Source organism: Phymastichus coffea, unplaced genomic scaffold, assembly GCF_024137745.1.
Source record: "Phymastichus coffea isolate CEN01 unplaced genomic scaffold, Cenicafe_Pcof_1.1 PCOF00031, whole genome shotgun sequence".
Classification (NCBI taxonomy): Eukaryota; Metazoa; Arthropoda; class Insecta; order Hymenoptera; family Eulophidae; genus Phymastichus; species Phymastichus coffea.
Window position 1 is genome coordinate 1,477,856 of NW_026706842.1, and position 108,187 is coordinate 1,586,042.

At 42.8% G+C, this 108,187-nt stretch overlaps 1 protein-coding gene across 2 annotated transcripts; it reads left to right on the forward strand.

Moving 5' to 3' along the window:
• The first annotated feature begins 3,387 nt into the window (after positions 1 to 3,387).
• LOC131663154 (uncharacterized) lies at positions 3,388 to 107,822 on the forward strand. 2 transcript variants are annotated; one of them, XM_058933323.1, is made up of 13 exons: positions 3,388 to 6,302; positions 70,950 to 71,301; positions 74,931 to 75,152; positions 75,823 to 76,225; positions 76,392 to 76,599; positions 101,240 to 101,433; positions 103,172 to 103,366; positions 103,801 to 104,126; positions 104,369 to 104,532; positions 104,623 to 105,183; positions 105,527 to 105,669; positions 105,757 to 105,906; positions 105,990 to 107,822. In XM_058933323.1, the coding sequence occupies exons 1-13, from the start codon at positions 4,286 to 4,288 to the stop codon at positions 106,107 to 106,109; spliced, it is 5,055 nt and encodes a 1,684-aa protein (XP_058789306.1). In that variant the 5' UTR covers positions 3,388 to 4,285; the 3' UTR covers positions 106,110 to 107,822. The 2 variants fall into 2 exon arrangements, with proteins under 2 accessions (XP_058789306.1, XP_058789305.1); XM_058933322.1 differs by having other exon boundaries at positions 105,500 to 105,669; positions 105,990 to 107,821.
• Positions 107,823 to 108,187: the final 365 nt, after the last annotated feature.

Sequence of the window (108,187 nt, forward strand, 5' to 3'; positions counted from 1 at the left end):
CTATCTTGATTTCTCATTTTTATTTGTAAATGATAATTATTAAATATAACTTGGTAAATATTACTTTAATTATCGCTTGGCAATGATTGTGATTGAAGTACCTGATCAAGTAGAGGATATTGTTGTATCTGTGACGAATGTTTTTTATGTATTTCAATTTTCTATAAAGTTAAAAGTCTGAACTGATGTAAAATCTAAATAAAATTTACATCGACTAATTAATTTTTCGAACTGAAAATACTGTCAATCGTCAATATTATCCCCAACTCGATGGTACTTCGATTGAGATATATTTATTTACGACTTCGCGATTGACATTCTATCGTGACGGCTGTATTTGCTTACATTTATAATTTATTTATTTTTATCAAAGGCAGTAAATTTACAAGATTTTTTCTAGATGGAATCTTTTATTGAAAACAAGGTTTCATAAATAAAGAATACAAAACCAATTACGTCATTATAGACGATATTAAAAGTATGCGCATTGTAGATAGAAAGATATATTATAATATTAAAAATTGCAACAAGGCCTGATATTGTAACCGTAGTAAGAAAGACGATCGACAATTGAACGATTGACAATTGACAGCAGTAGATATATTAAGCTACGAGAGTTTTTTACGCGCTAAAAAAATTACAAATGATTTTGAAGATCAATAACAATAACAGCAATTTATAAATACGAATAATGCTAGAAACTTATACTGCGATGTCGCGTTTGACCCCAAATCGTTGCAAAACATGCGATTAATTGTTTATTGTTGTTTAATTAGTCGAACGAATACGGTTATATAGACATGACGATGAGCAAGCTTTGTTACTGTACTTTGAATGGCATCAGTGCTATTGACGTAGTTTTATAAAACGACATAATATATAAATAATAAAAATAATAAAAATATTACTGAATATTACAAGTGAATTCAAGCATTCCGATTGCACGTATATGATTTGATAATGTTCGATCACAATAATACGCGAGTCTGTTTTTCTTTCTAGATTATTACGGCCGTTTTTCTTGCAGTATCCACTGTATGTTTATAATTCCCGCCAATTTCTGAATAAATTATTATTTTATATGCTGTAAATATATATGTTTGATTTTATTCCTACATTATTTTATTTTTTATTTAGCAGGGTAGAAAGTAAAATTGTACATGCAGCTTAGGTATTTTACTGATATATTGATTTTAAAATGAATCTACGCACTGAAAAATTAATAAAAGTTAATTTAATATTTGAAAAAATTTAAAGATACACGTTAAGCACCAAATTTCTTTGATATTTAAACAGATAGCTAGTTATTTGAAACGAACGGTTATTTGAACGAAAACATGTTTATAGAGAGTTAAAGCTGCACGAGCCGATAGCCTATTTGTTCGTTCGTTGCTTTTCGGCGGTCCAAGCGAGTTGCTAATAATAATGACTTGCAGGCTTTTTCTTGGTATATGCTGCTGACCGAAATAAAAGCCGTCGGCCGAGTTACCGAGCGCCTAGCACTAGAGTTTTCGTGAATGCAGGCCAGCTGGAACGACGAACTGGCCAAGGTTACAATCTGCAGCCGCGATTCCTCTGCCATTATGTCAGCTCAAAAACTCAGCTTATTTTCTATTAATTTATTCTCGACTTACCTGAATTAAATCTTTTCAATACTTTTTGTACTGTTTCATATATATTAATTTATTGCAGTATTATATCATTCACTAATCTTTACAAAAGATATACTTTCGAGACAATTTTCTCGTATTTTAGATAACTTTTAATTCAAATAAGTATATTAACTAGATAATATAATATTATTAAAAAGTAAATTAAAATAAATGGTACACTTTTAGAAAAATAAATATCACTTACTCGCTGGTTCTCGTTTATTTGGATTAAAAGACTGCGTACCACGGTAAAAAAGATGATCAGAAAATATACTTGAACTTCGTAAAAACCAAACTTTACTTTTAGTTCTTATTTTTCACCACGAAGTTCAACATACAGTCAATTTAAATCAACTTTCAAGGGAAAAATATTTGCACGTTTCAACTATATTTGCTCATATGTATATCCAGCTATCCGAAATTTGCATATACTCTAGCAGGATAAAGTTGAAATTTCGAAAAATCCATAACTCGAAAGTCTGACTTTACTTACATACACTCACCACGTTATTATTCATGTTGTGTATCATCAATGGATTTCTGGTACGGGGTTTTTACGTAATTTATAATCGATTCGATGATTATTTTAGGAATATGAATCGTTTTTATTCCAAAAATCTATTTAGAATCAATTAAAAATCAATGTTGCGACAAAGGGAGAGATGATATGTAAATAATGATTTAATTGCTTTGTGGCATCTTGAACGAAGAACTGACGATACATAGAATAATAATCTAAGCTATGTGATCGCAAAATATTTGTTTTTTCTTTCAAGGCTAATTAAATTACAAATTTAATGTCATGAAGTAGATGTATCTAAACAGTTTAGCTTAGATAATATAATCTTTGAATGATCGATGAAAAAAAATTGAATTTCACTTGAAGGTTTTCAATACTCAAATGACCATAACAGTTAAGCTTAAAAATAAAATTTCAAGGCACTCTATTAAATTTAAACTGTGATTAAGCATTTTTCAAGAATTATATCAAAATATACCTAATAAAAAATTTTTTTCTCTCAGTTCGTTTGAAAATAATATTGCAACAATTTATTCTACTTTTAAAAGATTAGCCATTAAAAGAATACTTTGTTTGATAATACTGCTGTATATCATTTCAAATGAAATTACTGGCGCCTTAGATATATTATCGTTTATTGGCGATTTTTCGTAAAACTAATGCATACAAAAATTGTCGTAAATGATGCATAACCGGACAACTGAAGCTGAAATAAAAACTTACAATAGATAGAGTAACCATTGTCGTTTTAAAAATATGACGGAACTTGCAATTTGTCTGCTGTAAAGATTAAGTAAATTGCACAGCTCGCATCAGTCGAATGCAAGGCCTTCGTAAGTTTCTGAATTTGTGAGGCAAGAGCGTAAAGCCATGTTAGCCCTGAAGAGTAGCAGCGGAGGGCAGTAAAAAAAAAAAAAAAAAATTGGAGCAATGGCGCACTTCAGCGACAGTGCGGGCGTAAAAAGAAATGTGGTCGTTCGACTTGAAGTATAACGTCGACTGCTGGCCGCGCGCATCGAGTCCGTGACACCGTCCCCCACGTGCTCCTCGCTGCGGTTTGCAAGCGAGCGAGCGAGCGAGCGCGCGGACTATGTCGAAATTCCGCGGGGGATTTATTTTGAGCGAGAAGCCGTGACGTCAGGAGCAGCAGTAGCAGCATCAGCCACGGCTCGTCTTCGATCACTATAAGCCAGTCGCAGTGGCCAGCGCCGCGTTTCACGCGAATCTCGAGAGCATAGCCGCGTTCAGTCACATGTCAAGTGTCACGATTGATCGCGCGGGACGAGAGCGTTCCCTATAGCCGTTAAGTGTCTCGCGCGCGCGCGAGCGCGCGTGCTGAGCTGCCACTTGAGGCGTTATATTCTACGATTGATCGACCATTTGATGATTAATAGTTGCGTGCAGTGCGTGTGTGCGAACGTGTAACGTCACAGTCAACTGCATCTCGATTATTGGTGACAAGCTCAACAAGTGTGATGTGCAAGTTTCAAGCTTGATCATTAGCTGTCGAAGGGATACATTTGCTTCTTTGGGCTCGTCTAAATAGCCAGAAATAGCGAATAAACACGGAAAAAAATATTATTAGGGGAATAGGAGCGATTAAATTTAGGAAAGCCGAAACCCAGTGACATTGGTGGAAATGTTGCCGAAATGTTAGTTGGACAGGTTTCGTTGATAAACTGCCAAGTCCAACGTTGCAATGCTAAGTTTACCTAAGTCACGCAACAGCTTTCATCCAACCGAGCTGAACTTGGCGGCAAAATTATCGGTGCCAAGAAAGCGTCGCCGGGAAATGTTTGATCAAATCAATAATTTTCATTCGACCGCCGACGCGCTCGCAGTCGCTGGCACGACAACCAGCTAGCAACAACGCAACGACCTACAAGCTAGCCGTGGCGAATTTGTTTAATGCACGTCAGGCTGCAAAAGGCAGCTCGAGTGGGCCATCGGGCGAACCGCTCGACCGCACGACTTTTCTGGCTGGAAGTCTGGCAGGAAAAAAGTTTTAATTGCAAGGCTTTTTGAATGTCAACGACGCGTAAAGCCCTCGGGGAAGATTAAAGAGCTACGACGGGGAGGAGGCTGAGTGGATGGGGAGAGCGTTAAAGCCATCATGAAAACTATGCAGAGGCCTTTGATCTCGGCGATGGCGCGCCACGTTCACGTCGACGGCGACGACGAGGACGACGCCGACGGCAGGCAGCAGCTCAAAGAGCCGGTCATCCGGCTGAAGCTCGACAAGCCATCCTACTGGGACTGGCAGCTGACCACTTCGGCCGACACCGTGCCGATCATCCAGCTTCTCGACAGGGATGGCCGCCTTCTCGTCGAGACCAGCGCCCGAACGGCCCAGAGGGCACGTGGCTCCTTTCGCGACGGTCTCCAATCCCACGAGTCATTTCCCAAGCCCCTCGAGGAGCGGACGCCCCCGCCCGTCGCTCAACTCAACTCAGCCAAGACAATCCTAGGAAATCGCAATTACGAGGGCTTCAGTACCAAGTTCAGCCCCAAGTTTAACTTCCAGCCGCGCAAGTCACGCAGCGAGGCAGCCGTACCCGCATTGCTCTCGTCGGCAGCGTCGCCGACCTTGTCGCCGTCGCCATCTTTGTCGTCGTCGACGCGAAAAGTACGCAAGCGGCATTCGTCAAACGCCTCGGAGCTCGTGCAGTGTAAGAGGGAGGCAATGGTAGCGAAAAGGTACTCAGCCGGCGATTACTTGCGCCAGCAGATTCTCAAGGACCTAGCTAAGCGGCCCGACGAGGCCAGCGTCGACTGCGTCGACTCGCCGAGCCAAGTGGCGATGAGCAGGTACAAGAAGATGAAAGCGTACTTGCGCAGCCGAAGCGATACTCCCACGACGGCGGCGCCTGTCGAAGGGGAGCTAAAGAGCGCAACTGAGAGACTGCAGACCGAGGAAGTAGAAAAGATTAGGAGCTTTCTGCGGCAGAAAATTCGAGCGAAAATGCAAGAGGAAAAGCTACTGCAGAGAACCTCCTCGTTTCCCCAGCACTGTGCCGCCGATCGGTTACACGAAACCCTAGATGGTATTGCATCTATCGCTTTCAAGGATTTCTCCAAGAGGAATTCCAGTTGTTATCGAGAGAACGACGGGGGCGCGGTAAACGCGCGCAACTACAGCACCAGAAAAATAAGGAGCGACGCTAATATAAGATTCGATCCTGAGGTACTCGAAACCTCGAGAATCTCGAGAAACAAATTGGAAAGTAGGCAACAGAGAGTTGGCAAGAAGAACTCTTCCGGCTGTTCGGATAAGAAAAAGTTGTACAGAAAAACCAAGAGCGACGTGTTATTGAATCATCATACGGCAGCTAGCAGCGTAGATTCCGACAGAGATGATCCGGTGAACGCGAATTATCCTACGCGACGGATTAAAAGCCACGACAATATCGAGCGATCGTGGCGCGAGTTCAAGGAGCGCAAGAAGCAAGAGCGCTTACAAAAGGAAAAGCTTAACAATTACGATTTAATAGAAGAAGATTTGATGCAGAAGCCAAGATGGAAGGATTTGCACAAATCTTCGTGCTACATGGGACATTGTCAAGTTTGCGAGAATAGAAATAATTGCGTCGACCAGACAACGACGAATTTCAAAACGGCATCCGTCGCCAGCACATCCTCTAAGGACGTTCAGAGACCTGGCACGAGCTTGCAGGAAAATTACTTGGTAATTGATCTGGCCAAGTCGACCGAGTGCGCGTCAGTCGAAGAATCTTGCAATCAAAATGGAAAAAGCTCGCCGGATTTCGGCTACGACTCCATCTCCAAACGGAGCAATGGTCCGGTGAAGAAGCCCGGTGACGTCGCCTGCGTTAACTCGAACGTCAAGAAAAGCGACACGTTCAAGATCGTCGACGGCGCCGATGACGTGGACGCTGACGACAACAATATCGACGAGGTGTGTTATGACTACAAGAACAAGTCAAACGAAGACATTGCAAAAGATTATTTTGTTCGGGTTTACGAGCTCTTGCGTAGACGACAGCAGGAGAGCAGGAGACTTGCTGAAATCCAACGTGAAAATCAATGCAACGACACGTCCTCCTCGACTTGTCAGCAGGATGGGATGCATCCGAAAAGACGTCGTCGAAAGAATGATAAATACGTCGAAGGTAATTGCATGATTTTTTTTCAACTTGTTGGTTACTTGAAAATATTGCCCGAGAAAACAATAAGCTTAAAAAAAGAAATAGCCTGCAGAAAGATTCTCGAAGTATTGGTCATGTGGACTAAAATTACATCGCCTTCCAAATAACTGTTCGCTCTCCGGGATTCGTACTTGTGTTTACAACGATAAACAGCCGAGACGCTCGCGCTGCGCGAGATCCGCTTTCGCAAAAATAGACACTATACCGATGCGAGCTATATAAAAGCTCTCTTCTCTTTCTCTCTCTCTCTCTTTCTTTCACTCACACACATGCGCCGCCACCGCCGCGCAACTAAGCTTTCACAGCTCTATCGGGTGACGCGCGTACTCGACACTTTTGCTAATGCAACAACTTACTTTTACCGATATCGTCGAAAACTCAAAAGTTCGTTCGGCAGTTCTTACGTTGCCGCGCTTCGAAATATTAAACGTTCAGCGGTTTCCTTCGACGCCAGCGAAAAGAAACTTTTCAAGGGCGCGCAAATGGTCTATGATAATGCTTGCCCACTTATCGCCTCTCACGAGTAGAATTTAAATATACTTGACCTGCTCTCCATAGTCAGCTTCAAAATTATTGTTTTCCTCTTGCCATTTACAACTACTGCGTTATGCAATCATGCATATAACCAATGGGAACAGATTTCACTATTTTTCATTTACTGAGATTTACTATAATTTCACTACTTTTTATTAACAAAGAAAACAACTGTTTTGTTTTTCATGAAAATTAAAATTATTTTTTTTAATGATTATCTGTAGATTGAGTATTGGAACTTCCCAACTAATTTTGTTTTCGCAACTTGACACTTTGAAAATATTGAAAGTCTGTATTTATTTTGATTGTTTTAAAAAAAGAAACTAGAACATTTGTACATTTTTAAATAGAAATGCGCATACTGGTATAATAAACAAACAAATAAAAAATTTTGAATTATAAATGTTATTCAAGTATAAGTAACAAACAACAAAGCTTTTTTGATAAATATTTTTCGGCTCAATTTATAATTAAGTTTGAAAGAGGTTGAATCGAGTAAAACCGGGATAAAGTGTATAATAAAATAACGATCTGAGTAATAGATAATCGTACTTGCAATAATCCCTAAGGACCGTAAAGTAGAAATTTCAAAGCAGAATGTGTTAATGCTAGTAGTTAGTTCGTGGCAGGTTGCCATTGCAATGCATTAAACGCGCAAAAACGCCATTACCAACGAGATTCTTGGCAGTCAGCCGCATTTCTCATTTCCATTTCCTGATTCTCTTTCACGATTGGCGAACAAGAAAGAGGACGAAATGGAGGAAAACGGGTTTAGAAAGAAGTGCGCGCGCTCCACGAGGCAAAATTAATTTGCGAATCAAGTACTCCGCATCCGACGCGCGCCATAAGTGTAAAATCCGAGAAAAATCCTTTCACCTTCAAATTATGCACTCTCATGCCAAACATAAATCGTCGATTCTGCTTCAAATTACATGAAATTTATCGAATTAAAAGTAATTTAGTTATTGGATCATACAAAGAATCAAATATGGCTTGATTCTTCAATTTATTTGATAAATATTGTACGATGTAAAAAGTTGAATGTAATTGGCAATTCGACTTGTATCGACGAGGTAGGTATAAATTGATTGTGGGACGGCATATCGTGAAATATGCGGGTTCGTGCATCGTCTGCCCCTCGATGGTTACCCGTTAACGGTACCTGCGCCCTCGGTGCATACAACTCGCTCTGTTACCGTTCTATCCCTAGAGTTTTGCATGCGAATTGTCGACAAAAGTGTAACTGATGAGTCCAGTCGACAATTTCATACAAAGCGCTTACGCTTTTCCCTTAGCGACACAACCTTCCTCCCTTTAACCAGCCGTAATTGATTTTCCGACGCTGACTCTTTATAGAAAGCAATCCATGTAAAACCTAGCTACAATGATAGATCATGTATTTAAAACAAATTAAATTTTGCTGCAAAATTTTAAAGTAGTGCAATTGGACAAAAATAGATTTTTCAAATCTTTTTGAATCCTATAAAGAAAATCAACACATGTCCACTAGAATGTGCCTAACAATATGTCATTTCGCAAAATAGTGTTTTCGTCATACATCTCGTTGGAGTCGAACAAAAGAACGACTCGATCATGATGCCAAGCGATTCGTGGCAATAAAATAAAAACAAAAGATGAAAAAAGGTAAAGACACGAGAATTAGAAAACCGTTTGTTGGAAGGAAGTTGGAATATGATGAAGACTCGCGCGGGCGCGAAAGCTCCAACCGAGCATGTAATGAAATAGCCATGCGAGAGAGAGAGAGAGAGAGAGAGAGAGAGAGAGAGAGAGAGCAATACGAGCGCGCTACAACCTCGCGTCACGTCTAATTCACACGCGCTCGCATTGCATCTATACGTAGACATAAATCTGTGTTGCAGGGGCCTCAAACTTTTACTCTGGCACGTGCAGTACGTGTGCACGCGTGTGTATGCGCGCGGGCTCGTGGCCAAAGAGATTAGTGTCGGGTCCGTGTGTCCTGTGTCTCTCGCCTCCTGCTCTCTCTCTCACTCTCTCTCTCTCGCTCTTTCTGTCTAGAAACTGCTCTGCCATGTCGCAAGCTGGCGACTGTTGCCAGTAGATATGGAGACGAAGCAGCGTGCTCTCCCCGTACCTCTCTGCCTCGCTCGCGCATCCTTTTTATTTCGACCCCATATATCTCGGCATCGGGGCTTTGCTATTCTCTCACCCGTCCTCCAGCCCTTTGTCGCTCGCACGGCTGCATGCACGCACGCGCGAGGAAGGAATGCGCGCACTGGACTATGGACAAATGCGGTGACTTTGCGCGTGACATTATCGAACTAAAGGCCTAGCGCCAAATACCATTACACCTAGTGAGCGCTGTCGGCGGCGCAGTGCAATACATTTATTTGATTAGCGAGCCAACGTTTAGATATCTTATTTCCGCTTTGCGACCAGTATATAGATATTCGAACAATTTATTTCAGCAGTATTCTCTCGCGGCTGGTCCAAAAGCTTCTCAATTAATATTATCATCTATTGATCAGCAAGCGAGCGCCCGTGTGTTCGCATAAGTTTGCAACAATTCATTACGTCCGATAACACATCAAAGCACGTGTACACTCGGTGTATTACTCAAATTGTACTCTATACCAAAATCAGTTGAATATTAGTCGATGTTTAAGCTTGTCTGCATCCACATCGGTAACACTGTTCATGTACTATCTTGCTATGGAAACACAACGATTCGACGACAAGAAAGATCATTCAAGCGAAATAGGATGGATAAGTCGCGCTCACGGCTGTGACGTCGTATCCGAGTCTTAGTATTCAAACGGTGCTTGTAGATTACATCTGAAACACTTTATACGTTGTTTTGAGCGAGTGCCTTTGAAGCTGGTTGGCCACGCGCCAGACATACTGTTCTCAACGTTACTTCCAGAACCGGCAATACGTTTTTCCCCGCGTCGCTTGGTCGCTTGGTCGCTTCGCCGAGCCACGAACTACACACACGAGAAAAAACGCTAAAACAATTGCCGCCAAAGTTCCTAGACGATCCCTCCTCCGTCTCGCAATACCTTTGTAAATCTCAAGCTTGTCACTACGCTACGAGAGAAAACCACACTAATACTTCTGTTCTCCGGTAACTCTTCAAGTGCAGGCGTCTATCTGCAGTGTCAAGACGAATGACGTAATCATTGGGCGCACTTTGCGATGCAAGTGGGAAAGAACTAATTCTGCGGTTTTTGCGAACGAGTCGTGATAATGCTGTTCAAAGTAGCGGCAATGGCATTTCGGCAGAATTCCCCTGGAACGTCATTTACTTTATTTTTCACTCTAGACAGACGCTAAATTTAAAACTAGGCGTACATACATGGACGCGAGTGGACGGACGAGCGTCGGATTTGCCAGCAATTTTTCAAGTTCCCCAACGAAATCCCATTAAAACTGACGGGCCGCGGGCTTTCCCGAAACACGAAAGAGAATAACCGCAAAAGAATGTCCATTAAATTTGGCGCATCGCGGGGGAGGGGGGAAAGCGTCAGGCTGGACTGGCCAAAGGCGCACGAAGAATTGCTCTTTACTCGGCTGTCGGACACTCCAGGCCGCTCGCCCAGGAAAATACGGAGGCAAATTCGCCGCGAGCGAGCGTGAATGCACGCACGCAGAGAGGACAATTAATACGAGGCGGTAGCTCGTATCACCCGCCCTTCGTCCCCATTATTTGCCGGCGACCGAAAGACAAGCTCGATTGAAAATTCCACAACCGTGGGCACCGTACCGAGCTCGCGCCGTGTAACGCGACGGCGCAGCGGTGGCTGTTGTTGCCTCCAACTAAAACGGCATGCCGAGGCGCTCTTTCATTCGCTATGAATTACGAGCCCCTCCATCCTCCTCCTCGCGCGCTTATTAATTTGGAAATTACAACCCGTTTGTGGAATACGCGAGTTCGCTATCTCCAAATGGTGTTCGTGTTGTGCTTCTATGCGATGGCTACAATTGATCGCTATCAATTCCTCCATCCTTGGCCATTCGTGCTTCGATAAACAACGTGCTTTATCGAATACCAATCAAACACCGACCTTCGCCTAATGGATCATTAGTATATTAAAAATACTTTGAATCCGTGACAAGTACAAGTACCTTGCATGAAAAATCATTTTCGTTGATTTTTCCATTTCATAATCGAAGTGCTTTTCGTAATGAATAGCGCCGTTCGTCGACGTATTTCGAACAAACACTGTATGAAAAAAAAAGAAGATATGCGCGCGCCGCTCTATTCTGTACGTCTAGCGCATCTGTTCGCGCCAGACCGATTACTTCCAGGTCTTGATCAGAATTACTGTCCTCGTTCTCGGAGCGCTTCATAATTGACGCAAACAATTGGAAGCTTCGACGATACGCGCTTGAGAAGAGAAAGGTTAGATACAAGTGTCAATGTTGTATCAGAAGGTATTTCTTTTAATTACGCGAGGTGGCCGCACAATATGTAGCTCAGCTTTTGTACTTGCTCATCTTATTATATTTTTATTATTGGATTTTCAGTTCTGATACTTTCGGAACTGCTCTTGGAAGCTCGATATGCCGTGAGCTCAACGACGTAGCTTTTCGAAGAGAATTTTCCTAATTCCTACTTCTGGCATGGACGTATCGAAGTAGAAAATCTTCAGTGCAGGTTTTTCAATGTTCTACCGTGACATTTCCAAAGTCTTGTACTTCTCTGAAGAGATATATACTACGAAAGCAACTCCATTAAAGTTTTACAAGTCTGTAAAAGAATCTAACTATTCTCCAGTTTTCAGGCACAAATGTTCTTTGTTTGGCTAGTATTAGGGTCCACCTCTATATTCCTACCGCTGAAATATTTCCGGAACACTTATGTACTTGTACGCATTACTGATTTGAATTAAAACTATAAGTATTCGTTCTTTTCTTTTGTTGTGCTTCATTATCTGTTCCATTTTGGATTTCATTATTTGTTCCATCTATGGGCAATCGACGGTGATTACATCTAGTAAAAAAAAATTTCGCATTTTCATTTATTCATTATCTAGTTTAATATACTAAGTGTTATATTCAATATCCTCACAATCCTTAGCTATATAGTTTTCTAAAGCATCGTTTTAACGACCAGTCACTCTGAAAGAGTGTAAAAGATACTGCTACTATCCGTTCTTCTACTTGCGATAGTGCTGGATGGATTATAACTCTTACGTAAATCAAAGGTTTTATAGAGGGCCATAAAAGATCATACAGTTCCGTAAACCCTAAAATTCGCTCTAAGATGAACACTAGAATATTATAATCATAGTTTCAATCGTAAGGACTTTGAAATTATTCAAAAGTGTTTCTAGAATTATACGAAATATATAACTTTATTATAATCCCATTCCATGTGAAATATATTGATACTGCTAATAATAATGATTTCGTAGTATTTTTCAAATATTCATTATTGGGCTCACCAACAAAACAATACTTGGGTCAGATTCAGACAGCTACATAAAGTACATGAACATTGTTAGAAGTAAAAAGTTTGCTGCTTACATAATCCTTAAACGTTGTCGATATTGATATTTTACAAGACTCTTACATGCGGATAACCATAAAACTGTCTGACTTTCCAGCAAGTAAGATGAAACGGAAACCTCAGTTCCCCCGGAAAAAAGGGTTTTGCATACGAGGACAAAACGACTGTTTGAAGCTTTGAACTTTAAGGGTAGGACTTTGAAGACACTGATATAAACAATTTTTTTAATCTTATAATGACCTAATCTACATTTTACTTGTAGTCTTAAAGGGGTTTTCGTCATGTTCGTCACGCGAATTTGCAATAGTTGGATTGAAATTTGCAGTACAGACTCTTCGCTTAACTCGTAGATCTAAGATGATCATTCCATTGCCTGGTTATCGCCTCATTTAATCAAATTATTTCTCATGCAGGTATTTTGTAATTAAATTTTCCCCGTTAGACGTAAAAAAAAAATTGTAGTGTCGAGTTGTTACTAGGGCTGATCTTGGTTAATTCGACTAGAAATAAAAAATACACCTGAAATGTTATTCTACACTATTAAACAAAAAAAGAGATAGCTTTTTAACAGTCACAGTCTTCTCAAATATGTACATATTTTACCTATATCAACACTGAAGGACTTGTTTTTTCTGACCTCTAAGAGAGTTTCTCCCGACTCCTTGCATAATACATTTAGAGGAATCGATGGATTTGCGGTAATTTCTTTCATTTTCCTTGTCTCGTATACGATTGGCATGTGTAAAGGAAGGAGCAGGTATAAAGCAAACAGAAGACGCAGTCCTATATTCTACCTTCAGGTTCTATTTTGAAAAGTAAACTAAAGGTGCAACGGACCATCAATTAAGTTGTATCAATATTGTGGAGGCTAGAAACAGTTTATGGATACAATAGTTGAAGTCTGTTACTTGCGTTATTTTGAAACTTCTAGTTATTTTAAGATGCGTTTATGTTTCTGTAAGTGAAAGTGATCAAAGTGCTAGTAGCTCTATCCAATCTATCGTGATAAAAATTTTGTTTGAAAAACGTAGCTAATGTTCTCAATATACGTGATATAATTACGTTATTGGTATGTTAAAATACTCAACAGCGTAACATTTCAATTGAATAAATTGGCAAGTAGGCAGTCGTTGAGCAAAGACATTTGTTAGAAGTAAAGAGCACTGCAACCAAATGCCTGATTTGTTGGAGCTTAAATTTTCATTAAATCGATTGCATAAGTGAGAAAAAGGAAGGGGAATAAAAAAAAAGGAGGAAGGAAAATAGAAGACGGAATGCGGAAGCTGGGCGGCCATTAAGTCGACGGAGCTTGGGTGCGAGAAGGGAGTAGTGTGCAGGTATAGTGAACCCCCGGGGGTTAGCCTTCATTCGGAGCAATTTAGTGGGCCGACTGCGCGGCAATAACGAGGAGACGCACCAGAGAGTGCTAGGGCGTGTGCAAGCCAAGCACGCGGGAAATGCGGCCCCGAGCGGAACAGGTGATCAGAGATCGTCTCGAGGATAATGCGCTCTCTCCCTCGCCCTCTCGAATCTCTGTTTCCGACCAGCGACGACCACTGAGAAATTGTGCCATTTCGTTGAGGGTCGCTATAACTTATTGAGAAAATAATTTTCAAAAAAACGAGCAAAGAAAACGCTAGAGAAACACTTTGCCGCTGGCGCTAATAGTTTAATGGAAGGTTATTGAACCTCGTCTCATTAAATTTTCCGTTACGTAAAACTAATTATTTGGTCTATTTCAGTATTAAACTACGTTTGCGACCGCAAGGTAGTTGTTAAATTTTCCAATTACATTGTTTACAAAAGTACGTCATCTGAAATTATTTCATTCGTTCAAGAAAATAAATCTACAGCTCTCATGGTTGTATCTGAACAGAGAATCAAATACTTTTCGATACAGTATTATAAGAAATGTTAAAATCTATAAATTGAAAGCTTGAAAATAACTAAAAGTAATTAAAACAATTGCATTTAGTTATTGGAAAATTAATTAGATAAAGATAAGGAATTGCAAACTGAATGGAGAGCGTGAGAATTATGCATGAAAACAAGAAATTCACCAAAGAAATCCGAAAGGAAGAAAGAATGTTCATTGCATGCGCGAAACAGGGGAGGGAGAAAGAGCGTTAGTGGATGGAATACCTAATTAAGCAACGAATGGAAAAAAAGCACAACAACTTTTAAATGAATTAGTTTGTGCATGAATAAAGTAATTATAGAAATTAAAGTGGCTGAATAGAGAGGAAATAGCGAAAAATCTCGATCCGCTAATGCTGTTCAACAAACTCGCACTTGATTCTATACACAATCGCGAGAGAAAGAGCTTCACAGAGGTCGATAATTAAAGAAACCCATTGGAAATCTCGTCTCGTTGGAGCCAACTCGCGCGGCTTTTCAATGCCTCAGACTAAGAAGACCCGAAATACGAAATAACGCAGAGACGCGAAAGACGGGCGACAGGTGACTACTCAAATAAAAGAAACGCGGGACAATGTTCGGAGGAAATCGAGGGAAAGAAACTGCAAGGGGAGCGTAAGGCTTGAGCGAGAGCGAGGGGGAGAGGGTAGCGGCGTGGTTGAGAAGGGTTGGAAAGAGAGGGCGCAAGTGCGGCTGCTTTCGCGCGCACCGATAGCAGACTACGTCAGAGTCAGCCGGAGAGCCGCCAACGCCAAACAGTTCACTCGCTCAGTTGTTCGCGAGCCGCGCGACCTGACGCGCGCGTAGCTCCGACTTCTACAAAAGTATACGCAACTTGGCCGCGCGCGCACCTGCTCGTCGCACATGCCGCGCGCATTGCTCGACATTCGCCTCTGCACTCGCGCTCACGGCAACGTAATCATCACCGTCGTTTAACGCTCGAGTTCGTTTTTGATCGTTGAATTAAATGCCAGTGGATAGGCAAAGTGATTCGAAGTGGGTGCGAGATTACAAATATAGTAATGGAATGATTTCTCGTGATAAGAAGTGATGTGCATGTATTCCGCGTCGTTGCAACTGTCGTGAAATTCTGCTCGAGTTTTGACGCGCGACGCGTGTTTACAATCTGGCGCCGAAATAGTCTCCAAGTTAAGGTTAGGTCGCGAGCGAGCGTGTACAGTGCCAGTAGCACACTATACTGCCATATAGCGCTTGCAGGTGTGTGATGGTGCTGATGTATACAATGTGATCAAATATTCACAAACCAGTGAATGAATTCCTGCTTTCATTAGAGTCACACACTCGTCGTCAAATCAGTGCCACGAGCTGCCTGTATACATATATTTCTGCGCGCGAGAGAAAATACAAGTATCTTCTAGGAGCGCTATTCGCGTGTACAGTGACGTAAGCCATATATAGCGTTGCGAATCGAATTTAATTTAACGGCTGCGCCGGTAATCTCGCTGTAGAGAAAAGAGCAAAACAGGAGGGGGAGGTAGTCAGGGACGGCCGAGGATACGCTAGGTCGGAAAGTTGTATCGGCATCGGGCTCCAACCGCGAAACTCGTACGTGTGTGCAGTGCTCGGTGCGCGCCTCAGTGGCAGATGTAATTGGCCGTAAAGCCAGAGATAGCGTCAATCGTCTCTCTTGTTCACTCGTCCCGTAGTGGCGCACGACCGGACAAAAAGTGGCGGCGATCAAACTACGGCCAATCGCGAAAGCCGTTTTTCTCATCTACCCGGCAGCGCAGTGCAGCAGCGGACCAGCTTCGACGTCCTCGTTCTGCTAAGTCACTGGGCCAACGCCGATAGAAACCTGTAAGTACGTGTGTACGCCAGATAGAGAGAGAGAGAGAGAGAGAGAGAGAGAGAGAGAGAGAGAGAGAGAGAGAGAGAGAAAGCCGATGCCCACACAGTCACTCGAGCAGAGAGCAAAAGAGAGTTTCATACCCCTTTGGCTCGAGCTTTCCTTCATTGTCGTAAATTGATACCCTTTTGCGCGCCCGCCGTCTATACGTGCTGCGCCCACAACTCGCGCTCCACCACTTTTCATTTCGTCCTCCAGCTGCTGTTTCCTCTCTATCTTTTCATTTGCCATCCCTGTCATTTGCACTCTCATCAAACATTTACAGTTTCGTTTGGGATTCAAGTGGCTGTATCCACGGCTTTTCGATAAACTCTCTTTTATCCGTCTACTTTTTTTTATTCAACGTCAAGTTAATGTTACCGACTATGACCAATCTTATTTGTCCGTTAAAGTAATATTTGAGAGTGAATGTATTAATTACGAATTTATGAATAGGTCTGTTACGCTACTAGAGAGTGCAGTAAGCAAACGCACCGTGTCACGTTGCCGACCCAGCGAAACGAGTGCGTGTTTGCCTAATTGTAAATTCGTGTTGCGTATGCTCGTTTTCCGCGTACCCCCATAAAAGGGTGATTTTACGCCCTCGGCAGGCGACAGAATCGCATTGACTCATGTGCACGAGATGCACTGTATTACCGGGAAAAGCGCATCGCGCATGCGCGAGGTACTTTACGCTCAGGGGTCGGGCTGTCCGTACAGTTCTGTGCTCCCCGAGAGGACTGCTAGGAGGGCGCACAGTCACCACTTTACATGCAGTACGGGGAAAAATGATTGACAACTATCTGTTGCAATTATTACGAGTATTCGCAAAACATTATACAAATGCGATGATAAACATCGATTATCAATATTAGTATTTCATACAGATTAATTCATCTATTAATTAACAACGTTCAATTAATATCGGAATATCAAAACGCACATACATTGAAATTTAGTTTTGACAGAAGTGATCTAATTTTTTTTCAACAAAATGCACAGTAACGATTGAACAAAGGAGTCAACCTATGGCATTTACGAGCCAATAATATTTCATAATTTCATAATTCATAATTTCACAGTGATTTACTATACTTCGCCAGAATACAAAGATATGGCGCGAAAGTAAATTCTATTAACGGTCTTGTATGTTTATCACGTGCTATACGCCCACTAATTATTATTAAAAATGCGCGGTGCACGATAATTTATTAGCACGGAATGCGTTAATCGGGCGCTTTCCACATTAAAAGTCTGTGTATAATATCAACGTGCTCGAGTGCACGGATCGGCATATACGAAGGAGAAAACGTGTGTAACAACAAAAAGAAGCGCGCATAATTTGTCACGGCTGTTATTTTTACGGAAGTAACTCGTTGCGTCCTCGCTCTCTACCGCCATTCGGAGAGGCTTGTTATTCTGGTTCACTGTTCTTATATAGAACCGATTATTTTCACGTGCTCTCTCTCTCTCTCTCTCTATCTCTCTCGCCCGATGATGATGATGATAATGATGTCGATGACGCAACACGGGCCGGTAGTCGATGTACAGGTATGCGCAAAGGTGGAAAACAGAGGTAACAATGACACAGTGAGTGTGTGATTGAGGAAACATTCTCTGTCATTGAGAGAACGCATAGCATCCGAACCGGTAATATAGTAAATAAACAGGATTCTTCACATCACCGCGCTGACATTCGAGAGTACGAGTTATAAGTCGGTACACAGCGTATGACTAAAATGACTGCATTTTATTGATTCGTCATTTTCATACCACGTGTATGACATTTCCGTTCGATAAAGTCGTAATCGATTATGTAACGATCTCGCAAATGCGGATACAGGACGCTTGATGGCCAAGTATTTTATTTATCATTGCTCAAGAAATTAACATTTCAATTCTGTTATGCTCAACTGTCTACCATCCAATTCCAAGGATGTTTCCATAGTCTGAGCAGGTCAACGCGATGTTCGGACCGAATCCCCCGAGAAATTCTTGGAATTGTAAGATTTGTTCTCTCCTACTTCCGTAGCTTTATAGTTATAGTATAATTTCGTTGAGCATGCGAATTCAGCGGATTCCTTGGACTCTGTAGGATCGTTTTAATTTGGGCTACGCTTGACCACGAAGTCATTCGTGTACGTTGACTCAACTGCTAAACCAAGAATGTGCCTTTGTCCGCTTCTTCCAGCTTGCTCAAGTTAATTAAATATTCTTTCTATCGATTTAGTTCTGCTGAAATAAGCTTGCTTTGAGATGTTACCGAATTGTTTAAATCTTTGAACTTACTAGTAGATCCGAAGTGATCTTCAACGTTAGTTTGCTTCAGGATGCACAGTGAAATACAGTCGATGCAGTTCAAATTCGAACAAATGTGAAACGTTTAAGGACCACTAACAATAGGGTAATAACTTACTCTGGAATAATACTATGAAAGATGACATCACTCCGCACACGCTGGAAACGTGAAGGACTTTTTAGCCGAATTCTAATTTTTTTAGTTTATTCCCGTCTAAAACGCTAAGTTTTTTCCCGTGGCGGATTTGCGAAGTTAAAATTTTTGAATTTTGCGAAGTGTAGCCGATACTGAGATTCTCTCCCTTTCCTTCGAACTCACCACCTTGTAGTCCTTTTCAGCATTCTTCCCTTTAGCGTATTTTTCCTCGTCTTGGCGGGAGAAAAACTTGAAGTACTCGTTTTTGTTTCTTTTTCTTGTTTTCGTCCTCGAAATTTTCTCGACGAGCGGCGCAGTCTGTGCTCCCTTAAGCTTCCCTCGTTCCTTTGCCGATACACAGTGCTCGGTGCGCTGAATCATTGAATTTGAAAAAAGCTCGCCTCTCGAGGAAACTGGCAGCCAGCGAAATTCGCCTTCGAGCCGTTTGTTTTTATGACGGGATACGCGCGGGCTTTATCTAGTATTTTTTGGACGGGGATTGATCACGCTCGCGTCTCGATCTCCATTCACACGTCACATAAAACACAGTCAAGTGATATGTGACGAAAAAATGGTGAAACTTGGCAATGGCTTTTCTGTGTACCAAGTTTCCTCGCTGTCTATTGGCTCCACTGCTATGAATTGTCGTACCACGACTGCTTTAATATTTCATATTGCTCGTATTATTCATTGGCATCGCTTGTTACATCTCTGATAAATAGGTCCGTAGATAAAACGCAACTTTCCAAGTGCGTTATAGTCCGTTAGGCAGACGAATGACTTCGACTAATCTCATTACTCCCGGAAGAAATGCGCCTACACGTATACGCAAATAGTTGAAGTTGTTCGTGCTGTTTGTTGTAAAGCTCGTATGAAAAAGTTAGCGAAAGCCAACGTAACGTATGAACGCGCAAAACTGAGACGGCAGAGCATACCATTAACTTTGCGCGTTAGGCAGTGGCACTGTGAAAAGGTAAAAAGAGTTGGAGAAGAGTAGCTGTAAGCTCGTCGAGTCTAAAAGCTTTGCAGCGTCGTTCTCCTTTGCGCTCTGAATCTGACGAGCCAACGAGTCGCTGGAACGAGGAAGAACCGGTAATCGCCGCCGAGCTGTCATAATCAGAGGGAATGCTTGGCGCGAAAAACCACGTAATCGCGCGCATCGCTATATACTCATATCGATAAGCCCTGACCCAGACAAACAACAAGCTGTACTAGCGAGCTTTAAAAGGACGTTAAACAATGCAAAGCCATCGCACCGCGACGAAAGCAGGTCACGCGGCAACCGAATTTACGATTACGCTCGCGCACGTACCCGTGTGCGCGTGCGTGCGTCACGCCAGTTTTCCAATATCCGATTCGGCCCTGCTTCCACTTTCTCTGGCTGCGCGAATTTGACGGACGCGCGCGTTGAGTGTCCCCCACTCGAGGAGGGCGAGGCTTTGTGCGAGCATACGATACTCGCTCGTTCATCCTGTCCGTTCATTATCGGGTTTTGATTGCTGTGCTTGCGATTGATGCCTCTTTGATCGCCATTCACGAGCATTTGCAAATGTTTTTTTTTTGCTCGCTGCTTTTTTCCTTCTATGGCCCTTGATAGATTTCAAAAGTTATTTAACTTTTGAACGCGATTTTTCAGTGATGATGATAGTGGCACTTCCAACTTCAAACGTATGTCACGGGAGCATAAAAAAAAAAACCCATTTTATTTTTCTAATGCTATTGAAAGGGTTATATAAAAACGCAGAGTTTAATATTTATACCAAAAAATAGAAAGGTTTCATGATAGCTGCCACAATGCTAGCTTTGATGCTATGCATGCGTGTTTCATTTCTATAGTACAACGATATTTGTAGCTTTTCACATTGTGGCACGGTGTTTTCAGGTTGAGAACATTTATTTCGCTTTGGCTTTTGTAATGCAGAATTTTCTGTCAGACTGTGCATAATCTATGGATTCTTCGGGTATGCAGACAATCCATCTATATTCATGAACAGTGTGTTGGAATATGAAAGTCCTCATCAAGGCTTTAATTTATTTTTGTTTCGCAGCAAAATTCTTAGCGACAGCCGTATAGTTCATGCATAGCAATCGACTTTCCGCGCGCAAATTCGTCCCTCCACGGATGTGCACAGGACATAGGATAGACGTATATATTTACAGCACGCAGAGAATCACAAGGTATATGCTTTCGGTTCTCCAATTGCGCGCTGGCGCAGCGCAGGATGATGTTACCCTGAAACCGCTCGCCTATCGCGTAAAGGATGAGTGGTTTTTACGGGTGTGATTAGTTCGCTGTTCACACGCGCTGCACTCTCCAGCGATTGTCGTCCATCTGCCGGGGTCTTGACATAGCTGCGCCCTTGTCGCCAGCCAGCCACGCGAACGATTATGTTATTAGGCAATCGATCGCGGTGGACCGACTGACTGCAGAGAAGAGACTGCTAGATTGCGCTCCACGCGACAAGCTATTACACAAATGGACGACGGCCTTTTCAGATGCAGTTATGACACTTGTTGAAGTGTGAAACTCCAGCGCTCGATCGATGGTCGCTTCAGGTGCCGGCTCTTTCCACGATTAGCTGACGATTAGCTGCGCGCCCGAAGCGCCGAACGGAAAAGACAATTGCACAATAGCGAGCAATCAGTTGTCCCTGATAAGTTGAGCGGCGGTAAAGCTCTCGAAGTGAAGAGCGAGTCGCAACGCGAGGCCATTCTTCGATAATGAAACAAAGTACGGGTGAATTGCCGAGGCACTCCCCGCAAAAAAGCCAACTCGATACTACCAGGTGAATCGGCACGCGACACGCTATCGTCGTACTCGAGGCCTTCGACCGCCGTACACTCGCGCACTTGTCTAATAGTACTATCGGGATGAGTCATTGCTCCTCGCAGAGGTGTTATCCGACATCGAGTGAGCGTCCGCTTGCTCACTCTCGGTTGCGCGACCGCGGCCAGGAGAAGGCGAGCTTGCGTTTATCTGCCTCGTCATCGGATTCGTGAAAGACGATTACGCGTCGAGCTGCAACCGCGATAAACGCCCTGCGGCGACGACGTAGCGCAACCGCCGCTCGCTTGCTGCCCGATGCTCCCGCAAGTGCACCGGCACAGCGGCGACAAGCCGCTTGTATTTCCAGTTCTCTTATTCTTTCATAACCGCGAGCAAAGGCCCGCCGCCACTGACGCATTCGCAACCTTGCTTTTTTTATTCTTTAACAATTATCCGGGCTGCTAATTGTGCCTGTAGCGCGCTCGCACTCGCTACCTTCGATAGAGGGTTAACTTTTCTAATTAATTGGAGAGCTTTACATTATGCAAGCTAGGGAGAGAAAAATGCTATCGGAGCTTTCAGTAGAAAAAAGCCCAAAGTTTGCTCAACCAATCAATTCACCCCTCCCCCCACCCCTCTCTTTCTATCCTCGCTGTGTGTTTTCCTGATTTAACTTCGATTTCTATTTGAATACCCATCTCGGTCGGTTATTGCAATTATGTTAAACCATTGCTCGGGTAATAACACATCCAAGGTAATATTATCACTGCGTAGACTTGTAGCCATTACGCGAGTGCGACTACAAGTGATTGCTCTGTACAAAACAGCATGAATGCGGCTGGGCGGAGAAAAAATTTAATGCGGATTTAATGCTGCTACAGTCGTTGTGAAAAATAAATTGTGTCTGCGCTGTATCTACGCGACATAGAGACTATCAGTGGGCTTATTTTTCTCTCGCGAGTTTGACTGGTATCCGCTCACGCGGAGCACCTAGTACTCAAATGAGGATTAGCCACATAATAAAATGTAAATGTGCTGATTTACTGGGTCATCCGTACGAATTTCTGGGGCGCTGAAAATGAATGCGCTTAAAGAGGAGATGCCAGCACGAGTAAATTTTCTCGTGATTTATCGAGGATCGCGCCGCACGCGAATAATTTTGAGCGCGTTGCTTTTTTCTTTACCTCCAGCCGGCGTACGTCTCCCATTCTTCACACTTATCTCTGAAAATTACTTGTTCACAGACTATAAAACTGAAGCTGTCGGAATGGAAAAAAGGTGGCTTCTTTTTTGTTAAATGATGAGCAAGTTTAGTAAAGAGAAAGTGAAGAGAAAAAATGAAATGTCTATAATGGAAACTCGGCTAAATGTGTTGACAAGGCCGTAGGCACATGCTCGCTAGCGTTGGTCCATAATTTACGTCTTGGCATATTCATAGATTTTTAAGTTATCGAGCGCGCCTCGGCCCTTTGAAAGCGTCTTGCTGCTTCTGCTTTTCCTCCACTTGCTCTTGCTCTCTTTCCGAGTGTCCCACTTTTCTTTTCAATTCCTCCACTTTGGAACAAAAGGTGGCTCGCCTCGACCTTCAATCGTTAACGACGCTTCCCTACATTGCAGCACCAGCCGAGCTTTCAGCGAGCGAGCCAGCCAAAGAGAACGAGATAAGGGCGGGACTCGCGCGCGCGACCCCTCTAGTCGGAGAGAGAGAGAGAGAGAGAGAGAGAGAGAGAGAGAGAGAGAGAGAGAGAAAGACAGGCTGGGATTTTGTGAACGTGTGCACGTACCTAACGGAAGCTCCGTTGCACAATGGACGAAAAAGCTGCCTAGTTTGTAGCTCACTGAGATACGACAGTCGAGATAAGTGACGACTATAGCATGCTTTCGACTCCTTTTATCTGCAGCTACAATTTATTTCCCTGATATTTTACTTTTGTGCAGTTGGAAAAAATTGATGGTAAACTAATCGATCAATTATATTTGTTCACTATCAAATTATTAAACAATGCCTATTGTTCTTCGATCCAAATAACATTTTCTATTCGAATTCGCTCTTTGTAAACGTTAAGTAAAAATATTCTTTACCGAAGACGATGGATTGACAGGGTTGGAAAAGCTTTCTATATAATAGCCTGTCTATTGGTATAAAGGAAAATCACAAGATCAAAGAAGTTCTTCCTTGTTCAACGACCTGAAGATCGTAATATAAATTTAAAGATAAGTTCAACTTATTATAAGCTTCATAAAATAAACTATAGAGAATTTGAAGAACAAATTGCAGAATGATAAATAATGTTCGATAATGAATCGATGTACAAGGGAACAAGTGTTATAGGTATTAATGTCGGCAAGCGAGTGCAGCACGATTGGAGGTTGAGCAAGGGCGAAACTGGTGTGGGTGGGCGGCATAAATAAGACGTCGAGCCGTTCTCTCTCTAGTATATCTGCATGAGCCTCTCTCCCGGCAAACATTATGTTTACTCCGAGTTGCGGACTGCGAGGTCGTGGGAGGAGAAGGGGAGGGGAGGGGAGGGAAGACGTCTGATTTACGGAGGCAGTTGAACGCGCGCGAAGATGTCTCTAAATCCGTATTAAGCTCCGAACCGCGGTGATGCAAACACCGACTATACGTTTTCAAGGGGTTATATGCGCACCGAGCGAGCCTAGCGAGCGGCGAATTTATGGGCCTGCGGCCGCCTTTTATTAAAAGCTCACCGCGCGAAGAGACCTCGCGTCTGTAAGCCAAAGACCTGGCTAGTTATGAACTATCCTGAGGCTTTTATTTCATTGTTATAAGTATATTTATTCCTTTTTTTCACTCCGCGTGGCTGTGCCGCGCATCTGTTCGATAATTCATGCTTACGGCCAGTATCATTGTTGCTTGCCTTACTCGTGCGGAAAACCTTTGTAAATTAAGAGTAATGTGTTTTTTGCGAAAAATTATTATGCTCGCTAAGCATTCGTGTACATCCATCGCAAAGCTCGCGATACTTTCTTCGCTTCATCAGTTTTATTTGCGTACGAGCGGCTATAGGCATTTGTCGATAAATAATGTTATTGGCAGTAGAGGGAAAAATCAACAAAATATTTCGATTGCAGAGCTCGATATTCCTTGAATATTGAAAAAAAGCTTCTGAAAGAGAGGAGCTATGTACATCAATTGAAAAGCAATATAGATCGCGAAAAGATCAAATACAAAAGCTATGTGGAAATGAAGTAATACGTGTAGACAATAACCTATTGTTTAGCTGTTTCAATTGAAATTGATAGCTGCTTAAAATTGGTCAGAAAAATCAGTTGGGTCAATTGCCGAAGTGCCAGCGCGTGAATAGGAAAAAAGCGCTCTCGGCAAATCAATTTTCATGGTACGAAGATAAATTACTTTAGCCAAGACATTAGCAAACAGCGAAACTGCCGGCTCTTCTACATACACAAGCGGAGTGAGAACTAATATGACTTACGACTCGTGGGACTGTCTGTCGGACTGAAGCCCCCTCCCCTTCCCCGTAAAATACGATCCCACGAGTTGAGACGTTCTCTTTCGCTCATCTGCATTCCCTTGCAAGATATATAACTACGTGGCTCTCGGTGCTGGCGGCACGACCTATCGCCCGAAGAATTTTCAATGACTAATTCCGCGCCCCCGCTGCTACTGCCGAAACTTTGCGACTCCCAAAGCGCGCGAGAACGTACTCGCGCCTGCTATTGCCTATCGCAATAGAGTGGGTGACTGAGTAGCTTCCATGAGAATTGAATACGTTATGAGCTGCAGTCCCGTGTGGCTTTCAACGAGCCGCCATTTTTCGCGAACAGGTCGCGAGTACTTTCACCCTCTCTCGCTCTCCTTGTTTTCTTCGCTTTGTCGCTCTTCATTTTTCAACTTTATACTTTAGACCGGCGCCCAGCTGCTGCGCAGCAATACCTATTTAGGCGCTGCTCGCTCTCGCTGCAAATGAACCTGTTCTTTTTGGTAGCCGATGCTATTTCACTAGACTCTGCCTACCTTGAGTGTAGTCGTGCACCGAGGCAACGCGCGAAATGGTTATGATTTTCATTGCAGGCTCAGCTTTTGGGCTGATTTACTCTCTTGCCTCTCTAGTACGAAATGAAGTTGGAAAGAGGAACGGGCTTGCCTCTGGTGCTATGATCCCGTTAATATTTATCCGCCAACTCTTTAAGACTGGCACACATTGATTTGCACGTCCAAGAGCCACTTTGACGGTGGTCATGCTTGCAGTTGCATGAGAATTAAACATAACACGGCTGACGTACAAGGATGAAAATTGCAAACCCTGTTGGCAAAGTTTTGCTTGCACGGGGGTGCGGCGCGCGACAATAGCTCCAATATTTAGCTCGCGGTAGAGCAGCTCGTCGATCGATTGAAAGTATAGCTGCCACCGCGGTGCTCTCGCTCGCGCCTATTTATAAAATCTCAACTCTATTTGCGTACAGACCAGCAACGTCTCTGCTACTATGTGTCTGCTGCACACTCTCACTCGCGCGTGCAAGTGACAGTCGTATGAATAATTCAATGACAACGGCAAAATAAACGCGGTTTCTAACTCTCCCACACGCGTGAACCGCGTTAGCGTCGAGAAGAGCCTTGTCACGGAGCAAATACTTTAGCCACTTGACAATTAAGAATGACTTTGCCGTAGAAGAGGCAAACCAACCCGGTGAATATATGACTACATACGTCACTATATAGCGCAGCCCGAGAATCTCGTATTCGTCGTAGGTGCTACCTCATTCTCTCCCTCTCCCTCCATCTCTTTGGAATTTCCATTTGATCCCGACACCAGGCTCCGACTTATTCCAGGCCCGTCTAGCGGACCGACTTTTAAGATAATCTCTTGATTTCGAACCTGCTTGCCTCATGGATTCTGATAGAGCTGCTTGAAAATTGAATGCATTGCAATCAACGCATTTCACCAGCATCGATGAATTTCGTTGCAACATTTTTTATTTTCAGTCTTTGGTCGTAGCATATTTATGTTCTGTTAATACCAATAATCTTTTCGTCGCGCTTCTAAGCAGCTTTGTGTAGATTTCACACTAGTGTTATGCCTATAAAACTTTACTTGGGTTCGGTGTATAAAGTTTTGTGTAAACTTTTCAACTGCACTACCTTCGCTATACGCTTCAAGTTGATCTAAGGGTGGTTCAAAGTGTGTTAGTTCAAAAGTTTATTTCGAATCAACCTGATAATTTCGTGGAAATTCAATTTCAGAATCTCATTAGAACGCACAATGTTTGCTAAATTTTTCTATCCTTTTTCCAGAACAATAGTCCGAAAGTCAAAGTGCGTTTCAACTTATGTAAAAGCACAGTCATCGAAAAACAAAATCAGCGAACAAATCTAGATTTAATCCTACGAAATTCACCATTCAGAAACATTAAATAAACATTTAAAACCAAAAGATTTCCATCGGCCTTTGCGCCGCAAGTAAATGTGCACAGCCAGAGGTAATTTTCTGACAGAAAAAAAAGAAAAAGGAAGAATAGCGAGCGATAACGCATAATTTAATGTGCCCGTTAAAGACGATATCTGAGCGAACAGGTTACCCTGGGTAGGTGCGCGTTCATAACTCATAGCCATAATAGAAAGGCGATCTCCCCTTCTCGTATGTAACAATTTTTCAGAAAACAAAGTCAGAGAAAGAGAGAAAGAGAGAGAGAGAGCGCACGCGTCAAAGGTAGAAGAGGAGCGATTTTTCCAGTCGGAAAATTTCATCCCAGGAGAGAGGCAGAGCGAGTTTGCCTGGTGCGCGTATCTTACATAAATTCATAAAACCGATAATGCTCACGAGAACGCGCTCGATGCATAAATCAGAGGAGAGCGAAAGCTTGCATGCAAGTATGTGTATATGTGTATGTGTTACAGAGAGAGAGAGCATGAATCCGGCGAGTCCATTCGGCAGAGTGGCATTTTGAAAATTGCCGTGAATGAGGATTAGCGCCGACCTTTTACTATTATATAGCCCTAGAGTGGAGCGATCTTATGAACTGCAAGCTCGACACTGGAGCTTTTGCTCATTTCTCTCTCTCTCTCTCTCTTTTCCTCTCAAGCTGCACCAGTGGTCTCTTTCTCTTTTGCTACTACCCTATTGAACCATCAGCTTGTTTTCAGACTAACTGCAATCGCTGTAATTGATTGACTTCAATCGAACTCGCCTTTCATGCAACCAATCATTCATTTGCGTTTTTTTTTTGTTGTCCAACCGATTACACAACATTTATTGCTGCTGAGGTCACTTATAGTAAATAAAAATTTTGAAAGAGCATATGAGTTATAAAAGTTTTATGAAGCCACGCGTGAACAAATTAACTTTACACTAACATTTTGATTGGCATTGGCCAACAAATTGCCCAATGAAATAAATGCTAAAATGATAAAGAAAAGGAAAACAGGTTTGAGCAATTTAAAGATAACATATGTGCCTATAGGTGTACAAGAGCTTTTCTAGCGTGGGAATTGCGATAAAATTTTAAATTCAAGTATGTGATCCCATTAAATATCTTGATGAGCAGATAATATTTTAAAGTAAAATTCTAAACGAAACATGAAGAATATTTCGTAAAAAAATATTAAGAAAAGTAGTATCTATGTAGACTAAGGCGCGCAGCTGTGATTGCAATAAGATGAGTAATAAAAGTGGTGAACGCATGAATGTAACATTTGAGAGAATGAAAGGTATAAACGAAAAAAAATTGAACATGCAGATATGAAATATGATTGATACCTGCGGATTGTGGGAAATATGAAAGCTTTGGCATGTCCAAAAATATATGTTATAAGCAAAATTGATATATTTCATCGGCCATTTCATCGTTGAATAAATGACACGTAAAAATGTATGTTGACGTTGACAAGATAGAACGAGAAATAAACTATTAAAACTGACAATTTGTTATTAAAACCACATTTTGGCATGAAAAAACTAGCTTTTACGCGTAAGCTGAATGTAGCAGGCTCTTAAGAAATGTTTTCGAGAGCCGTTGAAAAAAAATCTTTGACTATGCCCAAGAGAACAAGGGAAGTAGGTTAGGAAGATTATTTGAGTGAAAGAAATATACTACATTGGAGGCCACACACGAAGAAGCGAGTGCATGCTACTGCTTCTAAGAGGCTTGTCAACGCTTCTAACGCGTATAGCTCTCAATCTCTTGGCCCGGTTTCTCGTTGCAGCTCGTAAACCCGTAACTACAAGCGCGTAATCGTCCCGCACTGCTGTAAACTTCGCTATTATACTCGCAGCAGATATCATATGAACTGCCCCCGCGCCCCGCGTACCTACGCGACATCACATGCAGGTGCATCGGTATATAACATGCGCGATGTTATTCTGAGATTGCTTCACTATCAACGCGCGCGTCATGGCATGTCACCGATTATGACGCTTTATCGGCTTATCGTAACAGATTGATGTAAATGTAGCTTGAACGACTCTATTTACGGAACTCCTGCTGCCTCTAACTCAAACATCGTTTTACGTCGTTACGTGACTTTCATAGACAGCACACACCAGCTCGAGAGAAATACTATACAACCTAAGTATTTAATAGCTCTTCTCTTTTCTTCTCAGCTCTTTTGGAATGTTCTGCTCTATGAGCTTCCATGAGATACGTAAGTTTATCGATAAAGCCGATATTCCATAAAATGGATTTAACGAGTAGAATAACAATGCTCCATCAAATCGATTCACTCTTGCTTCCATTTATCTTCCGTACTGATGATGTATTTCGCACGTAAAGTTAATTAGTTCATAAGGCTTCATACCCACGTAGTTCCGTTTAGTAAAATATAATGGCATAACATTGCTAATTTGTTGATCGAGTAAAGTGAAAGCTAATCTTTCGTAAACGCATAATAGGAACAAGCTAACGCGTTTTACCTCGGGAATCGTTCCGCAACTTTAGCTCTTTTTTTTTGCAACGGAGCCAATCACAAGGCATGACGGGGTCGAGGAAGAAACCTACTTTTGCAATGGGATAAATATCGTTTTGCTCGCGAAGTTTATAACGCTGAAAACGGGGTCGCGTAAACATTCGCGAGCTCAGCGTTGCGAGCGAGGTTCACGTAGCCAGGCCATTTCCGAAGGTACGGAGAGCTATGCGCGCGCGCGGGCGCGCGTCTCCAGCTGGAGACACGTTTTTACGGCACCGGGCGCGTGCACTAAACGACAAAACATCTTTCTGGCGCTTGTAAAAATGTCAGCCCAGTGACGGGACGTTGATGCCGCCCATAAAGTGCACTTCGTTGAAAAAAATTTTTTTTGCCTCTCGCGCGCTCCCTCGCTCCGCCACTTTTCCTCTCTTTTCGCGCGCAGTCTCCACCGCTGCCCTGAAATCTGTCAAAAGATTGCGCTTTGGCTTGCCAGTTTTGCAAACTCTTGATAAGTAATAATTCATCGCTATTTGTTTCGTTGAGCATTCTACTCGAAAAGCTTTCTTCGTCGTTGAATGCGATTTCATTTCCGGAGGCGAGCATTGCATTGCACTTCGCGAAAATGTAAGGGATTATTGTTAGCTCGAATGTGCATAGAACTCGAGATAATTTAAAAGCGGCAATGGATTGCATAGCAAAGCAAAACACAGGTGTGACATATATGGCGGACTGGCAGGGGAGAGGGGGGCTGCACGCCGACAGTTGAAAATATTAATAGTAAATCCGCCAAAGCTATTAGTATCGTAGACAAAAATAAACGCAACCAATTCCAGCTGGATATACCTTCACGAAAAATCGGTCCATTGTCCTCTTAAGAATGTTATGAATCACCCTTGGCGGTCGAATAAAAGCTCGCAAGCGCACGAGAGAGGGAGAGCTGGCTCGTTTTTACTGGGGGAAAGAGAGCGACCACGGAAAAGGATCGACAAAAAATCGTCTCTCGAAAAGAGGATGTAGGGGAAAACCGAGAAATAGATGCGAGAGAAAGAGACGGAGCAATTTAACGACGACGTCGACCGCCTGGGATTCGTTATATAGCCGCGAAAGCGCTCCCGATTCCTCGGCAACGATTAAAAATTGGCCTCATTTCGCCAAGCACCAGCGCCGCTCCGGACAATTAAATTTGCTGAGCCTCGTCGCTCATCGCGTCCTAGTCGTCGTTCCGTACCGCCTTTCGCTTTTTTTTCTCTGTTACGGCTAACTAATTATTCCCAGTACAACGTCGCGTGGTACCCTCGTATTTATATTCGTTGGCGAGCATCTGCTTAGCCCTGATTCTTCGCCCAATCGCCGATTGCAGAGGAAAAAGGCTTATGTGCTTGGCAAGATCGACACAAGTTCTGCGAAATATTTTTTGTCGAAAAAAATTGAAAATTGTTTTCAATCGCGCTAGCCAAGTCGCAGTCGTATCTTTGTGCCCTGTCCAACCAACTCTCGTTATCTCTTGCTTATACGTCGAGACTTTTCGATGTATTTTCTCACGCACGAGTTTGCAAACTTTTTTAATATAGCTCGCTCCAGAAGCAAACTGATGAGATATTATTTTACCGACCCATTACTCGACTCATCGTCGATTCATAACTGACAACGTTTTCATAAAAATCCTACGAACACATTAAATTTCGACGAAACTTTTGGAAATGAAGTTTCGCTCGAAATTGCAATCTCAATTGATTCTTTCATAAGTAGCACTTTCCCCAGCATCAATGGAACGTGTTAAAAATTTCACCGAATAATAAGAATAGATGTTTTTTTTTCGGGGTTTTCGATAGCCGCGCAAGTTAGTTATAAGCTGTAACGCTAGCACGATGAAGTCAAGATAAATTCAATCATAGCACGAGACGCGATACACCCCGTTAAAAGCAAATGCCATTCAATAATAAACTGAAAGGGCTTTAGGCGAGAAGCAAAAGGGGAAATTGCCAATTGTCGACTTTTCACACGCGTGCACCTCTGAAAAGCGATCCCACACGAGGCGAGTATAATGTTTTTCCGGTCTACTACCAAACTTCGCTGCATACTCACACCCTGCTATATCTCCTTTTTGTTCGCGAAAGCGAAAAAATTAATGTATTCGCTAAAGCGTATGCGTGTTTAATTGTCTGACTGGTGTTTGCAAGTGACCGTTCGACAAATACACTGAAAAAAAAATCCTCTTACAACAAGCTTTTTCCTTTCTAAGCAGAAGGATTTACTCAAAATTAAATTCTTCTTGGCATAAAAGAACTGGCTTATCTTATACGTATAGATATAAATGAATGAAAAAATGTACGAGCTGAATTCCTTTTTCTTTTTTTTTTAATTTTGTTAAAAAAAACTATTTTGTCTCATTATAAAGAGATCGTTAAAAATAAATCACACTATCTATATATCATTAGTATACGATTAAATAATAAATACAAATGTGTTAAGATCGTTATTTATCCATTATATTTGATTGATAAAAACAAAGAATATCAATTTTGAGATGACTTAAAAAAAATTATTGGCTAAAATATCAAGATTAAGGAGAAGAAAGAGATAAATGGAAAGCTTTTAATGCCTATAGTCTGCTAAATTACAAAATGCAGCTTCAGTGCAATTACAATAAAAATGATGATCAATTAAAGCTCCATAGTAATTATCCTAAAAACACACACGTCCAATTAAACAAGTAACTCAAGTTAATCGATATCAATTGAAGCCGTACACGCTCGCATAAAAATAAAGTAAAAAAGCTCTCGATCGACCGCATGATTGCACGTCGCCGTGGAAGTCAGTCGTAAATTAATGAAACTGCAATTAAGTGACTTCTTGTGGTATGGTAGTAGTAGTAGTAGTAGTAGTAGTAGTAGTAGTAGTAATAGTAGTAATAGTAGTAGTATACTTTTCCAACATCTACGTATACTCAAATCAACACGTTCATTCAATAATAGTCTTGGATTTCACTGTCAAATTTTCGACAAAAATGACTATCTGTGATGCATTACAAAGAATGACCAGGTACAAGAAAGTGTAGCATAAAGAAACTTGCAAGAGCTTTATAAGAAAAAGGTATATTGTTGGTTTGTTCCCTTTCTCATTCGCTTTATATTGAGCCAATATTTTGCTAAAGAACAGGCGGTCTATTCACCAAGTAAATTGCGTAGTGCTGTAAAAGCTGATATACAGTATGAGCAAGCCATTATATTACAAAGTGTTGAAAAGTAAAGTTTGCACGCAAGCGATAACAATTATCTTTCCACTTTTTTTCTATAACCTATAGAAAAAAAGTGTGAATAAGATACCCATCAACTTATGATAATCTTGGCGTAAGAGCTAAGAATTCAATATTACTTAAACAACTTTGTGCATGCATTAACTGCATTTTGACTTAGCATCGAAAATCAATGGTCAAAGTTACTCAATTCGATGTAGCATTGAGTTGGACTGCAAACTCAGCTATCTCTAGCTGTCTTTACTTAGAAACTTGTGCTTGTAAGTCTGGTATCGATTTAACACTAAACCTACCTCAGAAGAATAGTACAGACGATGGCATAAATCTAAATGAAATATAAGAGCGAACCACCTTCACAAATATCACTAAATTGAATACTTCAATTATCTAATTTCGCTGATGCGGAAATTTAAACGTCACCTCAACAGGTGAATAGTGATTTATGTTCGTTTCATGTTACTTTGAAGTTTGAGTAATTAAAATATTTGTACGCTAATTGACACTGCTAAACTGTCGACTGCGAAACTATTTACTCCAAACGTAAATGAGTCTTTTTCTGGAGTATCATTTACAAAGCTAACGAGCGCAAAACTGAACAACAAAGCAGGCAAAACAAAGCATGGAGCTGCAGAAGGAAAGGGTGCGGCGCGAAGGGGAGGGGGGCGCAGAGGCATCTTTAACGTAATTAACTCAAACACGAAGAAAATCAGAGGCTGAAAGCAGGTCGAGTGCGGCGAAGTTTATTACGCGAGCGCGCTCGACGTGACGACGAGTACGACTACAAGGCTTGTCATTTACTCTAAAAAGGAGTGTGCGCTCGCGGTGAGCGCGCTATGGGGATGCCGGGTGAAATAGCAGGCAGCTTTTACGTCTGCCTCGTGCGGTTCCGCGCACTACACTATCTCGCAGGCTCAAACTCTAGCTGCAGATATCAGAGACCTCGAGATATTCTCACTCATTCTCGAGCCGAGTGCAAACTACAATGAAAAACCTGCCTTATGCTGCCATCCTTGTTGCTTGTTGCTTGCCCCGATACGGCTGCGCGCGAAAAACAATAGCGCGCGACCATTGTTTGAATAAAAAGGAGAGTAATCACTCGCGACTTACATCCCAGCGCGTCTGAACGATTTTGGCAGCACGGCAGCAGACGAATATAATGATCCGGCAGCATTTCATCAAAGATAGCGGATGAATCGTATCCACTTCTACACACGTACACACGTGTACAAGTGTCGCACACCAATACATCCTGCGACAGCTGCTGACATAACGATCGAGAGAGCCGCACAACTTTCCGACTTGGTTGACCCACATTTTTCCCTCCCACAAAGGTGCGCGCGAAAGAAGCAGGATGGCCCAACTACGCGACAATCGGGATAAAGAATCTCGTGGTTGGCGCCTCTCGACGTGAATCTTGTGCCGAGATTCGCTAGGACGTCCTCGCGACAAAGATACGAAAGAGAAGACGAAGAGTGAGCCGACGAGATCAATCCTTGAGGGACCTTGTCGCCGCCGACTCAACTTCTTTGCCAAACCAGAACTCAACGAGTTCAATAGTTTCCGAGCCGCGTGACTCTCTGCCTCTTTATAGCAGAGCCTATCCGGTAATCGTTATATTCTATGCACGTGTGCTAATGTTGCGGAACGTAGGACTGGAGAAGGCAAGATATTCGCTTGTCAGCAATCCATGAGAGCGAGCCATATTGAAGAGAAGGGGCGGGCATTTTAGGTCGAGAGGCTTATTGATTCCGATAGATTTGTAGTTACCGAAGATTATTGCGATTGAATTTTTGGCTGAGTAGCTTGGCTCTAATATGAATCGCGCGCCTATTACGTGCACATGTATACCTTACCTTTATGTACGCGAGTGAAGCTTTTACCTCGATGCGTATCAATATAATACGGCATATCTGCTACCGTTGGTGTTTTGTTACTGCACAATTCATTATTTTTAAATTCAACTGAACTTAGGTAAGCTTCAGTCTCGTACGACCCGGCAAGCTTCTTCATACCGCAAAGGTAATGCGTGCCCATATTTATTACGCTCAAGTGCTGCAATCAATCAAAGCATCGGGGGTCGATAAATCTGATGCGCCTTTTGAAATATGTCGAATCTATAAATATTTGATCGCTCGCGTTAAGACATCCTCTTAACGGAAGGAAGCTGCTGCCGAGGCGCGTCTAGCGGCTCCTCGAAATTAAGCTTCAACTTTCAATTTCGCCGCAAGTCTCGCTCGAAAGTCTTAAGCCTTGATGATAAATGAGCTTTTCCTCTCTGGAGGCCATTTCCGTGCCGCACTACTGTGCGCGACCTGCACACGGAACTTGGCGATGGACAAGAAAATGCCGCGGCGAATCGACTAACGTGTTTTTGCGTTAACAGCGTCAATAACAAGACCCTCGTGAGAGTCGTCGCCGCCGCCGCCGCCGTCGCCGCCGCCGTTGCCGCCGCTGCTGCTGCTGTTTCTGGCTAGGAGCCATGAAGCTTCTTCATTCGCGCTCTCTCACGTATTTTCCGCAAAGTTAGCGAGTCGAAGAAAAAACTACACTTTGCACTTTATTTCGCTTTCCTCGCGGGACAAATTAATTCCCAGAACGACTTTCTACCCTTTGCCACCCCGTACACTATCTATGTGCATGTTTATAAACATGAGAAGCAATTTTGCATGCGCAAGTATATTTTTCGTTCCACTTGTTCTGAATAATTTTCGCTCGATTTTTACATTCGGCACGCGCGCGCTCGCCATCTGCGAATTGAAAGTTGCCACATGAATCATCAAACAAGTTTATAACAAAATATGATCCAAAACTGTGTCATATTTCAATTACAGTCGTGAACAAACTTTTTTATCATATTTTTCAGCCATATTACTAGGCTGAAATTACATTGACCACAAAGCTTAACAAAAATTCAATCAGATAAGTTATTAAGTTTTTATTATAAATTCAAATTCATATGGATTATTTTTCTCGGTTAATAAAAGAACATAAAAGTCAGTCGTTCGCATTCCGTAAAAAGGTCGCAAGTTTGCGAGTGATTCGCGCAGGCGTTAAGTTTTAGCAACTCATCAGGGATTTTCATTAGAGATGTTGGCGCGGCGGTGGCGGCAGCCGCGTCCAAATGCCACTCGCGCACATTTATCGAAACTTACGCCAGCCGAAGATTACCGCGGTTCGAAAATTTGCATACTCTGACGCGGGAGTAAGAAATGGCCGCGCGTAGTTGTGAATCATAGCGACAGTGCTCCCGCAGTCATTTTGCCAAATTGGAAAGACTAGTCAGACTTGGCTCTTTATTATACTTAGGACAATAAGAGCGAATCATGGTATTAAATTCCGCACTCACTATGCCAATATTTGTACAGAATATCGTTTTATTTTCCATGGGAAAATGATCGGTATGCAATTACAATAAAAAACGAACGAGCAAGGGGAGCACAGATGAGTTCGATCAAAGCACGTAGTTTCGAGTATCCTTTTGCAGTTGATTTAAGCGTCCTAAATAGACAATTAGATATTCAATTCAAACATGTACACATTACAAAGAGCTCCTTCAAAATAAAGTCACCTAAGAGTCAAATAGAGGTAGAGGTAAGGAGAACACTTTAATTAGTCTCAACGAAAGGAGTGTCTTTGGATTATGTGGTCGTCGAACTCCCTGGCAAAACGCTGGACTAGGTTGCTACGTTACGGCTGGCTCACAACAAATGTTATTGATTTCTAAAGGTGTTTCCTCTCTCTCTCTCTCTCTCTCTCTCTCTCTCTGTATCTCTCTGTATCTCTCTGTATCTTTCTCTCTCTCTCTCTCTTTTCATGTTACTATGTGTCTGTTTATTTACTTTGACAAAATTAAATTAGTCAAGTATGCCTTTTGACTTTTAGGATTATATTCGACGTAAACATTTTTTGGAAATAAAGGAAACAAATTCAGCAATGTAGCTATATCTAATTATATGTCGGTAAGTAGTTTTTTATTTCGTTATGTTTCATCTACTCCAAAACAGCAGAGGAATTTTTTTCTTTAAGCTCAATTTTTTGCAAATTTAATGTACACTTTGAAACAAAAACTCTGTAAATTTTCATTTATTACAAATTTTCAACAAAATTCGAAAGAAACTTAATTTTTTCTAGTTAATTTCTTAAATTAGTTCAATATAAGATATTGATAATTTTACCTGAGTTGCTCAATTTTTACAAGCAAATTTTATTGAAAGTAGCGAAAGAGGTATAAAAATACATGTTCTGTTATACACTGCCGATAAAGTTCAATTACAGTCAAGAGATGTAATACTTTATTCACCATTTTTTCAGAGTGGAAACGGCATGAAATCTTCTCCACACAAAATTCAAATATTCGACATGATAATTTATGAAATAGGAAGAATAATACAGCTTGATTTATAATCAATCATTTCATTTACCGGCGCTTCCTTGAAAAGAGCATAGTAACGAGAAAAACAAAATAAAGCGTTTATTTTAATTTTTGCACGACGTTAAATACATTCAAGTACGGTCTTGATTACTTAAAAGAGAAAGACCCGACAAGTATTAGCATATTATAGACAAAAATTGTGAAGATTATTCTGAGTTCTGTTGAACATTTGTAATAAATGAAAGTTCACAAAGTTTTAGTTTCAAAGTGTAAATCAAATTTGTAAACAATTGTGCTTAAAGAAAACTTCTGCACTATTGTAGAGTAGATGAAAAATAAAAAAATGCTTGACAACATATAATTAGATATATTTATTCTATATATTACTGAATTGCTGATTTTATGTCCACGAAAAATGTTTACGACGAATATAGCCCTAAAAGTCAAAAGGCATACTTACCCAATTTAACTTTGTCAAAGTAGATAAAATAGACACATATCATCAATGTTGTTATAATCATCGTTTTTCTTAATTATAAAGTCATTATTCCATGTAGTAGTAAAAGTAAATAATAAAAGAATTATTCTTTACAAAATATAAAATTACACAATATTAAGAAAGTTACACATAAAATGTTATTTGAATCGGTTCTATGATTCTGTCTATTACTTTTAACAGTTTAACATAATATGGTATAGTGTTTATTACAAATATTTAGTCCGTGATGCAGTATAGCATTCACAACTTTAAAATTATAAATTATAACATTATTAGTATTGTAGACTTCGTACCCGTACGGGAAAGTATTGGTAAGTCCATAGCACGTGAGAATCTGGACTTCGACTCGGTTGTCAAATACGTACTATGGACTTGTTAATTTTCCGCTCGTGGTGCATATACTATTTTTTCCCAACGAGATCGAAATTAACATCTGGGTGATTACAGGCTATTTTAATGGTTCTGGAGACACTGGTCAATCGATTTTTTCAAACTTTACACATTTGTAATATACAGAGTGATAAACATTTTTCTAAATTTTCATAAAATATTAATTAGGTAAAAGTTATTAACTTTTGAAAACAAAGGTGAACATTTTTTGAAAACCGATATTTCGAAAATCAAAATTCGATATCAGGTTTAGCTTTCTTAGAAATACTCGTAAAACAAACTTTACTAGTATTTATGGATAAAAAAACAATAATTTTTTTTCAATAGTTATTACATTTTCTTTTAAAGAATTTTTAAAAATAACCTGATTTTTTCTGGCATTAATCTGTCCCTGAGGATTTTCCTTATGAATTTTAATAATACCATTTAAATGCCTACTATTAGGCCACCGGTAGAAATGCGATAAAGACGACACTACCCTCCGCGGTGGCGAACGTACTGGCTGTAGGGGGCTGCCCGACGTATTGAAGTCAATTAATTAATAGGCCAAGTCCCCTCTACTCTCTACCTGTATATATACTTGTGTATCATTGCTTAGGGGGCAGATGATGATTTATCAACTAACATTTTCTAACATTTTCCATGAAATGTTCCATGGCAAATTTTCGTTTGCGAAAGTTATGTGCATGAAAAATTTTTTTATATACATCATATCTACCACTTTCATTTTTCTTTTTGCCGTAATCACATTTCAAACGCGTTGGATTATTCATTTTTATACTTATTGGTAAACATTTATACATTTTTAGTCACTGAAAATTTCAACGTTATTGTTATGTTAAAAGTACAAGCTAATATGAGCAATTATATATAACACTTTGTACAAACCCTTACGAAATCCTCAGAAACATGTTGATGCAAAAATTAAAAAAATTCCAGATTTTAAGATATTACAAATTATTTGAAAGAAAATACAATAACTTTAAAAAAAAACATTATTACTTTTTTATTTATAAATACTAATAAAGTATAATGTTTTACGATTATTTGTAAAAAACTAGACCTCAATATCGATTTTGGTTTTCGAACTATTGACTTTCAAAAAATGTTCATCCTTTTTTTCAGAACTCTTGCTTTAATTAATTTTTTTATATGAAAATTTGGAAAAATGTTTATCTTTCTATATATAACAAATATACAAAGTTTAAACATTTTCTCCAGGGTCATTGAAATAGTCCGTAAACATACATGTTACTGTCTCAGCCGCAACCGGACAAACTAGTAGATTACAACCGAAGGCCGCAGAAGTATTGTCAAGTCCCATAGCCTGTGTAAATTAACACCGGAGGCTTGCGCGGCCTTGGGTTGTAATCCACTATTCCTGCAGGCTTCTCCTTGCGGGAAGTATCAAAAAGCCTTGGCGCACTTCGTAAGAAATGTACTAATTTCTACAAGACGTGCGGAAAGTTCGATATCCCGCAGACATTGCGGGTTACGCCCACGGTTCAGAGGACAGGAAAGACGTTGCCCCCACGTTATTCGCCGAGCGTGCGAGAAAGTCGTACCACCCTAGTATTTGGATTGGGTTTTCTCAAGCGCAGGGCTCGGCAGTATGCGGGAAACACACTAGGTACACATGCACAACAACTGCCGACGCGCGGCGCCCCGGCCGTCATAAAAATCCCAGGTATGCGAAAATGACAGATAGCATAGCAGTCAGGCTATTTAGGTTCTCCCAAGGTCGATGTGAATTTTTCCTGCCTTAATTAGCAAATGTATTATTTTCGGAAAAGGGGTTTTTGATCATCGTTGGTCATTTTCTTTGGTTCATTGTTAATTTGACATTATTTGACATCATTTAATTTCAAACATTTTAATGGCTAATTTTTTACAAATCTTTTTGAAGGGCGGGTGTCGACTTCACCCTCCTATCACATATTCCCGCTCCATATTCTGCCTCTTCGCCGTTATCAATTCGAGACTACTATCTAACCTTCTTTTTTGTAACATATTTCCTACTATACCAATGACGTCTTGAATATCTATATTTATCTGATTTTTTAGTTTTCATTAACTATTGTTAATTGTCAATTAATCGAACTTTCTGTACCTTATATGATAAAATAGTATAAGCCATTCGATCGTGAAGTAAGTAATTTCGCACGGGCGACAAACTTCGTACTTGTTACATAATATACTATTTTTATAAAAAGAATACTTTTACAAGCTCCTTTTCTTAATACCTTTAGTTTTCCTGTACTATTGTCATTATCTGCTATTGTTATTATTCTCATTATCGAGAATGGTACAGTCAAGAATATATCCCTTTGTTATCAAAACTCTTCTACACCTCCTCTAAATACAAAAATTTCTATCAAAATTTTCCTGCAAAGTGTGAGCATTTTTTAAATTGTGGACAGTAAAAGATTGTATATGGGCAATTCTTGGCTATTTCAAACAGTTTAAAACATCAAATCACCAATTTTGTTCAAAGTTGGTAAACTTGTTACCTATACAGAGATCAGCGTCTGTGCAGAGTTTTAGATCAAAATATTGATAAGGGGCCGACTTATCAACTGTTGAAAAAATATTGGACTTTTTTCTATTAATTCGATTTCTCGGAGACTAATAAAGATATGGACATGATTCTTTTTTTAAAAGACGCGGAAAGCGTTTCACTTTTAAAATGTAAATAGTAAAATACCAAATCATTTATTTATGCCATTGTTATAAACAATTTTTTCAAAAAATCGACGATATCTCAAAGAACGATATTTTTTTTTAATTTTTGCATTATCGTGTTCCTTGTCATTTTTTACATAAGAAACCGTTGAGAAAATCAAGTGCCCGCTATTAGGATTAAGACAGCACTAAAATGAAACGAACCGCGCGCTAGCCACTCGGCCGCTCGGCCGTCCGCTACTCGTGCGGTTCCAACGTTGCTTGCGGCAAATGCCTTTAACGAATCAATAATTTCATATTCTATCAGTCTATACGTATTTATTTAAATAATATATAAATATAAAGTTAATTAAATAAGTAATTAAATTTAAATTATATTAAATGACTTATTTACTTAATATAACCTAATATAAAGTAATATAAGTAAAGTAATATAAGTAATATAAATGGACTATTGTTTTGTACAATCTGAAACAACATTGAATGAAATATTTGCTCTGTGCGTTTGATCGGGCGTGAGAATGACGTATATTCAAAAATATATGGTAGAAAATATTTTAGAACAAATTACTTGAAAATAACTTATTAAGAGTATTATGGTGTAGGTCCGATAAAAAAACATTTTTAATGCGGCCGCTTCGTAAATATGCGCCGGTCTCAAGCCCGATCAAACGCAGAGAGCAAATGTTTAATTTCAATATTATATCAGATTGTATATAAAAATAGTTCCTTTACATTACTTATTTAATCAATTAATTTATATATTATTTAAATAAATACATATAGACTGATAGATTATGAAATTATTGATTCGTTAAAGGCATTTGCCGCAAACAACGTTGGAACCGCACGAATAGCTGACGGCCGAGCGGCCGAGCGGCTAGCGCGTGGTTCGTTTCATTTGAGTTCTGTCTTAATCCTAATAGCGGGCACTTGATTTTCTCAATGGTTTCTTATGTAAAAAATGACAAGGAACACGATGGTGCAAAAATATGCAAAAATATCGTTCTTTGAGATATCGTCGATTTTTTGAAAAAATTGTTTATAACAATGGCATAAATAAATGATTTGGTATTTTACTATTTACATTTTAAAAGTGAAACGCTTTCCGCGTCTTTTAAAAAAAGAATCATGTCCATATCTTTATTAGTCTCCGAGAAATCGAATTAATAGAAAAAAGTCCAATATTTTTTCAACAGTTGATAAGTCGGCCCCTTATCAATATTTTGATCTAAAACTCTGCACAGACGCTGATCTCTGTATAGGTAACAAGTTTACCAACTTTGAACAAAATTGGTGATTTGATGTTTTAAACTGTTTGAAATAGCCAAGAATTGCCCTACTATCGATCTATCATTTATCTTAAATGAGATGTCAAAAAATAAATACACAATTATTTTCAATGAGTTTCTTTTTTGTTTTTGCTTAAACTAAGCAATTATATTATCAATGAGTATTAATAACTATTTTGATGTATGTTATAAAATTAATCATGTAAAATATTAAAATGAGAAATGGCTCAGTCAAATACTTTATATATTGTGGGTTGGTAGCCGGTCTTCAGTATACTAGTTCCGGCCGTTACCGCGGCCACGGTTTTGCGCGCCGCGCTGCGTCAAAAGAGAAAAAGAAAGAGAATTACGTGAGTCGTACCCGCGACATATAATCATTGATCAAACAGACAGAAAGCTGCTGAGCTGCCATGACATGTGTGTGACGTACTTCTCTCTCGCTGTCTCTTTCTCCTTCACACATTTTATCTCGCTCGTCTTTTGCTCCCTTATGCCCTTCATTCCACCACCAAGAAAAAAAAGAAACTTCCGGCGCCTTCAGTTGCGCGAAATTTTTTATTACGTAATTTCTTTTCAGCTAAAAGCTCAACGCTCTCTCTGTCTCTCTCCCTCTCGCTCTCCCGCTTATGTTTTCTACCAAATGATTTCCGTTTCCTTTTTCTTGTGCACATCAAAGCCAGTCATTAAGCTTTCTCTGTTTATTATAAATTCCTTCTCCTTTCTATGCGGTTTAACGAAATGTATCAATTCAAAATTGGAGCTTGATTGCACTATTCGCAATCAAAATTTGTGAAAGAATTGGATTTCACAATGTCTGGGAAAAGAAAAACTTAAAATTAAACCGTTACGCTGATAAGCAGGCGGCATGACAAACCCACGCATGTGAACGCTTTGAGCGCGTTGAAATGACGACGCCTCTTAGGAGTATATTGTCATTGAATTTGATTATATTTAGAAGTGCGTCCAATGGATTCATTACAGACGAGATTATGTATGTGTTTGAATGTAAATACACATATCTTTGACGTGCTTTACGAAAGATTCTACAAGTTTTATCGAGTATAATTTTTAACTTTGAATTTTCTTTTTGTGTTTCAGGTAAGTGTAAAAATTGTAAATTTGCACTTCTAAAGCGAGTTTCTTTAGCAACATGCTTCGATTTATCAAATCGAACGGCACATCTCTAAAAGGACAAGTTAGAAATGCTGAGAACGCATTTGACTAAAAGAAAAAGCCGAGTCGATAGTAGTTGATGTGGCTTTAGTAAATTGACCGATGAGTGACAGGTATGATAAATGTGAGTGATATAACAAGGCCGTCAATCCAGCAGCCGGTCGAATATGTGTGGGTAGGTAGCCCCCGTGAGCAGAGGGAGGCGCGCTAGGGGAGTGAATCCGAAACTATCGTCATCCTGAAATTGCCGTATCTGGAGCCGCTATTGGCGGTGCTTTTTTACAGGCACTAAAGCTCCGCGGATAGTTTAGCGCAGCTGCAGCCATGTACGAGCACCACTTATAGCCGGAGGCAGCTGGCGCGCGCGAGGGCGATCAGCTCCCGTCGACAACAATGCAGCTCGCGGCCGTGAGCAACGTCGTCGCCGCGCGGGCGCGCGCGCGAGTAATCGACCGCGGCGCGGCTCTCTGCCCACAGAGAAAGAGAATGTCGCATTTGCGTGCCCCCTTTATACGCGCGTGCCCATCTCCGAGCAGTATATGAGTTTGCCCGCTTTTCGAGGAGCTCGCAAACTTTTGTGGCCTCGCTTTTAATGCGCGCGCGCGACAGCCTTACCGCCAGCCGTACCTTTTACAACTTTACGACCGTGAGCGTCAAATTTTTTTTACCTCCACAACCGATTTATAATTAGTTTACGACTATATGAGCGCGCTATCGCTGCTGCTGCCGCTGCTGCATAAAGCTCGCGCAACTTCAAATTAATGCTTCTTATTGTTTTTTAGAAAAATTAATAGCTGTGCCTGACTTTCATTGCATACTTGCCCAACTATAACGATTCGCTTGATTTTTGCAGTTTGGCTCTAATTTTATTTGCATGGACAAGCGCAAAACTTGTGCAACCAGTTGACAACACGTAGTTAAAGGCAAATCCGCTGCTCTCGGATGGAGCTTAAAAATTATCACACGCTTTCGTAAAACAAAGCAAATAGCTTATGCCGGCATTGTGCTCGCGTTCGAAAAACAACAGTGTGTCGTTCCATTTTCAAATACCAAAGCAGTCGACACACTATGTATGCGTTCCACGCGTACATCCCCGTGGATATAACGAATTTTCATCAGTTTGCCGGCTCGCCTGAAATGCCTTTTCTAAATAAAATATTCATAACGTTCATTTCTACGTATACGCGCGCAACGAAATTTTTCTATTTACGCTGGCATACCGACGATTTTCTCATTTTTCCGGGGCAGTTCGATGGAAAAAAAATACGCGACGACGTATTTTTGTTCCATCGAGAATGTATGTGTGTGCACACATGTGTGTGTGTGCGCGCGCGCGTGTGTGTGTGCCAGAAACGCGTCGACCGAGCAAACCTATACGCCGATATTTCCACCTGCAGCGTATTATCTAAAGCGTTTTCGCGCCTGCATTGTCAATGAGGCATACTCTGCACACAACCGCGCACCAGCTCCACTTTAAATTTCAAAATTCGCTTCGCGGAGTCTGCGACGCGTGCAGGCGGCTCTTTGTTGAATATTTATTAATCTGATTGGGCATAACCAATCAGTATGCGCACTTCGTCAACATGCCTCATTTTTTCCTTGTAAAATACCATTGTTACTTCTCATGCCACCGGTCATCCACAATACATTTAATTTCTGAATGCTGCCCCTTCGCAAGGGCCCACAATTATATAAAATTAAACGAACATGAATGAAAAGTCAGCTTGCTATCTGCGATGCACCAAAAGGCTGGACGTGTGAAACAATCATACATGCGGCGTACGGAGATCGGCAATCAGCAGACGAGTGGCTGCTATGGCCATTCATCAATTCCGCATATGGGCTGCGGCTATTCGATCCTTTCTCAATCAAATGTAGTCGGGTTATATGCAAAACTGCTGCCGCGGGCCCTGTATTAAATTGATTTGACGCACACGGCCCGAATATTGATTAAGTGTAGCGTACACATCTGACGACATTGCTGTATAATAATTCTTCAATCACGTTATCTTGGTATTTTCCAATAATTTGAAAAGCTTATTTTTATTGCTTACGTTTGAAATCTCTCGAAAATGACACGTAGGTATTAGAATACAATTTAATTGCAAGGAATTAGTGACAACATTTGTAAAATCATAGTATTTCGTCAACTTTTGTGTAGACTGTATTGCTAGATTGCTCTGTACACTATTATTAACACATAATGAGACGAGTCTTAATGTCTATAACTTTTCAATTGATATCGATACTTATATTTTTTATTGTTTTAGTTGATTCCTTAGAATAATATACTCATCTTTAGAATAATATAATAGTTTTTAAAAAATTCAAAGACAATCGAATTAACAATAAAACGAAGTATACTGCAACAGTTTACTATCTGACTCGTTTAAAAAAGGGCCAATTTGAATATTAATATCTTGTTTTTAAATGTCGTTGCCTCTACTAAATTTTTTCCTCTGAATAGATAATGAAAAGAAGAATCTATTTTCAGTTTTTGTGAAGTCTAAAGAAAAGCAATTTTCAAAAGAACGTTCTTAATTTAGCGATGTAATGCACTCGTAGATAATACCAAGAGCTGTACGTACGTTACGATACGATCGCAAGAATGACCTGCACAATTTACACTGGTTGGTGAGTCATTGTTACGTGACGATTACAATGGCTATGATATTTAACGAACTATGTATGGATGACAGGTGTGTGCCTCTCCGCCCAATGATTTCCATGAGTCATACAAATAGGTCTCAATATTTTTCATTATTATCCAACAATCAATAAAATAAATTTTGATGAAATTTTAAAGCGCAGTTTAAAAGCTTCGATCTGCAAATGATACGCATACATAGTATACCATTTCCCAGAGTATTATCAATATCATAACAAAATTAGTGAGAATACATGTTTCAAGCTTAGCAAATTCAAAGAAACGATCTAATATACAAGAATGCCCAGCAAAGGTGGTGTCAAAATTTGTGTATTACATTTTCATCAAAAGATTTTTATATACGCTGCTACACTTCACATTTTTTGTAACACTCAATAACACATGAAAACTGACTGACTATGTTATTTCTAAAATAAAAAATAATAATTTTCGCGAAGCTCCCAAAGGTTAAAAGGATAAGAAACTTGCTTCTCCGCAATATGGTACACGGAATAATTAACCACGGCAAATTTGTAGAATAATTGGCATCGAAGTCGATCAGTTGGCTGAATACCGCTGGAAACGGCATCGGCATCAATTTTAAATTGGTCGGCGGTAATTAGCCGTGCAGCGCTGCTGATCGACGCGCCAGAGCGCGCGCAAACGAGGCCCAGGGAGCAGCGATGGGGCCAAAGTTTAGCAGCGCGGTACGTTGGCAGCGATACTCCAGCGTTACGGTATGTAGTAGCCAACAACACAGCAGCTCTCGCGGCAATTACGTCGTTGACGCAGCCAACCGTCCGTGCATCCGCGCATTGTACAGCTCTATCCTGACTTTGGCCGTCCGATGTCGATCGCGCGCGCGCGTTCACCAACTGTCCGCCCTTTGCGCCGTCCACGATCGCTTTTCATCTGCAATATATACACTCACCTAGCTGGCTTGTTTGCTCCACATGCTCGACGAGCTAATCGTACTTCTGCATCCCGCTTCCAACGGCTTACAATGCTATCCTCGGGTGCGCGTACTTCAAATCACACCCCTTGAATAATTTGACTTTGGTACTTATGCAATCGAAACTCAAAAATGTTCGATTGATGTGCAACTTGACGTCGTGATTATCCAAAGTTTCGCAACTCTTACGCGGAGTTGACGATGTACAGTGTCAATAAGCCTCGAAATCCGAATGCGCAAATGATGATTATTAAAACATGAATTCATAAGTTATTCAACGATGCTGCACACACAAAACGCAAACGGTGTGAATTCGCATTCAAAATTTTACGATTAATTGATGTTTACCGAGAAAATATTGCGTACTCTGGCTTCAGCGTGAAAATGAAAGATGCTGAGGAAAACGGGACACTGAATAACAAATTGCATCTATAATACGTGGGCAGAAAAAAATCAGCTGCTTGCAATACTCAACTAATTAATTAGCATATGTATCGCGCAGAGGAGGCCTATAAATTATAAGTCGACGTGAAATTCGAGCGACTGGTTGGCTGATTTGATTAGCTTTCTAGGTCAATATCCTTCCCACTCGAAATGCACGCCGGACAAGAATCAGCGAGAGAGACCAAAAGAGCAAAAGCACGCGCGCTCTCCAAGCATACGTCGCACGTATCAGATAATACATGCAGGCGGTTTGGCGCGGTGGTCGTGTCTGCTTAAGCCGCAACTCGAGCGTATCGCTGCGAAAAGCAGCAGCAGCAGCAGCAGCAGCAGCAACAGCAGCCAACGCTCGTGACGGAGATGCATATCATAGCGAGCATTAGGAGAGCGCAGAGAAAAGAAGAAAAGGACAACTACTTAGGCGGCGAGAAAGCGTCGCGCGCATGCGAGAAACGCTATGCAGCCGCGGGGGAGTCACGGAAAAGTGTGTTGCGAAATCCCGGCGCGAGCGCTTGCACGACCAAACGCGACTGCACACACGGATCGCGGTAAATTAGTGCACAAGAACCAAAGTCGTCGACACTGCACGGGGACTGATGTATACGGCGGCGATGCTGCTATCTCTGCCTCTCTGCTGAAGCATAGAACGTGCGTCCTCTCTTGCGCGTGCCTCGGAATAGATGTGTCCGCAGCGCAATGAGTACACTTGAACTGTCTGCGTGGCGAGTATTAATTAGAGCGAGAGGTAAACTTTTCGAAATTGGTGCACTTGGATGTGCTGCAGCCGAGAGCAGCGCGCCATGATATAACGACGACGGATGAAACGTTGCCATAACTTCCTCTCTTTTCGTCGAATGTATATGAAAATTCCCTTTTACAATGGGCTATATGACAGAGCCAATTTAAAAATTTTCCGTTTCCAGCGATAAAATTGCCTCTGCGAAAGGAGCTAGGGGAGAGATCTCGAAGAAGTAGAATAAAAATTGTATGCAGCAGCAAAATTTTTACAGGCAAATAAAGAAAAAAAGGGCGCAAGGTTGATTAAAATGCGTGGCGCGCGTAGAAATTGTCTAACCGTAAAACTGTTCTTGTATCAGTCGGCGACTAGCGCAGTCTAGTGAACGGCAGAGGAGATTCGTCCTCGACGAAAAACGTAATCCAAAACGGGAGGCTGCGTGAATTAAAATATCAGTCCTGCTGCCCGCGATAAAACACGGAAAGCCCAGTTACGCGCGGGCAAAGATGCGATATATTAATGTTGACGAGCGGCAGTACAGTGTCAGTCCACGCAAATGCAGGAGGCCAGAATATATCTGCGAGAGAGGCTCGACTCTCGGGATTTGAATTTTACGGGGATGAATATGTATCGTGCGCCGCTCGTTCTTCTCGCTCTCGACCATGAACGAAGTTTGCGCGGCTGCCGCGGCTGCTCTGCAGCAGTCACTGGTTTATTTAGTTTTATGCGGTCACCCCCCCCCCCCTCATACTACAGCTCTCTCAACGACTTTCCGCGATTTCGCACTCCATCTTTATTGAGATGCACGTTTATCGGGCTCCTTTCCATTCCATGCATATTTCTTTGCGAGCTCTTGCGCCACGGTAAAACGATGTATCTTGTACGTGTATCTAACTGTATGTCGCCGGAAATGCGCACGTCACACTCTGGGATCACATTGAGCTTAATACCATGCATAGCTCGCGGCGCGCGAACAAAAGCCGCATAGGTTCGGGACAACCTCTTGGCAGTGCGCAACCTCGGACTTTCGCTAGCTGCTCTTTTGACGTGTAGGCTTTCGGCCGGCGCACGGGGGGAACTGCGTGACTTGTAAAATAATAATATCGAACGCGCGGCACGCCATTAACGCGCGGAATTGTGGATTCTGATCATGGCTAAAGTTGCAAACAAACGAGAGCACACAAATCAGCCGCAGAGAGAAGCCAGAGGGAGGCCGGAACAAGAGATAATGGTAAAACGGGAGGCATTCATCATATTTGAGCCGGTTCTAAAAGCCGCCGCGGCAGTCCCATCTCTCTCGTTAACTATTCTAAACAGCTTTATTGTTCGGGGCTCGTGCGTACGTGCGCCAACTAAAAGGGGCGGCTGGGGAGGGCCTAGCTCGCGCGTTTGCAGCTGTTATCGTAAGTACGCTCAAGCGCGGACTATATCATGCGCGCGGCTGCGCGTCCGCAGCCACCAACTTCTCCACTTCTCCTGTGCACGCCTAATAACTTGCCGAAAATTGATCGCGCTTCGACTCGAATGCGAGTGAGTCCGTCTCGCGCAAAACTCCTGCTTACGTCGCCGCCCCCCCCCCCCCCCCCCCCCCTGCGCCACTCTGCCAGCCTCACGCCGGATGAATGCAAATCCGTTTAAGTGCAGCCTCCGAGTTGCTCCCACCCTTGAGCCGCCTCCTTTGCACGCGACAGATTGGGTTTGCATCGTTCAATTTTCGCCACGCGGAAGCATTTCCGAGTTTCCCTTTTTACACCGTGCGCCCGCACTTAAGTCAATCGACGCGACCTGAGAACAGACCAGTCTAACTTCGTTACCTCGATGGCTAATTCATCGAACTTGTATTTCGCAGCTTGCAAACAAATTACATTCGGTGCGACTGTGTAATGTGCTTTCCCTGACAAATACAATTTTCGCATTTTTTCCACGCGACACAGCATAACGGATACAACCAAGGCGACGATGTCTCGTAATTGCCATTTTCATTTCAATTTCTCGTCTATCTCTTTCGCTCGCGTAATTATCGCAGCTCGTTAACAAAATGAAATTAATAAAAAACGCTCAACATTTACAGCGTCAGCTCGAGTTTAATATATAGCTACGTTTAGTACTATACCAGTGTACATCGACTTTCACAGTTTCGGCTGCAGGAGGGAGAACGATATAGCTCTGATTCTAAACTCTCTCCAAATTACGGGAATCCAATTTTCAACTAGTGTGCTCGCGAGAACATTTTAATAATTTATCCGCGTTATCTTCTCTTTTTTTTTTGCTCGGTCCTCGCGCAGGCGAGGTGCTTAATTTGATTTTGCTCGCGCGCGCATGTCGGACTGAATAAAACAGCGAGTATTTTTGGAATTCCAATTTGCAAGAGTCCCGGCTAGTTACGAGACAAGATAAAGAAAGTTGCAGCGAGTGCACGCTCGCGCGAGCAGGATATTTGCATTGCGCATTGGAAATAACGCTTCGCAAGCTTTACCCCGCGAGAGAAGTTCCAACACCAAGTTCCTATGGATTTCTCGCCAAGTTTTGCGCGGCGCGCTCGGATATTCTCAAAGAAAGAGTAGGAGCACAACATTTATTTTTCCCTTAAATCCACTCTAAACTTATCAAATTTTCATCAGCAATATTTGATCTGCGTAGTAAATAAATAAGCGCGGCCCCTGTGGGATTGTGAGCTTCGGTGACTTCCTAAGCGGTCGCAACGTGGTTTATCAGGGAATAATGTTGAAGATTTATTGCGTCAGTTGCATCTATATTCATATTCATAAACAAACAAAAAGTACCCACAAATATTGAAGATTTTTACGGCGACTGTATATTTTTGATGACTATAAAAAATGTATGCTGAGAAATTTATCTAAAGAAACATTTGTTACATAGCTTCTAATAAGTTTAGTCAAGATTCTAGATGGGTATTATGATAGTATATTTAAAGATCCTTTAGCAGAAAAATTTTCAGTAGTTAGTAATCTGCTAATAACTTTTTACCGGATACTTTTTTCAACGAAATATTTGTTTGCTTAAAGGTCTTTATATATACTATCATTTACTTGTTTAGCATTTCATCCAATCTTATTAGAAGCTGAGTAAGATATATTTGCAAATTGTATACTGTTGCAACTATTCAATATACAATTGTTTTGATAAAGCTTAAAAAATGTAGTCGCATAAAAAATTGGTATTATTAACGAGCGCATATTATTGATGACGTAAAGAACAATAAAAAACTTATCCGGAAACAAAGTTGAAGGATTGAAAAAAAAGTATAGCAATTGTAGAAGCCGAAAAAGTGCATTTTTTCTCGTATGCGCCGTCGAATCGCACAAGTTATTTTAAGAGAAAACTGGTTTGGTAGCCATGATATATTTATTTTCCTCAGGTGTACTCTTGCATGCATGCACAGCGCAGCGCGTATACGCAGGCACACAGGGCCGAGTAGCGAATTAATGGTCAACTTTGTCCGGCTGCAAATTTATATTATATACTATCAGCGAGAGCAGGACTCTTAACCTTCTGGTTTGCACGCACGTTTGCCTTTTTCGCATTAACCTTCGTATTCCACGGATGAACTCTCGAACTTGATATTGATTTTAAAAAGGTAGTGAAAGTGAGAACTGAAATCGATACAGCTTTGAGAGTTGACGTTGCAATCGTCGACAAGATAAATAATTGCCCGTGAGATCAATGGTGGGCAAGACAGTTTGACTGGCAAATTGAAGTGCTCGATACGATTGGAACTGTTGGAGATGCCAGCTCGAACTGAGAATAAAAGGTATAAAGAGTGAAAGTAGAGTGTAGGCAGGGCTGCTGCGGAGGCATCGGCATACATTTGACTCACGTACAGAGTTTTGCTGAGCGCGCAAACTTGAAGCACGTCATGCAAAAGCCCTTCGATTGCTAGTAATGGATGCGCGAGGAATAAGGTCGGAAGGCGGAGAGACACGCGTCCGTATGCGCGCGGCATACGGGGGAGGCGCAGCCCATACACCGGCGAGTTGGCACCGGGCTTGTGGATGTCTCTCGAATAAGCATGAAAAGCATCGAAATCTCGTCAGCGGGGCGTCACGTGCGACTGAACTTCGGCGGGAGTCGGGCAAACTTCCTGCGGCTCACCTGACTGAGCGCGCGCACATTCTCTTTCCGAATCCGGCGCACGCGCTGCTCTCTCTCTCTCTCTCTCCCGCTCTCTGTGTATACTGCTTTTGCGGCAAGCCCCTGCAGCGCCACACGCGCGTGCTGTCCTCTCTTTCTGCTTCTCATTTATCTTGTTTGCCTCTTCTCTCCAACTTTTTGTCCCGCTTTCCGTTCTTCTTCGAAAGCTCCGCTCTTTTTCCAGCTGCAATCCATCAAATATATTGCACTGTCGCTTTTTGCACCTTGACAATGTAGCTTTTAATTGTCGTGCTAGACGAACGACCCGTTTTTGCACATGAAAACCGCTGCACGTCGGCAAAAATTACTATGTCTCGTAACAACTCGAGCAAAAACATGACAGTCACACTGACAACTCTCTTGTAGCACGAGGATTCCTCTTGCCCGACGAAAATTTTCATCTGAAAATAGTCGCCAACGGAATCTCTCTTGTTATAAGACTATCATTTTTCCAGTGCACTAGTTCAATTATATCAAAAGTACTGCCAAAGCGATACCACAACTCTAAACAAAATAAAAGCGCACCTAAATGTATTGGTAGATAAGAACTGTCATATGGCTACTATGACCGAACATTCAGTTATTCGGTATGGCTACACCATAGGACAAGATTTTTTACGAACGGGCAAGAGTGTCAAATCAAAGTTGTAGATTGATATTTGTCTAACTGATCTAAATCCAAAAGAAGCTTGTCAAGTGTCATGCATACTTCGACTATCCAATCAGAGTCTTATCGGCAACATGGCGTCACTTTCCGTAATCCCTATCGGAATGCTATTGTGGGAGCAATGGCGTAACCGCGCGAGCCAGCAAGAGAGAGAGAGAGAGAGAGAGAGAGAGAGAGAGAGAGAGAGATGAACATTCAAGATTTGATGCCTATACGAGCGGCCAAGGCGAGCATAACTTTTGCATTCCAAGCGTTTTCGGCTCACCTCAGAAATGCGCACAAGTATTCATAATTCCCGCTGCTACGGCTGCTAGAGAAGCGGGAATCTCTGCGTTGATTGACACGTGACAGCCACTGAAATCCTAGCGCTGTTGCACCGGAAGAGGATTTAAGACACTTGGCACCCATATTCCTTTCTCAGTGTGCCGAATCAAATGCGCCTTGCTACGGATCTTCACGTATGCACGGATTATTATCTTCGAGCGTTATTTTTAGATAACGTTACGCTTCTATGTTACTCACATTTTCATTCAGTTTTATTTTCACTATCCGAAGTCGGTTCAGTTCTAAACGCTGAAAAAAATGACGAAAGAAACTCAACAAAAATGGTTTGTCTTCTAAATAATGTCATCGATAAGCTTTGATCTGGCGTGTAATAAAGTGCTCATCCGACCTGCGATACAGTTTACTTACATAATAATTTGTCTATTATATCATGTTTTAAAAAAAGCGATGTTTATATATTTTTATCTTATACAATTGACAACCCGGCCACGCAAGCTTCTTCGGGCGCGAGTACCAAGCGAAATTTTATTCGACGTATAGAAGCTCTCGAAGAACGTGCGGATCAGCCCCCAAAAGTGCTCGCTAAACTGAGCGTCTGCCGTTTTATTATCACAAACCCGAGAAAATTGCGTCTCTCCGGCACAGAGAACACACCGAGTACTGAGCATAAATCACGTAGCAACCACGTAAACACCGCAGCCACTTTGCTTCTCTCGTATCTCGATGCCACTTTTCGTCCAGACGCGTGTAATATTCTTTATCTTCACTTCTCGACCGTCCGAAAATATTTTCGAGATAATACGTTATTGAAAATCAAATTCTCATTTGTTAAATGTCAGTTCCCGAGAAAAAAAAATATCGAATTGATTTTTCATTGATTTTAAGCGAACTATATATTAATAGTATACATGTGCTTATCCTCAATATGACAATCTTGTTATTCGAGAAGATAATACCTCGATACATGTTGCAGCTTAACAATCGAAAATCTAATAATCATTGAAATATAAGCCTCATTATACAATATTGTTCAATAATAGCTGTATATACATTCTCATAAAATTATTTATGGTATATATAAGCCGGGACATCAACCAATCGATAACTTATTCCGAGCAATTTATGATGGATGATCGATATTGACTGAACAATTGCAGCTAATAAGTTTTAAGCCCGATATCGTTGGCACAGCATGGGAGCTGGGCGGAGAGGTATAACGAGGAACAAAACTAATATTGATGAAAATTCAACTGTTCTCAATACGATCAGAGCGACGCCGAGGAAGAAAAAGGAAAAAGAGAAGCGCCTGGTCGCAATTATGCATCGAAAAAAAAGACGACGATAGTGGCTGGCATAGCTGCAGCTATACGATAATTTGCTCTCTACCCCCCACGAGCCTCGGAGATATTAATCGGTGCCATTATTCACTCGGCCAATTGCGAAGGTGGCCCACTAACTCCGCGCCATAGACTAGGCGCCAGTAGGTCCATAGTGACCTTTAATTTAGATGGGCCCACCAAGGTTGTTCTTATGTATTTTGACCCGCTGAACACTAATATCGAGGATGACTTTTGACCCGACTGGTGAATACTTTATTATAAACAATTTCAATGCTTAAAGTGCTGTATCTCTTGAATTAACAGAGATAGGACATTATTGATGGGTACGTTTTATTGCTTATTTATTAGAAAACAAATCCCTTCTTTATGTATCTTGATAAATTATCAGAACAGGAGATATCATTCATTAAGTAAGTAAAGTCGGTATACCTCCGCGGCTCTCGGACAAATACTACGTGCGGATTTGTTATAGAAGATGAAAAATGCAATATCTAAAAGAATTATAATTTTAGTATCTCTATAATAGTCAGATCGAGCTTGATTGCTTTTATATCGAGGCACGCCGATTGCAAAAATTGCAAAATTGTAAAAATTGTGTTTATAAACATAAAAGTTTGTAAAAATAAATAAATGTTGTATGATCATTTAAATAACTAATTTTCTAATAATTGACCCGTTAACTTTCCAACAAGTTACCTCCGAAATTAGTCTGCTTCTTTGACTCAAAGTACATAAGAAACTCTTGGGTTTCATATTCATCCTCAGCGACCATAAAATCTCTGGCATCACAGTTGCGTAATAGATGTTTCGGTGCAGTGATCGTTAATAGGTCAATAGCTTTAGTTGTGATCGATGTTGTTTGAAAATTCAAGATGGTTATTAATCTACAAGTAAAATCCTTTCCTGTAATGGAATTTTCAAGTGGTATTTCTCGGTGATACGATCATTTATACTTTTGTGAACAAATAAACTAACGAATAAGCAGAAAAAATTTTCATATTTTATGGTCTCCGTTTATTTCTAAGTGAGTATAAAAGCTTTCTTATGGCATTTAAAGGTAAAATACATTTTATTAAGCAATCAGGAGGAAAACGTAGCTATCCAAAATTTTCTATCTCTTTTAGCTCAAAAGATACATTGTATATAATGAATTATTCGACCGTCGAATTGAAAGTCATCTTCGGATCTTTGTGTTCAGCGGGTTGAAGTACATACTAAAAACCAGGATTTTCCAATCTAAATTAAAAAAGCAACTGTGATCATACCGACGCCTAGGCTAACAATATTCAAGTCTTCATTATAATCTCTTTCTCTCTCTCTCTCTCTCTCTCTTTCTCTCTGTCGACCGTCTGCTTGCTAATTCTCGCGGAGATCGATTAAGAGCAAGCCTGTAGATATAGGGGCGCGCGCTCGTTGAATTAAACTTGAAGACGATCACTGGTGTGCCGCCGCTTTCAAGGAGAAATCAAGCATCCCATGCCTCCTCTTTTTATGCGGTTTGATAATCACGCGCTGACGGAAGGTTTGATTAAACTCGCCGGGGATTCTCTTCTCGGCTTCTTTTACGTCGTCGACGACGGTGACCCGACATGCCACTGACGCTCGCGATCTCAAGATATTACGCCGCCCCACGGACGGACAAAACTTTGTTCCTCTTGTTCTTCTTTGCCGACTATATGTTCCAGCTAGTCACAGTGACAAATATCCGCATGAGTGTTATTCTTTGAGTTTTAATACAGCCGGAAAAAAGAAACGATATATAAAACTTTTTCTTTTTTTATGTGCAATGTGACGTCGTAAGCACAACATGAGTTACGAATTTACGCGAGCCTTCCCTTTATTCACTTTCTGTAATTTGTAATTCAAATTATTGGGCGTGGCCGCGGTGAGATGAGCGACATTTCCATAATAAAAGTGCAGCCCGCGTGTCGTAGGAAAACTTCGCGAGCTCTCTCTAAAAAAAATAGTATAACGTTAATTTCTCTGAGTGCACGTGGCTTTTTTGTATAATGAATAGGCTGTCAGCCGTTTAGTGACGTACTTTGTCAGTCATGCATATGCACACCAAGAAAGTAAAGTAAGCGCAACTAGATGCATAAGCAAGTATTACTGCACGCACTCCATTGTGAAGACGTACATTTACGCCAAGCTTAAGCTCCTGAAAAATGAAGGAAAAAAGAAAAGATTGTTAGGTTAACGAGCTGTTGCATATAGCTACAAGCGTTTAGCTACGTATAACATTATACTTTTCGTCTTCATTCAGCTCTAATTATTCTCTTCAAGAGTCTTATTTGCCAAGTCCTCCGTTTGCGTATACTTAATGTTATGCGTTAAATGCAGCTCTCGCTATAACTGCAAGACTTGCGAATTGAAGAGGATAGATACTACGTTGTGTTTATTTTGGAACAAAGAAATGTCATAGCTAGCACATACTTTGCGTAATCAAAAAACTGACTCAATTGTTTAATTTTATTTAAAAAAAGTTTATTGTTCACCAAAGCAACGAAAGGACATGTTTTAGGAAAGTATATACATTCCATTTCGATTACTAGTATTTAATCTCAACTAAGTAACTTTTGATATTAATTAAAGGTTAAAATTATTCAAATGGAAACACCGTAATTTTTTCAAAACTGAATGTTTAGTTTGGCTGAGCTGTAGAAACAATTTTGCAAAACAATCGCGTCAACTGGAAGCTTTTTCAACAACAGTTGTTAATCAACGTCTCGTTTTGGTTTTAACTGTAGCAAGCGACCTTTATCACCGTACTCCAAAATGTGGGCCAAACGAACTAAATAAAGCACGCAAACTCATCGTCGGAAATCCTAAACGAAAGAAATTGAAAAAAAGTGTCGGGGGAAGGGGGAGAGAGGAGAAAGAAATACTCGGCGAGAGTTTTGCACTCTTTTTCGAGAGAGGAGAAAAAAAAAGGGAGGAGCGGGCTTTAAGCTCATCAGGCCGAATTAGCGGAGTGCGATAAACGGTAGAAGCGCGAAAGAGCACTTCCCACGCAAGAGTGCCTTAAACGAAGTGCAGAGAGCGAGCGAGAGAGAGTGAGAGAGAGCAAGAATGCGTACTATAAAATCCATTAATTATTCGGGCCGAGAAGCAGGCAAGCAGTCAGGCAGGCGGTAAGCAAACGACGTGGCTTGTGCACAGAAGGAAGTGGCTCGCCCCACGCGCTCTCCTTCACCCACACGCTCGCACATAATCCCAGTGAATCAAAGCCTTCGCTCTCCTCTCGCGAAGGGAGCAAAGTAGAGAAAGAGCGTGCAGCGCGGAGTATAGCATTCCTGGCTGGCTGGCTGGCTGGCTGGCTGGCTGGCTGTCGGACTGAACTCCAAAGAGAGAGAGAGAATTAGCGGCAGAGAGGGGGAAGCACAGCAGCAGCGCGGCAAGAATCGGCCGTGTGTTCTCCAGTACGCTGTGGATAGGCGCGCTCGCGCATAGAAAGCCTCTCCAGCCGGCTGCGGCGGCGCGCACACCTCGCATTCCGCGTCCGAAATAGACGTCGTCGGTGTCTGTGCTGCAGCGCGGTCCACTTGGCTCGCGGTTAATACAGTCGCCCGGCAGTTGTGCGCCGTCGACACAGTGCGCCGTGGCCGTGTTTATTACAGTGCGCTGCTCTCTCGCCTTTCGTAATATCCTTATTCGCCGTCGCCGCCGTGTAGTTTTCGCTCTCTGCCTCTCAGCCGCATACCTATGCACAGTTGACATGCGGCTCTGGAATGCGGCTCGCGATGCCACAGCTGCAACCGCCGTCCTTGTCGACCGCTGGATGCCTGCCTCCGAAAAATGATAAGACGATTCGATGCCGCGATGATGATTTGCTACGAAGGAAGCCTTGTCCTAGGTATGTCATTTATCCATCTTGGCGACCTGCTTTACCTCTCTCTCTCTCTCTCTCTCTCTCGGGTGCGCACCGTGGCAGCACAAATAGAACGAAGCTTGCGCTAACCTAGTTTCGGGAAGAGCCTGCGATAGGGCCTATGTGCGCGCGTGAAAATAATTTGCGGACAAAGACTGCCGCTGCCGCTGGCCGCGAAGCTTCGAGAGAATTGCACGGCCGCCAACAAAAGGCAGCCGACAGCTGGGAGCCGCCGTGTATTTCTGGCGACGGCTAAGGCAGAGCCTCGCAAACTGCAATAGTCCGTCAGCTGAGCATCGACAACTGGGACAGATGAAAACGTAGTCTCGCGTCTGACCGACGAGACGCCGACGAGACGCCGACGAGACGCGACCCTCGGTCTCTCCAGAGGCTGCTCGCTACTTGTTATGCCAGCGCACCCACTTTCAACCAAAATATACAATGCGCCACGCACACGCACGCGCTCGGCGTCGGACTCTGATATCTTATTTTTCGAAGGCCACTCGAAGCCAAGCGTGCGATGCGCTCGACACTGAAACAACATACCGACCCATGCGTGTATGTGTATTTAGCAAACAATTCTCCGCTGCTCATTCATGCGACCAGCGGTCAATCCGGCATTAATTAGCAAGGGAAAAGAGCTCGTAAGGCCGTCTGTCTGCCGTGCGAATGTCGAAGCGAGTCGGAACAAAGCTAAGGCCTACAGAGCTCCAAGGCGTCTGCAAAAAGCCGATTGTCGAAAGAGGCAAAGCCGAGCCAGAGCAGCCAATGTCACTTGGTGAAGGCTCTTACCAGACAGTGCGTATTACGCGCGTCGGGCAGCCTTGAACTTGGGCCGATTTCTCTCTCTCTCTCTCTCTCTTTCGCGCGCGCGCGCGCGCACGCTATAGGGGGGTTTGCTTCACGCGAGAGAGGCAAGCGAGCGAGGAAAGGTTACGCTCGCGTGCCTTTTTAATGGTGCATCGCACTCGCGCTGAGATAAGAGGGACGGCCGACTGTACATGATGTGAAAACTGTTTTGTGTTTGCGCCAGGCGCCAGGAGAAAAACACCGCCACGACTTACTCACGTGTGCAAATTACTATTTCTGTTTCTTTTTCTTCTTCTTCTTCTTCTTCTTCTTCTTCTTCTTCTTCTTCTTTCGAGTTTACGTAGCAATGATTACTCGGCAGAGAACAGCAATCGGCGTTTAAGAGAGAATTGGTGTGAAATTAACGGATTGCGCGGCTTCAAAGTAATATTCTTGGATCGCTTGAGAAACCATTTTCATGCTTGCATTTTCTCTTTTAGTCTTGATAAACGCGGCGACGCGAGGCAATAGAAAAAGGAATCTTACCTTTAAGATAGCATAAAATAAAAAATGGTATATCTTTGAGCTGATGAATAATCATGAGAATTAAAGCCGACGAAGCGAGCGAGAGAAACGAAGCGAAAGAAAGGCGCGCGCTCTTTTTCTTCTCTCTCGCCAAAAGAAACTGGAAAGACAAGAGAGGTGCGCTTTTAATATTCACAAGGCTATTTCCAGGCGGATAAGCCGAAATTAGTCGTGCATATACTGCATGCGTGATCAGCGAGCAGCCTCAACTTGCGGACTGGCGACTTGGACCTCGTCAGTCGTGACCGAGTTGCAGCTCGGGGCGAGCTTTCATTAGGCGTGGAGGCCCGGAAGTATATCAAAGGCAGTGTAACGAGGCGAACATTTTTCGCGATCAGTCGCTCCGTAGCTCTGCCGGCACATGAGCATGATAGTGCGCTCTCAAAGCGTCGTTAGCTCGAAAGAGAGAGAAAAGAGAGGGATGAGAGGGGAGACGCTCTAAAAAGTTCCGCAACAGGTTTTAATGGGGCGCTCGTTGCTCGCTCGCTAGCAATCGCGCGTGTCCTTCTACTATCTGAGGATGGCGCATTTTTTTCATGTATGTTTTCCCGCTGTTCCTTCTCCGCTTCCATTGCAGCCTCGTGAAAATCGACCCATTAGCTGCGACTGTTCAGTTTCTCCATTAAGGGTCGAAGGGTTAATCTTCAAAAACGCTTGTAACGGGACAAATAATTGCGCGCTCGCGTCGCCACTCGCACTCTCGCGTCTGCCTATTTCGAGACACATCTTCGACTTTGTCTAGGAAATGGTGTATGAGTTAGAAGCCCGCCCAACTGTGCCCTATTTAGTCGAACACGCAAAGCTAGATCCTGTGAGATATAATGAGTTTGGTGTCGCAGGCACGCTCGCGCTCCTGCAGCCGTACGTCGAGCGAGATTAGCGTAACGAACGCGCGGCGCAGCGGCAGTGAGCGCAAGAAGCGTCGGCCAAGCCGAACTGCGTGCAGCTCGCCCTTTCTCAGTCGCTCCTCGAGCTTTCAACCTTTATTTATGTCCTCAGCTTGTCGCGCCGCGCAATTTGTCCCCGAGTCAGTTCGTAATTAGTACGGGAAAATAATCTCGGGCGTTTATCGCGCGGCATAAAGTAAGCATCGCGAACAATTTAGCCCGCTTTGAGAAGCAGCCAGCTAAAGCAGCAGCCCGACGCCGCGCGATACGACTGCTAGAAATCCTGTAATTGAAGCTATACCTAATTTACGGCCGACGTTGCGCTGCAGATTTTTGCGCTCTCGCCTGCTTTCTCTTTTTTCATCAACGACTAAATCATTCGCGGACCCCTTTCGTAATCCTTGCTCAATATATACACACAAACTCACTTAATCTATGGAAGTCTTTATCACACAAATTGAAGTCGAGTGACGACGCGAAGGAGATTTATTTTCTGCAAAGTTTGCGCCGTTATTTCATACACGTGTAGATCTTGATTGTTTTGGGATGAGCTTGCGAGCTTGCAATCATTTGCGCGACGTCGCGCTCGCACTAGCGTTTAATCTTGGCGAGTTCGACAGCTTTAAAATAGTGAGGTCTCTTGATTAAATATCGATTTATGGGAAAGCGAGAGAGAGAGAGAGAGAGAGAGAGAGAGAGAGACTTTCCACTCGGCTTACAACAGATTTCCTCGGTCTGATAATGTCGTTCGGCCCGTGGCAGGAATGTATTGTTTGCCGATAGAATGCGATGCACCACTTTCACTGCGCTATGCACAGCAGCCCTCCGTTTACCAATGTGTCTATTTCCGAATTAACAGACTCGTCGCGATTTTTATGGCTTGCTCGGCGAGCAACACGAAAGGCGTTCGTTCAGCGTGGTCGACAAGCATTTTAATTAGACAAAGTTCGTCAGTTGATAGCGCAGTTTCTCTCCGCCACTGTCATGTCTCGCGTGGTGCGAGTTCAAAAGTAACGAGTGCACATTTTTTGCGAAGACGAAAACTTGGCGCGCCCAACTTTCCCCATTAGGTCACCGTCGGCCCGAAGGCTCGGCTCCTCGCGTTATGACGCGCGATGCGGAACAAGTTCGGCCGATAAACGCCAAAGCGGTTTTTAAAAAGGTACAGCAGCCAGCAAGGCGCTATGGCGTTGTCGCGAGCGACAAAAACCACTCCGCTCCTTTCTACGTGCAAAGATAACCGAAGCTGTCTACGAGTACAAAGTCCTTGTCCTGCTTTTCACACAACGTCACTGGATCTATAATTTTTGCGAGCTGTAGGTCAGCACTCGAGAGCGACGAAATTAAAAGCAAATCGATCGATGTTGCAGGCGTGTAGGAATATAAAGGGAGGTCAGCTAACTCTCATATCGTGAACGATGATCGAGATGTTAGCCCGCGAGCATGTATATACAGCTGTTCGACTGCAGCCTCCGGCAGCGGCGCCATTTATATTTATGAGTGCGCGCACGAATCGATCCTTTGTAGAGCGAAACTTGCTGCCAAAGACGACGGCGATGAGAGCAGCTTTCTCGCTCGTTCGGCAATTCTCCGTTCGTCTTGTATGTATGTATGACTCTGTGTGTGTGTGTGTGTCGCGAAATATTCTTCCTTTTCAAACGTTGCCTCACTTTTGAAGCTTTTTACTGTAAAAACCAATGCTGTTGTTTAAGTTAAACATCACGTGTGATAGATGTAAAACACGTTTCATTCAATTTATTTAGCTTACAAAATAAACGTAGATCAAATGATTATAATGTATTCACTCAAGTACTTATCGAAGTGCTTGATTATCGCTTAAACACAGTATCAATGTTTTATATTTATGATATGAAATAACTTACAACGACATAAAATAAAAACTTCAAGTGTACAATAGTAATCCTTTTTAGTTGAAAAAAAAAGCCGATTTTGACATAAACTTTGTACGATAAACACTTAAAACAATAACATGTTAAGAAAACATGCGCCTTTATTATTTATTTTAATGCAACTTTACTTTTAATAGTACACAAGACAACGTCAGTACATGACTATACTGTCCATATAAATGTATAAAAACACTCAGCACGTAATTAAATTTTAAATGAAACTCTTAACTTCTTCCAATCTCCAGAGATTTTTCATTAAACTGCCGTACAACGGCTGTTTCAAAAAAGTGATTCACTTTGTAACAAGTTAATTATTCATAATAAACTTTTCAGAGCGAGGTAGTAAAAAAAAAAATAAAATAAACCTTATATTCATCGTTGATACTCTTAAAAAACAAATCTTATAAAAAACTTTTACCTGAATAATTCTACGTCAAACCAAGAGATTTTGTATACCTATTAGATATACTTTTTTTCTGGAATGACATGCAGTGTGCAGCTTAAAAGCAATATTAATATTAAATAGTTACTGGGATCTCTTAAGATTCTTCGAGTCCACTCGCCAAATGAATGTCTGTATGAATACTGCACACAATAGATTGACACAAGTATCAATGTATGACTGGCTTCTTTCAATTGTCTCGGACGGACGGATTATGTTACGCTATACGTACGTAAAAACAATTGTCAGTTAAAAAATATCATCATAAGCTCATAAAAGAGTTTCATAACGTAGCTGTTATTGTGTCCGTCAACAATAAAACTCATTGTATAAATTAGTACAATGTAGTCACTTGAATATTTTTCCACACTCCGAGTTTTTGCCGCAATTGTTGAGTATTCTCATATTGTTTTGTAACGACTGAATATGCAAGAAGGATAAAAAAAATAGGCCGAATACGATTATGATGATTTCGAGCAAGAGATTGATATTGAAATACGGTGAACGGAGAGGCAAATTACTCGCTAATGAAAGTAATGCCCAAGCAGAGTGTATTTACAATGTCAAAGAGAAAGAAAAATAAATAGCGTGGGAAAGGTTAGCGTAATATCGGCGAAAGTCGGGGCTGAGACCAATGAGAGATAATGTGCAATATCCCAGATCCAACACAGTGCGCGAAAGGCGATACGCGTGTGGACCGAAATTTCATACGTGCTCGATACGCAACAGCGATTCTATTCGCCTCGCGAAAATAAAACAGAGCATCGAGCTTTCTATTACAGAGCGAAGTGTTACTATCATCTTGTTGAGAGCAAAAGGTTCTTTTATTTGTGCGCAGCTTTCGTTATACGGCCCTATTTCCATTTTCAAAATTCCCGTTGCATCTCGCGCTTCGCCTCCTTCCCTCTAATCCTGTACGCTGAACTTTCTGTGCTACCTTTGTTTCGCTCTACACGACATTTTTTAACGAACAATTATTTCTCTTCGTTGTAAACTTTCTTCAATAACGAACTCTCATGCGGCGCCAAATGTACGCATGCCGATCATAGTTTTCCAGCGCATATCGTACGTAACAGACGCTAACGGTTACTACTATTTTTCTTCTCCTCGTTTTATATACCGTAACGAGCTGCTGCTCCGCGCTCGCATCGAAACATTCGCTTTTGCAGGTTATTCTCTCGCGAGCGCAAGATCGTGTAATTGCGCGTGACTTTTCATTTTGGCATCTTTGTAATCCGATACACCCGAGAGCACTTTCAACGAGTTCGGAGGGCTGCCTGGACGCATTTGCAACCGGTGGGTGCGCCTCTAGCTTGCATGGCTCTGTTTCTCTTTGGCTTTTTTTCTTCGAATAAACCTTGATTATTTTCACAGCGTCTGCAGCTAGATTAGCATTGTACTCGACCCAAATTAATGTCCACACAGTTTTCACGCTACTGTATTATAGTCATTTTTTCACACCCCTTCGATTTGATAAAAAAAACAAATTATATTATTGCAAAAGTCACAAAAAATAAATTGGTGCTTCGATTTTTTCAGTACCACAATCTTTGTACGGGACCTATTCAGCACAATTTTTCCCCTTTGAAAAGAGAAATAACGACGTTTGGATGTTTAAATAAATACAAATTTTACAGATTTTCTTTCAACTTTTCGCTCGCAAAATTACCGTTTTCTCGATTAACAAGTTAACTCTATTTCACGTTAGTTAAAAATTGAATACTAAAGAAAGTATATCCACATGGAAAACCTAGACAACATCACAAATATTTCTATTGTTACATAATCACACGAAGCGATAGATATAAATATTGCGAAAACTGGTCTAAAAACAAAATAAATACGATTTCGCGCAGATCTCGGCAGAGATTTAATCAAAGTTTTTAATAATAAGGAGGCTCGCAAACTCGAGCGCAGGCAGAGCAAATGTAACCGAACCCTCATGAAAAGTCAAAGTTGGAGCAGTTTGTATTTTTCATGGAGGGGGGGGGGGGTTGTCGGAGGTTGGGGGCCCGCGACTGTTTGCAGTGCTGAGTGTTCTATAACCTTGCGATGTGTGGGTGGGCGCGCGAGCGAGTGTAGCATACGTGAAGTCCGCAGAGATAAAAGTTCCTTTCTCTTCTGGCATTGTGTGTGACAATATACATACAGCCATCGCAGCATCTGTGTGTGCGAGTAGAGACTCTTGAGGTCCCACAGGCTAAACGGCCAACTTTGAGCGTTGTCGTTGACGTCGTCGCCGAGAAGGCGGAATCAGTCTGCACAAGCAAGTAAAACTAATGTCGCGATGGTAGCTTTTACGACCATGCCCGCGGCGTGGACCTTTTATACAAGTGTTTGCTTCGCTTCTCTCTCTTTCTCTCTCTCTCTCTCTCTCTTTCTCTTACCCACCGGATGTATATATGCAGCAGCAATTTCACGTAAAGTTGTGTGCGAGATACACTAGATAGTGTGCGAGAGAGAGGGGAGCTGATCCTTTCTTTCGATATCACCTTGAGGGTGTTAAGTCAGCCAGCCGAGTTCTTACGCTATGAATTTCATGGCACCACGACGAGCTTGCGATAACACACCACTCTACTGTGAAAATCAGTTCGCCCTAGCTTGCAGATAAACTGTTATTTGTAGAATGTTCAATCTTCACTCGACGAATTTATATGACAAAAATAGTACTAAATCTATAATCTTATGCAAAAAAAATAATACCTATGTAAATTGTTTAATTTTAACAGGTAAACCAGCAGATTTCGCCCTTCTTATTTAGCTGATTCTTACTTTAAATGTTTTGAGACAAAACTTTTGATTACTGTATGTAATTTAATATTAAAAAATGCATCACTATTTCATACACCTAACCCGTTTTGAACAAAAATACGTATTTTATATATTCCCTAAATACAGATTCAGATAGATAATACTTAGAGAATTAAATTTAACTAGGCCACCATTTCACGGGACATCCGTACGATCTATTGTTTTTGTCGTGTATACTTTGTTCATGATATTACACTCTTGTTGATAGAATCTCAATATGCTTTTTTTTTATTTTTTTAATATTTTAAAATACACGGCTTAAGTAGTACATTCGTACATTATTAAAAAAAATTATATTGAGTACGTTCATAGAAAAGGTTTCACTTTTACTTTTCAACTTATATGGAATAGTAAAAATTATATCTTAATTAAATAAAACTTGCAAGTAATTTTACTTTCAGAACAGAAGTTGAAAATGAGTTTTTACAAATAGTACAATAACTTTTTACTTTCTAATAGAAAGTGCAAGAGTTTCAAAACACACAAGAAAACGTTTCGAAACTTGTGACAAGTTTCTGTTTTGATTAAAAATCCATAATTAAACTTAAATTTGCAAATCAATAAAGAGTGACGTAAATGACGGTAGATTGTATATACCAGTGATTAAATGATAAACAGCTCATAAAATTTCAAAACTGTTCTATTGTACCCATTAAATCTTTACCTAATTATCATCATGGTGAATGCAGAACAATTGGTTAGTGACAATGCAACTTCCATGGATGACTGTAATTGCAGCGAAGCTCGTCGATGTTGAGATATAACAGTGATGCAATAATGATTCGCCGAAATACAGAGGGAGAGAGAGTGAGAGAGAGGGAGAGAGTAGTAGCGTGATTGGTAGCTGAGGTGCTTTGTCGATTGATCTGACAATGTCGGGGATGATAGCTGCGAGCAGGCGTACGCGACACGCCCGTGAATTGCGCTATACCATAATGCTAATTAATCCGAGCGTATCCGTCTCTGTTCGGCGCGTGTGCTTTATGGATTAGACGGATTGCCATCGAGAGCAGACCTGTCTATATGAGCTTTACGATGCTATGTTTGCTTGGCTCTTCATTGCGTATAACATGGTTTTTCATGCAAGCATACGAATTATCAACCATTTTGTCGAATGTGTAAGCTTGCAAGCGTGCTCGTTAAAACTGAATCTTTGTCGGTTTATTTACGTTTTGTGTTGACCATTAAAACGCCTGTTTTATTCCAGGCTATTTCGCTCGATCAATGAAAATGGGAATTAAAATTGCAGTACCCTTCTGAAGCCTCAACATGATATATATCTATTTATTGATCCTCACCAATTGTTACGTGTAGAGCAATTGTGAGAATTTTTCTCCAGATCGTTGACATTACAATAAAAATATTCTATATTATTGCTCTATACGGACAGCTTTTTCCGAAATGATCGACAAGACGTGCTATAGGATATCGATACAATAAGTGGTTAAAATCGATATATATCAGCATGACGTGTCACAATATAGTGGGGACATTAAGGGCTTACCACGTATATGCCGTGCAGTAAAATTTACCAATCTCTCGCTTCACTCTACTGACGCATTTCAATTCCCTCAGCTATCGCAGCCCGTCGCAGCCATCACTCTTCGAGCTTTCGAAGTACATCTCGCCAGCTCAGAGAGAGAGAGAGAGAGAAAGAGAGCTTTTGCTTCACGTTATTACACTTACATCGCGCCCAGCCCCTCGAGGATTGAATAGGCCATTTGAGCACCACGGCTTTACTATATGCCTTTGTTTTTTCCTCTTCAACATTTCGATGGCTTTTCGTTTTATTACTCGACCCATTAAGCACACACTCACCTCGCTTTAACTCTCAACGAGTCTCTCTCTCTCTCTCTCTCTCTCTCTCTCTCTCTGTCTTTCTCTTAGTATTTTCGTACTTTCAAGTTTTTACTCAACGCCCGCTTCAAAGCAACATGCTGAAAGCACGCACCAATTAAATAGATTATTCTTTTCGATGATAATATAGAAGCTCAATAAAACTTGCCAGTCATTTTGCGCCAAATACTAAAAGGGTACTCGCTGTGATTAAAATATTGTTAAAAAAATAACGATAAATTCGTGTTTCCAATGTTACTATGAAAACGAAATAAGAAACTTGCATGGGTGTACGTTTCATTGCACGTGCACAAGGTCTCGCTTCTGGTATCCAGTGCGAAAAAAAATTCCGTGAAATTCGCGCGTGCAAGCCGCATCTCTTACATATGCAAAGGTAACCGAAAAGAAAGAGCGAGAAAAAAAGAGAGTCCGAGACGAACAAAAAAGTCATGAGCTTGCCTAAAATATTGCGTGGCATGGAAAAAGGAGTCTTTGTCGGGAGCAACGTAAAACACGTAGGCACCGTCTACTCTTCTCTTGATCTACAAATAATGGTCGGAAAAAAGTCAAAGAATCTTTTCATATTTCTGTTGGAAAATCGTCTTAACGTAAAAAATGATGAAGTTGTTGTGTTCAGTTTCAAGCACGATTAGCTTGAAATTTATCAAAGAGACAGAAGAGCTGTGTAAGCCAAACAGCATGCCGATGATCGAAGGGAACTTTTCCATGAGTTGCTAACAACACGCTACTAACAAATTCACGCGTACGTGGTCGAATACCCTGAAGACTAACTGTGCATTTTTGCGCAGGATCACGCTATGCGCGACTTCAATGCAATAAATCTTGGGTTAACTCGCTCTCGGTCTCATTATCTCAGGGGAACGAAATGCTGCAAGAGAGCTTGTGTATTATCGTTTGGATGTAAGTCATGCAAAAAATTTATCGCCTCGGTGCGTATGCGCGCGCGCGCGTGCCAACAAAAAGTGCCTAAGTGGAAAATCCGCAGGCGCACATATAGCAATTCTACGGGTTTTTATGCGTTAATAAATTTTTCCTCTATCACCGCACGGCTGAGGATCTTTCCTCGTTCGCTCCGCGCGCACACAATCCAATTAAATCTCGGATGTACTTAACTTTGCTTCTTTACGAAGATGAAAGGTATAATAATTGTGATGATGGTGTGTTAATAAGCGAAGAATTTATTCGAGAGCTACAGCAAAAAGGCGTCGAATCAGTTCTTAAATCATAAGGATGAGTTTATTAATTTGAAAAACTTTTCCACGACAAACTTTCTTGCTTATTAAACGGCCGTTACTTCTTTCATTTTACTCATAAACGAGTGCTTTTATTTAAATATACTAAAGGTTCTTTTGCGAATAAGCGCTCCAATCCCAAAAATACAGCCAAGAAATAAATACTTCCTGAGCGTAGAGAATATAATACTTTAGCGAAGGTCGCTAATGATAGGCTATATCCTGTTATTGATCGCGCAGAAAATCCTTTAACTGCTCTTTTCCCCTGCCAACCCTTTAGAAGTTGGAATGAGCGGCGCAAAAGCTGCGATATGCCGAAAAAAAGGAAGCAGCGAGCGAGAGAGAGAGAGAGAGAGAGAGAGAGGCAGTAAACCAAAGGGAAATCCTCTTAATGAATATACCATTAAAAGCGTGAGGCCGTTTGGCGTAATCGAAGTGCGTATAAAAGGCCAATCGGATGATTACGCCAGAACACGTGCATCAATATACACTATATTCAGCGAAAATCCCTCGGTCATAGGTACACATGCACACGCGCGCACCCGCAATAAACGCATCGCTCGGATTCACCTTCGGCTCGTTACGTGTGCGCGTGTGTGGGCAGCGATACCTGCACGGGCAAGCTAGCATGCAGCTGTAAGGTGATCGGCCAACACGCGCGCGCGCAGTGCGCACAGACGTGCGCCCTCGCTGCGGGTACGAAAGGCGCATATCGAGATCCCCGGGCTAATTTACGGCTACACAGCTCTCTCTCTCTCTCTCTCTCTCTCTCGCTCTCTGCACGAGCGAATGCGCCATGGGAACTACGCTACCTTCATCCACCTCCTGACCTTGTTTTCGGATGTTACACGGCGCGTTATGCTTTTCAGTGAAAGTTCGACTGTCTCCATTCTCGCCGCCACTGCCGCCGTCCTGGAGCGCATTCAGGGTAAAAGCGAACGAATCGGGAACCGCGAGAGCCAACTTGTTCTACACTCTTGCTTTTATTTCTGTGCACTGCATCTGCTCCCCGAGCGTGTAGCAAGAGCCCAATGCCATGACTCATTGCAAATCAGCCGGGCTTTACGTGTCTAGATCACTTGGATGTTCATTGATAACGATGCCACGGGCTCGACGCTAATGAGCATTGACTTGCGTACACAAAGATTTCCCATCCGCGCGATTCAACAATGCCCACGCCACTTTCTTCTATTGTTTTCTTAATACTTCTTCTGGCAAGTATGCAGCGCGTGCTCTTCCTTTATTAACATACTTAGGCGCTAGTGTGTGTGTGTGTGTGTGTGTGTGTGTGTGTGTGTGTGTGTGTGTGTGTGTGTGTGTGTGTGTGTGTGTGTGTGTGTGTGTGTATGTGTGCGCGCGTGCATGGGTGCGCTCGCACTCGGAAAAACCAAACAAACAAGCCAAGCATAACGGAGGCAAGAAAACAATGTACATGCTCTCCGAATGCGGAAAAGTCGCTAGCAACATGTACATGTATTTCTTCTTGGTGGAACGAAACGGACATCCTATCCCCCCTCCTTCACTTCCTCGAGCGAAACAACTGTGAAAAGTAGCTGATTCAATTTTCAACGCGAAGTCTTGCAAAGGCGCAAGAAGAGGTGAACTTCGATATGGCTAACGATTTTAACTCTTCTCCGTGTGTTGACTTTTGCTCGGGAAAGTCGGAGGCTAGCTGTCCGTGGGAATTAAGGGCAGTGAGAAATTCACGCCTGATCGCCCGACAAATCCTGATCGAGGCTTGTGATAACGCTCCTCTGGAAACCGACCGAGCTAGCAGCTTTAATTGCCTAAAAAATTGCAGCTACCTCGTAACTCACTATATGTCTGTGTATGAGCGTGCGCGCGTGTACATTGCCCGTGCTCTGATGCTTCCACGGCAAATCGAATTTCGCAGAAAACATGGCGCATCGAATTTTTTGCGGGACAAAACTGTACAAATGTTCATCTGTTCAATTGTTGCAGAAAAATGTATGAGTGACTTAACGGTATTTGACCGACAGAATTGTTTTGTTCTACCGTAATTGAATTGGACAATAAGTCATTGCAAATCATTTGAAATGATGCAGATGGCAGAATTAACGATGTATTAGGACTAAATCAATGAAATTTTAAACATTGCATGAATGTTCGGGAGATAGTTTTCTGTTGTAATTGATTGTCAAGGTACCTTGGGTATATCTGTGATAATCAACCTGGTGAACTAGAATCATTAAAAATTGCAAAATGAAAATGAATAATAAATCGTGTACCCGTGCGTTTTCTTCTTCACACTTTATATATTCAAGATAGCGTGCGATATTGAAAATCCTTCAATCGAAAGGAGACTCGCGAGAATTCCAGATTACCAGCGAGCAGACAATACGGAAATCTCAATAATCTTTTCACGCGAGTTGAACTACAGCGTCTATATTCGAATACTGAACAATCCGATCGGGCGCAGATTCAACAGACTGTGTTTTTCTGATGTTACAGGTGAGGACGTAATACTCGGAGGTACAGGTAGACGCGAGCCTGCTTGGCGTTCGGTGAACGGTTCCAGTTGTCGCGCTCAGGAAGGTTCAACGCAAGCGAAGAGACCACGGCATCCAGCTCCAACACCACCTTCGACCAAGGAGAACAAAGAGAACCAGCATGAGCCGCCGAAAACCGTAGACGGGCCTAAGCCTGCCGCTAGCGCCGCCGTCGTCGCGGACATGGGCGCCAACCTCAGCAGGCACAGCGGCAAGGGCCTCAATGGCAGACGAGCTCAGTCCTCTGGCAACTTGTGCGATCCAAAGTGCATCGCCATCGGTCGGCGACTTGCACCAAGGAGCTCAAGGGAAAAGTATGTTATTTCATAATTTCTGTTTGATTATCTCATTATCGAGTATCGATAGTGAACCATGAATATTTTAACGCGTCAATAGGTTGCACCATATTGAATTTAGTAATTAAACTAGAAATTTTATTGGACGATCATTGCGCATATCCCTTCATTTTTTTTCATCGATGTGTGCGGAATGCGTAACATTTAACTATTTTAAAAATACCGTAAAAATGATGAATTATTCATCGATTAATGCTGGAATCCAATTGAACAATGACATTCCGAAACTGAATTGCGCAAGAAGCTGCTATATACGTAGGAAAACCGCAGCGTCGGTAGCTTTGATTGAAGGTTCAATTTTAACAGAAATAAAGCAATACGGAAAGAAGAAGAAAGCAGTGGCAGCAGCATCATTGCCTGAAAAGTACTCGGAAAGTATAGTCGTTCACTCGAAACAAAGTCTATAAAAGCAAAGACGGATAATAGGTCAAGAACAAGGATGACGCCCTTGCGCGAAGAAGCCTCGGTGTCTCTTACGTCAGAGCTTTTCTCCTCTCTCTCTCTCTCTCTCTCACGGCTTTACGATCCTTTGCACTGGCGGCTTATCTCCTACGCAGCGCATAGTTCCTCTCTCACGTTTCTTGCATCTCGCGCTCTACTTCCTGCACGCTCGTTCGAGAATAAATTGTCCGTAGCGAGCGAACTCACACACCACATACGTGCAGCGTGAAGGATCCCCGAAGTAGGCTACGCGCAGCTGCAGCTACGATACATCTCGCCAAGGTGCTACCTTTGAGATACGAGTTGCTCTTACGTCATGCTCGTTACATTCTTTATCGTCCGGCAACTTTCAAGCAAATCCCCGTGCCGAGTGTTGCTCGGCCGTCGAATTCGTGCATCGGCAAAGAAAACTGATCGCCAAACAATTGCCTAACGAGTTTCTGAACTGAGCTACGAGGATCCGTTAAATCTCGTTTCATCTAGCAAGCAAAGCGCAAATGACGCCGGCGCATCCTATTTACGCGGAATGGGACGTCGAGGAAAAGGCGCGCTAATTCCGTGCAACTGCGCGACATCTTGTATAATTGAACTGGAGTGAAACTCGATGCTTGCTCCGATCAGAGAACGGCGGAACAACAAGGATGCGAACGATCGAGCGAGACTTGCAATTCATCAGCGCGCTTTTATATGTGCCGAAGCAACTATGCGGAAATCGATTACTCGCGCGCGCATTCCCGAGGAAACAATACGTATCGTCTCCGCTATTCGTCTAGTCGGATAGAATGCGCCCGTGCGGACAGTGGCGCAATCGATGCGATAGCGTTGAAGAAGGCTGCGGTCCCGGGCTGATTAGAGATAATCGGCGATCGGTGGGAAAATAGGCGTTCGATTATTCGCATAAACGGTTGGGACGCGGGGCGCCTCCGCTGGGTGTGGTGCTCCGGCGATCGAGCGAGCTTATCGCGGGCGCAAGCACGGTGCTCGCTCGGCGGCGGGCAAGCGGAAGCTCGCGAGCGGAAGCGGGCCGTAATTAAAAGCGCCGCCGGACGCTCCTCTGCCGCGACGCGACGTTTGCATACACTCTTGCGTCCGGAACTTTGCAGCCCCACCGCCGAGCTTTCAATCCATTAATCCTGCATTAAGGTTTCGGAAATGGCGCCCGCCTTGGCTGCCGCCAAGCTCGCTAACCGCCAGCGCGCGCTGACACGAGTTGCGATCGCGAGCACTCGGAACGACTCGACTATTTTCGGCGAGCAAACTGTTAGCGCGCTTTAATTCAGTTAGTAAGGCAAGCGGCGGCCACGTACGGCCTGATATTTCAGGCCAGTCGCTCGGTAAATACAGGCTGCTGGGGGAATAGCAATGCGCGCGTTGTATAGCGGAGCCCTGCCGCGGAGCGCAATCTCGTGCCTTTATTGGCAGCGGGGTCCGGCGGCACGAGCGAGCCATTGAAAGTTCACGTGCCAAGGTGCGAACTGCACCTTTCTCCTCCTCGCGCGCTCCTTGCGCCCGGCCCCGTAATATCGGTTCTGTGCACGTAGCCCGCGCGCGCGCGCCCGCCGTACATCCACAGCGCCGGCCTCACCTCGGGAAAAGCCCTTTCCTGTGCTAGATCCTGTGCTAGACGCTGCTTTCGTGCCTGCCGCCGTCAAAATGCATCTTTAATGCATGCAAAGCGTGCGTGCGGCGTGTACACCTTCGTTTCACATGCCGGACCTGGCGCGACTACGACTTGCTCCGTCAAGTTCGCGTCTCCGCGGGAAATCAAGGAGCTCGGAAATTTTCTTCGAAATCCTCAATGGCAACCGGACGGACGCAATTCCTGCGGAGCATCCAAGGAAACTTCAGCTCACCGCAAAATCCATCGGCGAATACCTTGAAAATCCCGCCGATAGCATTTCACGAAATCGAGCCTCGAGCGCGCGTCTTTGCGCGCAGCTTGAAATTTTAATGGCTTAGCCGCGGTCTAAATCACGGCTCCGTGGGGGCGTGTTGGCGGCGCGCGAGCGCGAAAAGTTTGCCGAAGAGCGGGGCGCGGCGCTTAACGATACAAATTTCGAAACCCACCCGCGCACCTCACAGTCGCTATAGGCTGAGAATATTAAACGGAGCCGTTAATCGCCGCTCGGCTGCACGCGATCGATCGAGATGCAATTATTATCATCGGCCGATCTTTCTCATTGCGAGTTTCGTCCTCGCTCGTCAATCAAATTCACTCTCCAGCTTGCGGGCAGCGCCCGACGAGCAATCCATTTGATCAAGTCGGTGCATTAAATACAGGCGGAAACCGAGCCCCACTGGATTAAAAACCAATGTCGCGGCGAAAAGAAAAACGTCGCAGTAGACGCGAAATCATGCCAATATCAGATTTCACAGGGACGCCAGCGACAAAGCGCCGTTAGAGAGGCTGCGCGCACAGCTGCACAAGTCAAAGGCCGTAGGTACTCTCTCGTGCTCAGAAGAAATGTCGTGGTGCAACTTCCGGGGCCTACTCCAGAAAAATAGAGAGCTCGGAGCTCTTCGAGGAACGGCTGCTGCTGCAGGCGAGTCTGATGAAAAGAAATGTCCAATGAGCGCTGCGCGCGAGGCAAAAGCCAGATCCCATTTCCAGTTTGAATATTCCGTAAAAGACAGTCCAAATGAGATGGCGCGTCTCTTGTTACTCACAAGCGCGCGGCAACCGACGCTGTCAGCGTTCTAGTGTTAATAATGAAACGTAATCTTGAATTTTCAAAGCTCGTCCGCTTGCTGAAGACTCGTGTTTATATTTTAGCCGTTTTGAACCGTACGTTCGCGCGCTACAGTGATATGTCGCGCTAAATTTCACTGGAAAATCAAAAAGTAGTTTTGAAAGGATGTTTTGAAACAATTTAGTTTTTGAGCTACTGCTTCTCTGTTGCTCAGCTTGTCCAACTCTGATCTACCTCAGCGTGCTCTTCGGCACACTTGATACTTTCTAATATTCTTGTACGCACAAATGTGCTGCAGCTTTGGAATGTTTCAAGACCACTTCAAAATAATACATGTTTCTTTTGTTAAAGCTAATCGCCGCCGAAAAACAATCACAGAATAATGTAATCAATCACGACCGAAGTTAAATTATGGCTATCGGTAGCTGAATTGATGGAGTCATTTGTTTTTTGCAGTCGTTACAAACTATGTGGCTCGCTTCCGAATCACCTCGATGGCAAAAATTCTCTGGACGATGAATCGCTGGACAACAACAACATTATTACCGACACGATCAGCGGCAATCTTGGAGGTACTTTGCCACACAAGAAGCGCTACGCCGACGGAGACGACTCGAACAATACTTCGAACCTCGTGAGACATCGCTCGGAGGAGTCGCTCGAGGGCGATCCTTGGAAGTAAGCTGTGATACGCGTCACTCGGACACGTTTTTAAGAAACGTTGCTTTATTGTTTTTTTTCCCACGGCGAAAGAGAAAGCGATGAAGGCCTCGCTTCCGTTGCAACGAACTTCGCGCGAGAGAAAAGTTCCAAGCTTGCGTCAAGTTTTAATTTTTCAAAGCCTGACCCGGTTCACGCGTGAGTTGGCGCACGTTGATCGGCGAAAAATAATGAACCCAGTAGACCAAATGAGGCAAGATGAAAAAAAAAAATGAATAACGCATAACAAGCTCTTGGCCATTGCTATGAGGATCTTCTCGTTTTATTCGATGTCATGCCTGAACAACTTTGCCAGCGGCCTCATTGATGAAAAAGTCTATCGTAACTTTCTATGCGGTTACTTCTCACGCCGACTTATTTTATGTTTTTGCTTTTAGCAAAATTAAATTTCAAATCGACCAGCCTTCATCCATTAGATAATTGATGTAATATCGAAAAGCGCGTAATGAATACCAGTGGGCTGTGATATAATTATTTATCAGTAACGAAAATGTCGCAATCAAGCTTGAAATTAACGCTTGAAACGTACTACTAGTTGATGAAAGATCCGCTGATAAATTAGCATAGTTATTACGTGTAATACAGGCGTTTGGAAAGCCGTCTCATCCGAATGACTGATGATTACCAGGTACCGTCTAGAGGGTGCCGACTTGGCGCGCTGTCGTTACGCCGAGTCGCTGCGCCGAAGTCGTGGTTCTGACGCAGGTAGCACGTGTAGCCATCACCACCACCATCACCATCATCATCATCATCACGAGTGGCGTCGCAACTCGAGCACGTTGTCGCGAAATGGACGCGCACATCGGAGTGCCGAACTGGACACCTCGGGCACCTTGCCCAAACGCAAGGATTCGCTAAAACGCAGCGTGCACTCGCTCAAGGAGCTCGGTGATCAACCCACGCGCGCCAGCCGTATATCCATCGATCAAATCGATGACGATCTTCTGCTCAAGATGGTGCACAAACCCGACTGCGAGCTCGTCAAGCATCGCCAGCAACAGAATAACGAGCAAAATAATCAAACGAACACGGTGAGTTGCTTCTCCTGATTGGCTAATTAGGTTTTGTTTCTCTTAATGAAAATATTGGTAAAAACATAGTGATCTGCAATTATACGTTAATTAAATCAACCAAAGAACTAGCGTGTATGAATCGGGCGAATGCAGAGGAGAAAGAAAACTTGTGTCTGTTATCTAGCCGCAGAAGCAGCCAAAGCAACAGCAGCAGGAACAGCAACCAGCGTCAACACACAAGCCACTCCAGCAGGGAAAGTGCGTGGATTTGAAGCTGCACAAACTGACGGCAGGAGGAGAGCCGCAGGATCAAGGCTACGCGTCGGAGAGATCACCGGAGGATGAGCATCCGCCATCGTTGCCAGGGCAACCTTTTCCTCCAGTCTCGCCAGGTTCGTTTATCCCCACAACTGGAGCTCATCGTCCAATTGACGCAAGCGATATTCCGCACTGCAATTAACGCAATTCGCTTCTTGTCGGCCTTCCCCGTGCGATCGAACCTAATTAGCACAAATAATATTCTAGCTCAGTGTGTCGCCAGACAAGCAATGCGATGCAGATGAAAACTTCACGTATGCGCGACGCAGCCATTGTTTTATTCTCGCAGCGCGGACTTCTTGCGCCCTACTGAACAAATCCATTCAAATATCAGTCAATCTATTGACTTGCTCATCATGCCCGCCGCAGCCGAGCCGTACTTTTGCATTTACGCCAGCCCGTATGCGAAACCCGAGACACACGCGTACACGCGCGGCGAGAGCGTTTAATAAAAGACATAATGCGGAGTGTAGCGTGCGCGCTGAAACGATTTTCGCTCCGCGACGCATGCGGAATGAATGCAGTTGGGTTCGTTAATTACGGCGAAAGAAAGAGATGCGGGACACTTGTTTGGCTGCTCTCTGCAGCGGCGCGTATAATTTTTTAATCCCGCGCGCTCTCGCGCCCGCTTCACGAACGCGCCTTTTTGTTTTCAATTACAAAAAGCTTTAATCGAATTTCGTATTGTTGAGCTCATTCGCCTTCCCACCCTCATTTATTCTCCAAGCGAATCGCGTTTCATACATCACTTTTTCGCTCGTTAAATGCGGTTAGTTTGCCCCCCTCCCCTTCCTTTTTTTTCAAGTTTTTCAACGAATTCTGCTCGTGCTCTTTGGTTTGAATATTCTCGTCACTTTAATATTTTTGCACTTGAGTCTAAAGCAGTGAGCCATCGTGGGCCGCCTAGTGTTAACACTAGATCCTCGGTTGATACTGTTAAATGTAAAATGTGGTCGACACAGAGAAAGTGATTTACTTTTATTTTCCTTCGTGTACATCTATATATTTTTATATTTAATGAATGAAAGCGATTAAAGTATTATGCACGTGTGTAGCATAAATTATTTATTTTTATAACGATGTGAGAATACAAGACGTTGTTATCGCGTACTTTAAGTGAGTTTAACCAATTATTAAATTCATATTCTATCGTATAATACGAGCTCGTGATCGCCATGCATTGGGCACCGGGTAACGTTTATTTCTATCAGTATATGAAAGACAACCATCACCTCGTAAAACTGAAAAACTAATAACTACATTATGCCCTATCCGGACATTAATTCGCGACTCGTGAAATCTGAAATCACAATTAACCTTCGTTCATTAAGCGATTCGTTATGTCTTACCAACACCTTTCAAGCTCGGGTTATATTTCACGGAATATAATGGAAGAAAAATATTTTCGGTATAAAGTAACGCAGAAAAATGACATGCAATTGATATTTCAAACATTTTTGGATCGATCGTCGGAATTGCGCCTCAGCTCTTGGCGCGTGCGCGCTCGTATGCATCTGGCGACGACGAAGACACAAGTCTTCGAGGAACTTCAGACGGATTTCAAAGTGTAAGTCAGCTGAAAGCCTGCGCCGACAGCATTCGGGCGTCGCGCGCGCACTGCCAATAAAGCTCGCAGGGCCCGATAAAAGCTCGCGTGCACTCGCACGCCGGCGCCTCGATCAAGATCTTGGATAGTAACGACGAAGACGACGCTCGCGCCCGCCTATTCGAGCCGCGTCAGAGTAGTGGTTTTATGAGTCGTTAACCCGGTAACTCTCTCTCTCTCTCTCTCTCTCTCTCTCTCTCTCTCTCTCTCTCTCTCTCTCTCTTTCTCGGCGAGGGGATCATTTCAAAGCCGCCCAAGCTGCGTCTTCTTTTGCTTTCGCTTTCTTGTTTTAGCCTCCACGTGAGCTTAGACGCTCGCCGGAAAGCACCGGCGCGCGAGACGTCTGAGCTGTGAACGAGACAGCCGAGGAATACACCACTATAGGCTACTCGTCAAAGCCATTATATTGAAAACCCAAGTGCTTATCCTTTTTAACTCTTTGCCTTCTTGAGCAATATCAGCCGAACCTTTTGTTCTTTCATCAATTTGTCCCGTGAGTAATTAAAATAACAAGCGACGGAGTTTACGGCATTGACGAAGCGATCTGAAATGACGAGGGACCAAGAGTGAGTCGAGCCAGTTGAAAAGATTGTGCAGCATTTAAACGTACGTTTCGACGAGCTACTTAATAATGTTAAATCTCTGCGACGACCGGAAGGACGAGCGCATATAGCAGCGCAAACTTTTCCAGTTACAAACAAGCCGACCATTTGCTGGGTCCCAATAAAGCCTAACAGTTAGATTTTGCGCCGGCATCTCTCCGCTTTAATTCTTATCCATTGCGAGCCTTCGAACTGGCCGCGAACTCGGCGCCTTTCAAGCGCAACGACGTTCTTGGTGAAAACACGCGTAATCGCCAGCGCGCTGCAGTTACAAGCAGGCCAATTCGGCAAGCAATCGCGATAATTAAGGATCTGGCAATAATTAAGCATAATTAAGCTGAGCCGTGTTGTATTTGAAACTGTAAATTCAGCTGCGTAATTATCGTCAGCAATGCCGTGTAATGTATCGAAAACGCTTTCAGCAATTTTGCGAGACAAAGGGTGGCATTATTCGAGTGCTCGAATGTTCGGGACGAGCTGCCGTATTACAGACACGTACATGCGCTTGGAAAGCTCGAGTTACCTGACTAGTCTATTAGCCTCTACATACGTATATACGTTTATATACATATATCGACGAGCTGGGCTAATCGATAAACTATATAACATCGGTCGGCAGCCGAGTCAGAGAGACGCGTGCGTGCAAAATCAGCTCGTGTCCTAAATAAGAGAGTGCCGGCTGATTATTTTCAATTAAACACCCTGGGACCGATTATACTTTGGGGGATTGCAATGGGGAGAGACGGAGTTGTGGATGCTATGTGTATTCATTATCGCATCCGATTCGATCATTTCGTTTATCTGGACTGATCGCTCGATAATGATTCTTCATTTTACAGCTTCTGCTTCGTACAAACAATAATTACCGAGAAATATCGTGCTGAATATAAGACTTCTCGTGAATGACCGGGTTCACCTAGCCAAGCTGCTGGTTTCTGATCACAAATACGTTATGCTCGATGTTGATGATTAACTTAAACATTACAGCGCGATTCATTGTCGCTTTCGAACTAGCTATACGCGAACCCAGCTCGAGATTGCGCTTTGCTTACGTATGATTGAAAGATTTCATCTACGATCATATATCTGCGTATCAGAAGGTCGATTGAGTGATCTATCAAGTGCAGATAAATTGTCGGTATAAATGAAGGCAATTTGTCGGGATCTTGCAGTAAGTTACTCGTAAATTGATTCGCAGCAGCGAACTTTGAGTGGGTTTTTTTACTCGCGCATTACCGAGCAAGATTTATTCTCGGTAACATGCGAGTATTCCATTTGGCCTCGCATAGAGAAATAAAGCCGTTCGGTCTCGTAAATAAAGCGTATATATCCGCACGAACAAATATCAGTTTGGACACTCGATCATATAAGACGCACCATTAAACGCACCGGCACAAATGTCTATGAAAGTCTGAGCGTGCAGATCGCAGATCCGAGGCGATCGAGGAACGAAGAGAGAAGCCTCGGCGATAAATCCGCGTAACAGGGCTCTATTTTTCAGCGTATTAATAATTGATGCGAAAAAAAAGAAATCGTTATCGCGGATAAGGATCGGTCGCGCGCGCGGAACCCGCTCGATTCATCAGACGCGAGTATATACTTGCCACGAGCTAACATCGCGCTCATGACGGATGGCGCCGCTACCAGCGCGGCGAAAATCTCGTAGCGGCTCTTTCTCTCTTATCTCTCCTGTAAACGTGCCTCCGTGTCTACTTTTCCGGCTTGGCGTATCATTTGCAAGTTCATATCGCGCCTGTTCTTTCATCTTCGCGCGCACGCTCGCTTCGATTAAAACGGCATACCCGTTATGCAGCGCCGACAATTATATTCGCTGGTAATTAAGACACATCACGAGCGCTCGCGTCTGCCTCTTCCTGTTTCATCGTCCTGCTTAATGGATCATTCCGAATGAGACATTACTTCCTTTTGCCACTGGCAATGTAGAGTTTCGATTCTTTTTTTTCTCTTTTTCTTTCTAGCTCCAATGCAGCACGGCTTTCTTAATTCAACATTATCATTCGCACTTTGATACGAATAATTTTTGCAATTTAAAAAGTAAGCATTAATTCCTGACCAACTTTTGCCGAGTTTCGAAATAGGATGTACACCTTCCGATATTTTCGATTTCATCAATCTATAATATTAATAGGATCTCATATAATATAATAGGACTCAAAAATGTTTAAAATTTAAAGTCGCTCAATCATTTTCATGGTTTTTAGGAATTTGATAAAGCACGTACAACGATAACATTTTCATTTAATTTCAAATTCAAATTCTACGAATTCACATATATCAAAAACCATACCTTGGCTTTTTTTCAATGTTAAGCTTTCAAAACTTTAACACTCAATAAAAAAACTCCTCGCTGTGACAAAATTATAAAACTGACATATTTACGCCAAAATTGCTATTCCCAAAACTTTGCAGAGAACGAAGTTTTGTGCGAAAACTAAACCAATGTAATTTTTAACATTGTAGAGTTATAATAATTCAAAATTAGATTAATACTATTGTTGTAGGTTTTATTATTAAATAAAAAAACTATAAACAAATTCATAAAATATAATTTTTAAATGGAAGTCGCCATTCTAAAGTAATAACGGTGAAAAATTAAAAGCACCCTTATAATTTGGTGGGAGTGCTATTTAAATATTCAAAGAAAGGAATGGACTATATGCATTGAAATTTATTATGTGTAAGCCAGAATTCTGTGAATAATTTTTTTCGTGGAATTCAATGCAGACACTCCTGCAACTAATTATTTTATACTGAAAAATATCGATAATTAAATGCAGCCTCTGATGCATATCCCTTTCTCAATAATAAATAATATTGAATGTTAATGAAACAGCGAAGCTGATTCGTATCAGAAAATTGCAGCTATAAGTAATTTTATCGTTGTGATATTTAGTTGAGAAGCACATCAATTAACGTGAAATTCGTTTTCGAAAAGAGTCGAAACTTAATATAAGCGCAAATGCAATGATTTATTGAAGAGCAGCTAGCAGGTGCGTGTACACAAGGCTGTCGAATAAATAAGCTAGCAAGGGTTACTGCAAGCTCCAGAGGATGCCCTTCGAGTGTTTGTTAACGGGTAATCCATACATTGTACGATGCATATATCCGGCGTGTTTCAGTTCCTGGCCCTCCTCCTTCGTGTCGCTTGGCTGAAGATAGCCAACTTTAAGAAGTACATCGCGATTTCGATGTTCTCTGATCCTCGGCACTCCCCCTTAAGACCCAGGCGCGCGGATCAGCTACTTATACCCTGTGCTGCTGTTCGAACAAGGTTTACATCGGCTTTACTCGGCTGCTGCTGCCTCCACCGCCACCTGTATAAACTTTTACCCATCTCCTTCTTCGCCTGCGAGATAGCGCTCTTACTCTGTCACGGAAACACAGTACCTGCATAAATCCCACTCCCCTTCTGAGATCTCTACGTACGCTAGAATAGCTGCTTGACAAAATTTTCAAACGAGAGGGAACCAAAAGTCCCGCCATGCAAACTAAAATGTTGACGTAAAGAAAAAGATTGTCGAAATCTCGACAATATTCTCGTTTGGAGATTTACGCGCGAGTTTATCCCCAGTCAGCCAATTGTGTGGGCGTACGTTATTGAGACAAAGCACAGAACACCGATTCAGGACAATATGCACAATAGCGAATTCAAATGTTCATAATGTTCAGCTGCCACAGAATGTTTCTAAACGAGCTTAGTAATAAATGCTCGTTATATCTCGCGAGCATTGACGACAGAAATCAGCATTGGAGCGTTCGGCTTGCATTAAGCTCTCGCTTAATGAGGGCGTTTGTTAGTGAACGTATGTGCTCGCGACCCAAACCGAGGCTATAAGTAGGCCGCGCGAGCGCGCGTGGTCGAGTCACTTATTTACGCGCGTCTGCTGATGAATGAGGCAGTAATTAGCGCTGAATAACTGACAAGCGCCCGCGCCAAACTGCTCTATCCGAAATTTGTCAGCTGCGGACAAACCAAATTATTATTGCTTCCGAAAATTTATGCATTCTAATCGAAACGGGATTCTCTATGGTCAAGCTTCGATTTGTTTAAATTTTCGGTGAACAATGCACTTCGTCGACACCGTGTGGATTCAATCGTTGACGGCGAAAATTCGTTTGACTTGAAAAGGCCGCGCGAAAACAACGTCACCGAAAGAAGTGTGTAACCGCCCACAGATGAATCAAAAAAAAAAAAGGCGTCAAGAGCTGTGCCGGTCGCTCAATTCACTTATTCGAAAGGCCGACAAAGCAAACGCGACAGAGGGGTCGCTCGGTTTGTGCAGGCCTGAAGCATCAGAATTGCCAGAGTCCGAGATTTACGAGCTGGGCCTTCAAGAGCACTTGTCTTTCTGGACACGCGCGATCCACGCAGGCGTTTATTTGGCAAGCTGCAGGCGATCGTTAGCGAAAAGAAAAAGACAAAAAAAAAAAAGAAAAAATGGACAAGAACTTCTCTCGTCGTTGCCGTTGTCGTCCCTTTACTCGCTCGCTTGGTCTAGGCCCTTCTCTTCGTCGTCGTCCGGCTCTTTTTTGTTTGTTGTGTCGCCCGCGGCTGCCCCCGTGCGCCGAGAGCTTGCGGAACGAAAATCGATTCGTCAGATTTTCCAACGTTTAGCTCCGTTCACTCGAGACGCTGTTGTACAGAGACGTAGTGCCTAAGTACGTTGCGTTCCGCGAGACGCATCGCGTGATTTATTGTCGGTCAGCCGAGAACAATGCGAAAAGCGGCCAATAAAAGTGACAGCTCTGTGGTGTTGTTATGCTCTGCCGAGAGATCTTTTCGCGGCACTGGCCGAGGCCGTGGCGAGCGATCGCAGCAAACAACTTTCAATGAAAACGATCGGATTTCACGTGTGAGTGTGCAATCTGCCCCGTCGTATAAGATCTGTGTTCGACGTTACGCTTGCTCGCTGTAAATTACCGGGGATCCATGAGCTAGTAGTCTACGTCATTAAGCGTTGGAACGATCGAACGAGAGGATATTGGGGCGCACGCGAGGGCGAAGCTTGCTCGCGCGAGCGAGAATAAAATTGTAATAGTGCGAGCGAGGAATCTTGGCTCGCTGTGCATGCACACCGTTAAAATAATCGACGAGCCTCAGAGGCACCGGGATATATTTTGCTTGCTGGATTACGCTTAATCCGAAACTCTAAATTATCACTTGATATACGGCTACGCAACGGGACAGCAATGCGATATAGGTTGCGCGTTATATTCCGGATATTCTGAGCATTCTTGTTTCAACTATATAAATCCTAACACGACTTTTATTAGTTGCATGTTCAACGTTCGAATGGTAAAACAAATTTATCTGGCTTGTGGAACTCATTCATAGCGTATTAATGGCTGTTTCAAGTTTACACTAAAGATAGTATAACTTTTCCAAAATTCATGCCCGAGACTGGTAACGTGGCGTATTTACGAATATTTCACACAGAAGCTAATCTTTTTCCTGTAGTCGATTCGAGTATTTGATTTTTGGTCGAATAGACATAAATATTGTTTGATTTCGCAGATAAATGTGTAATATTTTGTTACGGGTGAGTGTCGCGAAAAGCTAGGTGATCATGCAATGGTTCACATGAGTCTGATCTATAACGGAAATTAATAAGCCAACGATCACTTATAAAGCCTTTGCGAAGTCATCATTTCGTAGCTTCAACGATACGAAATCGAGTAGCACGAGAACTACAGCCACTTGATTAGTGCGCCAAGCGAAACACTTAAGCTGCTAAAAGTATCGCGGAAAATCCAATAAGGCGAGGGCGCGACGCGGCGGCCGCAATAGCAAGATTTCAGTTGTTGGTACAGAGGGTAGATGTAGGCTACAGAGAGTAAAAGCTCGACGTAAAGCGAAACTTGGTCTCCCTCGGCGCACAGCGCCAGTAGGTTGCAGGCTCATCCCGCTCTCTCGGTAGATCAGCGTTCCCTTGAAACCACCCACGACCGACCTGGTTCCGCCTAAGTAGGGAGAGAGAGAGAGAGAGAGAGAGAGATATTAGCGGTATCAACTTAAGCCTCGAGCCTCTAGAGGGATGAGAGCGAAAGGGCCGTTGAACTGCTCCAAGCCGTGAAATTGTACGTCACGTCCGTTTGAACTGGTGCGAGCGTCAAAGCTCGCGGTTATTACTCGCGCATCGTCGGCTTGCCTTTACCCGGCGACCGCTGTCCGGCAAGAAGCGACCCTTTGTGGCCAAAGGCTTTTGTTCCTATCGCGCCACATTAATAGCCGCGCGCTCGCGTGCCTATCAACCGCTCTTTGACGAGCGCGTTTGCTCCATCCTACCGCGCTTGTTTCCGCCCAATTTTCCAGCCTTTCCCCTTGCCCCTCTCCAAATTGACTTAGCGCCCGCTCACCGCTTATTATATCGCGCGATGTGGCATTTCACTAGCCAATCATTTTATTCGCAGCTGTAACTTCCGCCGGGCACAAGCTGCACTAAAAGCGTAAATTTGATATCAATTCGGTCGGCGAAGTAGTGGAGCGAGAAGCAGTTGAAAGAAATGTTATTTCAATCACAAGATGAGTTTTACTGAATAAATAGCTTTCGCGGTTGAGCGAGCTTGCGCGTACGCTAAATTGGCCCGATGAGAAATTCGAGCGAACGAGTGAGAGAAAGAGGGAGAGAGAGTGAGAGCCAACGGGAGGAGAGCGAGAAGCTCCTTTCTGAAGATATTTTGAGGAAGGACTGATTACTTCCGCGGATAGTTCCCCGCGGCTCTAAGTCTGTTTACGGCTTTTCCTAACTTTTCTGCTCGTTGAGCACTCGAGACTTTTTACATCGCGCGTCTATGCTTTCTTCCCAACGAAATTCAAGGGACTTTGAAAATGGAACAGTTGGCGAACTACCGACGCGTTTGAAAGGCGGACTTTTTACGCGATTCCGAGCTTATTATTTTTGCACTCGAATCAGGATTAATATCATAATTGTGAAGCGTCTACCGCAGAGGCTGCGCTAGTGATGGAGTCCTCTTATCAACCAATCAATTGGCGAGCTGAAAATAGTTGAGAGAAAGCATTTGCGGAAGAGGTTTGATCGAAAGACTGAAAGTCAAATTGAATGCTGCGCGGCGAGCTACAGTACGGACAGTCCGTGCCTGCGGGAGGTCGAGAAGCTTGTCCTGAGATACACGCCACCGTCGCCGCCGCCGGCTTATCTGTGGCTATGACGGCCGAATCGTCCGAGCGATCCTCACGGACGGACGCGCGTGGCATAAATTATTGCACGACCTCTGGCTCTCTTTAACCCTCCACGCGGAGCCGCGCTCTCGCTCGTTCGACCGGGTCGATGAACCGGACGCGAGCGCGCAAGCTCGGGGCGCTTGCGTCAAACCCCGGCGCCGTCCTACTTTGCGTGACGCTACGCGCGCTCACCGCGCTTTTCAGCTGGATTCGGATGTACGCGAGAAGGAACGAGAGTGGCGCAGGACGCAGACCAGCAGACGCCGCAGTCGTCGAATAGACGGCGGCGCGTGGGGCTCTTTCTAATGTTTGCCTAGCTCTCATTAGGCTTTTACTTGAACTGGCGAGCCTTCGCTCAATTGCGTGCCACTCTCGTCGTTCGGCACGTTCCTTTTCAACCAACTTTCTCTCTAATTTCTCAAAATCTTTTTAATATACCATCACATCAGCTCATATCTACGATACATGTACCTTTAGAGTCGCTCTTTCACAAACTCTATTTTTCAGCGAGTAATCTACTTTTTCACGACAAACGCTAATTAAACAAATGAGACAAGTTTAGCATCAAATTAATTGAAAGTTGAAAAATTCAATTGTAAAAGTACGATGACTTTGAAAAGTTTGGGGTCGTCAGGGCTAGCAAGCTCCGTGGAAGTTTGAAAGCCACAGAATGAGCTAAGCGTGTATATTCTTCGAAAATAGCACACGACAAGCCGCCAAGCCGCGCGAAGCATGAGAAAGAAGGTGAGAGAAGGAGAAAGATAGAGAGGCAGGGAAGGCGCATGGAGGAGCTTTTGGCCGTGGCCGAGAAAGAAAAAGATACAGGGGAGCTTGCGAGCTTTACAGTATAAAATATCAGAGCGAGCGAGCGCGGCAGGATTTAAAAAGAACGCCACAGCTATCGATTATGCATTAGACTGGGAGATGAATGGCGAGACAAATGTCTTTTTCCGGCTTCTTTTTCGTGCCTTTGCCTCCTCTTTCCGTCGCCCCCCCCCCCCCCCCCCCGTTCCTTCAGTTGGCTTTTTTCTCTTTCTCGTCGCGAAGATGAGCAACACATAAATCATGAGCAGAGGCCCCAACCGATTTGCTTGGCCATTTTTTTTTGTCGTCGCGCGCTCAAATTACAAATTCTCGTTTGCGTGCAGAAGAGATATGCTTAAGCAAAGGGTTGACTCGACGACGGCCTTCTTTTCATCTATGTTGGATAGACCCTCTTGATATCTTTACCACGACTAGATTATTATCGCACGTGATACGAGGTTTTATTAATATTTTATGCTTACGAGTACATCGAGAATGTTATATATGGTTCGGCTTGCATTAGTGCAATTGAAAACATAACTTTGTCAAAAGCCGTTGACTAAAATATTTTTGCTGATTGTAGCTACTGCAACAGCAAAAGACCTGTCGGAAATTCGCTTGGGCAAGTAGAGTATTTTTTTTGTTTATGCGACAGTCGAGCCGCGGTATAGAAAGAACTCGACAAAAGATGGATGAGCAGAAACAAGCGTCTAAGCATCCACGGGCTTAGTTTTATCGTTTCGCACTGAAAATCAAATCTCTTTAGACTTAAAGTCTTAACGTAAGGCGGCGTCAGCCTCTTATCGGCGCCTATTTCAAGCACCTAGAGTGCTCCATCTTTATCTGGGCGATCGCTGGAGAGTGCGAGGCACCAGTGCACAGTGTAGCCTTTCTCATCCTCAATTAACGAACTAGATTGACCCAAATCACACTTTTAGAAAGTTGTAGTCTGTACGCTGTACGCGAGAGCAACGCGCTAACCAAGTTTGAGGAGTGCCAACCGAGTTGGAAGGTCAATTAGTTAGTGCCTTCGTTCTTCTTCTTCTCCCTCTTCTTTCAGCTACTTCGAATGAGAATAGAGAGCCAACGGAAGGGAGCGGACTCTACTTTGGACAGCTAATTTGCGGTATTTTTTAACTATCGATTGTTAGACCAAGCCTAAGTCTCCGAATATATATCTATGCTTTTACTCAATCTGTTCACGAGGATTCCAGAATACTTTCATTACTTTTTTCTTCTTTTTTTCTTTATTTCCCACACAAGTTTTCTCTTTTGGATACGTTTCCTGTCGAACTCTCGAACGTATAACATAACCAATTTATTCGATATTTTTCTTACTCATCCTTCTGTTTGCCGTAAACGAATTGTGATAGAGGAAGCATTATCTTTGAAAAGTCATCGACGACCTCGGGTATGCACGGAAGATAAAATAAAATATAAAAGGGAGAGAGGGATACAAATGTGTTATAGGAAATTCATTGAGATAAAAGTGAAATTCGGGTGTATGAAAAAAATAGTAGCGGATCACGCGCGCGCGCGTGTGTGTGTGTATGTGAGAGAGAGAAAGAGAACTAAAAATTCAATTCAGCTTCATCTTATGAAATTTGCTTCTCCTTCACATTTTTTAGTAGTTTTTTACGGAAACATAAACATAAACAACATTAATCTATATTTTTTGAATGTATTCAATACTCGACAAGATAGGCATCAGAATAATTCGGGAGGAAATCAAAATCAGTAAAACATTCGGGGTTTAATAACAAACAATAGCCTCGATATATTTTATCTGTCATTTTATCTGTCATTAGTCTACGAAAAAGACGGCAAATTTAGTGAATTGTAATTTTTTAGCTTCTAAATTTTATTTGAAACATTAAAAGCCATAAAAGTTGAGCCCGAAAGTTGTACAATAACGTAGCGCGTGGGGGAAGGGTTTGCGATCCAAACGATATATATCCAAGCGGCAAGGTAAACATAGCAAGGAATTGAATGGGTCGGGTTTGTCGAAATAGCAAAAGCTCGAGCGTGCGAGCTCGAGTTGCCTGTAAAAACATGGGGTGCGAAAGTGTTGCCCCGGCGTCAGTGCGCGAGTGTTAGAGCTCAAACGATATCTGCGGCGTCACTGGCTGGCAACATCGAGGCAGACAGTAAGAGCGACGACGATTCTTTTTATCAGGGGAAGGGCAGTTGGTGCGAGCTGCAGCACTGAACCAGAGCTCCTGCGAGGCTTCAGGTCTCGCGTGTGTGTATGACGCACTTTGGCCGCGAGAGAGAGAGAGAGAGAGAGAGAGAGAGAGAGAGAGAGAGAGAGAGAGAGAGAGAGCCAAGAATGCGCTATCGATCGTCGCCTTCCGCCTTCCAAACTAGGCCACTTGGTGTGTGCGCACGCTCGCCCCCAAAGCTCAACTTCCTCTTTCTCGGTCAAACGCACACACGTTCGTACATAGATGCGTGGAGAGCAGCAGCAGCAGCAGCAGCAGCAGCAGCCCCATTCACTCGTTTGCTGCTCTGACCGCGTGTCCTTCACGCTGTTGGCTCGTGTTTTAATTCCTGGGTCACGCCTCATTCACCCAATAACCCATCCACCTACATATACATGCAGGCCCTGTTCAACAGAGAGAAAACGCGACACTGGGTCTCCGAATAAAACACGCTATAAAACCCTACGTTTGGCCTCCCTACCCGTACATCCGACTACGATAACTATACGGATGCGCTGGCTTTCTATTACCTCCAGCTTTTTTGCCAGCTTTATGACCTTCTCGTAACTCGGGCGCTGGGTACGTTCATAACTGCATTAATATAATTAAGTAAAGCTGCCTTGTATACATGTCTCGTACTCTATCCACGTAAATTGCATGTATTAAGCTCGGCAATCTGCAAATATCCAGCGTGCACAAGCTCAACATAGTACTACGTATAGGCACTCGCATATCTTCCGTTCACTTTAATTACTAATCAAGCGTATCTCCTTTGATTACAAATTGATTACAAATTTTTAAGGTGCATTGCCATTTAGTAATACGAAGACACGAAAAAAAAATCGAATAATTGAAACGTTGCACAACTGATCGGACGGCTGGGACAAATTGGACGATGCGATCTGCAGAATGCAGACGAGGCGAAGCTAATGATGTATCAGAATTAACAATTCCATTGTAAACGGCATAGATTATGCAGAATTAGTCGAATGAAACATGACTGTGCCTAGAAAGAGACTCGAACCTCAGCGTTCACTGACCGTTCATTTATGTGTCTAGCGTTGGAACACTTCCCCGTAATTTTCCCAATAAGAAAGAGAAACAACCCTAGCAGTTTCCAAGCGATTATCTTTCTCTCTCTCTCTCTCTCTCTCTCTCTCTCTCTCTCGTAGGACAATTGCCAACAATCAACATTAGAAATTATAATCAATGGTGTGAGGAATATCCCAAAAATAAAGTACAACTACAAAACTTCCAAACTAATTCGCGACTTACAATGGAAGAAAAGTCGATCTCCACAGGGGAGATATATGAGTAATGATTACTTTTTCAAAACTATTTTTATTCAATATGGATATCAAGCAGTAAACGTATTAAAAAGATGGATAAAATTTAGATGTGATCTTGTGCGACCAAACGCGAGACTATAATTCTTAATTGAATGTAGAAAGACTAATATAGTTGCTCCTCGTATTAGAAATGCATTTAAACGTGAATGACATTTTCAAAGCGATTTCAGTCGGAGATCACATTTGTTACTTTGAACAAACATTTGAATAAATTATTGAAATTAGAAATTAATGACATGTTTATTCATATTAATTATTGTAGAAAAAGACTAAATGCAATAGTTCCATTAATGTATGATTTTGTGCACATTGTCACGGTTGATAAATTTCGTGAATTGACAGAAAATGAATGTACCAAAATATACTTCGTATTAAAGAAAAAATTGGACAAAAAATTAATGAATTTAGTCAAAAAAAGTCATACACAGATTCAAATAAAAACTAATGAAAATTGGGTGAAAAATGTATCTACAGTATGACCACTAGAAGTCATAAACACAGTTTCATTGGGTCCAAAATATAATTTGAAGTTAGGATTTACAAAAAGAGACATAGTTAATACTATTAAGAATTTTGAAAATACAATGAACCGAAACTTTAACTTAAATAATAATAGTGACATATCTCATACTGACTCGGACAACATAGATGGGGAAAATGTAAAAAAAATGAGAGATATATTGGTCACTAATATTATAACATCATTAAATAAAAAAATACATAACAGTACGTATGAAAAAATAATAGATGAAAATTACAAGAAAACTCAAGAATTTTTACGTAACAACAGAAATATAATGTTCACACAATCGGATAAAGGAAATGTAACAGTGTGTTTAGATGTAGATGAGTATAAAAAGAAGATGGAATTGTTGTTTTCTGACGAAAACACATACAGCATTAATAGCAAAAATCCATTGAAATCATTGCAAAACAATGTTTACAAAATCTTATTGAATCTTAATGACGAGGAATTATTGGAACAAAAATTTCATAAAAATAGTCTTACTCAAACAAACACAAGGTTAGCAAAAGCTTATGGGTTGCCAAAAATACATAAAATGGGAAATCCTTTTAGACTAGTGATTTCGATGATTAAAATCCCTATGTATTTTTTATCTAAAGTATTGGACAAAAATTTGAAACATTGTATAAAAACACCCAATTCTTATTTAAAAAATAGTTTTTACTTAATAGACTTGATAGGTAATTTATATATTCCTAATGATTGTGTTTTGTTATCGTTAGACGTGAGTGTTTTATTCACGAATATCCCATGTGATTTGGTCATTCGAAGTTTGGACAAGTGTTTTAATATAATATATTCTAATTCAAAAATTCCATTCCATAAAATTATAGAAATTACCAAATTTTTATTTTCAAACACATATTTTCAATTTAATAATATAATATATAAACAGATTTTTGGCACACCCATGGGATCTCCAATTTCTTCTCTATTTACGGATTTGGTAATGGATGACTTGGAGAATGAATTTTAATTGTATTCCGATATTCTATCGTCGTTATGTAGACGATACTATATTAAGAGTCAAAAAAAATCATATTCAAATAGTTTTAGATACATTCAATAGTTATAATGAACATTTAAACTTTACACACGAAATAGAATGTAATGGTATTATAAAATTTTTAGATGTGATGCTTCATAATAGTAATAATCGGATCATCACAAATTGGTATCAAAAACCTTTAGCTTCTAATCGATTATTAAATTATTATTCCAATCATACGATCCAACAAAAGAGAAATATAATTTCCAATTTAGTTGACAAGGCAATTTATTTATCTGATAAGTCCTTTCATAATACTAATTTAAATTTTATCACGGATATACTAAAAGAAAACAATTACCCGGAATACTTTATATCTGCACAGATTGATAATAGACTCAGACAACATAGATATAAACAGAGAAATACTATGACATTTAATTGTTTCAATAAGAATGAATGTGACCGTAATACCATTTTACCGATTCCGTTTATTCATGACTTTTTTTACAAATGTAGTAATAGTTATAAAAAATTCAATAATAAATGTGTTCCTACAGTTAGTCACAAATTAAATAATATCATAAAATTAGACAAAGATAATAGTTGTAAATGGGATGAAACTGGTGTGGTATACAAATTTAACTGTAAGTCATGTCCTGCTATATACGTAGGTGAATGTAGTTTAAAAATTAGAATAAATGAACATAAAAAATCAATAGGAACTAACATTTTATCGGTGCCATTACATATTTCTAAAAATCTGGATCACAGTTTTAATTGGAATAATACAATAATCCTAAACAGAGAAAGTAATTATAAAAAAAGATTAATATCTGAAATGCTACACATTAATAGTCACAATGACACAATTAACAGGATACATCGTGATACACATAATTGACTATAATTTTCACAGTTGACAATGCCAGTTTCACTGAAAGAAAATTCATTTTGACAATATTTAAAAAAGCATTTTGAAATCGTGAGTGCAACTGTTGATAATTTATTGTTTGATATTTAATAATTTAACAATTTGAATGTATCAATTAATTTTGTATAATTTTTATAATAAAATACTCCTGAAGAGGCCACGAACAAAATGGCGAAACGTTGACGAATTAATTTGGAAGTTTTGTAGTTGTGATTTATTTTTGGGATATTTCTCACACCATTGATTATAATTTCTAATATTACACAAAAGAGGAAAATTAAAGAATAGACAATTGCCAACGTTGCCTTCTGCTGCTGCTGCTGCCGCCGCGCAGTAGGTGAGTATTCCACCGCGATTCTCGGCCAGGTCTCCTTAGTACGAAGCCACACGGAAAATAAGCAAAGGACGGCACGCAATAGTTTCTCACCTCGGAAAATAACCTCGTTGGCACAATTTTGAGAGATCATGCGTGTATTGATAATGTGCTGCTGCTACTAGAGGCGTTATCCGTGAAATCTTCCTAAAGATTCATCATTCGCGAATATGAATTTTCAAAATTCCGCTTCATTCAATATTGCGCGTCGGGTGCGTCACTCTATTCAGGCGCTCAAACCGCAGCGCGCGGTTTTCATATTTATTACGCGCACTCCTCGGCGCGTAAGCGAGCTCCAATCAATAATTTGTATGTTTTGCCATTCGCCTGCTAAACTTAGGCTACAGCGGACGAAATGTTGATCAGTCTCGGATACAGGAAGAAATGGGCAAGAAGACACAACCGAGAAATTTGATTGCTGCATAAAAGTAGCTTCGTGCGAAAAGAGAAGGATACGATTGCGACGTGATCCGTTGCATCATTTCGGGATTACTTCAATTTTGCTGACGTTGGTTGGTTTTTACGATCGACAAGGCGATACACACGGCAACCGCTTATTTCCGCTTTCCTCGACACCTTTGTCTTTGTTTTACATTCTGTCCGTACATGTACCGCTGGATAATTTACAAATCTACTTTTATGGCTGAAATTTAATTCAGAAAGGAAGCTTTTTCTTTGAAGAAAAACAGCTCTGTACTCGCTGCTAAAAAAGTAGTTCCAAATTGCCAGTCTTGTGATTACAGGACGACAATACGTTAACCAATTTATTCAACTATAGCGGTCGATCGTGATGTATTCTCGTGGTTAATTCCGCGGAAAAACTGATAAATATGTACGAGCAAATAGAAAAAAAAACGAGAGAAAAATGTTTGGCCGCAGCAGCTTTGTCAGGCGTCTATCTAAAAATCTTATCGGAAGTAAAGGGAGTCGCTAAAGCCGTAAGAATATTCAAGTACTCGTTGGTCGCTCGGGCAGTATTAATGGATAAGAGAAGGAGAAGGGAAAAGGGAGAGATATAGCAGTAGAGAAAGCAATTGAGTGTCTTCCGGCAGAGATGGTCGACGCCGCCGGATCTACCTATAATCAGGCAGCCCGGCACGACTCAGCCAAGAAACAATGAGGAAGACGGCGGCTGGTGCTATCTTGGGCTCCGTGTAAGCCTCAGCGAGTGAAAGAGGAGAGAAAAAAAAAGTCTCGCGAGAGAGGCTGAATACTAATGGAGCCCCGCGCGCTCGCAAAGCGATAAAGCCTAGATAAGAGACCGAACCACGCTGGGTAATTGAAGTCGCTCCACGCGATCGGTGCCTATCTATATAGACTCAGGTATAACGCCCGCTTTGATCATTTCAATTTTACGACCGCGACGAAAAGCTCTGTCTGCAGCCGGCAGACGTTCGGTCGGAAAGTCAAGCAAATATTTGGTTTGGTACACCTGTGCCCCCCCCCCCACCCCGAGGCAACCACGATAGCGAGCCTACCTTTCCGGCGCGGAGCTTGAAAAAGCTTGGCGCGTACGCGACTCGCCTGCTCGTGTTTTGTCGGCTTGCGGCCAAAGTTCGGCACAAAAGCGCGAGGCTTGCTACCCGAAAATTTCATAAGGGCGCACTTTGTCGCGCTCGCGCTGCTTGTTTAGCTTTGACCTCCGGCGCTCAGCACGTTTTTTTTCTTTATTCCTCCGCTGTAAAAGCTTTTCTGTAGGCTCTGACATTGCCCTCGTGCGCGCTATTTACGCGACGCTGTTGCAAGCTCGCGCCATTCACATGGCCTCTCCGCGCTTTTTTCTTTCCGCGGTCGTTGAGCCTCGATTGTGCCTCTCGTGAAATCATTTCGAATTAATCACGGGGCATAATCACGACAATGGCTTGATTTATTAGGCCGCGCGGCAGGCGCGCGCCTGTCTCATCGCGATAATTTTATTTAGCGCGCGAAATATGCGCAAAAATCCTCAATTGACGCGCGCGCGCAACACATAACTCATCGAAAGTAGACGTGTCCGATAAATTAGCCGTAAAATGCGCGCGCGACCAAGTCTGCAATAATAAATCAGTCGATCGATCAGTTCGTCGATGCGACGCGTAGGCGGGCGTCGACCACTAATAAACCGACCACATCAAACGAGCTCAGGCGGCGGCATGCGCTCAATTGTTCGGCATGCAGCTTCCCACAGACTTGATCAAATAAAATTAGTCGCGCATTGCTCGACTGAAAATTCCGTGGTGTCGTTATCGATCATCGGCTGACTAACCGTGTGCGCGCCTAGCCAGCGAGTTATTGGGGCTCATACACATGCGAGCACGCGGACCACGTCAGCGGCCTAGTTCGCCAATGCAGTTTCAGCTCTGTGTGTGTGTGTGTGTGTGTGTGTACGCGCGGTAAATCGGTAATTCATAGTAGTCGACAACCTCGTTCATCGCTTTTTTCGCGCTGTGACGCGATGGAGAGCTCTCCATCTGCCTTCATCTTGATCGCTGTTTGGTCGGCCGTTAATTTGGCGGCAGCCCCGATCAGCCCACGCGACGGCTTCATTAAATTCGCCGAGCAAGCAGCGACCTAGTTTATTTTTCTTCTCGTCTGCCCGTTGCCGCAGATGGCAGAGCGAGAGAGATATAGTTGCCTCCCCGAACTCGCTTAGCGCTGCGCCTGTGTTGAGCGCGTCGAAAGCACTGCGAAATTGCGCGATACGAGCGCGATAATCTGACGCGCGTGCTTAATCTCGCGAAAATATGAAATTTCATATAGCTTGACGGATTGTCGCGCTCGTCGAGGCCGAATCTACCGTTACTTTTTCAGAGCGCGCAAAGTATAGCGTTGCATGCGACGAAAATGTGGGGAGGGTAGGTGAAAAGGAATTCGATAAAAGCTTAAACCAATTTAATACAGCGACCGAGTAGTTGGAGCTGACGTAGCTGTAGAGCGTGCGGGCAGTTCTCGCGCTCGCTCTCTTATTAATCGGAGCTACGATAACGCCGATTGAACTTTAATGAGCGCTGTCTGGGCGCGAGATCTACTGGCAAAGATCAATCTCGTTTAACAAACTAAGCTCGGCGGCAGAGTCAGCGGCGGCACTAGCAGCCATCCAAACTTTACGAGCTTTCGATGCTCGCTTCGCTACGATGTGATCATTGCAGAGCTCTGCGCGAGTCGGGGAATTCAGCGCACGCACCGCTCATCCGTTCGTCGATTACCAATCACGCGATTTTCTTCGACTCCGCAGCGGCTCTCCTGACGTCGTGAGTTGGGTTACGTTCAGCTGCAAATCTCTCGGAAATTATCGGTTGGACGCGCGCGCCCAACGACTCGGTTATGCACCTCTTACTTGTATAACTCGACGTCTTCTTCGGCCGGGATTTGTGATTTCACAGGGACGCCACTTATCTCAGCCTACGATAACGGCTAGCCTGAAAATTTGTCAGCGTGCGTTCCGACTAGTCTATTAGATGGTGCAGTGTCGCTGCGTCAGTGCAATTGACGCGGTGCGTGATGTGCCGTGCGCATCAGCCCATCGAATACAGTTCCTGGCGCCAAGGTAAACTCCCGAGCGGCAGTAGTGTGTATATCATATTTGCGCACATTACAGTCGAAACTGGATCGAGACCGATTAATGTAGCCATCGCAACGGGCTTGATGGGCGAGATCAACAATTAACTGGAGACGCGTCGGGGTGTGTTTGCGAGAGTCAAACATTTAAAGGGATACTTTGCAAGCACCCTCCTGTCAATGGGAGCTACTGATCGCCGCTCGACGTGCTTCGCGCGCCAGGAGAACGCCTATTTCTCGCGCGTGTTTGTCGAAACTCAACGGTGCGACGGACCTCGATTCCCCTTTGAAATCCAAGCGAGTAGCTGGCTATAAGTCGATGAGCCATAAATTAACGACATTGAAAGGCAGATGCTCGAGACAAAGGGGGTCTCTGGTGAAATACATTTTGTCCGCGGCGTAATTACTGCGATGAAGAGTAAAAAGCGAACGGGGTGTATTCATCGAAAGTTTTTAAGCGCGACGCTCTTCGAGTATTCCAAACTTTTACAAAGGCATCGCTGCTTAATGGAATTTCTCGAGTCGCCGAGTGTTCCGCGCAACGAGCATAATATCGCCTCTCTTCTCCTGGCTGCCTTTTCGAGAGCCTCAAATATTAATGGCATACTGAGAGCGCGAGCGCAAAAATTGATTAAAGCCAACTTGAGGGGCTCTATGAAGGCCATTTAAAAACAGATTATCCAAGTTAAATAGAGGCATTTACGGGACTTGGCCGCGGCTTTTCACATTACTTTGCGATTCAGTGGTTAAATATTGCAGGCAGGCAGGTGGAACCGTGGGCGCGGCGGCGGCGGCGGCGGCGGCGGCGGCAGCCGCGTATTTGCGGAGAGATAGTTCTAACGCAAGCGTGTACGTAGGTGTACATGATGCTAAGCACCTCGGCGCAGAGAGGATGACTTGATCCGCAAGTGGGTGGATGCATATAAGCCACGGTGGCGGATGAAAAGCACGGGGCTGCACGTAATTATTGAGCGGCTTCTGGATAGATGGCTGTGAATCAATAAACCGTCATGCCTTGCGCTCACTGGCAATCTAGCCGCAAACGGACAGAAGCTTTACCTTAATTAAGAAGCCTTTGAAGAGTAACTAATTAACGAGTCCGCGAGCAAACATAATTGCGCTTCTGTAGCTCGAAAGCAATGGGACGGCCCCTACGTGTGGGTGGTTGTCTACGAGCCGCTGTCAGCACGCTCTCGGGGCCTGTGCAGTCAAATGACATTGTGGAATTGCGAGTAGCGTTTGCCGATGATTCGCTGGCTGCCCGCAAATTTGGCCGACGCGTAGCGCAACTTCAACTTGGCCGGCGGCAGTCGTCGTGACGGGTATAATTTGCCGAGGGCGCGCGTTCATTATTCTCCGCTGATTAAAAGGAAACTCCGTGCTCCACTGGCCTGGAGGAAGATTAATGCCGTAGCTTGCAATTGATAAGGGGAATTGTTGGAGCGAATTTCCCCGACTATCCTCGTGCAAGCGACTCTCTTTCTCTCGTCCAGGCGAATGATGCAATGCGTCGATATTATATCGCGGCACGTCAACAGATTGAATCGCTCTCCGTTTAGCTATGGAGAATTCGCGAGCACGGGCGCGGCCGAGATGCGAGGCGCAATCGGTCGCAAAGCGGACACTGCTCGAGCGCGCCCCGAGATATTTTAGCCGACAGCTAATCCAGGCGCGCAATATCACCTGCGAGCTGAACTTGATTTGGCCAGCCGTGGCTCATCGCCCTCCATCGAAGCGCCGCTCGTAGACGCAATAAATACGCTCCATTTGTCGCTTCCACTGGCGTATGAATAGAGAGATGTACGCTCCATGAGGACGTTCGCGTCCCAGCCGGTCATGCGCGCCTGATGGCTTATTTCAATTTGTGCTGCGTTCTTTAATAAATGCTCGCTAAATATGAGGACCGCGTCCGCAAGCAAATTCATGTATCAAATTAGGAAAGCGGCAAGAACTAACTGTTGATTAATTGAAGCTTTTGAGCTCGGCGAATCGGGCGCGAGCAACCGACGGCCGTACGGTGATATTAGAAAAAAGCATGTATTCCTCGAGTGCAGAAAGTTGATCTACGAGAGTAGCTGCGGCTGCAAGTCTCTCGTTAGAACCTCTAGTATGCAAATTTAGGAGATGCTTGACGATTTTCATGCCTCGATGGATACGCCATGATATCGTATTGCTGCGAGCTCCTCTAATTATGTATTTTGATAACGAGTTTTATAAATATCTCCTCCTTAGACTGTAAATGAGTTGGTGAATAATGAATTTCACATTAACTCTTGAGACAGAGTGTTGTTTATCATTCATAGCGTTCGCCTTACTCGGAAGAGAACAAGAGTAAAGTTATTTTTTACAATTCCAGACGCAAAAGCATGTGATTCATTCAAACAGATAAAAAGAATAAACACAAGAGCAGTGCGGATCGGAAGAAATGGGAAGGAAAAAGCGCAGATGAGCGAGTGCGAATTTCAATTTGACCGAGAAAAAGTTTTTCTCTCTCTTTGTCTCTCGCCTTGTGAAAGAGATGTAGCATCGAAATTACTGGTGCTGCCCGGAAATGAAAAGTTCTTTTGCTTTCTCTCTCTCTCTCTCTCTCTCTCTCTCTCTCTCTCTCTCTCTCTCTCTCTCTCTCTCTCTCTCTCTCTCTCTCTCTCTCTCTGTGGCTCTGCATCGCCTGAAGAGAAAGAGAGGGGGGGGGGGGGGAGATGGGGGCTCTAATGGACACGCGTTTCGGAAGCTCGGCTTTCGCACCTCATCGAGTCGAGTCGAGCGCGCTATTTGATCAGCCCCTTGACTCACTCGAGGGCGCCCGTCTACTATTTTGTTTGTCCACAGCCTCGATGCTATTTGTCAAAACGTACGTGCGCCGAGCGTCAGCACCTCGCGATTTATCCGCGGAAAGCTGGCTCGAAAATTTTCACACCACAACAACAATCGATTCCGCGCTCGCGATCAAACATTCTCCGGACTCGAGGGCATCTCGGATTATTATTATTTGTCGACACGGTACGACTATCTATCCGCATATGGAAAAAGACGTTAACAAGCTCTGCTTTCTTTTGTTTGGACAATTTAATTGTGTCAGAGCATTGTTATTTATCAGAAAGAGAGCTTTCTCGAGCCACACAATGTCAGGTTGCTTTTCACGAGACTGTTGGCAAATGGCATTTATTCAAAGACGAGACTTATCCGCTGTACGTTTTATAAGCTGCGCGCGCGCAGGTCGTTATAGCAGATCAAGCGAGCGGACAACAGATGGATCTCCCTTTGTACAAAACTGTGCGAGTAGCCGCAGCGGCAGTAAGCCTCTTTACCCAAGCACATTCGTTTGGGCAGCGCATTGCTTGTCGCTTAACGGACAGCCGTCCGGCTAACAGATGCGAATTCATCAGATTTTTACCTTAGCGACTTGCGGCTGCGTACATATTTGCCGAGTCAACGTCCAACGGCACGCTCGCGGCTATTGAAACGCTCGAAGCCAGACCTTGAAGCCCGCTCGCCGTAGTGCGGAATCGACGGAGCCCTTGATTTCGTAGAATAGCCGAATGAAGCGTTCCACTTTTTTTCCGTAGAGCGGGTTCTCGCGCAAACGCCGAGAGTTACGTGTACGCCAGCTGCGCTGAAAAATTGGAATACTTCGCTCTCGCTCTATCTCTCTCGGACTTGCTCGCTCAAAGTGCAAACCTAGCTAGAGGCTATTCGAATAGTGTGTCTGCTGGCACCGCAGCGGCAAAGGGGCAAAGAGAGAGAGAGAGAGAGAGCGAGAGAGGATGCTGCGAGCAGCGGCGCTCAAAAAGACCAGCTTCTACAGTTTGAATGATCGGCTTCGACGCGCGGAGAGAAAGAGTCAGGGACGCCTTTAACTTTAAAACGCGATGCCGTTCCGTTCGAATCAGTCGCGTCCGAGTTCATTGCTTCGTTTGCCACTCCGTTCGCTAGTTTTCTCTCGACGACTGACCGGCTGTGCTTGTCTAGCTTCGACGCGTTTAGTTTATTACGAATCAGAACTTTAAATGAGCTGCCACGGCTTTATTCCGCGAGCGCATGCATGTTCAAACTCGCCAGAGTGAATTAAACTCGAAACCAGCCGTTCACTGAGAAAAAAATTACCGATCAAAAAGTTTTTCCCAAACTTTTTTCAACGTACTACGCTCGTCTTGAATTGAATTGAATCAGTAAGCTAGCCCACGATGACTGACTCTTGAAATTTAAGCGATCTAAAATGCGGTCGGTATAATCAGCCAAAATATTTATTTAGGAGCTCAGCCGAATGAAATGGCTCGCATACTAGGATGGCTTGTGGTTATAACTTTCTCGGGTCCTGAACGTTCTCGGTCGTTTCACTCCTAATTATGCAGAAGCATAGAAACGATACGCGCGGACCGAATCGTAATTTTTTTCTTTGGTTGTTTTTTCATCAATCTGATAAAAATCGACCGAGCAATTCGCAAATAGTTAGGAGGCATCTATAAAAAAACGAATAACAACTGAATTGATATAGAGCACGTGCCCATGTGCAACCGAAATAATCGATTTGGCGAAGATGTGGTCTGTCAGAAACATATGAAGGAAATGTTGCTTGGTATTCTGTTGCAGAACACACGTTCCGAGTGGTGCTGAAAAAGAGCAGTCGTGGTCTGGGTCTGAGTGTCTCCGGTGGCGGTACTGCCGGTCCACTGCGAGTCAAACGTCTGTTTCCCCAGCAGCCGGCCGCCCTCTCGGACAAATTGCAGCCGGGCGATATCCTGCTGGCGGCCAACGGCATACCCCTCACCGGACTCACCAACTACGTAAGTCGCCCACTCGCGACCGATTCTTTCCCATCGATGACCAGTTGCCGAGGCTCGAACTCGCGTCGCTCTCGAACGCTGCTTTCAGCTGTTTATGTCCCCGTGGCGTTTTCATATCTGCGCGCCCGCGTGGATCTGCATCGAGCGATAAAGCTACGTGGAAGCAACGCCAGTGGTACACTCGTCGTCTGTCTCGCCTCACAATTAAAGTACTCCGGCTCGCTTTACGTCTGTTTCCTCGTAATAACGTGAGCGCCCCATTTCGTCCCTTTAATTTTCCAAGCGAAAACACACGATATCGCGTAATTTTCCTCGCAAGCTGAAGAGCTGTTAGCATATAAAGCGACGGAGACAACCGAAATTGCTCGGCAAGTCCGGCGATATTATCGCGCGAGTTTTTTTTTCTCCTTAACGACGTCGTTGACTTATTTCATCGCAGCGCGCACCGAATCGAGCCGGCAAAGAGAAAAAGCAGCTCGATTCGCGAAATTCGCATCTAGCGCTGCGGCAATGCTATTCGGACGCGAAAGGAAATCGATCGATGCAGAAAATATTTCAAGAGCGAGCAACGCTTGAACGAAGAAAGTTTGAAAAGTAAAAGGGAATGATGAAAAGTGAGAGAAGCAGTTGAACCGGTAGTTCGGTCGGAAGGGTAGTCGAGGTTGCCGTCCGAAAGATCGGGAATGATGGCGGGCAGGTCAATTTTGCAGAGCGTACAACAAAGCGCGCAGCCGGAGAGGTGGGTCAGCTAATGGCGCGGCGCGGTCTCATTAGTTCGCTCGGTGGCATACCTCGGTCACGTGGCAGGCGTCGCACAAGGCGAGAGAATAGCCTTGAGCGCGCAATCAAGCGCAATCGTCGATAGAATAGCCCTTGAACGGCGACAGTGTACATCCACCACGAGTAGCATCTCTGGCCTGTCCTCGCACGCAGTGTTTGTTACCTTACCCGGCCAAGTGCCATTGAGGCGTGCGGCCGCCGGCCGAGGACATACGGCCTCGCTCTTCCATCGCGCACAATGGACGACTGACGACGCGTCGTCCAACAGACCAAGATTTACATGCTATTAGCATAGTGCCATACTGACCGTGTTATCGCTGTTCGCCGCGCCGGCCACCATTCGTGACGTGCATGCTCGCCGCGTCTCGTCACTTTTCACAAGCTCCAGCTCTCTTCCCGTTCGCTCGCTTGCAATCGCGATGACGATGATCGGTTCGCATTTGAAAATGATTGATTTTTTGTTAAACTTGGCAAGGCCAAATCAAGAGTAATTTTCCACCAAAATCAACTTGATCTAATTTAATTTATCCATACAGATTTATTTATGCTTCACAAAGTATCAGCAAATCGCGTACGATCATCGATACTCATTTACTCGATTAGTCTGTAAGCGTTGTCTAAATGTATTCTACGTTTACCCTGTTTATATTGTATTTCACTATATCCAATCGTTTTATTTGCTTTAGTTATTTATTATTTCTATATCATACGGCTTTCGCCGCGAGAGCCATTGTTCCGGAGCTTACATATACGTCTCTCTCTCTCTCTCTCTCTCTCTCTCTCTCTCTCTCTCTCTCTCTCTCTCTCTCTCTCTCTCTCTCTCTCTCTCTCTCTCTCTCTCTCTCTCTGGCTGTTTAGATTATTGTAATTTTAATCGAGATTCGTTCAGTGGGCAGCCAATATCGAACTGCGAAAGAGTTTTATTAAACGCAAGTTTCGTTGCAATATACATTTGCAGGAAGCTTTGGAAGTATTGCGTACGACGTCGAGCACAGTGGAGCTAGTGGTGTGTCGGCTTCCTGGCGAGGCTTCGAATAGCACTGGACCACCGACTACGGCACCGCCACCACCGCCGACCAGGCGCGAAAATCCTGGGCTTACTCTCAAGATACCCTTGAATCCCTTGCCTCCCCTCGAAGTCGAACCGTGCGGAGTAAGTATATCGTTTGATTCAATTTTTCCCCTTTAAAGCTTCCTTCGCCTTTCAACTGTTAGATCCTGCGAGGTTTTCCGCTAACTTTGTTCGTTACGAGAGTTTTCAGAAATCGACTTCGTCTCCAGCGCTGATATTTTTATTATATTAAGAATCACACAAATTTTCAATTTCATTAATGAATATTGGCGGCAGAGCCGAACATCGAATTGACTCTTTGAAAGTCAATATCACGGGTCGAGTTACAAATTTCATTGAAATGTCAAATGAAAACGTCTGTTAATTATAAAAGTCAAATTAAAAGGGCCAATTTCGATTTGTATGTAATTAGCGTTCATTTGGCCATACGGAAATTCGCAAATTGAAGCACGAGCCGAATCTTCCAATGAAACCGAGCGTAGAGTCGAAGCTTTGAATCAAACTGTTATTTTCAGGAATTCGATATCGAGATGACGAAGGTAGGTGGCAGTCTCGGTTTCACGCTTCGCAAGGCGGACAGCAGTGCTCTGGGACACTACGTGCGCGCACTGGTGCGTGAGCCGGCGCTCAGCGACGGGCGTATCCAGCCGGGCGACAAGATCGTGGCCGTCGACGACGAGCCCCTCTCGCCCATGAGCCACGAGGAAGCTGTGGCATTGCTGCGACGCTGCGGCCCGCGAGTGAAACTTCGCCTGTATCGCGATCCTGCGCAGACTCCCGTATCGGCGCTCTCGCCCACCGAGCCCGATCATCCGCTCCGTCCTACCAAGACTTGCCTGAGGTCGGTACTCCATAACTTATTGCTTCTATACGGCTGCTGCACAACTAACGACCTGCAGGTTCCTTGCCTGCGAATAAATGCACCGTGTCGCCTCCCGTTCGTTCGCACCTCACTCGCTAATTGGCAAATATCGCGTTAATGATTTTCTACGTACCTTGTTTGCTTGTCTGCTCGCTTAACTTTACGTCACTTGGTACGAGTTGTCTTCCTAACTGAATATCATGCGTGAAATGTCGTTACAGACAAGAGGCTGTGGACATGCTATGCGATTTAGCTGTACGAAAATTGTCACCGGGCACGTCGAGCGGTTCGAGCGGCCAGCGTCAATCGTCCGGTGCATCCTGCAATTCGCCGAGAAGACTTCGTCGTCCGGGCGCTCGCTTGTCGAACGCCGACACGGACGAAGGTGGGTCAGCTAGCCTAGCGCTCAAGAGCAACGACGTCGCGATTCGATCGAAAGGCTCAGTGACGAAAGGCTGTAATTTGCGCTTGGCAGGTGGCAATGCCCGGAACAAGCGTCACTCGCACGCGTCGTCGGCCAGCCAGGAGACCTCGGACTCGGACCAATGCTCCATCAAGACGCAGATCACGAACTCGCAGCCGGAAACGCCGGCGTCCAACGACGTGGCCGACTCGCCGCTGGTCTACGAGGTTTACGAGTCGAGCGACTCCACGTCCTCGCGAGCAACGCAACACCGGCCTTCCCACCTCGAGCTGCGCCCGCAGCACCCATTACCGCATCAACTGCTCCAGCAGCAGCAGCAGCAGCAGCAGCAGCAGCAGCACCGCCAGGAGCGACCGCGATTCCAGTTCGGTGTCGAATCTGACACGAGTGGCGGTGGACTAGTGATCTTCACCGCTAGCGACAACTCCGAGCAGCCGGCCTCGATGCCACCGCTCCACCACAGCGGCTCCAACGCTACCGCGGCCGCTGCATTCAGCCACAAGAATCCGGCCTACCAGAGTGTCAACCCAGCCTGCGGCACTCTCGCGCTGCCTCGTCATCATGAGCCAGCCAAGAGCAAACTTTCACACTCCAGCGAGCAGGATATTCCAGGTAGATCGGTCTCATCTGCATGTTACGCCTTCTTCGAATGCCTTTTCTTATTTTCTCTTTATTTTTCTACTTGATTTATTGCTTCGATATCAATCAATTAAAAAGTAACGAAAGTTCAATGCTTTAATTTTTTTGCGTGTGCAGAAACATAACAAGAGACGTAACGATACGTGGTCCCTGTCTTTCACATTAAATACCGTTACAGTTCCATATCGATTCGATAACGTGACTGAATTTTCAAAAGGCGCAACCAGCGGGTTACGTGACTACGATTGCGTAGATAAAACTAGTAAATTTGCATGTCTTCACAATCAAGGTAAAATTATCGGTGCTGATGATCCAGGCGGCAGGAAAGGTCTACTAAAGTGGAAAGGGGTGATGTTTGCACCTGACGACTCCGACGAAGCAGACGGATCTCAGGTACAAGACGACAGAGAAGTTTTGGAATCAGCCGCCTTAGCCGATCTTCATGAACAAGGATACGAGGTAGACAGATCATTCAAATTCAATAGTCGTGTTCTTTATGTTGGCATGCTTTGTGATTGTACGAATACATAATCCTTCAACCAACAGGTGTTCATGGTAGAGCTCACACGAGGATGGAATAGCCGACTCGGTTTCAGCTTGCAACCAGATGGAGATCATACAGTGATATCAGTAGTCCACCCCGACAGTGTGGCTGCTAAAGATGGAAGACTCAAACAAGGCGATATTTTGATTATGGTAATTGATGTGCCTGTTTTTATCTGAAAATTAATTTCAAGGATCAACATTGAAGTACATAATCATTCTTTCGAATTTTGCAGGTAAACGATGAAAGTGTTGAGCACATGTCTACGGCCAATATTATCGACTTACTCCGAAAGATACGAGGATCCATTGGCATCACCGTACTCAGGCGCAGAAAGGACGATACGGCAGTGTGATGCTGAGACTGCGCTGCTTTAAAATTCGAAGTTTTTTATTGAGTGAAATTTTACTTTTGGTCGTTAGAATGTTCTGTCAAATCTCACACTGTACTAAGCAGATTAATTAATGATGCACTTTTGCGACAATTTTCGCCCAACGGAAGCTCGCAAATAATTCTTAAAAGAGCTTGCGAATGAAGTATAGGTAAAAAAGCTCCTCAACTAAAAATAGACTGATCATTTCAAGCAATAAAATTAATTTAATGACAATTCGAAGAATTGTAAATACGAACGCGTTAACTGTATAATAATTATGTAATTAAAAGTATCGATGTTGAGTGCCTAGATGCAAGTAAATCATGTCAAAAGAAAAAAGTCTTCAGTTTTCTAAAACGCGAACGAGTTTACAAAATAATGAAGATTGTTGCCGCTCATGCGAGCCCAAATGATAATAATTAAGTGATCAAACTTTAGCTAATCAAAATAAAAATAATAAACTATAACGTTAAGAAAATTCTATTATTCATAGTTCAACTGTTGAAGAGAGCGTCTTCTTGTAAATACGCGATTTAAAGTATTTTCAATCAATTAAATGCCAATAGTACGAATATTTTTAATTTTACATACAAAGTTTTAATCCAGTCATCAAAAACTCGTATGAGTATTACTAAGTCATTTAAAACAAAAGTTTATTGCATAAAAATAAAACCAAATTTGTATAATGAAATAGGTTTTGAAAACATCCTACTGGTGTCCTCCCACACAAATTACAATAAATCACTTTTTGTGCAGTGATTTTAACATAATCTTTTGGGAAATGCTTTACTATTCCTCTGTTCTACATTTATTATTAGTTTGTTTATTTACAAAAGTATAGACATATCATGTATTTGACACTTTACCTTTAAAAATTTCAAAATATTAAAAAATTGATGATCGCAACTTGTACAAGATAAATTAAAAATATAACGATTTCTAAATACGTCTTTTCTGCCTGCAATGTGATCTATTATGAAAAAAAAAATGTTTAAAATGCCACATAACCTACTTTGAACTACACAACATGTCTAAATAAGAGTTAAAGAAAAAGAATTGTAAAACAAAATATATGGTAGGGTAAAAGCGGGTTCAATCGGGTAGCTAGCGAGCGACAATTCAAAAATGAATATATACAATGTTCTTGTCACGATGGAATAAAGGAAAAATTAAACATGCTGAAAGATTTTTCGAGCCGCAAATGTATACATGATGGTATATAATTAATGAATGTGATAGTTAGTTCTATGATAAAAACATCATTAGAAGAAAATGCTTTATCGAACGTTGTAAACGATTTAGCGAAAAAATTATGTATATCTAAAAAGAAATCTTATAAAAATACCAAAGTATAAACATGTACATAGTCAAAGACATTTATTTTAATTCTATGCGCCTTAAAACACGAGCTCGTTGTAACAATTATTAATCATTGAAAACTTTCCAGCTCCTTGTTTTTGCATTGTTGAAGTTAAATGCCTTTCTGTCAGACTGCGATTTTATCTTGTATCAAATAAAGTTCATCGTCTTTCGCAAATCTTTGTTTTTATTTCCTCTCATAAGCGGAACAATAATTTCAACAAACTTGAAAGAACAAAAGGGCCCTGAGGCGTTATGGACACGTGCAAATCATTGTAATAAGCCACTTTACTTTTATTTCAATTATTAGTGTCAGCTTCTTTTTACTATGAGATTATTTTCTGAAGAAAACGTTATTTAGTAATTTTCATTTTGGATTCAATTACATTTACAAAAATATTATCGAGATGATCTTTGTTATGTTGGCTTAAATTCAGTTATTATTGTTTTAGCGTGCTTCACACAATCATAATATTTTTATATATATGTAAATCAGAAATGTATATTATTTTGAATCAGAGAATCAATAAATAAATGAATAACCGATTATAAGCGATTAAAATATAAATATTACATTAAAAAATGTTATTATTTGTTATGAAAGTTTACTTACTAATATGATTATCTAAATATTTACTAATATTTTGATAAGTGATATCTAAATATCACGATTGTTTGGGCATAATTACCTTGCATTTCAT

Bases quoted from the DNA above. Each gene is read 5' to 3' on its own strand.
- LOC131663154 (XM_058933322.1), top strand. From the start codon at position 4,286: ATGAAAACTATGCAGAGGCCTTTGATCTCGGCGATGGCGCGCCACGTT. The intron at 76,600-101,239 runs GTTCGTTTATCC...ATTCTGTTGCAG, and splicing joins TTTTCCTCCAGTCTCGCCAG to AACACACGTTCCGAGTGGTG. The intron at 104,533-104,622 runs GTGGGTCAGCTA...TGCGCTTGGCAG, and splicing joins GAACGCCGACACGGACGAAG to GTGGCAATGCCCGGAACAAG.